Source organism: Copadichromis virginalis, linkage group LG9 (genome assembly GCF_057382275.1).
Source record: "Copadichromis virginalis isolate Kocher_CV1m ecotype Utaka linkage group LG9, C_Virginalis_male_GT1.1, whole genome shotgun sequence".
In the NCBI taxonomy this organism is placed as follows: domain Eukaryota; kingdom Metazoa; phylum Chordata; class Actinopteri; order Cichliformes; family Cichlidae; genus Copadichromis; species Copadichromis virginalis.
This window is the reverse complement of record NC_140626.1, coordinates 35,880,446-36,011,743: the sequence shown is the minus strand read 5'-3', so window position 1 is coordinate 36,011,743 and position 131,298 is coordinate 35,880,446. Positions and strand designations below refer to the sequence as shown.

Genomic DNA, 131,298 nt, shown 5'->3' with positions numbered 1-131,298 from the left:
TTAGCCAGTGTATTTAAACCCTCGGTTTCTCTCTGTTCAGCGTCATGTCATTGATGTTACACGCCTCTCTGCAGCTTCTCTCCTCCTGCTACCCCCAAAAACCCATCTCCATAGAGACTGTGTCAGCTCCCAAACAGACAAAAAACAAACTAAAAACCAGCAACAAACAACTTAAACATAAACAATTACAAAGAAAGAACAATAAAGTATCCACATCTGAACCAAAGAGTAAAACAGTGAAATATGGATTATTAAATATTAGGTCTCTCTCCTCCAAGTCTCTGTTAGTACATGACTTAATAATTGATCAACAAATTGATTTACTCTGCCTTACAGAAACCTGGTTGCAGCAGGATGATTATGTTAGTTTAAATGAATCAACACCCCCGAGCCATTCTAACTACCAGAAATCTCGAAGAACAGGCAGAGGGGGCGGTGTGGCAGCAATTTTTCACACCAGCCTATTAATTAATGAAAGACCCAGACAGACTTTTAATTCATTTGAAAGCCTGATGCTTAGCCTCGTCCACCCCAGCTGTAAAACTCAGAAACCAGTCTTACTTGTTATCATCTATCGTCCACCTGGGCCTTACACAGAGTTTCTGTCTGATTTCTCAGACTTTATATCTAATTTAGTTCTGAGCTCAGATAAAAAAATTATTGTGGGTGATTTTAACATCCATGTAGATGCTAAAAATGACAGCCTCAACATGGCATTTAATCTGTTATTAGACTCAATTGGTTTCTCTCAAAATGTAAAAGAACCCACCCACCACTTTAATCACACTCTAGATCTTGTTTTAACATATGGCATAGAAACTGAACATTTAACAGTGTTTCCTGAAAACCCTCTCCTGTCTGATCATTTCCTGATAACATTTACACTTACAATAATTGATTACACAGCGGTGGAGAGTAGACTTTATCAAAGTAGATGTCTTTCTGAAAGCGCTGTAACTAAGTTTAAGAATATAATCCACCCACTGTTATCATCTTGAATGCCCTGTACCAACATAGAGCAGAGCAGCTATCTGAACGCTACTCCAACAGAGGTCGATTATCTTGTTAATAATTTCACCTCCTCACTACGTACGACTCTGGATACTGTAGCTCCTGTGAAAACTAAGGTCTCTAATCAGAAGTACCTGACTCCGTGGTATAATTCTCAAACACGTACCCTAAAGCAGATGACTCGTAATCTGGAGAGGAAATGGCATGTTACAAATCTAGAGGATCATCATTTAGCCTGGAGAAATAGTTTGCTGCTTTATAAGAAAGCCCTCCGCAAAGCCAGAACATCTTACTATTCATCACTGATTGAAGAAAATAAGAACAACCCCAGGTTTCTCTTGAGCACTGTAGCCAGGCTGACAAAAAGTCAGAGCTCTTTTGAGCCAACCATCCCTTTAACGTTAACTAGTAATGACTTCATGAACTTCTTCACAAATAAAATTTTTATCATTAGAGAAAAAAATTACCAGTAATCATCCCACAGATGTAATATTATCTACAGCTACTCTTAGTACCATCGATGTTAAGTTAGACTCTTTTTCTCCAATTGATCTTTCTGAGTTAGCTTCAATAATTACTTCCTCCAAACCATCAACGTGTCTTTTAGACCCCATTCCTACAAAACTGCTCAAAGAAGTCCTGCCATTAATTAATTCTTCGATCTTAAATATGATCAACCTATCTCTAATGATCGGCTATGTACCACAGGCCTTCAAGCTAGCTGTAGTTAAACCTTTACTCAAAAAGCCATGTCTAGACCCAGCAGTCTTAGCTAATTATAGGCCAATCTCCAACCTTCCTTTCATATCAAAAATCCTTGAAAGAGTAGTTGTCAAACAGCTAACAGGTCATCTGCAGAGGAATGGTTTATTTGAAGAGTTTCAGTCAGGTTTCAGAGCTCATCACAGCACAGAAACAGCTTTAGTGAAGGTTACAAATGATTTTCTTATGGCCTCTGGCAGTGGACTCATCTCTGTGCTTGTCCTGCTAGACCTTAGTGCAGCATTCGATACTGTCGACCATAATATCCTATTAGAGCGATTAGAACATGCTGTAGGTATTACAGTTACTGCACTGCAGTGGTTTGTATCATATCTATCTAATAGACTCCAATTTGTTCATGTAAATGGAGAATACGCAAAACAAAACTAGAATTAAATGAGATAATTGATAAAAAAACTAAATTCTTAGTACAAAGACTACGCCTACAAAATTACAAACATGGTAATAAATCCGGTCAATTTCTAGCAAACCAGCTAAAAATAAATAAAGAAAAAACAACTATATGTGCTGTTCAAGATTCATCTGGGAACACATTATATGAACCGATACAAATAAACAACATTTTCAGGGATTTCTATAAAACGTTGTATTCACCACAAATAAACCCATCTAAAAAAGAAATTGATCAGTTTTTGGACAACATAACTCTTCCAAAATTATTGGACACTCAAGCAATGGCACTGGATTCACCACTGACACCAGGTGAACTCCAGGAAGCCCTGATAAGTATGCACAATAATAAGGCTCCAAGTCCAGATGGCTTTCCTGCAGAATTCTACAAAGAATTCTGGTCGATTCTAGCACCAGTTTTCTACAGAACGTTGTTGGAAATTAAAGAAAAGGGCAGACTTCCATCAAATATGAATTCTGCAAACATTAATCTCCTGCTAAAACTAGGCAAAGACCCTGTATATCCCTCAAGCTATCGTCCAATATCCCTTATAAATGTAGACCTTAAAATAATCTGCAAAGCTCTCTCAAAGAGACTGGAGAAAATAACCCCCCTCTTAATTCATCCTATGAAACTGGTTTCATAAAAGGTAGGCACTCATCAACAAATACACGTAGATTACTTAATTTGATAGACTACTCATACAGTAAAAACCTAGAAACTACAATATTCTCTTTAGACGCAGAAAAAGCATTTGACAGAGTTAACTGGAAATTTCTATTTGCAACTTTACACAAATTTGGTTTTGGATCCTCTTTCATAAACTGGTTAAAAATATTATATAATTCCCCAACAGCTTGTGTTAGAACAAATGACCAGACATCCTCCAGCTTCTGTCTCTTGAGGGGCACCAGGCAGGGATGCCCACTCTCCCCTTCACTATTTGCAATTTTTATTGAACCACTAGCAGCAGCAATTAGACAGAATTCAGTAATTAAGGGCATAAAATGCAAGAACGTGGAACATAAAATCAGCCTTTGTGCGGATGATGTGTTACTCTTTCTCCAAAATTCACAAACCAATATCTCTGGGGTGATTGAATTGATAAACTCTTTTGCAAGAATATCAGATCAAAATCTACAGTCCTACCGATTAATTGCTCCTTCCATAATTCCTCTTCTACACCACTGCAATCGGGAAATATAAAATATTTAGGTATTAATGTTTCTCCCAAGCTTGCAGATCTAACAAAATTAAACCATATCCCACTTTTAAAGAAGGTAGAAGATGATCTGGCTAGATGGAAATGTCTACCCATATTACTCATGGGAAGGGTTGCCGCTATAAAAATGATGGTCTTACCAAAAATAAATTATTTATTCTCAATGATCCCAACTAAACCGCCACAAGATTGGTTCAGATCTCTAGATTCATGTATGTCCAAATTCCTTTGGAAAAATAAACCCCCACGTATAAGCTTAAAAACACTACAAAAGACCAAGGATAAAGGAGGACTAGAACTGCCTAACTTTCAGCACTACTTCTTAGCCAACAGGCTTCAGTTTATCTCAGGATGGCTAAAACACACCCTCTTAGATGAACCTTGGCTAGATGTAGAACAAGCACTCTGCAATAATCTAGAGATCTCAGACCTACCATTTATCAGCTCAAACATCCAACGACATGAATGCTTTAAAAGCATCAACATCAGCTCTTCTCTGACAGCATGGTGGGAGTTTCTAAAATTGACGGCGTCTTCATTAATCCCATGCAAATGTACACCTATCTGGAACAACCCTGACATATTACAAAACAATAATATGATAAACTTTTCAGATTGGAGTGATAAAGGAATCAAATATTTAGAACATATACTAGAAGGAACAGAATTTATTTCATTTGACAGACTAGTTACACAATATGGGATCAACAAGAAAAGATTTTTAGAATATCAACAAATTAAATCCATAGTAAAAAAGAAATTTAAACCGGGTCAAGTTGAACTACAAACACCACCAAGTGTGGTTCAATTTCTTACTCTTAAACCCCCCAAATTACTATCCAAAATATACAGAATGCTTTCTAAAACAGATGAATCAATATCACTTCCTATTGCAAAATGGGAAGCGGATTTATCAGTTAACTTAGACCTAAACTTCTGGTCTCAGATTTGCTTAAAAACCTTTCATCTAATTAGAAATCCCAGTCTTCAATTAATTCAATACAAAATATTACATAGAGTGCACTATACAGGTCATCGGATGTTCAAGATGGGCTTTACGTCTACCAACAACTGCTCACACTGCCAAACCAATTCACCGGACAATTATATCCACGCTCTTTGGTTCTGTCCACCAGTTCAGAAGTTTTGGCGCGAGATATGTGAAGACTTATCGAAGTGTCTGAAATGTAACATTCCAACTTCCCCCTTAGTGTGTTTGTTGGGCAGCTTAGATAATGTCACTTCAGAAAAGAATATAGCCCATATGGTTTTCACTGCCCTATGCATAGCCAAGAAAACAGTCCTCATGAACTGGAAAAATAAAAATAATCTTAATTCTAACCAATATAGAAATTATCTATTAGATTACATTAGTCTTGATACAGCCTCTGCCACCACATCAGATCAATTGCTCTGGGCTCCTTTGATCAGCTCCATCACCTAGTGGGGGTGGGGGGTCATAGTTTGGTTCCGCCTTCACTGTTGTGATTGGTGTGGGGGTAGGGACAGGCTTAGGGCGTCGGGGGGTTCCCCGGAGGCATCTTCCTTGGGGGGCTCAACCCGGGGTAGCGTTCATGTCCGGTTAGGAGCTCTGTTGGCTCTCAGGTGACTGTTTCCTCACGGCTGCGTGCAGCGGGGCTAGGGGAGGGTCTGTGCTGACGGACGTGGGTTACTGACCTGGTAGCCTGGCTGCCCCTGGGTGGGTCCGAGATGGGCGTGAGGTTCTGGGGGAGCTCCGTCTCTGGGCTGGGACCCGGACTGGGCCTCGGGGGCTTGGGTCCTGGTTGGTGTGTTGCCGGGGTTGTGGGCGGGTGGGTGCATGGGGGCCCAGCCCTGGAGCAGGGTGCCGCCTCAATTTTATCCCACAACTTAGACATTCACATTACTCACACTCTCATTACACATACATATAGGATCTTGGGGGTGGGCACGATACACGGAGTCCAAAGTACCATCAGGGTGTACACCCCACCCCTGGCATCGTTGCCCACCTCTCAATTTTAAATACACATAGACATTGAGGGCTAGCAGGAGGGACCATGCGCTTACCTGCTGCTCTCTGGCAGGTAGCTCCAAGCCCTCCTGGGTTTTAAATGCACCTTAAAACACACATGCATCAACACTACAATGAGCGGCTGGAGGGAGGTTTGGAGTCTTTTCTCACCCCCATTCTCTGCGACCTGCTGGAGCAGGGGGGTTAGGAGGAGGAGTTGGCCGTCCGACTGCGGTCTGGAGTGTGGAGCCTTCCTGCTGCTGCGGAGTCGGGGCGGTCTGCCTCCCCCCACCGCAGGGAAAAGGGAAACACCACCTGGGTCTGGGTGCAGTTCCCCCCTCCAGGGGCGGGGGCACCTAGACCCGGTTTGTAGAGTACGCTTGGGGAGTGTGATCGTGTGTACAACGTCTCTTTATGTCTGTCTCCACGTTGGTTGAGTGTGGAGTAAGTGCATATGAGAGCATGAGGGTGGGAATGGATGTTTGTATCTGTGTGTGCCTGTATGTCTGTGTCTATATGTCAGGTTGGGTGTCAGGCGCCACCTCTCTGGGGACATCTCAGGACCTCCAAGGTTTGGAGGCCTATCTCCCCCTACCACCACTTCCCCTGCCAGTGGCGGACTCCCTCAGACATCGGTGCGTTGGTGGTTCTTTGTGTCCGGGGCTGGGCGTCCAGGTACACACCGGCTCACTCCTTGGCGGCCGCTTATCGGGGCCTGGAGCCTGGGGCTCGCTCGGGCCACTTCGGAGGTGGGGTGCCCCCGGCCTCTCGGCCTGGGGCTCGGTCACTCAGGCGCAGCTGGCTGCCGGCGGAGCTCACGGGCGCGTCACTGCAACTCCCCCTGGCTTCTGCTCCGCGGCTGCTGAGTGAGCCCTCATCTGGGACTCTCCTCAGCTCTTTCCGGGACAGTGGCGCAGCTGCCCCTCTGTTGGTCTTCCTTGGTCTCTTGTGTTCTGGGGGCCTCTGGATGTCTGGAGTTTTGATCTCCTCCACACCTGCTTCATGCCCTGGAGGACGGGGCTGTGGCACCCCCACACCCTCTAGCAGATTATTACATGAAGGAACCTTTTAAAAAACCAAAAACAAGCGCGTCCATGCTCACAGGTGTACACACGGGTGATCACACCCACAAACTACACCCTTTTTGGCTCCTACCTCAAAGCACACTATGTTCTGTTGATCTTATGTGCTGCACAATAATGTTTAACATTTAGTATTTACTGTCATATTCCCATATATCATTGTGATGTTGTTTATTCTATTACTCTTGTTCTCTTCTGCTTGCTTTCTTTTTTCTTTCTCAGCAGGTGACCCAGGTGATTGATATATGCATTTTTTTTCTCTGCCCGTTCTGTTGGTTTTTGTCTTTTGCCCTTCTCCCCCGTCCCTCTTCTCAGCTGTTTCTCTTTCCCTCTTTCTTTCTCCCCTTCTTTCCCCCAGTCAAGTCTGTCCCGTATTCAGTAAGTGAAAATAAAATAAACAATAAAAGGTGAATCAAATGGACCATTACGGCAAGGCTGGGATGGTCAGTTTGGTAAAGTAAATCCGTTGGGCATCTTTCTTTGCCTTTAGACAACAATTCTGAGGGCAAAAGAGCCAAACGGGACAGGCAAAAAAAATAAATAAAAAAAATACAAAAAAATAAGAACAACCCCAGGTTTCTCTTGAGCACTGTAGCCAGGCTGACAAAAAGTCAGAGCTCTTTTGAGCCAACAATCCCTTTAACGTTAACTAGTAATGACTTCATGAACTTCTTCACAAATAAAATTTTTATCATTAGAGAAAAAATTACCAATAATCATCCCACAGATGTAATATTATCTACAGCTACTCTTAGTACCATCGATGTTAAGTTAGACTCTTTTTCTCCAATTGATCTTTCTGAGTTAGCTTCAATAATTACTTCCTCCAAACCATCAACGTGTCTTTTAGACCCCATTCCTACAAAACTGCTCAAAGAAGTCCTGCCATTAATTAATTCTTCGATCTTAAATATGATCAACCTATCTCTAATGATCAGCTATGTACCACAGGCCTTCAAGCTAGCTGTAGTTAAACCTTTACTCAAAAAGCCATCTCTAGACCCAGCAGTCTTAGCTAATTATAGGCCAATCTCCACCCTTCCTTTCATCATCATCATCATCATCATCGTTTATTTGTATAGCACTTTAAGAACACACCAGGCAGACCAAAGTGCTGAACAACACAGATCAAAACAACAACCAAATTAAAAATACCATAAAATCATTACAAACAATAAAATAAATAAGAAGGTGTCAGTTTCCTACAGAGTTAAAAGCCAGGGAATAAAAATATCATATCAAAAATCCTTGAAAGAGTAGTTGTCAAACAGCTAACAGATCATCTGCAGAGGAATGGTTTATTTGAAGAGTTTCAGTCAGGTTTCAGAGCTCATCACAGCACAGAAACAGCTTTAGTGAAGGTTACAAATGATCTTCTTATGGCCTCTGACAGTGGACTCATCTCTGTGCTTGTCCTGCTAGACCTTAGCGCAGCATTCGATACTGTCGACCATAATATCCTATTAGAGCGATTAGAACATGCTGTAGGTATTACAGGTACTGCACTGCAGTGGTTTGTATCATATCTATCTAATAGACTCCAATTTGTTCATGGAAATGGAGAGTCCTCTTCACACACTGAGGTTAATTATGGAGTTCCACAAGGTTCAGTGCTAGGACCAATTCTGTTTACATTATACATGCTTCCCTTAGGCAGCATCATTAGAAGACATAGCATACATTTTCACTGCTATGCAGATGACACCCAGCTCTATCTGTCCATGAAGCCAGATAACACACACCAATGAGTTAAACTGCAGGAATGTCTTAAAGACATAAAGACCTGGATGGCCGCTAACTTTCTGCTTCTTAATTCAGATAAAACTGAGGTTATTGTACTCGGCCCTGAAAAGCCTAGAAATATGGTATCTAACCAGATTCTTACTCTGGATGGCATTACCTTGGCCTCCAGTAACGCTGTGAGGAACCTTGGAGTCATTTTTGACCAGGACATGTCCTTCAATGCACATATTAAACAAATATGTAAGACTGCGTTCTTCCATTTGCGCAACATCTCTAAAATGAGAAATATCCTGTCTCAGAGTGACGCTGAAAAACTAGTTCATGCATTTATTACTTCCAGGCTGGACTACTGTAATTCATTATTATCAGGATGTCCAAAAAACTCACTGAAAAGCCTTCAGCTAATCCAAAATGCTGCAGCAAGAGTACTGACAGGGACTAGAAAGAGAGAGCATATTTCTCCTGTTTTGGCTTCCCATCATTGGCTTCCTGTTAAATCCAGAATTGAATTCAAAATCCTGCTCCTCACATACAAGGTCTTAAATAATCAGGCCCCATCTTATCTTAATGACCTTGTAGTACCATATCACCCTATTAGAGCACTTCGCTCTCGCTCTGCAGGCCTACTTGTTGTTCCTAGAGTATTTAAAAGTAGAATGGGAGGGAGAGCCTTCAGTTTTCAGGCCCCTCTTCTGTGGAACCAGCTTCCAGTTTGGATTCGGGAGACAGACACTATCTCTACTTTTAAGATTAGGCTTAAAACTTTCCTTTTTGCTAAAGCATATAGTTAGGGCTGGACCAGGTGACCCTGAATCCTCCCTTAGTTATGCTGCAATAGACATAGGCTGCCGGGGGATTCCCATGATGCATTGAGTTTTTCCTTTCCAGTCACCTTTCTCACTCACTATGTATTAACAGACCTCTCTGCATTGAATCATATCTGTTATTAACCTCTGTCTCTCTTCCACAGCATGTCTTTTATCCTGTCTTCCTTCTCTCACCCCAACCGGTCGCAGCAGATGGCCGCCCCTCCCTGAGCCTGGTTCTGCCGGAGGTTTCTTCCTGTTAAAAGGGAGTTTTTCCTTCCCACTGTTGCCAAAGTGCTTGCTCATAGGCAGTGTTGGGGAGTAACGGAATACATGTACCGCCGTTACGTATTTAGAATACAAAATATGAGTAACTGTATTCCGTTACAGTTACCGTTTAAAAAGGTGGTATTCAGAATACAGTTACTTTGTTGAAATAAATGGAATACACTGGGGTACTTTCCTGTTTCATTTTGTCGCGGGTCAGGACTGTTTGGGTTTTGTTTGACAGCTACGTTCTTTTGTTCCAGGCGGCAGCGTTACGGTTGCCATGGTTACAGGGCGACGCTCTCTCTCTCTGCGACTGTGTGTTTCCTGGGTGAGAGAGCGCCTTTTCGTTGTTGTTGTTGTTGTGCTAAGCTAACAGGCAGAATGCTACAAGCATAGCTCTAAAGAATGTAGCATCATGTTCAGTGTAGTCCGTGCTGCTGGGAGAATGGACTGCCATACACGTTATGTGTCTGTGAGCGCTAGGAGGGAGAAAAAGGGGAGTGGAAAGGAACGAGCAGTCATCGAGCAAAAACGGGAGCTGGAAGCATGTAAATATAATAATAACCACTGCAGCCAAGAAGAGTGCCTGACGAGCCCAGTTGTAAGTAAGCTATTAAGACTCGACTGTACACTGTGTTCGTGTTTTCCTCCGAAAACAACAAGTTCCGTTGGAGCAGCCTTTCAACGCCTCTCTCTGTCTGTCGCAAGAAAAGTTGACCCACACAACAAAGTAGAGCTATTTTTCGGCTACCAGCCGACAGGGACCCCGCCGTATTATGCTGGGCTTACACTGTGCGATTTTTTCAGTCGCGCGATTCAGCTCCTGCTCAAACTGTACGATTGACTCGCAGGGGTTAGAAGTTCATAGGTCACGATGCAGGGTCTCACACTATACGGCCTGATGCTCTGATGCGACCTGAGTGCTCACACTGTGCGTCCATAAAAATGAAGGTTATAACAGAAATTCTGTCGCTCGCTCTCCCTCTCCATCTTTCACTCACACAGACACACCACCACCATCAACTTTGCTAAATTGCTAATGAAAAACATTGGTCAGGCAGCTGTGATTGAGCAGCAGTGTCGATCCAACTATTTTCACGGTTGTTGTGGTCGTGATAATTTTGTGAGGCCACATCAAAAGGGCTCGGATGGTTCTACAGGTTGTGCCTCCATCGCTTGTGTCCAGATCACACGCTGCACTGCCGTGCTATGCCGTCTTTTTCGCTGACATTTGTGTTTGCGCGTGCGCAGTGTGGCAAACTGCGGTGACACCCTCACGACCAAGCGATTGATGATCGGGAGCTGGTCGTGAGGTGTCAATCGCTTCTCGTTACCCCACGTATACTACACGATGCACGACGCACGATGAAGGCCAAAATCGGGCCGATCGCCAAAACGATCGCACGACTCAAAAATCGGCTCAAAATGGGCCAAAAATCGCACAGTGTGAGCCCAGCATTAGTCAGAGGTCCCTTTACTACAGTTCGGAGTCGCGGACCTTCAGTAATAGTAATAAATCACACAGCAACAGTACATTCACGTTGTTGTAAAAAGCATGATAATATTGTAGCGGGTCAGGGCTGTTCGGGGTTCTGCTTGTACAGTTATGTTTTGTGTATGTTGCCATGGTGACGGGTGACGCCCTCTCGCTGCGACGGTGTGTCCTTCCGGGGTCAGAGGGCGCCCTATGTGTGTTGTGGTTGCCGCGCTGAGCAGTTAGCTAGTGGCAGTGTGTTCTTCTGCAAATGTAATAAACGGCTGTGCTCCCTGGCTAGCTCACGGGAAGCAAGACCAAACGATACCTCCGTCTCCTCCTTGTCTGAACTCGCCACAATATATTAAGTAATCCAAAGTATTCAGAATACGTTACTGTCATTGAGTAACGTAACGGAATAGGTTACAGAATACATTTTGGGGCATGTATTCTGTATTCTGTAATGGAATACATTTTAAAAGTAACCTTCCCAACACTGCTCATAGGGGGTCATATGATTGTTGGGTTTTTCTCTGTATCTATGAAGCGCCTTGAGGCAACTTATGTTGTGATTTGGCGCTATATAAATAAAATTGAATTGAATTGAATTGATGTTGATGTTAATGTGGTCTACTCTGTACTTGTGTTCGGTTCAGCCAGTCATTTCAGTTCAGCCAGTCATCCTATGTTCGGTTCAGCTGCTCGTGATAATAAACACCAGCCTTCACCTACCTGTGAGTCCAGCGTTTGGGTCCTCCTTTCCTCACCCACACAGTACCCACTGACAATTCATCCTCAAGCATCCAGGTAAGTAAATCTCCAAAGGTTGATTCTGCTTATCTGGATGTAGCGTTTTCAGTGGGAGAAACATTTTGTCACTCATCCAAGTGACCTCTTCAGTCTCAGCTGACTGCAAGCTTAACCAATCTTATAAACAGTACATTTGCATAATGACTGAAACCAGCCCAGTGAAGGAACAATGGGCTGGGAGGTCAGTTCCTTCATCAGAATTATGCAAATTCTCATGAGAGCAACAGGACCACTCTCAGCATCGACCAGGTGTGTTTGCTTTTGGAACTGTGTCTTCATTCCACCTACTTCACATACAAGGGTCAGTACTACAGGCAGAAACATGGGTGTGCCATGGGCTCCCTAGTTTCACCCATTGTGGCCAATTTGTACATGGAAGAAGTGGGAAAGAGGGCTTTGTTATCCTACCCTGAAACAACACCAAGCCATTGGTTCAGGCATGTGGATGACACCTGGGTGCATTTTTAAATACATATTTGGCCTTGTATGATAAACATTGTCCATTGGTATCATTTAAGTATAAGAAAAAGAATAAGGAAGAAGTGGGAAAGAGGGCTTTGTTATCCTACCCTGAAACAACACCAAGCCATTGGTTCAGGCATGTGGATGACACCTGGGTGCATTTTTAAATACATATTTGGCCTTGTATGATAAACATTGTCCATTGGTATCATTTAAGTATAAGAAAAAGAATAAGAATATGAAACCTTGGATAACTAAGGGTCTTGCAAATGCATGTAAAAAGAAAAATAATTTATATAGGAATTATATAACACAGAGAACTAAGAATGCGGAAATGAAATATAAAGTTTATAAAAATAAGTTGGTATTAATATTGAGGAAAGCCAAGAAAGACTACTATAATAAACTTTTTCAGGAAAACAAGAATAATATTAAGGGCATTTGGAATATTTTTAAGGAGGTATTGGGTAACAAGACCACACCCTTAGATCGGCCTAATTATTTTATTAAGAATAATCAAGTTGTCGAAGACAAGACTGAAGTAGTAAACGAATTCAATTCCTTTTTTCTAAATGTTGGACCTAAAGGTCGTTCTACAAAGTATTGACTCAGGGGGCTGAATAATTACGCACACCCCACTTTGTAGTTATTTATTTATAAAAAATGTTTGGAATCATGTATGATTTTCATTCCACTTCTCACCTGTACACCACTTTGTATTGGTCTTTCACATTGAATTCCAATAAAATTGATTCATCTTTGTGGCTGTAATGTGACAAAATGTGGAAAGGTTCAAGGTGGCCGAATACTTTTAACATCCATGTAGATGCTAAAAATGACACATTCCAGATCTTGTTTTAACATATGGCATAGAAAATGAACATTTAAGAATTTTTCTTGAAAACCCTCTCTTGTCTAGTAATTTCCAGATAACATTTAAATTGCCTTGGTAAATCATGCACTTGATGGTGACCTGTGTAATCGGCTTGAAGTTGTTCTGCATTGTTGTTAACAACATTACCACTGAATTCCTGATGAAAGCTCTTAGGGTCCTGTTGATGTTGTATAGTTCTACGCATTCCACTATCGATCTGCATGGTGTTGAGTTTTCCACTCTGGTGTTTCTGCTAATTTCTATCTCTGCCTTTATTGAGCCATATGCCTGTTCATCTTAGCCACTATGATGCCCGACAGGAGCTTCCATGTGGTACTGAAAATCTGAGGCAGGTTATTGGCTGGTAGTTGGATTGGACAGATCCCTTCTGAGGACCCTTGGGGATCAGGACTGCCCACTGTTCGATTAGCTTTTATGGTTGCGTTTAACCATTAGCAGCTACTCTGTGTTGGATGTCTACAACTGTGATGTTACTGGATCCTGTTCAGGGACCTTGCTGTAATCTTCTCCCAGCTCTGCTAGCCACAGGTTGCATCCTTCTCCCATTAGGTCTTCCAGTATTGTTCTGTCTCCAGCCTTGGTGGGGCTTTTCTCATATTGTTCATCTGACACTGAGAGTACACCTTGGATGGTTCAGTGGAGAACATCTTGTTTGTTATAATGGCTTCTATCTCTCTGGTTTACCATTTCAAGTGAATGAGTCTTTGCTTGGCAGTTTCTAAGGCCTCAGGTATTGGCAGCTTGCTGTACCTAGCATTCCTTTTTACATCACATCTTTGTGCAGCTCTGATAGTTGGCCAACTGCCCTCCATGCTACATTGATCTTGGCCTCTAGTTTCATTCTCCATTAAAAGTACTGCTTTTTATCTTGTAGCCAAGCATAGTAGTGATCCCTGCCAACAAGGTGTAGGGTGTAGTTGGTCACGGTAGGGATTTCCCATAATGGTGCATTCACATCTTCTTATAGACCTTACGACTGTAGTTCACTGAATCAAATGAAAGCCTTTATATAAATTTAAATAAAGACATCAAATGACTATCTAAGGGAAGGAAGACAAAATAAAATAATAAGTAATTCTAGGATGTTTGAATATGAACTCAGGGTGGTGATAGGCAGCTTAATGAAGGATGTCTCCTCCTCCATACTCCAGGTTCATGTAAACCTGCATGGATCAAAACAACAAATTACTTTTGGGTCAACTCAGAAATTATTCAAAATAAACATTTGACAAACGACTTTCTGTTGGTGGCTAGTTTTGAAATCTGTCCAAAATAGGCAAGTCTATTACTTTACTGACCTGACCAGAGTCTTTAATGAAGTGCCTTCAGAGACCAAAACATCAGCTTCAGTTCTTCATCAGTTTTCTTTAACTTGTTCAAACTCAGGTCAAGCACTCTTAGGGGACATTGGGTCGAGTTAAGAGCTAAGGACAGATAATCGCAGCCTTTATCTGTAATCTGACAGTCCTTTATCCTGTAGAAGGAAAGATTTTTATTTAACAGTGACTGCTGTTTTTTATAGTCTCCACATAGGGAAAATAGATATTATACCTTAGAGTCTTAAGTCTAAAGTTTTGAGTCGACAATCCAATCGACAGAAGCTTTACTCCTGAATCTTGTAGTTTGTTGTGACTCAGGTCTAGCTCTCTCAGATAGGTGGGATTCGACTTTAGAGCTGAAGCCAAAGAAGCACAGCCATTTTCCATAATCAGACAGTCCTTCAGCCTATGGAAATATTAAAAAAAAATACAATAAAGCGCAGTTCACCTTTCATGCCCTCACTCTTTCGCGGATTTTTTGTGCATTTTTGCATACTTTTTTTTTTTAAACAGCGCATTGTGTTCTGCGACGTGATAGGCTATAGATCACTGTCAATCAATCTCATTCCGCGTCTCCTGTACAATACAGAATGCGTTATGCTTGTCAAAGTTACATAAATCTTTGATCGCTACTGAAGTACCGTACTATATATTTGTAGGTTTTCTCTCCAACAAACACAACAATGTCGACGAAACATTTTGCACCATCAAAGGCACCTGTGGTAGCACCCAAAAGGCAGAGGAAGATGATAACCATCGAACAAAAAGTAGGACTTCTGGAAATGTTAAGGGAAGGTAGAAGTTACCGTATTTTTCAGACTATAAGGCACACTGGAGTATAAGACGAAACAAAAACAGTCAGAGAAGTCAAACTTTACTCAATTCATTCTTCTTGCTTCCTCTACTTCCCTACCATTGATTCATTAATATTGAATTCTCTCTCAGCTACACTCTTCCCATGTTCTGGAAATGAAAACAGGGATTGAGCTTTTGTTTAATTCTATAATACTGGACCTATTCTTCTACGAAGGTTTGAACTTTGAGAATGTTTAAACAAGAGAGAAAAGTGTGAAAATGGTCATGCCTGTCTGAGAAATGTGTAGGGATTTTACAGCATTACAGCATCTATAATAATTGTAAGAAATAAAGCTGACTACTTTGCAGGCTATTTTTAGAATGTAACTCCCGGGATAAATGAGGGACCATTGTAATGGATTGCGCAGCAGTAAGTGATATATATATATATATATATATATATATATATATATATATATATATATATACAGCAAGCTGTCCATACCTGAGGCCTTGGAAACTGCCAAGCAAAGACTCACAGCCTTGGCCAGCCGCTTGAGGAGGTACACCAGAGAGATAGAAGGCAGGAGAATAAACCAGCTGTTCTCCACAGAACCAGCAAAGGTGTACTCTCAGTGGCAAGGGAACAATAAGAGAACAGCACCACCAAGGCCGGAGACGGAACAATACTGGAAGAGCATATGGGAGAAGGATGCAACCCATAACGGCAATGCTCAGTGGCTAGAGGATCTGAGGGCAGACCACAGCGACCTCCCTGAACAGGGTCCAGTAACCATCACAGTGGCAGATATCCAAGAAAGGGTCTCCAGTATGAAGAGTTGGACAGCACCAGGGCCCGACATGGTTCACGCCTACTGGCTGAAGAAGCTAACTGCACTCCACGAGCGTCTGGCAGCACAAATGAACCAGCTGCTAGTTAACGAGATACACCCGGAATGGCTAACTGAAGGCCGGACGGTCCTGATCCCCAAGGACCCCAAGAAGGGACCGGTCCCCTCCAACTACCGACCAATAACCTGCCTCAGTACTACATGGAAGCTCCTGTCAGGCATCATATCGGCTAAGATGAACAGGCACATGGGTCAATACATGAGCGGGACACAGAAAGGAATTGGCAAGAATACCAGAGGCGCAAAACACCAGCTACTGGTAGACAGAACAATCAGCCGAGACTGCAAGACCAGACTGACCAACCTGTGCACTGCCTGGATTGATTACAAGAAGGCCTATGACTCAATGCCCCACAGCTGGATACTGGAATGCCTAGAATTGTACAAGATCAATGGGACCCTAAGAGCCTTCATCAGGAACTCAATGGGGATGTGGCGTACAACACTAGAGGCCAACTCCAAGCCCATAGCACAAGTCACCATCAAGTGCGGGATCTACCAAGGAGATGCTCTGTCCCCACTGCTGGTCTGCATAGGCCTGAACCCCCTCAGTGAGATCATTAACAAGACTGGCTACGGATACCGACTACAGAACGGAGCAGTTGTCAGCCACCTCCTGTACATGGATGACATCAAGCTGTATGCCAAGAGTGAACGAGACATCGATTCACTGATCCACACTACCAGGCTATACAGCAATGACATTGGAATGTCGTTCGGACTGGAGAAGTGTAGTCGGATGGTAACAAAGAGAGGGAAGGTAGTCAGAACTGAGGGGATTGAACTACCAGAAGGCAACATTGCAGACATAGAGGACAGTTACAAGTACCTGGGGATCCCGCAGGCGAATGGGAACCATGAAGAGGCCGCTAGAAAAGCTGCAACCACCAAGTACCTGCAGAGGGTCAGGCAAGTCCTGAGGAGTCAGCTGAATGGTAAGAACAAGATCCGGGCCATCAACACGTACGCCCTGCCCGTGATCAGGTACCCTGCTGGGGTAATAGGCTGGCCAAAGGAGGAGATAGAAGCCACTGACATAAAGACAAGAAAGCTCCTTACCATGCATGGAGGGTTTCACCCCAAGTCCAGCACCCTGAGGCTGTACGCTAAGCGGAAGGAAGGGGGCCGGGGACTGGTGAGTGTCAGCACCACAGTCCAGGATGAGACAACGAACATCCAAGATGGCCCCAACTGACCGAGTGCTCAGTGAATACCTCAGGCAGCAGAAACCCAAGAAAGAGGAGGGAGACGAGGAACCAGCATGGAAGGACAGGCCCCTGCACGGTATGTACCACCGGCAGATAGAGGAGGTGGCTGATATCCAGAAATCCTACCAGTGGCTGGACAAAGCTGGACTGAAAGACAGCACAGAGGCACTAATCATGGCAGCACAAGAACAAGCTCTGAGCACAAGATCCATAGAGGCTGGGGTCTATCACACCAGGCAAGACCCCAGGTGCAGGCTGTGTAAAGATGCCCCAGAGACAATCCAGCACATAACAGCAGGGTGCAAGATGCTAGCAGGCAAGGCATACATGGAACGCCATAACCAAGTGGCCGGCATAGTGTACAGGAACATCTGTGCCGAGTATAACCTGGAAGTCCCGAGGTCAAAATGGGAGATGCCCCCAAGGGTGGTGGAGAATGACCAAGCTAAGATCCTGTGGGACTTCCAGATACAGACGGACAAAATGGTGGTGGCTAACCAACCGGACATAGTGGTGGTAGACAAACAGAAGAAGACGGCCGTAGTGATCGATGTAGCGGTTCCGAATGACAGCAATATCAGGAAGAAGGAACACGAGAAGCTGGAGAAATACCAAGGGCTCAGAGAAGAGCTCGAGAGGATGTGGAGGGTGAAGGTAACGGTGGTCCCCGTGGTAATCGGAGCACTAGGTGCGGTGACTCCCAAGATAGGCGAGTGGCTCCAGCAGATCCCGGGAACAACATCGGAGATCTCTGTCCAGAAGAGCGCAGTCCTGGGAACAGCTAAGATACTGCGCAGGACCCTCAAGCTCCCAGGCCTCTGGTAGAGGACCCGAGCTTGAAGGATAAACCGCCCGCAGGGGCGTGCTGGGTGTTTATATATATGTGTGTGTGTGTGTGTGTGTGTGTGTGTATATGTGTGTGTGTATGTATGTATATATATGTATATATATATGCAAAATAATTATTCCTGGGTTTCAGACTCTGCAAAAGGAGAAATTTGATTTTGTACCTTAAAGTCGTCAGGCTACAATTTCGATTCTCCAGCCCAGCAGACAGAAGTTTTACTCCTGAGTCATGCAATTTGTTGTGGCTCAAGTCTAGCTCTGTCAGACAGGAAGAGACTGACTTCAGAACTGAGCCCAGAAATGTACAGCAGCTTCCTGGTAGTTCACAGTGAGTAAGTCTGAAATTACAGTACATTTATTTACAATTCAGTCACAAAATTTTGCTCGTCATGTAATGTTACTGGCAGTAGTCCTGACTTTTTTAATTGTCTGGTGAGTCTGAGAATAGACAAGTCACTGCAGAACAATTTAAAGAATTATTATTAATTCTTTACATTTAGAATTATTGAATAAAGGTTACTATAAAGGAGACCTTTATAGTAAACCTAGATTACTTTGGATGAGATTATAGATATGTGACACTGTCAAACACAGACCTCAAGGTTTCCAGTCTACATTTTGGACTTTCTAGTCCAGCTGAAAGCTGCTCCACTCCTGATTCCTGTAGCTCGTTTTGACTCAGGTCCAACTCTTTCAGATAGCACAAATTGTACTTCAGAGCTGAACCTAAATGAACACAGCTGATCTCTGACAAACTGCAGGACCTTAGTCTGAGTTTATAAAAGAAAAAAAAGGAAAAAATATCAAAAACACAACAACAAATTTTTCTAAGTAAATATTTTTCAAAAAGGTTCTTTTGACATGAAATCTCACCAGATATCGATAACAACGCATCCAATTCACACATGAAAAGATACCAAAACTGAAAATCTTAGAAATATGGTATCTAACTAGAGTCTTACTCTGGATGGCATTACCTGTGCCTCCAGTAATGCTATGAGGAACCTTGGATTCATTTTTGACCAGGATATGTCCTTCAACGCACATACTAAACAAATATTTAGGACTGCTTTCTTAACAGGCCCCTTATTTTATCTTAATGACCTTATATTACCATATCAACCTATTAGAGCACTCCGCTCTCACACTGCAGGCTTACTTGTTGTTGATAGAGTATTTAAAAGTAGAATGGGAGGCAGAGCCTTCAGTTTTCAGGCCCCTCTTCTGTGGAACCAGCTTCCAGTTTGGATTCAGGAGACAGACACTATCTCTACTTTTAAGATTAGGCTTCAAAATTTCCTTTGTTTTCCTTTTGCTAAAGCATATAGTTAGAGCTGGATCAGGTGACCCTGAATCCTCCATTAGTTATGCTGCAATAGGTGTAGGCTGTTGGAGGATTTCCATGCTGCACTGGGTGTTTCTTCTGGACTCACCCTTCTCTCTCCCAATATGTGTTAATAGACCTATCGGCATTGAATAATTAGTTTTTATAAATTTCTGTCTCTCTTTCACAGCATGTCTGTAAAGTCTTTCTTCCCTTTCCCCAACCAGTTGCAGAAGATGATTCTTTTGCTGTTGAAAGGGACTTTTTCGTTTATACTGTCACCAACGTGTTTGTTTAGGGGGTTATATGATCGTTGGGGTTTTTTCCCCTCTGCATGTATTATTGTAGCTTCTAGCTTACAATATAAAACTCTTGTTTTGATTTGGTGCTGTGTAAATAAAAGTGCATTGAATTGAATTGCATGTGTTTATTATTATTTGTTTGTTTATTTATTTATGTTAAGGTTAAATCTTGTTTTTTTCCGCCTTTCTTCTTGTTTGATGCTTTTGGGCAATTTGAAGAAACTGTGAATAATACTTTACATTTTAAAGCCAGCCAGCTATTGTCAACTAATACATTCATATGATAGAGTCTTCCAAAAAGACACAAACTTTTGCCAGCATGTGCATCAAATTCCAGGCTTTTGGTTTTGGGTATACAGTACCTCTTAGTTACCATTTTAGAAATCAAATAAAATTATTTCATGCATATCATTAAAAAAACAATCTAAATATTGTTTCAGACCTCAAAGTCTCTAGTCTCCAGTCAGGACTCTGTAATCCTGCAGAAAGTCCTGCCACTCCTACATCATGCAGGTTGTTTCTGCTCAGGTCCAGTTCTCTCAGGTGGGAGGGGTTAGACTTCAGCGCTGAGACCAGAGAATCACAACTGATCTCTGTTAGTCCACAGTTAGCAAGTCTGTTGTTACAGAATAATACCAAGCAGAAAAGGTTAACATTATTATCATGTAAAATTACTCAAATATGCTTCACTGATCAGTAATAGAAGTTGATCTATATATTGTAACAAATGTACAACAAATAAATTGAGGACTTTTTTTGTATATTTGCCTGCACAATTTCAAGAAGAATACTACTCACAGCACAAAAAGTAATGTACTTTCAAACCAAAACTAGAAACTATTAAAAGTAATTTGAAGTGCATCCAGAAAATATTCACAGGGCTTTACTTTTTCCAGCAGTGCAGTCGGTTTTGGGGGAATTGCCAGGAGAGGATGGTAGACAGCTGGTAACCTTGGTTTAATCATGCCTGCCCTATTTAAGCAGTACGTCGGGACTCAAATGAGTGGAGAGTTGGAGGAGAGAACCAGCAGCAGCAATGACAGCAACAATGTGCTGGTGGTGGCAACATCACCTGGCAGCCACCCACACAGTGGTTGCTGCGGCTGTTGCCCTTGCCGGTGGGAGTGGGCCCAGGTAGCAGCTCTCAGCTTCCCTGTGACACCGAGGATATCCTTTGAGTAAGTGTACTGAGCAAGGATGATCAAGGGAGGTCAAGAGCTAGTAACCATTGTTCAATCATGCCTTCCCTGTTTAAGCAGCACGCCAAGACTCAGAAGTAGAGTGTGGGAGGAGACGAGCAGCAGCAGCAATGACAGCAACAACAACGTGCCGGTTGTGGAAACATCATGTTTTCGACATTTCTGTGGTTTTTCTGCAGCAATGGCTACATTGCTGCTGGATTATAATCAATTAACCTATCCCCACAAGCTGCATGTCTTTGGACGGTGGGAGGAAGCCGGAGTACCCGGAGAGAACCCACGCAAACACGGGGAGAACATGCAAACTCCACACAGAAAGACCCCGGCCTGATGGTGGAATTGAACTCAGGACCTTCTTGCTGTGCGGCAACAGTGCTAACCACCGTGCCACCGTGCTGCCCTGTATACAGTTTATTTATTTTATTTTATTTAATTTACACAATAAAAAATAAATAAACTGTATACAGTTTATTTATTTTTTATTGTGTAAATTAAATTTTTGTAAAACTAAGGTTCCATGTGTCACTGTTGAAGTGGGGCATTAATCAGTGTGATGCCACTTGTAAACATGTTGCATGTGTGGGGTTTCCCAGCCAGAGCTGCATGGACTCCACACTGGTGAGGCACACTTTCTGTAGCTCCTCTCCCTGTACTAAATTGTACATTTAAATTTGTTGTATTTTTCTTTGCTAAGTATTAGTTCTTATGGCTAAAAGCTCCCAAAGTGTTTTTGATTGCTTTGAACGAGACAAATAGTAATTGGAACTTCATTTTATCTGTTACACCATCCGTTTATGTGGTCCTTACTTGTGCTAAACAGGGATGAGGAGAGGCCTGCTGTTGCTGTGTGACACTGATTTTGCTGCTGCACTTTGTCTTGTATAGTAAATGTATAGGTTTTGTTTTATGTGTATAATGAGTTCATGACCTGAGGCTGCACACTGAATAGTATTTTCAGCCATGTTGAGAAAAGTTAAAGTTGTTTGAATATGTATTGTGTAATTGATCCATCTTAGTGGGGATTTAAATATTACAAGTTATTATTAGTGGCTTCATATTTGTCTCTGTTTTACCCCACTATAACATTTGATTTTAAAGTGGCTGTTGGGAGAATCCACACCGTTGTTTTGATAGATTGTATTTTCTTTTATATATTGTAAGCAGAGCTGCATGGACTCCACACTGGGATGAGGAGAGGCCTGCTGTTGCTGAGTGACACTGATTTTGCTGCTGCACTTTGTCTTTTAGAAATAAATCCAGTTTCCAGCCAGTCTGTGTCTGTCGTCACAACGCAGTCAACCATTTGAAATCTGCTACACCAAGCTTGTAACATTATACCCAAGAGGGCCTGAGGCTGTAATTGCTGCCAAAGGTGCTTCAACAAAGTATATAGAATTTTGAGGTGAAAAAATGAATTTAATCACTTTTGGAATGTAAGATGACAAAATGTGCAAGTGAAGCACTGTGAATACTTTCTGGATACACTATGTTTTAAACTTGAAAGTCGTAAACACAGGTTTCCACACAGCCCCAAATCACCACTAAAAAGTTATTTGTGACTAAAAGTTGTGATTTATGAGGTTCAAAAGGCAAAAATTAAACTAACACCAGTGTTTTAAGTCGACAGTTTGGACTCTCCAGTCCAGTAGACAGCTGCTTCAGTCTTGAATCCTGCAGTTTACTTCCTGTCAGGTCAAGCTCCGTCAGGTGGGAGGGGTCAGACTTCAGGGCAGAGGCCACAACTTTGTAGTGAGTCTCTGACAGCCAACATTCAGAAAGTCTGAGATTGAAGAAACAATGGAAGTCAGGGATTTATCCTAAATACTAAGGACAGAAAACAAAAATGGCAATCACTGTAAATGGAAAGTTAAAAAAGTGCACTGTGGAGCACTCATAGCTGTTGAGTCATATTTATCTCATGGAAGACCAAAGTGAGTGGATGTCAACGGACACCTACCTACCCACTGTGGCCTCTCATGGTCATGTTTGTTAGTACATTAATAATAAAAAATACACATTATAAAGGATAAGTGGAAGAGAATGAATGGATGGAACATCATAAAGGTAATTGAGCTATAGAAGAATAAATACGTTATCCCACAATGAACAGCAATTAAAGGTACAGTGCCACAAGTGGCTGGTAAGGGCCTTATACTACAATAGAATAGAATAGAATAGAATAGAATAGAATAGAATAGCCAACTTATTATCATTTAGTGCATACACCGGTTACTGCAGGTTAGAACGAAATTTCAGTGCATTTATGTGCAATTAATAGCATGCACAGCAACTATGAAATCGTGATGAAAAACAAAGAAGAGTAAATAAGTTATGAAATAACGAAGTTTGTTAAAAATCAGTCAAAGGAAAGCAGACATTGTGAAGGATTTGTCTTGGGACACATGAGGCTGAGAGAATCTTTTTACTGTCATATGCTAAAAATACAATAAGTATTATATGCTGTCCCTTTCAGTGAAAATAAAGCAATCTAACTATTCACACAGACAGACACCATGTCCAGCTGGTTAGCCACAGGATCTCTGGTCGTCATTCTCAACCACCTTTGGGGATGTATCCCATTTTGAACTCAGAACTTGCCAAGCAAAGACTTCAAAGACCAAGTAAAGACTAAGGCCTCAGGTATGGGAAGCTTGCTATACTTCTTAGGCATCCCTGTCTTCATCACACCTTTCTGCAGCACTAGTAGTTGGCTAACTTCCCTTTGTGTTGCCTTTATCTTGGCCTCTAGTCTCTTACTCCATGGAGGGTACCGCTCGTTGTGGCTGTTGATCTTGTAGCCAAGCATCTCAGTGATCACTGCTGCCGTGGTGTAGATTAACTGGTTGGTTTTGGTGATGGTCGCTGTAGGATTTTTTAGTAGACCTTCAAAGGACACTTCCTACAGTCTTGGTAATCAGCCATGGAGGGCCCAGGCTTAGTTATAATCCTGCTCTCACACTCAACACCTTCAATGCCCAGATGTTCTTGGGACTTGGTACCCAATCTCAGAGGGTGGGGATAATGACATCGCCCCGCTTACTTGACATCCTGGCTCCCCCTTGCCAGGTGTTAAAGATTCCATGGGTCCCACATACTCTTCATGTTATATCTTCCTATTCTCATTCCTTGACCCCTTTATGCTTACTTGTTCCAGTAGCCAGGACACCAGGACACCTGACATGTAACTTGTTAACCCAGACAATATCCAAGCCTGGCTTCAGTTATATATATCTCACACATATCCGAGATAGGCATGGGAATTAGAGGGGCCTAGCCTGGGGACCCTTACTGGATACATATGCTCTAGTCAAGAGTGCGACCCCCACTGCTTTATTTAATTATTTTTCTTAATCAGAATCAGAAAAAGAATACTTTATTTATCCCAAAGGATTTTAAAGGTTACAGCAGGCAGCTCGCTAATGGCGCATGCACACTTACAAAGGAACCTTCTGACCAAGCTTTACTCAAACATCACATTGGGAAGACATGTCAGAGAGGTAGGCTAATAGGAAAAAAAACAACAAAAATACATAACATGAGGTCAGAAGAGAAGAAAAAAAAAAAACTCCACTAAGACTGAGCTCCTAATGGGAGAACAGTTTGAGAACAGAAACGGTGCGTTGGTGGTTCTTTGTGTCTGGGGGTGGGCGTCCGGGTACACACCGGCTCACTCCTTGGCGGCCGCTTATCGGGGCCTGGAGCCTGGGGCTCGCTCGGGCCACTTCGGAGGTGGGGTGCCCCCGGCCTCTCGGCCTGGGGCTCGGTCACTCAGGCACAGCTGGCTGCCGGCGGAGCTCACGGGTGCGTCACTGCAACTCCCCCTGGCTTCTGCTCCGCGGCTGCTGAGTGAGCCCTCATCTGGGACTCTCCTCAGCTCTTACTGGGACAGTGGCGCGGCTGCCCCTCTGTTGGTCTTCCTTGGTCTCTTGTGTTCTGGGGGCCTCTGGATGTCTGGAGTTTTGATCTCCTCCATACCTGCTTCATACCCTGGAGGACGGGGCTGTGGCTCCCCACACTCCCTAGCAGATCGTTACATGGAGAAACCTTTGGAATGCAAGCATGCTGATCCACACAGGTATGCACACAGGTGTACCAACGGGTATTCACAGACGCGGACTACAGCTTTCTTGGCTGCTGCCTCAAAGCACATTGTGCGCTGTCTATCTTGCGTGCTGCACAATATCGTTTATTATTTAGTATCTACTGATATCTACTGCTAGCTAGTTTATTGTGATGCTGCCATTTTTTTTTAGTATGTTGCTCTTTGTTGTTTGCTTTCTCTTCTGTTTTTTTTCTCCATACAGGTGACCCAGGTGTTTTGTTTTCTTTGTTTGTTTGTTTGTTTGTTTTGTTTTTTCTTTCTTCCCCCCCTTCTCACCGTCTCTTCTCCCCTTTGGTTTTCTTTCTCTCCCTCTCTTTCTTTCATTCTTTCCCCCTGTCCTATCCCACAGTCATGTCTGTCCCGTTTGTAGCAACTGAAAATAAAATAAATTCATAATTATAATAAAGGTCAATCAAATGGACCAATATGGCAAGGCCATGATGATCCACTTGGTAAAATAAATCCACTTGGCATCTTTCTTGGCCTTAAGACAACAATTCTGATGGCTAAAGATCCAAACGGGACACAAAAAAAAAAAAAAAAAAAAAAGAGAACAGAAAAAAAACACCCCAGCACAAAAAGCACCTAACTGTCAATACACCATAGAAACACAAGACGGGCAACAGGGGTGGGTAAGGGTAAGAGACAGCCAGTGTAGACAGTGCATCCGGTCCTGCAGCATGTCTGCACTGGTCCAGTTGACCCGCCATCTGCCCCGGGAGGGAACCAAAGCATGGGAGGAGGCGTTAGATTCGGGGGAGTGGGGGTGATAGTGAGGGTGTATCAGTATCAGTGTACATGTTTTGTGCGTGTGCGTGTATCCCATGCTCAGCTGAGAGAAAGTGTCACCACGCCCGGTTAAGCGAAGGTCAACAGTCTCCAGTGGACCCAGGTGGCCTTGAAGGAGGTACAAAGAGTTCTGACAACAATCCTGTTTTCATGGAGAATTTTGTTGTTCTAGTCAGCTTCGACCATGGCAAGCCTTCAGCTGGCGCCACTGGGATAGTTGCATGAGCGAAGATGGTGAATGTTTGGGTTTAGTACGAACAACTGCATCCAATTTTTTACAGTTGGTCTAATGTCCATCACTGGTCCCCAATTCTCTCAATTCCCATTGTTCTTCTCCAAGATCTTATCCATATTGCATTCAAAACACAGTCTGAGTACTCACAGCCCTGCCAATCGTCTATCATGTTGGCCAGCCTTATGGGATTTTGAACAGCTGTAGTCGCTTCTTGTTCTTCAATAAGCCAGGTCCGAGCCAGCTCCAGTCAGCCAGAAATCTGTTATTGTGGTTCCGCATTGGTAGATGTCCTCCATCGAAAGTGTCACCAGACACACGACGCAACCGACCATTGAGTATCCGGCAGCAAACGTGTCTGCAGGACAATCGGACTCTCCCAAGCCCAGGAGAGTGTCAATTCTGTTACGGGACCAGTTGATCAAATCCATAATTATTTAGATTTTAGAGAACAACACTGAGAAACTCCTTCAGGGATATAGTTAGACTGGAACCCATCGCCAGATCGTCCTGTCTCAGGAAAACCAGGGCCATCACATATGTCCCCTTACATCCCGCCCATCACCTGTTTGACCCACTGGCCTTTGGTCAGCGCTTCCAGACTCACAAACAGCTTCTTCCCCTGGCCCATTCGGACTGTAAACAACACTACTAAAGAAAACTTCACAGAGCAAAGCACAACATTCAACTACTCGTTAGCCTCAAGACAAAAACAAAAAACATAACAAGTAATTTACAAAAACAAATTAATGGAAAGGCTGATCAATTCTAAAACAACATTCTTTGAACACATGAAAGTCAGATCAACCTCCAAGATAATGGATGGAAGAACAAAAGATGGAGCGGACACCTCTAAATGTCAAAAATGACACCACAACAGAACTGTCAGATAGAGCAGGGCGATATGGCCAAAAATATTTATCACAATATATATTTGACAATTTGCGATAATGATATAACTGACAATATAATTGATGCGAGACAAAATACAACTCCACAACTTTACTAGCGCAAAAAAAACCCCATCCATTTATTTTCACTTAAACAAGCAGCTGTTTTTTTTTATGTGCATTAAAGCTATATAAAAATTTAACAGTGAAAATGCATATTCCTTGCTGAAAGTTTAACCAAAAGGCATTTCCAGTAGAAATGGGCTGACATATCCTGAGCATAACCATATATAATGTCCACTGAAGTTAAAAAGAGGTGCTTTGCTACATTAAACTGCAGTGTGCCAAATAAAAAAGGTCAAATATGTATTTTTCGGACCATAGGGTGCACGGGATTATAAGACACATTAAGCGAAACAAAGCAGTCAGATAAATCAAACTTTATTGAACTCATTCTTCTTGCTTCCTCCACTTCTGTACTATTGATTCATTAATGCTGTATTCTATCACAGCTGCTCTATTCCCATGTTGCAGTATATTAATGGCTAACTTCGTAATGTGGATGGATTATCTCAGTTGTTCTCCTGACTGAAGTTTGGTCCGTTTACAGCATCCTGCCGTGCAATTGCATTTGTCCCTAACCACCAGGAACCCTCACGTTAACTTTTATCGAGGGGAAAAGTGTTAGCGTTGATTCCTCCAGCTTCACTGTTTATGTTATGCTAACGTAGCTGTGTCGCTAGCGATCACGTAGCACATCATTATATACCAGCTAGCCCAACTTCAGTAACCCTACAAACGTCACTGCTGTTTAGTTTCCTGTCTTCATGTATGTTGGAAGTGATAGCAGAGCAGTACGTTTGAATTTTTTCAGAAATCTCTCAGTCAGAACATGCTTTATCATGCTTAGGTAACTAGCGAAACTAGCGAGCTAACTTCCGCTAGCTTCCTGCTAACTTCTAACTTCGTTAAATGTAATAAATTCTTTTTTCATGGATGCCTGGATGTAGAGCTGGGCGATAGAACGATAACGATATGTATCGCGATATAACTTTTACTCGATAGAGAAATTAAGCTATCGCGATAGACCTCGCCGCGCTTGTCCTCTTAAAAAAAAAAAGGTCAGCCAATCCAAATTAAGTAGCGCAGAGCCGAACCAATCACAGCCGCAGCGTCACGTCGCGTGACTTGTTACGTACAGCACAAGTGCCAAGCCGCACGTGTGTTTGTTTGGGAAGCAGCCAGCGGGTAATGGAGCCAGCGCGTAATGGAGGAAATGAGTGTGCCGACTAGAAAAATCAACCGAGCGTGACCTTAAGAGAAAACAGATGATGGTTCCAATGCCGGAGAGATTGTCGAACGGAAGAGCCATAGAAGCTCCGTAGTGTGAAGGTATTTTGGCTATTTCAAGTCTGACAAAAAATAGAGTAGCGTGCACTGTAAATTGTGCCGAAAACAAGTCTGGAAATACAATAAACTGGTGCATGCGTCACACTGTGCGCCACGTTATTGTTTCGGTGAAATGAATTTCTACAATACTGTTACTGTTAATTCTACTCTCTGCAGTGTTTTAAATGCTTACATATATACACAGTTACTGTCCCTCCACACATACGACTCGGTTCTGCTTCTATGCCCCAGCTTTGTTTACTTTTTCCCACCGAGGCTTCTAGACTTCTGATTGGCCAACATTTCTGCACGGTTAGGAATCTAGCGCCACCTGCTGCTTTGGCATGTTCATAGCAGCGTTTTCCTTCATTTCTGCCTTTATGTGTGGACGGGATTATTTTTTAAAACGAAAACGGAAAATCTCAGTTTTCAAAAATACCCGTGTACGTGTGGACGTAGCCTCAGTCTCTGACTGGAAGCGCTGATTCGTCATTCGGCTTTTGTCAGACTAAAGTAACTGTTAAAACTGTTTGAAAAGATAAGCTATACAACAAGGAGAGATTGAGAATTTCCTTTTAGTTCTCAGTTTATTTGATATTGACAAAAGTTAGTCAGTTTTGTCTGTTCTTCTGTAAAACAAACTAAGATTTATTTTTAGAATTAATATTTTGTTTCTAAGTGGATTTGACAATTTAGTCTGTTTCGTTTGTTCTATTTTGAAACTTAAACGCTTTAGCAGCTGCCTTTTGTGTAGTTTGCAATATTTGCCTTTATTTATCTGAAAAAGTCTCATGTTCCTTAAGTACATCTACCCTGTTGAACTTATTATGAGAAATAAATATTTAAATCAAAACAAGCTGCTGATTATTTCACATTTTACTTGTGAGCAACGGCACATTTAAATCTTACAAATATAGTTATTTGGCTTATATCGTGATAGATATCGTTATCGACTGAAATGAAAAAAACATATCGTGATATGAAAAAATCTCATATCGCCCAGCTCTACCTGGATGTCAAACTTCATAGTTACACCTGGTAAAGCAGCAATGCTGATCGTTTTATTAAAGACGAAAGAATTTAGACAGTTTTTAGCTCTCTCAGCTCTCAGCGAAGGCGGTCGCACTTCTCCTCTCCTCCTCACCCTTATCTTCCCTGCTTGCCTCTATGTCCTCGTCTTGTCTTGCGTGCATTACTTTCCCTGGAACAGTCTCTCACTGTCGTTCTCTAAACCTAAAAGACAATTATGGATTTGATCAACTGGTCTCTGAGTGCTATTGACACCCTTTTCTCAACGAGAAGTCGGGGCTCGGGAGAGCCTGAGTGCCCTGGAGGGACTTTCCCTGCCGGTTACACGATGGACGGGTGGCAGAACTGGAGGACCGTGTGCCTGGCGGGACTGTCGATCGAGGACGCTGAAGATATCTACCTATTCGGAACCATGATAACAGGGTTCATGCTGATCGGCGTTGGCCTAGCCCTGCTTTATCAGAGAAATAAGAGAGCGGAACCGGCTGTTCAAACCCCCACATGGCTGCCCGCTGGATTCGAAGCGCCGGGACGAGGTGCGACCTCTCACAACGAACGTAATATGGTCAACACCTTGGAGACGCTTACTGCTGCTGTGAAGGCTCAAAACAACACCATTGAGCGTATGAGGGGAAACATCAGAGAGAGGCCTGCTCAAAATGACACCCTTGAGCGACAGTTGGAAAACATCGCGGAACGGATCACTGCAGTTGTGAAGTCTCAGAATCAAAAGACTGACAACACCTTGGAACTGAAGTTTGATACCATCATGGGGAGGCTCGCGGCTCTCCAACGCGAAGTTGAGGGACCAGTCTCAGAGTGCTAAAATTCGAGCTGCTCACAAAGGAGAAATCAACAATATTCAACATTCGGACACCACGGCGCCAGCTGCAGGCCCAAGGCTGGAGCCCACCAAAACAACTCCCTGATAACGACTGTGTGATGACTATTCTTCCCGTCCCATGAAGGCCACCTGGGTTGGCTGGCAGACTGTTTACTTAGCCTGATAGTGCGAAGGACACTGTCTCCGCTGAACTCTGGACACACACACACACACACTTACACTGACAAGCACTCACTCATCCCCCTCCCTTTCCAACGCCTTCGATGCTTGTGCCCTACCGGGGAAGATAGCAGTCAACTGGACCAGCGCAGATGCTGCAGGACCGGATGCGCTGTCTACGCCGGCTCTCTCTTACCCTTTACCCGCCCCTGTTGCTTGTCTCATGTTTCTATGGTGTATTGATAGTCATGTGCTTTTGTGCTGAGGTGTTTTTTCTGTTATCAAACTGTTCTCCCACCAGGAGCTCAGTCTGAGTGGAGTTTTTTTCTCTCCTCCTCTTACCTCATGTAGTGTATTTTCGTTGTTTTTTCCTATCAGCCTACCTTTCTGACATGTCTCCCCAATGTGATGTTTGTGTAAAGTTGGTCAGAAGGTTCCTTTGTGAGTGCGCATGCGCCATTAGCGTGCTGCCTGCTGTAACCCCTAATTTCCCTCGGGATGAATAAAGTATTCTGATTCTGATTCTGATTCTGATTTTAACTCTCAGTGATGCTGCAGTGTTCGTTTGACTTTGGAACCTGAAGGGAAAGGAGTTTAGGACCCAGATCACTCCCAGATTTACGAGCACCTTAGTCCGACAAATACGGCAATAACGACGGCCCGCTTGCGTGTTCTACAAAGAAAAATGTGCTTTGGTGGGTATCTGATGGACAAACACCAAATCACTTCCACATCACTGAAGTTTCACCATTTTTACAAACCAATTCTGGTTCATCCGTTTCACTCAATCGGCCATGTGCGTATGAAAACAAAGGCGCGTTTTACCCATATTCTATCGCGATATTTCATTTTCTTATCGTTGCCTAACATTGTATCGGTATTACCGTGAACGGTACAATATGGCCCAGCCCTACTGTCAGATGTACAGGAAGATATTACTCTCCCAGTCACTAACATGTACCAAAGCTTCACAAGACACATAGACAGTGATCTAAAATATTGTGTAAACTCAACAGACCCAGGAGGAATATAAAACCCGTTTATGTGAAGCCTATGCAGCTGCATGTCACGGCTGAAGAGCAAACCAAAGGCAGGAGGAAATCCATTCTATACTCCACAGGTTCAGATTTCAATTATTCCAAAGAGCTTTAACAAAATTCCTTATTTACCATTAAGAAAAGAAGATTTTGTATGAAAATGACCAAAAAAACCCTTTTCAACGTTTTTGTTGAAACTTCAAATTAAAGCTCAGAATCTGAAATTATCACACTATTTTCATTTTAAATAAATTTAGTGTGAAGAGAACAAACTATAAAGTTGTGTCACCATTCACATACTTCTAGACCTTAGAGTATATATCAGACAGCTGATGGCATCTTTACAGTTTTTAGGATGATATTAACATCTGGACTCACCGAGCCTTCCTGCAGTTTCTCACAGCCGGAATAAGCCTTAGTCTACCCTCCCATGATGTGTTGTATTCATCCAGGTCAAACTCATCCAGAACCTCCTCTGTCATCTGTAGCATGTAGGCCAGAGCTGAGCAGTGGATCTCAGAGAGTTTCTTCTCTGATCTGTTCTCTGACTTTAGGAAATCCAAGATTTCCTGATGTACTGAGAGGTCATTCATCTCCATCAGACAGTGGAAGATGTTGATGATTCTGTCAGGAGAAATAAACTTAGCTTTCATCTCCTTCAAGTTGTTAATGATTCTCTCAATAACTTCTGGACTGTTCTCTGTCTGACCCAGCAGACCACATAATATTATTTGGTTGGACTCCAGACATAGGCCATACAGGAAGCGGACAAACAGGTCCAGGTGGCCATTTTTACTCTGAAGAGATTTGTTTAGGCCCATGTGCAAAAAGTCAGCTACAGATGTGTAATACAAGTCTTCATCATAATCCTCATCATCATCTTCCTCCTCTTCATTCATTTCATCTTCCAGGAAGTCCTCCAGCACCTCCGTCTTCCTGTTAGTGAAACAGTGGAACATGTAGACAGCAGCCAGAAACTCCTGAATGCTCAGATGAACAAAGCAGTAGACTGGTTTCTGGAAGATCACACACTCTCTTTTGAAGATCTCTGTACAAACTCCTGAGTACACCGAGGCCTCTGTCACATCCAGACCACACTGCTCCAGGTCTTCTTGGTAGAACATGATGTTTCCTTTCTCCAGATGTTCAAACGCCAGCCTCCCCAGCTTCAGAAGAACTTCCCTGTCAGCCTCCGTCAGCTCCTGTGGACTCGTCTCATGTCCCTCGGGGTACTTGTTCTTCTTCCTCTTTGCCTGAACCAGCAGGAAGTGTGAGTACATGTCAGTCAGGGTCTTGGGCAGCTCTCCTCTCTGCTCTGTAGTCAACATGTGCTCCAGAACTGTAGCAGTGATCCAGCAGAAGACTGGGATTCTACACATGATGTGGAGGCTCCTGGATGTCTTCATGTGGGAGATGATTCTGCTGGACAGCTCTTCATCACTGAATCTCCTCCTGAAGTACTCCTCCTTCTGGGCGTCAGTGAAGCCTCGTACTTCTGTTAGCCTGTCAACACATGTAGGAGGGATCTGATTGGCTGCTGCAGGTCGGGAAGTTATCCAGACGAGAGCCGAGGGAAGCAGATTCCCCTGGATGAGGTTTGTCAGCAGCTGGCTGACTGATGACTTCTGTGTGACATCAGACAGCAGCTTCCTGTTGGTGAAATCCAATGAAAGTCTGCTTTCATCCAGGCCGTCAAAGATGAACAAAAGCTGAGAGACAGCCAGCTTCTCTGCTGTGACCTTCTGTAATGTTGGATGGAAAACATGGAGCAGCTCCAGAAGACTGTACTGCTCATCTCTGATCAGGTTCAGCTCCCTGAATGAAAGCAGAACCACCACACTGACATGTTGGTTCTCCAAGCCCTCTGCCCAGTCCAGAGTGAACTTCTGCACTGAGAAGGTTTTTCCAACACCAGCCACGCCGTTGGTCAGAACCACTCTGATGGGTCTCTGTTGGTCAGGTAAGGCTTTAAAGATGTCCTGGCACCTGATTGGAGTGTCATGGAGGGCGTCCATCTTGGAAGCTGTCTCCAGCTGCCTCACCTCATGTTGGGTATGAACCTCTTCAGTCTGTCCCTCTGTGATGTAAAGCTCAGTGTAGATCCTGTTGAGGAGGGTTCTACTTCCTGTTTCATCACTTCCTTCAGTCACACATTCACATCTCCTCCTCAGACTGATCTTATGTTTATCTAAAGCCTCCTGCAGATCAACATCTGCTGAAAGACATGATAATATTTAAGACCAAAAAGGAAGAAAACTTCAATGTTTGAAAAATCTATTAGTAGACAGATGTTCAATCTTACTATGTATACAGCTCCTCTGTCCAGTTGACTGCAGTCCATTGCTCGATCTTTCTCCATTATGGGGACAGGAGTCATCTTCTGTGTGTCCACAGCTAGTAGAAACGGGATGTTTCAGGACATCCTGACACAAAGCACACATAGGCAGCTGCTGACCCCCACCATCAGGACTCCTGTTATTGTCTCTGTGAAAATTCAGGAAAAATAAAAACTATGTCCAGATGAACAGAATCAAATTTTAGGGATTGGCTTACCTGGATGATGAGCATGCATCAGTATGTTTTATATAGTATTGCCAAATGTAATAATGCACTTTTATTTAATCTAAGATAGCACACATAAGCTCTGATGTATTTAAGTGATTCTCACAATAGTTACTATTCTTCAATCAGTCCAGGGCTGACTGGAAGCTCTTGGTGGCACTGTCACTTGGGGTTCGCTCTCTGCAGTAGAGTGTCACTTCCTGTTCCACCCACTGGGGTCAAACTCTTGTAATTGCCGATTCTGTTCTCAGACATGTGAAGCTAGAGACACCAGCAACCATAGACAATTGTCTTCCAGGGGCCAGAGCAGGCAACATTGAGGAAAATTTAAAACTGCTGGCTAAGGGTAAATGTAAATTCAGTAAAATTATGATTCACGGCGGCAGTAATGACACCTGGATGTGGGCTCCATAGATAATTGGCAAACCTTCTGGATGAAACCTGCTCTTGTTAGGAGAGACGGCATCCATCCCACTTTGGATGGAGCAGCTCTCATTTCTAGAAATATGGACAAATTTATTAAACCCACCATTTGATTGAACATGAAAAAAACAAAATCACAAAGAAAGAACAATACAGTATCCACATCTGAACCAAAGAGTAAAACAGTGAAATGTGGATTATTAGATTAGATTAGATTAGATTAGATTAGATTAGATGAAACTTTATTAGTCCCTCGGGTGGGTTCCTCCGGGAAATTCAGTTTCCAGTAGCAAAGCACCGAAAGAAGTTGCATGTTACAGATACATTAAGGGGAATGAGAGTAAGGATATAAGTATAAATACACCATATATACACATATACACATATATAGATACAGAATATACAATATGGATAAATAGGATTGCTCATTTGAGTGAGTATATTGCACAGTGATTATTGGACAGTCAAATATAAGAAAAAAGACAAAACAAAAACAAAAAACAAATATTGCAAATATTGCACAGTGTAGAGAAGCACCTACAGCTCAGTTGTTCCCGCCCTCCCTTGTCCCCCTGTCTCCCCTCCCTCTCCCCTCCAGTGAGGAGTTAAACAGTCTGATGGCGTGTGGGACAAAGGAGTTTTTAAGTCTGTTGGTTTTTGACTTTGGGAGAAGCAGCCTGTCGCTGAATAGGCTCCTCTGATTGTTTACGACCGTGTGCAGAGGATGCCCGGCATTGTTCATAATGTCAAATCCTTCCCAAATCAAAAACCCTGGATTAACGGAGATGTTCGCGCGGCACGGAACACCGCCTTTGCCTCCGCGAACACATCGGACTACAAACACGCACATTACCAACTCCGGAAGACGATCAAAGCAGCCAAACGTGAGTACAGGGACAGGGTGGAGCAACAGTTTGACAACCCTCGGAGTATGTGGCAGGGACTAAACACGATCACAGACTTTAGAGGGAAAACCAGCACACCGCAGACCACGGCCTCTCTGTGTGAGGATCTAAACGTATTCTACGCTAGATTCGACACAGCGAACACCATGAGACCGGACAGTGTGCGCACCGCGGATGACGTCAGTGCGCACACTGTGTCTGAGGAGGATGTGCGGAAGTGCTTCAGGAAGGCGAACGCACGCAAAGCTACTGGTCCGGACGGGATTCCCGGCCGCGTCCTCAGGTCATGCGCGGCTCAGCTGGCTGGAGTGTTCACGCACATCTTCAACCTTTCCCTCTCTCTGTCTGTAGTCCCAGCCTGCTTCAAAATAGCCACCATCGTCCCTGTACCCAAATCCTCCACCATCTCCTCATTGAACGACTGGCGACCTGTAGCCCTGACCCCCATCGTTAGCAAATGCTTCGAGAAGCTGGTCAGGGACTTCATCTGCTCTGCACTACCCGACTCACTGGGCCCTCTACAGTTTGCATACCGCCACAACAGGTCCACTGATGATGCCATAGCCCTGACACTACACACTGCCCTGTCACACCTGGAGAAGAGAGACACGTATGTGAGGATGCTGTTTGTAGATTACAGCTCAGCATTCAATACCATCGTTCCCTCGAAGCTGGACAGGAAACTGCAGGATCTAGGACTGAGCAGCTCCCTCTGCAGCTGGATCCTTAGCTTCCTGTCTGACAGACGCCAGGTGGTCAGACTGGGCAGCATCACCTCATCCCCCATCACACTGAACACTGGTGCTCCACAGGGGTGTGTACTGAGCCCTCTCCTGTACTCACTCTACACCTACGACTGCACAGCCACTAACAGCTCCAACATCATTGTGAAGTTTGCGAATGACACTACAGTGGTGGGTCTTATCACCAACGGTGATGAGACGGCTTACAGGGAGGAGGTCAGCGCCCTGACCCACTGGTGTCAAGACAACCATCTCACCCTCAACGTCGCAAAGACAAAGGAGTTGATAGTGGACTTCCGGAGGTGCAGAGAAGTACACACCCCCATCACCATCAACGGCGCTGCTGTGGAGAGAGTGAGCAGCTTCCGGTTCCTTGGTGTACATCTGGCTGAGGATCTTACGTGGTCAGTACACACAAACAAAACAGTGAAGAAGGCGCAGCAGCGCCTCTTCTTTCTCAGGAGACTGAAAAGATTCGGCATGAGCCCCCGCATCCTCAGGACCTTCTATCACTGTGCCATTGAGAGCATCCTCACTGGATGCATCACCACCTGGTATGGCAACAGCACCGCCTACAACTGCAAAGCTCTCCAGCGAGTAGTGCGGTGCTCTGAACGGATAATTGGAGGTGAGCTTCCCTCCCTCCAAGACATCTACAGGAAGCGGTGCCTGAGGAAAGCGGGGAGGATCATCAAGGACTCCAGTCACCCCAGCCATAAACTGTTCAGACTGCTTCCATCAGGAAGGAGGTTCTGCAGCATCCGGTCCCGTACCAGCAGACTGAGAGACAGCTTTTTCCATCAGGCCATCAGACTGCTGAACACGTCATAGACACCTCAGCTTCACTACTGGAACTTCAACATTATGCACTCCACACTGTATATAAATGCCACTTGTTTTGCACATATTCAACTCTGTATATTTTATATATTTTATTATTATTATTATTATTATTATTATTATTATTTATTTTAATTTTTTTTTACTATTTAATTTGTAAAAATGTGTATACACACACACACACACACACACACGTAGGAAAATATTTAGTATACACATCCAGAAATGCATACACTATTATATATTGTACATATATTTATTAGTTTCAGGTTGGCCATTCTTGTATTTTGCTCGTTTGTTGTGTTTGCACATCTCTGTTGCTTGTGGGGCTCGCACACAAGAATTTCACTCGCATGTGCTGTGCCAGTGTGCCTGCACATGTGATGTGACAATAAAAGTGATTTGATTTGATTTGATTTGATTTGATTAATGCCCATCAGTTTCTTTAAGGTCCTCTTCTCTGCCACTGTCACCAGAGTGTCCAGCTTCATGCCGACCACAGAGCCAGCCTTCCTGATCAGTCTCTCCAGCCTGCATGAGTCCTTCTTTGCTGTGCTGCTCCCCCAGCACACCACAGCATAGAAAAGTACTCCAGCAACCACTGACTGGTAAAACATCCTCAGGAGCTTCCTGCAGATGTTGAAAGACCTCGGCCTCCTGAGGAAGTACAGTTGGCTTTGGCCTTTTTTATACAGGTGCTGCGTGTTGCATGACCAGTCCAGTTTGTTGTCCACCCACAGCCCGAGGTACTTGTATGTGTTGACCACCTCCACCTCCTCTCCCTCTATCTGAACTGGCAGTGGACCTAGGGCTGCTCGATTATGGCAAAAATGATAATCACGATTATTTTCACTGAAATTGAGATCACGATTATTTGACGATATTTATTTAACCCTTTAAGATCTACCATAGAACCAAGTCCGCCAGAGCTTATAATATTTTTTTTACATGCTGTAGTGCCATTTGTGGGAGCATTTCAAGTTGCTATACATCAATACAACTGTTATAGCCCATATTTTAAAAATGTGTATGCATTAAGTCCATAGTAACTACATTAATTGCAAAAAAGTGCAATAAACTACAAAAAATATTGAAAATCGTTTTTGTTTTTTTTACATATATTTCTACTTGGAGAAATTTAAGAGGCTTATCCCTCAAAACTTTAAATACAAAAAAGTTGCAAAAAATAGTTTACAACAACAGGAAATTTAGTTTGAGTGTCTTCATAGTTTTATTTTTGGAGATACAGCAATTTTTATATACACTGCAGGAAAAACAAAAAAACAATCCTATGATGCAAATTTGCAAAGAATGTGCATGTGCATCAAAATAAACTATTTCCAGCAGTGCAATTCGAGTTCTAAGGCCTACAAGTAAAAAACTACATTTTCCGCAAAAATGACGTCACTTGCGATAGTTCGCGTTGACGTCTTTTTCAATGTGGGAAGTGTTAAGAACAGCTGATCGGATCGGCAAAGCGTGTTTCTGGAATATTATGTTTTTGTTCCTGCAAGCGCTTTTTATGCAATTTTTGCAAAGCTATATGTGGAAGGAAACCGTGACCTAGGATAAGCTGATGGCATAAGATGTAAGTACAACTCCTCTGGTTTCATATGGAAAAAAATTTATTGTGCTAGCTTAGCGGTTCAGGTTCTACAGGGATTTAAAAATAGTTATACAAAACGAGCATGCTGCTCTGACCGGCTTTAAAGGGTTAACAATAACAATGTATTGAATAATTACTTTAAAAAATAATATAAAATAGTGTGCAAATACTGATAACAGTGCAAATGTTTGCAATAAAAGAAAGAAAGAAAGAAAGAAAGAAAGAAAGAAAGAAAGAAATATTGTACTATTCTTAGTTAGCGTATTGTCTGTCTTGTCTTAATGTTGGTTTAAAATGGAGCACTGTAACAAAAAATAATTTCCCCCAGGGATCAATAAAGTATTCTGATTCTGATTCTGATTCTGATGATTCTGAAATGAAAAATGTAAACTTTGCAGTGTTGCTCTGTGGTGCAGCTACGACACCATAGCAAAGTTTACACACTGTGTCTACTTGATCCACGTCTGACTCCGCGAACCCATAATGTTTCCACACCACTGAAGTTTTTTTTTTTTTTTACCTCTCTTTTCAACCAACGGCAGTCCACTCCTCTCCAAATAACTTCTGCTTAGCTTTCCGAGCTTCCCTCGGGTCCTCTTAATTGTTGTGACGCGTGTTCGAAATGCAGAGCAGTGCGCTTGATTTGCCACACGGAGCAGCGCGAGAGTAAAGCATGAGGGAGGGGCTAATAATCGGCTCAGTCATTTTTAATGATCGTTGAAAGCCCAGATCGTAATCGTGATTAAAATTCGATTAATTGAGCAGCCCTAAGTGGACCTGGTCTGGACCTCCCGAAATCCACAACCAGTTCCTTGGTCTTTGAAGTGTTGAGTTGCAGGTGGTTTGTGTGACTCCATGTGACAAAGTTCCTCACCAGGCTCCTGTACTCCTCTTCCTGGTCATCCCAGATGATGGGGTCCACCTGCATCCTGTTTAGTTTCTCCTGGAGCAGACAGGGCCGGAGGATTCTGCCTGGATGATATCAAGGAACCAGGCTCCACGGCGCCAAAACAGCAGAGACTAGCAATGTGGGAGAGGGCCGGCGCAGATCGCCGCAGACAGGGAGTGGACCAGCGGCGGATAAGAGAGAAGCTACGGAGCTTCCATCGGGCCCCACCGGGGAGCATCCGACTCTTGTGACTGAAATCAAGAGGGTCATTACGTCTCCACTGGAGCTTTAAAGTGAGGCATCCTGCTCTCATGCAGAGAGGAGGACTTCATATTACTCCTTAGTAAATCTACCAAGAATTTGAAAACTGTTTTGCTCAGGATTGTATAAGCTGAATTCTATATTTAAGAATTAAATATTTTATTGTTACTATTTCAACCAGTTCATCAAGCACTCCAATTATGAGCCTGCCTAAAGTGATTATTTTACTTTTATTTTTACCTGAGAAGGAATACACTTAGGCTTTTTACTTCTCAAATGACATGTGTTCCTCTGCTCTCCATGTATTCTGTGAAGAGTCTTTTTGCAATTACTCCCTGAGCTTGTTAAAGAAGGAACTTTATACCGGTTGGGTAACCCTGGCTTCAAAGAAGGATACTGGTGCTGGGTATTTTCCCTGACACTGATGAGAGGCCCTCGACTGGCACGAGGATTTCCTCTCAACTTGAGGTTTCACCTGAACTTTGGATTTGGAAGTCTTTGGTTTTGTTTTTTCGGTTTACTTGTTCATTGTTCTTGTTCATTTTCTGGTTAGCATGGGTGATGTTCCACAAAGGTACACAGACTGAAAAAGTTATATGCATCATCAGGAAAATAAAATAATGACGCTAAATGTAAAAGGGCTACATAATCTGATTAAAAGGAGTAAAATAATAGCTAAAATGAAACGTGAGAAGCTGCAGGTAATCTTTTGGCAGGAGACACATCTATCTTCTTTAGAACATGAAAAATTAAAAAATTTGGTTTCCAAACTACCTATTACTTGTCTCATAAATCAGGCCACAAAAGAGGAGTAGCCATACTGATCCCCAATGCTGTTAACTTTGAATTCTATTTAGAGGTAAAGGACAAAGAAGGGAGGTTCATTTTGGAAAAGGGTAAATTAGAAGAGGAGGAAGTAACATTATTCAATGTATATGCCCCGCCAGGAAGCTCCAAATCTTTTTATGAGAAGTTATTCGATTTAGTGGTCTTGAAAACACGAGGAGTTCTTATTTTTGGTGGCGACCTTAATGTTCAACTCCAACCAAAACTGGATGCATCCAACCACTGGCAAAAGAAAAGTTCGAATGCCATTAGGGTCCAACATGCTTACAGAACTGGGTTTGATTGATTTGTGGAGAGCCTCTCATCCAGGTGAAAAACAATTTACCGTAATTGTCGGGCTATAAGCCGCTACTTTTTGCACAAGCTTTGAACCCTGCGGCTTTTAGTCAGGTGCGGCTTTTCTATGGATTGTCCATGATTTTTGTCATATCGTAAGACGATTTGTTTTGTTTGTTCCGCTGTTGTACGGCACTACGTTGCCTGGCGGAAGGGCATGTGATCAGACACACAGTATCGGGGTTCAAGAGTGGTATGTTGGTCACATGTCCATCCGCCAGGCAACGTAGTGCCGTACAAGTAGCGCGAAAAACAAACTTCAAAGTAGCGCCACGCGTTCAGCGGGAGGCGTGGATGACGAGCGGCAATAAACTTGCGAAAAGCAAGTTATGCTCAACTCCACCGGTGGAATCTGACAGCGTGGAAAAGTGTGAAAACATTCATGATCACCAACGGATTTCGAAGGGCTGGACTGCTGCATGATGGAGAGGACACCGCCACGGCCCTTCTGAGGGTGTTCGACTCTGACACTGACAACGAGGATTTGTTTGGTTTTGAAAGTGACAACGAAGGAAAGAAGCTGAGAGTGGATGACAAAGCCATCCTGAGCCTGTTCGTATCCGACACTGGAGAAGAGGACTTTGGTGGTTTTAGTGCGCAGGAAGATGGTGGTGAATGACTGACTTTTCTTGAGCCTAAAAGGTAGTCCGAATCTATTTTTCCGGTGTGCTGTAGGTTATTGTTATGTACTACATTTGTTACTCATTTATGAAGCACAGTACATGTTTCGTACTTGTAATTACCGCTACTTTTACATATACCTAAAAAGTTGTGCAAATATGTACCCATAACTTGTTTTTCAAAATATTAATAAAAGGGGTGTGTCTCCAAACAGCCATCTCTTTCCTGACAATTCCCTTTGTGCATATTCTCTTACATATGATAAGTCAACATTGAAACACCTGCGGCTTTTAGTCAGGTGCAGCTAATGTATGTACAAAACAGGATTTTCCCCTGATTTTAGCTTGTGCGGCTAATATTCAGGTGCGCTTTGTAGTCCCGGAAATACGGTACCTATTATTTTGCTCACTGTTCTGTATATACTCGAATTGACTACTTTTACCTCTCTGGGGACATCTCAGGCCCTCCAAGGTTTGGAGGCCTATCTCCCCCTACCACCACTTCCCCTGCCAGTGGCGGACTCCCTCAGACATCGGTGCGTTGGTGGTTCTTTGTGTCCGGGGATGGGCGTCCAGGTACACACCGGCTCACTCCTTGGCGGCCGCTTATCGGGGCCTGGAGCCTGGGGCTCGCTCGGGCCACTTCGGAGGTGGGGTGCCCCCGGCCTCTCGGCCTGGCGCTCGGTCACTCAGGCACGGCTGGCTGCCGGCGGAGCTCACGGGCCCGTCACTGCAACCCCCCTGGCTTCTGCTCCACGGCTGCTGAGTGACCCCTCATCTGGGACTCTCCTCAGCTCTTTCTGGGACAGTGGCGCGGCTGCCCCTCTGTTGGTCTTCCTTGGTCTCTTGTGTTCTGGGGGCCTCTGGATGTCTGGAGTTTTGATCTCCTCCATACCTGCTTCATGCCCTGGAGGACGGGGCTGTGGCTCCCCACACCCTCTAGCAGATCATTACATGAAGGAACCTTTTAAAAACAAGCGCGTCCATGCTCACAGGTGTACACACGGGTGATCACACCCACAAACTACACCCTTTTTGGCTCCTACCTCAAAGCACACTGTGTTCTGTTGATCTTATGTGCTGCACAATAATGTTTAATATTTAGTATTTACTGTCATATTCCCATATATCATTGTGATGTTGTTTATTCTATTACTCTTGTTCTCTTCTGCTTGTTTTCTTTTTTCTTTCTCAGCAGGTGATCCAGGTGATTGATAGATGCATTTTTTTTCTTTTTCTTTTTTTTTTCTGCCCGTTCTGTTGGTTTTTGTTTTTTGCCCTTCTCCCCCATCCCTCTTCTCAGCTGTTTCTCTTTCCCTCTTTCTTTCTCCCCTTCTTTCCCCCAGTCAAGTCTGTCCCGTATTCAGTAAGTGAAAATAAAATAAACAATAAAAGGTGAATCAAATGGACCATTACGGCAAGGCTGGGATGGTCAATTTGGTAAAGTAAATCCGTTGGGCATCTTTCTTTACCTTTAGACAACAATTCTGATGGCAAAAGAGCCAAACGGGACAGGCCAAAAAAAAAAAAAAAAGAAAAAAAAAAGAATTGACTACTTTTTTATGTATAAATCATACTGGCATAAGGTTGAAGATTGTAAAATAGTGGTCAGAGATTTATCTGATCATTCACGTGTGTACCTAACCCTGCACCGTACTCGGACTAAACAACGGAAAAATACACTTCTGAGACTCAACACCAGTATTTTGAATGAGAAATCAGTACTAACACAAATCCAACAGGAATTTGTGCGTATATCTCCATTTTTTGGATGGGAAATTGCTCGGCTTACTACCGTTAGAGGGACACACAGCTGGCGAAATAATGTTTGAGAAGATTTCAGCTCTTTTTGAGGAAAATGGTCTGGATATGAAGCGTGTCTGTATACTTGTGACGGAGGAGGCTTCATCCATGGCAGGAAAAGTGAGTGGTCAGCGAAATATTTATTTTAATTTGAAAGGGAATTATCAAAATGTTTTTTTGTTATTATTATTATTATTTCAAATGTGCAAAAAATAGTTCAGTTATAGCTCCCTTTTTTTTAAATGGACCTTTTGGTGTGCATTTGTGATTTACAGGGGAAAAAGAATAAAAAAATTACTTGTTTTTCAGTACAGTTGTGTGGGTTTGAAATTGATCATGATCTGCTGCTTACTGGCTTCAAAAAAAAATATCTGGCCCAGATAAATTCCTCGGTTTGAAAATCTGGCCCAACTAACTTCGTAGTTGAATAGCCATGATATAGGCCAATATCCGTCCTTAATGTGGACTATAAATTATTTGCTTCAATATTATCTAAGAGACTGGAATCAATTATTCCGGAGCTGATAGACTTAGATCAGACAGGCTTTGTTTCAAATAGACAGACTCAAGATAACTTAAGGAGAACATTACAAGTGATGAACCACATAACATAGGAAATATTAGTGCAATGTTGATTAGCTTAGATGCCGAAAAGGCTTTTGACTTGGTGGGTTGGGAATATCTATTTAGGGTACTAGCAAGAGATGGCTTCATTAAATGCCTATGTTGGAGAGGCTGTGGCTCGCCCATGGCAAACCATTTCCATGTCTTCTGGGCCTGCCCAAGAATCCAGCCATATTGGGGGGAGGTGGCCATTGAGATAAACAAAATAATCAGGATAAAAATGGACTATTCATTTGTTACCTTGTATCTTGGCAAGATACCTAAGACACTTCCACATAAAGATAATTATTTATTGAAAATACTTTTGGCTAGCAGCAGAAAGGCCATAACCCGAAGATGGCTAAAGGCCAATCTTCCAACTCTGGCCCAGTGGCATGGGATAGTGAAAGAAATTTTTGGAATGGAGAGGCTTACGTTTGTCCTTAGACTGGAGCTGGAGAAATTCAAGAAGCTCTGGGAAAAATGGATTGTGTATACCCTTTGTACGGAATAATTATAAATGACTGTATTCTCATACTGTAAATAAATAAATAGAAAGTAAAAAAAAAAAAAAACTTAAATACTGATCCGTATGTGTAGGTTTACGGTACATATCAGCTTTTAGATGTCCCCCATTACTGATGGAAATCTCACAGTCTAAGAAGGCTAACCTGACACTTTTCATATCCTCCCTGGTGAATTTGATGTGTCGGTCAACCCTGAAATGTGGTACGTCCTGAGATTTGATTTTCAGCCAGGTGTCATCCACAAATCTGAACCAATGGCTTGGTGGTGTTCCAGGGTGGGATAGCAAAGCCCTCTTTTCCGCTTCTTCCATGTACAAGTTGGCCCCAACGTTATGCCCTTGTATATGGAATATGTGGAATTAAGACACAGTTCCAAAAGCAAACACACTTGGTCGATGCTGAGAGTGGTCCTGTTGCTGAGATTGGGGTCATCCAGTAATCTCTTACTAACTCCCTCCAACGCGGAAGTGAAGAGAGATGTAACGTCGTACGAGACCATGGTTTCATGTGCCTCCATGACATCTCTCACCTTCTCAACAAAATCCAAAGTGTTCTGGATGTGGTGCTCAGAGCTGCCCACCCACGGGTTGAGGATCGAAGCCAGAAAGCCATTGTTTCCTCTTAGAGATGTTATAGGTGACTAAGTTGATCATACAGACAATCGGGCTTAAAGGTATATGTATATATGTAGATATATATGTATCGTCGGTAAACCATACAAACTTGGTGTAGCTTCCCCTGCGTATAACCTGTGGTATGAGATCAATCAATAGGATTGTCTTGTTCTAACTGCTTCAGACAGTCTATCACCCTCTTCCTGTAACCACTTCCTGGGTCTCGTTTCAGGGGCTCTTAAGTATTTTTGTCTCTGAGCAGTGACAACGTTTTCTCATGATAGTCTTTCTGGTTTACGCACACCGCATGGGTGTAATTAGTTGCTGATTGCATATTATTTTCAACATTTTCCATAGTTACCGACTCTGTCACGGTTCTGGGTCCGTTGGACCCAGTATTTTGAGTTTATTATATTTCGGTTTAATTCTGCTTCATGGATTGTTTTCTTATTCTCGTAGTGATGATGATTATTATTAGTTTCTTGTTTCTGTTTATCCGTGCTTAAGGATTTGTTCTCAGTTATATCTCACGTTTAGTTTAGTTCAGGTTCCATGTGTCATTCTGTCTGTCTGTCTCTCAGTGTAAAGTCTGCATGCTTGTTTAGTAATTCATGTTTCCTGGTTTATTGTGAAAGTCTTTGTCTTATGTTAGTGTGTGCAGCTTGGTTCCCCCCGTCTCGTTAACCCTGATCTCTCCCAGCTGTGTCTCCCTCCTGTTGCCCATTCGCTGATTACCACCATGTGTATATTAGCCCTGTGTTTTCCTGTGCTCAGTGTCGCGTCGTACCCTCAGATCCTGCCTGTGTGTTCCAGTTAGTGTTTTCATGTTTGGTTTCTGATTTGTTGGTGCCAGCAATAAAGCTGTGGTTTTCAGTTATATTTCCGTCTGAGAGTCCTGCACTTGGATCCACATCTCCACCTGCCCGCACACAGAGCCCTGACAGACTCGGGTTTTTACAAATGTTCAGGATGTTGACAATTAATACAGGATAATACAGAGAGGCTTATGATGAAATTCACTTGTCAAATTCAGTCTGAACTTTCTGATTTGGACTTGAACAGCAGGATCAATGCCTTTTCTCTAAGCAGTGCCAGAAGAAAGTAAATGCTTTAGGTTGAACTTTTTTCGCTGCAGTTAAATTTTGATTAATATGTTCATATTGTAATTTACAGTATGAAATTCATATGTTCTGTTTTTGGAAGCCACTTTGCTTTTCTGTTTGACTAAATTCTACTTCCTTAGGACAGGCGTTTGCAATCCTAACGCTCGTGTGAATACATAAGTGCTTCTGCAGCCATGACAAAAAGGGTTTCAAATTTCCATCACTGCTAATAGCAGCTGCAGCCAGAAAATACCTTTGACCCCACAGAATCAGTCATTGAACCTTTTTTTTTTCTTTTTTTTTCACAAAACGACAAAAGATGATGTATGCACAGTGTTTGGGAGTAACGGAATGCATCAACCGGCGTTACGTATTTAGAATGCAAAATATGAGTAACTGTATTCCATTACAGTTACCATTTTAAAAGGTGCTATTCAGAATACAGTTCCTTTGTTGAAATAAATGGATTACACAGCGGTCTTTTCCTGTTTCATATGTTAGGCTATACCCTCTCTAGTTTTGGTAATTCCACACCAGTGGAAACCCAAACAAAACACACATTAAGAGGCTCTAATGCCCGTGTCTCAATCTAACAGCCCATGTCACCTCTAATTGTGGCCACATAATGATGTGAAGAAATTTTTTTTTTTAATTATTATTCAAAAAATGATTTAATATGAAGGCAATAGCAGAGTGTTACAAGCATCGTCCTAAAGAATGTAGCCTGATGGGCAGTGTAGTCCATGCTGCAGGGAGAATGGACTGCCATACCCGTTATGTGTCTGTGAGCGAGGGGGAGAAAAATCTTGTTTTTCCTCTGAAACAATAAGCTCTGTTGGAGCAGCCTTTCAACGCCTCTCTCTGTCTCTCGCTAGCAAAGTTGACCCAGACAACAAAGCAAAGCTAGTTTTCAGCTACGAGCCCGACAAGAACCCGACATATTAGCCAGAGGTCCCTTTACTATGGTTCGGAGCTGCGGACCTGTTTTATATACGCACGGAATAGTTTTCTATACTTTCTGTGAAGTGCAGCCTTACCTAATGTCCACCCTACTGTTACTCATTTATATTAAGATTTAAACATCTAGTTGGTATTGGTATGGCGACTAACCTTCAGTAATAGTAATAAATCACACAGCAATAGGACATTCATGTAGTTGTAAAAAGCATGATAATATATGAAATAATCCAAAGTATTCAGAATACGTTACAAAAGACATTTTGGGGCATGTAATCTGTAATCTGTAGTGGAATACATTTTTAAAGTAACCTTCCGAACACTGTGTACGCAGAGAGAGAGAGAGAGAGAGGGTGAGAGTGTGTGTGTGTGTGTGTGTGTGTGTGTGTGTGTGTGTGTGTGTGTGTGTGTGTGTGTGTATCAAAAACACTTACTTTGGTTCAGCACTGAAGTATGGAGGTTCTTCTTTGGAACAATCACTCTTCACTGCAACATAGCTGCATCCTGGAAACTCTGCTGGTCCCTCCTCTTTCTTCACATCATTTATTTTCATCTTCCCTGAGTCAGCCTGAGAGGGAAACCGACTGTGAGTGCCAAACAGAAAGTCTCTGATGCTAACAGGTGGGGCTCTGTGATTGGTCCACTTGAAGTGACTGAACCAATGAATAAAGAGCAGGGCTGCCTGTCTCCTGTCCAATCACTGATGCAGGATTCCTCAGCCCACTGAGATCTTTGTGAATACAGAAACTGTCATCTGTTTCACTAAACAAGTTTTAGCCCCTCCCCTTTTTTAGAAAGCTTTCTTCTAATTGGCTGATCTCACAGAGGGGTTAAACACAAAGTGCACTGACGATATACGTCTGTCGCCTCTGCGTGACACTAAACATATGAAAGACTGTGAGTCTGTAAAGCAGTCTGATCTTTGAGCTCACAGGCAATCCTGGGTTTTCTTACTGATTACGTATAACACTGAGCTCCTTATTAGAAGCTCTGGACATGTTTGATATGAACAGAAAACAGGAGAAGAACAGATCCACAGAGACTCACAGTCAAGTTTGATGTTGGTGCCAGGAGCTGACGACATCACTGATAAAAATCTGCTGTTAAACATGAGCGAAGGAGGGGTGTGATATCGACGGGGTGTGTGTGTGTGTGTGTGTGTGTGTGTGTGTGTGTGTGTGTGTGTGTGTGTGTGTGTGTGTGTGTGAGTGAAATAAAAAGAAAGCTGAGAAAACACTAACCTGCATCCTCTAAGCTCATGTGGCAGCTCCCTTTATTTCCAGGAAGTGATTCAAACATGTGTTCAAACAGTTAGAGCATGGGGGAGGGGCCATCAACAGCAGGAGGAGGCGGAGGTAACCAGGCAGTGTTTGTATTAGTGGCACAGACACACTCGAGCATTCCTTCAAAGGCTGACGGTTATCAATAAAATGCAGACTTATTTTACTTACTTTTATTCACCCACTCGTATAACCAAACACCAACAAAGTACAAAACATGGGAATAAACACATTAAACCTCATCTTTATATAAATTAGTATAAACAATTTGTGATCATTTGCATAATGAATGCATATTTGTTTCATGAGTACCATCACCACAGGAGAAGAAGAATGGAAAGGCATTAAAGAAGAAAAAAAATAATAGAAAGTACACAAAAAAGATGTACACGCCCTGTACTACCATTGTTTTTGTCAATGGTGACCATTCATCCATAAATCTGTTTAGCAGTAATTTTTCCCATAATTCCCAAACTTCCCTCAACGTCTCCAACAAACAGCACCGAGCAGGGCAGAGATGATAGAGACACATAACAAAACGTACCTCAACGTTTATAAAATATATACACTTCACGCAACAAACACAGCAGTACTGTTCATCCAAAATACTTTACCTGTTCATCTGTTTAGAGGCAGTCACCCTCTACAAAGTAGGCAATAGAAAGAACATATATGTCTTTGTATTTTCCATCTTTTCTACAGATATTAAAAAGTTTGTACAGAGTGTCTGTACCTTTGCCAACTCTGCTCTGATGAAATTTCAGATTAATTTTTCAGATGTGACAGTGGGATTGTGAAAAAACCATAGATATCAATGAAGCTCCGCCTCCTACAGTTTCCTGTACTTCAGGTTAGTCGAACAGAGCGCCTGTTGCTTGTTGAGGAGTCATCAAGATCAGGTATGTAAAGAAGAGTTTTTTTCATTGTCATCAGAGAGTTTTATGCTAACAGTCACAGTTAACATTTGAAAAGACAAATGTTCATTTACATTGAACTTGTTTTCATAATCTAGCTGAATAGATGTTCATTTTCATGGTTCAACTGTAGAACATGTCCTTTAGTGTTGGTGAAAGATGTTTGGGATGAAGATTAGAGGACATAACATTAAACTGAAGCTATAAAATCCTAACATGTGAAAAAGTATATATCATGTGTGTAAGAACACTTATCGAGATATTATACTTTGTAAGTATTTCAAAATCTGCCATGAAACTGTTGGAAAAACCACAAAAGTGTATTAAAAAAAAGTATTTATATAGTCTTTTTTTTTTTCTTGCCTGTTCCGTTTGGCTCTTTTGCATCAGAATTATTGTCTAAAGGCGAAGAAAGCTGCCCAACGGATTTACTTTACCAAATGGACCGTCCCAGCCTTGCTGTAATGGTCTATTTGATTCACCTTTTATTGTTTATTTTATTTTATTTTCACTTGTTAAATGCAGACTTGACTGGTGAAAAGAAAGGGAAGAAAGAAAGGGAAAGAAAAACAGCAGGTAAGAGGGACGGGGATAAAGTGCAAATAACAAAAAACAACAAAATAAGCAGACATAAAATACATATATCAATCACCTGGATCACCTGTTGAGAAAGAAAAAAGAGAAAGCAAGCAGAAGAAAAAAAAAGAGCAACATAATAAACAACATCACGATGATCTCTGGGAATGTAACAGTAAATATTAAATATTAAAGATTATTGTGCAGCACGTAAGATCGACAGCGCACAGTGTGCTTTGAGGTAGGAGCCAAAAAGGGTGTAGTTTGTGTGTGAGAGTCCCCGTGTGTACACCTGTGAGCATGGATGCGCTTGTATTTAAAAGGTTCCTTCATGTAATGATCTGCTAGGGGGTGTGGGGCACCACAGCCCCGTCCTCCAGGGCATGAAGCCGGTATGGAGGAGATCAAGACTCCAGACATCCAGAACACCTCAGACCCTCAGAACACAAGACACCAAGGAAGACCAACAGAGGGGCAGCCGCGCCACTATCCCAGAAAGAGCTGAGGAGAGTCCCAGATGAGGGCTCACTTGGAGGGCCTGAGATGTCCCTAGAGAGGTGGCGTCTGATACCCAACCTGACATATAGACACAGACATATAGGCACACACAGATACAAACATCCATTCCCACCCTCATGCTCTCATATGCAATTACTCAACACTCACCCAACATGGAGACAGACATAAAGAGACACTGTACACACAATCACACTCCGCAAGCGTACTCTAAGCCCCAGGTCTACGTACCCTTGCCCCCCGGGGGGGGAACTGCACCTAGACCCAGGTGGTGTTACCCTTTTTCCTGGGGTGGAGAGAAGCAGACCCCGATCGGGCGGCCATCTCCTCCTCCTAGCCCCCCGCTCCAGCAGGCCGCAGAGAACGGGGGTGTGTGAAGACTCCAAACCTCCCTCAGCCCGCTCAAATGTAGTGTTGATGCATGTGTGTTCGTAAGGTGCATTTAAAACCTAGGAGGGCATGGAGCCACCTGCCAGAGAGCAGCAGGTAAGCGCATAGCCCCTCCTGATAGCCCTCGATGTCTACATGTATTTAAAATTGAGAGGTGGGCAATGACGCCAGGGGTCAGGTTGTAAACCCTGATGGTCTTTTGGATACCCTGCAGTGTGCCCACCCCCAAGATCCTATATGTATGTGTTATGAGAGTGTGAGTAATGTGAATGTCTAAGTTGTGAGATAAAATTGAGGCAGAGAAAGCCAAAAGGGGACAGAGGGGGGGATGCCTCTCCTGCACCCTGGTGACACACCTTTACCCCAAGGCCCTGCATGTGTGGGTGATTGTGGTGGAGCGGGAAGAGGGAGGCAGCTGGAGATGGGGAGGGAAGGGAGGGGCACAGAGCCCGGGACAGCCCACCCGACCCCACCACAGAAAAAACTGCACCCACCCCATCATCCACTCATCTTCCAGACTACACAGGACAATAGATGCCCGGGCTGAGATCTTCCTCCACCTCTCCTATATCTCCCGAAGAGAGGAGACCTCCTGCAACATGTAACAGCCTCCCCCACCAGTTGAAGAGTCCCCCAGGTGGCTAGATGCACAGATGTGAGAAAAAAGTATATTCCTTACTGTTGGGGGGAAGGGAGCGCCATGCATCGCAAAGACCAAAGTCGCTCATATACTGTTTGATTATATTTGTGGACTGCCAATTACGCTGAGTTCCCGCTGTATTGAGCCTATCCATTTCTTCATTAGTCGAAGGTTGAGGTCGCCTCCAAGAACAAGTGTGCCATCTAAATGTTCAGAGAGTGCACTGAAAAAAAGTGAAAGAATGAGGGACCATCAACATCTGGACCATATACACTTGCAATACATAGCTTTTTTTTATCAAGTATAGATAGTTTAATGATTAAGAATCTGCCCTCTGGATCTATAACTGTATCGAGTACCATGAAATTAATATTTTTATGTATTAAAATTGCTACTCCCCTTTGTCTAGAATTATAACAAGCTGAGAACACATTGGGAAACTCAGGTGTTTTAAGTTCATTCGAACCTCTAAGAGGTCTGTGGGTCTCTTGTAAAAGGACAACATCTGCCTGTAGTTTTTTGAGTTGGTTAAATATTTTTAACCTCTTTTCTCTGGAGCCAGCTCCATTTATATTCCATGTAATGAACCTCAGTGCACCCATAGATGTGTGTGTATAACTAGGGATGTACGCTTTGTGTGTCGCTTAGACAGGTGGAAAGAATACATCACTTGTTCATAAATAAAGAGAAGGAGAGAGAGAAAAAATGTGTGGCGAGATGCTCCCTGAGTCTGACTATGAGTCTGACTAAAGTGACGGTGTAAATTCTGCTATGATATCACACTTAAGATGCGATTTGATACTGGTAAGTTAAACAGATGTTAATGCAAGTTAGTGTGAGTGGATAGGGAAAGGGTGTAGCGGGTTCTTATCTGGTGTGAGGTTAATACAGCCACGGAGTGATGTTGGGGTCTCGGTGGAGCTGTCCGTCCACGTACAGCCGGTCCACAGCGATGACAGCGCGGGAGCCCTTCTGGATGAAGCCGCGTCGGATTGGGAAGAGGACCCTGCGTCGCTCCAGGATCTCTTTTGGGAACTAGTTGTTTACGCTGAAGTCCGTTCCTTTTAATTCCCTGCCACGACTTTTCACCTGTTCCTTTTGTTTGAAGTGGCTGAATTTGGCCACAATAGGACGTGGTCTCCCGGTCACAGCCCGCATGGGGCCGATGCGATGTACCCTATCGAAGGCGATGTTCTTCACCATGTCCTCCGGCAGCTTTAGGTGGGTTTTGATGAAGCTTTTCACCGTGGTCTCCGTGTCTTCTCCAGCGGCTTCTGGAATACCAGAAAATACAAGATTATCATGCATGCCACAAGCTGGTAGATCAATAGCTGTCTCTTTTATTTATTTATTTTTTCTGTTTAGCTGGGTAACATTGTCTGTGAGACATTTCACCGACTCCCTTAGCGTGGCATTTTCAGCAGCGAGGGTTTCCACCTGCTGCTGGCTGAACTCCAGGGATTCTCACAAGGATTTAAATTCCTGGTGAAGAATCTCCACCAAGGACAGGCTTGCATCAAAACTGGACAATCGCTTGTCGATTTACTCCAGTATGTTGGCAATATCTTTGTCTGCTGGCGATGTTGTGCCGGGGGAATCTGCCGGGCGACATTTTTTCGACGACGGCGTCTCAGATTTGGCCAGGGAAGATGCACTCTGAGCCTTCTTCATTACGAGATCCTGGAAGCACTGATTGATGTCATCTTGGAGAGCCTCTAAACTCTCCCCGCTGTTCTCCAGGGTGTTGGAGATGATTTAGACAAGTATTGTAAGTTATAAGACAATTGATAAGTGTATTTGGTAATACTGAGGCTTAAAGGAATTTGTTCAATTCTAAACTACCATTCGCTTTAATTTTCCGCCAAAATCTCCGGCGTCTGACGTCAGTTACAACATGAGTCGCTTACCTTGTCCGTCACTTACCTCAGGATCTCACTCCCTTCCATTCCTAAATATGTGTGCGACTGAGAGTTTGGAAAAATGTGACTGAAATATGTGAATTGTTTTTCTGTATTTGTTTGTGACTGTATTGTGAAAAGATGGCGCCGGTGAGGTCGGCTGCCGTCACGACTGCTCCGACCACCTTTTCTTTGTTTTTGTTTTTCAAGTTAGTTTTCAGAGTTTTTAAATCGGCAAAATCATCACCATTGGGTACATTAGGTATGACAGTGACACTCTTGTTTCTATTGGTATACAATGTACTTACAATTCGAAGTTTTTAACTCTGGATCCGAGCTGGCCGAGTGAGATCTTGAGGGAGAACAAAGGACAAGACGCGAAGTGGCGGCCGCGAGGGAAACGAGCCGGCGTCAGGAACAGGCTGAGAACTCGTGCACACCGCACACCTCTGCCTAGCATCCTGCTTGCCGCGTTACAGGACGCACTCGACGACGCAGACTGGGGCATGTTCAGGAACAGCTCCGATGATGACGTCAACGTGTTTACGGAAGCGGTTGTGGGATTCATCGGGAAACTAGCGGATGATACCGTGGAGACAAAGACTATCACAACGTTTCCCAACCAGAAGCCGTGGGTGGATAAAACCATCCGCGACGCTCTGAGAACCCGCACCGCTGCTTACAACACGGGACTCACGACGGGGGACATGGACCCGTACAAAACCGCATCATGGCCCCCCCACACCCTCTAGCAGATCATTACATGAAGGAACCTTTTAAAAAAAACAAAAAAAAAAAACAAGCGCGTCCATGCTCACAGGTGTACACACGGGTGATCACACCCACAAACTACACCCTTTTTGGCTCCTACCTCAAAGCACACTGTGTTCTGTTGATCTTATGTGCTGCACAATAATGTTTAATATTTAGTATTTACTGTCATATTCCCATATATCATTGTGATGTTGTTTATTCTATTACTCTTGTTCTCTTCTGCTTGTTTTCTTTTTTCTTTCTCAGCAGGCGATCCAGGTGATTGATATATGCATTTTTTTTTCTGCCCGTTCTGTTGGTTTTTGTCTTTTGCCCTTCTCCCCCGTCCCTCTTCTCAGCTGTTTCTCTTTCCCTCTTTCTTTCTCCCCTTCTTTCTCCCAGTCAAGTCTGTCCCGTATTCAGTAAGTGAAAATAAAATAAACAATAAAAGGTGAATCAAATGGACCATTACGGCAAGGCTGGGATGGTCAGTTTGGTAAAGTAAATCTGTTGGGCATCTTTCTTTGCCTTTAGACAACAATTCTGATGGCAAAAGAGCCAAACGGGACAGGCAAAAAAAAAAAAAAAAGCGTCATATGATGTGCGGAAGGCGGTGAAAGAGGCGAAGCAGCGCTACGGGAGGAAACTAGAGTCACAACTCCAACAGAGTGACTCTAGGAGCCTGTGGCGGGGACTAAGGACAATAATGGACTATAAAGCACCAACAACCGGTATGACGAACGCGGCCGTGACTCTGGCAGACGAGCTGAACACGTTCTATGCTCGCTTCGAGGCTGCAGCTAAGGACTCCAACGATGCTAGTGCTAGCGGCGCTAACGGCTGCAGACAGGAAGATACTGCCAACACCGGAAACGTGCTCGTCATCTCCGAGCATGAAGTAAGGAAAGCCTTCAAGAGAGTGGAGGAGTCCAAACCGTCATCAAACAGCTCTACAGACACAAAAACGTGAAAATATAAACAACCAGACTATCAGCAGTGATTTAAGTACTTTAAGACCTGTGTGAAAATCATTTACAGTATATATCACAGAATTTAAGGCCTTTATAATCACAGAGCATACAGAGAAGGGTTAGGGTTAGGGTTAGGGATCAAAGCAGCCAAACGTGAGTACAGGGACAGGGTGGAGCAACAGTTTGACAACCCTCGGAGTATGTGGCAGGGACTAAACACGATCACAGACTTTAGAGGGAAAACCAGCACACCGCAGACCACGGCCTCTCTGTGTGAGGATCTAAACGTATTCTACGCTAGATTCGACACAGCGAACACCATGAGACCGGACAGTGTGCGCACCGCGGATGACGTCAGTGCGCACACTGTGTCTGAGGAGGATGTGCGGAAGTGCTCCAGGAAGGTGAACGCACGCAAAGCTACTGGTCCGGACGGGATTCCCGGCCACGTCCTCAAGTCCTCAGGCTCAGCTGGCTGGAGTGTTCACACACATCTTCAACCTTTCCCTCTCTCTGTCTGTAGTCCCAGCCTGCTTCAAAATGGCCACCGTCGTCCCTGTACCCAAATCCTCCACTATCTCCTCATTGAACGACTGGCAACCTGTAGCCCTGACCCCCATCGTAAGCAAATGCTTCGAGAAGCTGGTCAGGGACTTCATCTGCTCTGCACTACCCGACTCACTGGGCCCTCTACAGTTCGCATACCGCCACAACAGGTCCACTGATGATGCCATAGCCCTGACACTACACACTGCCCTGTCACACCTGGAGAAGAGAGACACGTATGTGAGGATGCTGTTTGTAGATTACAGCTCAGCATTCAATACCATCGTTCCCTCAAAGCTGGACAGGAAACTGCAGGATCTAGGACTGAGCAGCTCCCTCTGCAGCTGGATCCTTAGCTTCCTGTCTGACAGACGCCAGGTGGTCAGACTGGGCAGCATCACCTCATCCCCCGTCACACTGAACACTGGTGCTCCACAGGGATGTGTACTGAGCCCTCTCCTGTACTCACTCTACACCTATGACTAGCCACTAACAACTCCAACATCATTGTGAAGTTTGCGGACGACACTACAGTGGTGGGTCTTATCACCAACGGTGATGAGACGGCTTACAGGGAGGAGGTCAGCGCCCTGACCCACTGGTGTCAAGACAACCATCTCACCCTCAACGTCGCAAAGACAAAGGAGTTGATAGTGGACTTCCGGAGGTGCAGAGAAGTACACACCCCCATCACCATCAACGGCGCTGCTGTGGAGAGAGTGAGCAGCTTCCGGTTCCTTGGTGTACATCTGGCTGAGGATCTTACGTGGTCAGTACACACAAACAAAACAGTGAAGAAGGCGCAGCAGCGCCTCTTCTTTCTCAGGAGACTGAAAAGATTCGGCATGAACCCCCGCATCCTCAGGACCTTCTATCACTGTGCCATTGAGAGCATCCTCACTGGATGCATCACCACCTGGTACGGCAACAGCACCGCCTACAACCGCAAAGCTCTCCAGCGAGTAGTGCAGTGCTCTGATAATTGGAGGTGAGCTTCCCTCCCTCCAAGACATCTACAGGAAGCGGTGCCTGAGGAAAGCGGGGAGGATCATCAAGGACTCCAGTCACCCCAGCCATAAACTGTTCAGACTGCTTCCATCAGGAAGGAGGTTCTGCAGCATCCGGTCCCGTACCAGCAGACTGAGAGACAGCTTCTTCCACCAGGCCATCAGACTGCTGAACACGTCATAGACACCTCAGCTTCACTACTGGAACTTCAACATTATGCACTCCATACTGTACAGTAATGCCACTGTTTTGCACATGTCTCACTCTGTATATTTAATTTTATTTTATTTATTGTTGACTCTATTTAATTTGTAAAATATGTGTATACACACACACACACACACACACACACACACACACACGTAGAAAAACATTTAGTATACACATCCAGAAATTTTTTTTTGCATATACTATTATATATTGTACATATATTTATTAGTTTCAGATTTAGCCATTCGTATATTTTGCCTGTTAATGTTATTGTATTTTGCACAACTCTGTTGCTTGTGAAGCTCGCACACAAGAATTTCACTCGCATGTGCTGTACCAATGTACCTGCACATGTGATGTGACAATAAAAGTGATTTGAGATACTGTAGGTTCAGTGAATGCTTACATTTCACTGATTAGAATATACTGGACATTCAAAGCTAAGATTCAGCGCACTGTGTTTAGAGGCTGGGATTGGATGAACTCATCATATATACAACCTTTGATCATCATTTATGTCCAGTTGAGAATTAATCTGTGCACTCACATATTAAATGAACTGAAATCAGTAGTGTGATCTCCAGTCTTGATATATTGAATGAGAGAACTGACAGCTGTTATTTTAATCAGCCTGTCTCAGTTGTTTTAACTCTTAAGTATCACAAAATAATGTGGTAACATCTGGACTGACGAGTTTACTGTCAGCATTTTAATCCTAGTTTAAAGGCTGTAGGCTGCAGCCGTTGCTCTAACACTGTATGAATGTAACAGGGCTCAGTGCTGGTTCTAATAGTCTGACCTGCTTCCAGCTTTATTTGTGAAGAGCACAGCAGCTTACAAAACACGTAGCTAGCTCGTACAGCTGCGACGTAAAATTTTCATAAGCTAAAATGACCTTAAAATAACGGGGCTACATGCGGTGATGCTAGCGTTAGCCATGTTAGCACGTTACCTTCACAGGTGGTCAGACTGCCTAAACAGGCACTCAGTCAGAGGTTGGGCTCTCTGTTTCGCTGCAGGGTCCCTTCATCCTTCACATATCCGTGTCGAGCCGAATGTAAATCCCGAGGCTGAACGGCCTTTGTACAAGCACACAGGCTTCTCAGCAGGGCAAAGCTATGAGCTAGAAAAATCCAGGCTGGCAGGCAGCCAACATCTGTCCAACCAATCAGAGTTCCTTACATCCCACAGTGTGGCTAATTTGAATAGCAGCAGGATTTTTAAAATGAAGTTGTTAATCCAACTGCTAATCCACATGTTAATCCCTGAGCGAACAGGGAAATGGATTTTGAAATGCAGTTTATTAAAGTGCAATTCGAAAAAGATTTTTGAAATGAAGTTTATCAAAGTGGAATTTGAAAATGTTTTTGAAATGAAGACTTAAAAAGCATTTTAAAAATCAGTTTATTAAATTGGAATTCAAAAATGAATTTACAAATGCAGATTTTGTTCTACAATTCATTATTTAAGCACAGAATTCTTTATTTCGATGCGCGCGGCTCTTGTGGTCCTCCATAGTAGAAATGTGAGATAACAAGAAACTAAAACAATCTTCTACTTTGTTTTTCTGAACTTGTAGAAATGTCACATGCATATGTGGTTATGCAGGTATAGATTTACTTAAATATAACCAGTCCATATATTGGTCAACTGTGACAGTTGAACTCTATCTCACTGAGTAAGGAGACTAGTTAGAACCTGAGCAGAGGGTTAACATATGATGTCAGTATTATCTAAAGGTCTTTGGAAGAGCTATAAAAGGGGTAAATGCAGTGCCAAGTTCTGCATAATCAATACAGTTAAAAGAAATATCCAGTTCAATAAATTCAGATGAGCAGAAATATGACAGGAAGTGTCAGTGAATGAGTCCTAAGCACAGGGATAAGAACCACTAGCTGATCGTATTCATCTGGATCTTGTTTGATGATGTAAGATCAGAACATGAGGACTGACTGGGCTGAGCCTGTTTCCTGGGGAAACTGGTCGGAGGGTTAATAGGTGCTGGACCATACTGTCCAGTCCACTTATCAGTGCTGGCAGTCATGTGTGAACCTCTTCAGGGATTCAAAGTTACTTCTCTTTAAGAAAAATTTTACTAGTCTACATACATCCATTTGGACACATGCTCAGTCATCTCAGTCACCTGCCCCTGTTCCAAGCCCACAGGTTGTTTAAGAACAACAAAAGCCCCGCCTCGCACAAATCACTGGGGTGGCTATAAGTCCATTCTGCAGCTCTAATGTAGTTTAAAAACTCCTGCTCCCTATTCAACACTTTAAGTAGTTAAAATGTATTGAAAAAGTTCTAAATCCATTTCTTATGTTGTTACAAGCTACCCTGCTCTCAGGTAGTTAAAAAGTGCACCGAGCCCGCCCTCCAGCACCTCCTTCACTGGTTTTAGCAGCGGGTTGTGGACAATGTGAAGTCCTTTATCCAGAGGATGGCAAGCAAGCTTCTCCAGCCGGGACAGCTGGTGCATCTCCTGAAAGTAACCATTGTGTTTATCACCAATAAAGTCATCACTATTATCATTATCATCATCAGTATCATCGAAGTCATCACCATGCTTCCAGCACCACTATCACCATTATTAGTAATATTATCACAGAATTGTGAAAGAGACTGAAGGTTATGTAGAGACAGATAGACATACATCTTATGCTTCATTATACCTAACCCTTTACATGGTGTTAGGGTCCAGGTTTAATATTGGAAAGAAATAGCTGCGCAGTGTTAGCGGTGCCATGAATACGTCCATTTAAAAATCTGCATCTTGCATTTATTCAGGTTACCTTTGTCTAATATTAACATTTGTTTAAATAAACACGTCAGTGTGTCCTTAAAAAGGTGGGGAAATAAAGAACGGAGCAAATACGTTTTTCATGGCATTGAACTTGAAATACATGTGAGAATTAAGCGTTAGCGTGAGAAATGCTGTTGTGTGAATGCGGATATGTATACAGACTAGAGATGGCATGATACCACTTTTTTATGTCCGATACCGATATCATAAATTTGGATATCTTCCGATACTGATATGAATCCAATATAGTGTTTTTTTTAATCAATAAAACTGTTTTTTTAATATCTTGCTGCATTTTGTATAAGTTCATACTTGTTAGGGGTTGCTGAGTGGATGTGGAGAGAAGGACTCAAATGCAGGAGTCACGGTGAAGATGCAGGGTGTTTATTGTGAGGGAGGAATGACAAAAACAGGAGATGGCTGGCTGGCTGATCTGGACTTGGAAGGCAAACAAGGTGCATAGACAGCAGTGACAACATTAATGACACAACGCCGACCCGGAGAGAACTGAGGACTTAAATACACTGGCTGAACAATGACTGATAGGTGACAGGTGAGTGAGCAGCTGAACACAACTGAACTAACGATGCATGGAATAAGAACTAGAACATAATGCACACAGAGTAACGTAACACAAAACAGGAAGTGGAACGTACAGAGGATAAACAGTGGGCATGAACTGAAAATACTGAGTCAACGACCCAGAAACCCTGACAATACTCAAGTTTAAAAAACAAAACACTAAAGCCATTCTGTTATACCTGTATGCAAAAAATACACTGCACCCAAAATATTTCATAGTCCAGCAACACTGATCAACTCAATAAACTTAAACCTGCACCATCCTCCCTATTCTGGTATTTTAAAGAGTACTTAGCAGAAATATTAAACAACCTAACTAATAGGGTTGAAAACTCCTAGCAAAAAAATATAGGGAACTACCCCCCACCCTCAGCCTCGTGATGCTTAATTGATGTAATCAACTTTAATTTAATGCACGTGTAAAAAAAAAAATGCACAGAAATCAATTATTTTTCTACAATAATTAAATAGATTCAACATCTTTCTTCAACAGAATTGCAGACTGCACAGATGGTACCTTCCCAAAGGAAAAAGTACTATAGCTTAATAGGGTATATTAGACTTAACAGTTACTATATACAGTAATGGACTTCTATTCATTTTACATCAGATTAAAACTTTGGGTGTAAGAGTCAGATAATTATTTAATAAAAGCTAGACATTTTAAATGAGAATAAGAAAGGAAAGTATGTCTTTGTGCCCCCCTTTCCCTGTTAATGCCCTACCTATTCATCTGGCTAAACCTTGCTAGACCCGCCCCTGCACAGTTACCAGCTGTCATCTACGTAGAAAAAGATCCTGGTGGAGAAAGTAATATTAAATAAATTCTATCAACAGCTTATCAAGCTTAAACGTGCTGCTGTTGTTCAAATGCTGGTTTCCTCTTTCTGGTGCAAAGTGGGCCAAAAACAAAGAAGAGAGACGGACTCGACAGAAAAGCCGATCAGCTGATCATTGATCAGTTTCATGATTGAAGTAGCAGCAGGAGAGCGAGAGAGAATGAGAGGCAGTCGCTCCATATATCGGTTGATAAGCTTAAGGTGGGAATGCTTTACATGTTTGTTTACATGTTTGGTAGCGAGACTCCAAATACTCAACCAGACCACTGACAGGTCTCACACGCCACAGCTGCTCTATCACGTTACGCATACTGCTCCGACGTGCTATGGTTATGAGCTGAGTTACGGCATGTCGCAAGTTTTGTGAGGTGCTTTTTTGATATTTAATGGTTCAGATTACATTTTTTGTTTCTCTCCAATATCCGATCCAGTAATTTAGGTCAGTATCGGACCGATACCAATACGTAATATCGGACGGATACCGATGTAATATCGGATCGGCCCATCTCTAATAGAGACACGCTTGAAAGCTTTTGCTGTTGAAGTAGAGTGGACCAAAAAGTTGACACAACATGCAGAGAGTCTTTTTCCTTTTTCTGAGAAAGACTGCCTGTGAGCTCACCTTTCACGTAGCCATGCTTCATACAGTTCTAGGGTAATGCGCACAGGGCAGGGTGAAATAAACTAGAGTTAGAATAAATTAATGGTGAAAGTGTTGAACTAATTTTCATTGATAATTTCTGTTAGCATCTGTTAGCAGGTTTAAAGACAGGCAGGCTGATCACAAAGCTTTAATGTGAAGCCTGGATTGGAGCCCTGTACTGGAGATGCCAGGGCACCAGTTGTCATCAATATCATAATCACCATCATCTCTGAAGATATCGATGACCATTACTATCAAAATGATTAGTGTCATCATCATCATCATCCTTCACCAGTGGAGCTGTTTACCTGTGGAACATCCTTGATGTCGTTAAAGTCGAGATTCAGTAACTCCAACCTGAAATCAAATCAAATACAAATGTGATACACACACGCCACTCCAGTGGGGCGGAGTTACGTGGATTTGGTTACCTGGTGATGTGGTTACCTGGTGAGGCAGCAGAGGGCCTTGGGCAATGAGTGGATGCTGTTTCCCTCCACAATGAGAATTCTGAGCTCCACCAGAGCCTGAATGTTCTCTGCCAGGTTCTCTAGACGGTTAAAGGCCAAGTGAAGGAACATCTGGGGATTTTAAACATATTAGCTAATCCTCTCTGAATCTTCTACAGGTAGTTGTACTGAATAACCAGACTACTTATTCCAGAGTTTAGCACACGTAAACATACACAGTATTTCGAATTTGTGATATTAGCCCCACATGAACATACCAGAGCCTTCATGTTGTAGACACAGCCCGGGATGTGAGTGATGAGGTTGTGACTGAGGTTGAGCTTCCTCAATTGGGTCAGATTAGAGAGAGAAGCCGGCAGCGATGACAGCTGGTTGTTGGCTAAACTCAGCACCTAGAACAGGTGGTTTAGATAACCACATATATTACTCCTGTTTTCCACTGCAAATCCAGTAAACCTCAGAATAAGTGGATCAAAAATACCGTTGTCTTATTTTTAGGTGTATCCAAAATCTTGTGTTGCACTGTTTAGCTCCAAACCAAAAGCAAAGCAAACTTTGTGCTATTTTAAGGGAAAAGACTTGCTGGAAAATATAGTGTATAGTGTATGATAGTTAAGGACCTTTAACTGACAATCATCTGTTCTGTTGTTTCCTAAAGGTCTCTTTATTCTTTTGTATTCAGTGGCATTGTTTCTGTTTATGCCATGGTTTCGGACATATTGGGTTTGTTTTGTTTTTAATTTCCTTTCTTCCTTATTAAGGACGAAACCATCTAGGTCAGGAGGAGTTCAGGACCAGCAGGATGGTAAGCATGCAGGAGCAGAGTGGCATGGACAAAATGAGAAAGAGCAAGAAGCTGAGATGATAGCTGGCACTTCAGCACATTCATTTCATGTGCCAAGCTGCATATGATGTGCTACCCAGTCCAGCAAATCTGCACATCTGTGACAAGAGTGAGCACCAACATGTCTTCTATGCCCAAAGGAGAATATCCTAAAAAGCCTTTTAGGAGGGCCACTGCCTCCGGCCAATGCCAGGACCAGTTGCTGAAGTGTGTGGTAAATGCATTTTCAGTGCAGATCTGAAGCCAAAGGAAAATCTCCTTTGTTAGGGCTGGAGAGAAGCCTCAGTTAAACTCTTGACCATAGGGGATGAACTCCAGTCCTCGAGAGCCAGTATCCTGAAACTTTTCCACGTGTCCCTGCTGCAACGCACCTCAATAAAATTGGTAGGTCATTAGCAAGACCCTAGCAAGACACTATAGACCTCTCTAAAGTACCAAGAACATGTAAATCAGTGCCAGTGGAGCAGCTTGAGAACAAACAAAGTGGTAGGCCATCACTTCTGCCACTGAAGCCGCAGAAAGAGCCTGCAGGTAGATTTGGATCAAAAGGATGGGTCCTCACTTCATGACCTCAGGAAACATCACTGATGATGTGTCCCCTGTGTATGCATCTACAAACCGCTTCTCCGTCATTTTGGATGTGTGACAATCCAGGATCAAGTGAATGAGACCCAAGTCACACAGACCTAGAAACTATTCTATGGCAATCATCTGTTGTGAGGGAAAATGAGTATTCCCCACATGTTTGGCAAAAATATCTGCATAATACCCACAATTTAAATGGAAATGAGAGACTTGTCCGCAAATACTGTCCAGGTATTCTTCAACCAATCGTGGAACAGACACAAAATGGAAAATAGGGTCCCCTTCTAAGTAAAAGTTACCCCTTTTTTAAATATAGTGGCTGCAGTTCTGACAAACAACTTTTATTTTGAAGGCAAACGTTCCCCATTTCTGGTTGAAAATTATGCACTACTGAGTATTTGCAGGCAACAAAGAAAACTACAGACAACTGTAGCAACCAGAGCAAAACATGAGGAGCTTTTTGTATCAGCCACACTATAAATGTGGCCAACCTTTCCTCCAGTTGCTGAACAGAAACCACACCCCACAAGTGCATCTTAGTGCATAAAGTGCATCAAGTGACGAAACGTTTCTCCCACTGAAAACGCTTCGTCCAGATGAACAGAATCAACTTTTGGAGATTTATTTACCTGGATGAATGAGCATGCATGAAAACGTCAAGCATATTTACCTGCTAAAATAAAACCTGCACAACATTTTAAAGAGCTGTTTTCAGGAGCAGTGATCACAGTAGCAATGTCAGTAGCACTAAAGTGAGAAGCTGAAGAATTTTCAGCAGTACCTCCAGCTGTGTGCAGGCGCCCAGCTCTTCAGGAACCTCTTTAAGTCTGTTTCTGTAGGCAAATAAAACTCGGAGTTTCCTCAGCTGACCGATCTCTGGTGGCAAATTGCTCAGCTGCACACACACAACACACAAATAACACCAGGAACAAGCATCTTACCATAAATATAAGGAAACAGATATAAGAGAAGCCATTCCAGGAAATAAAGTGAAAGATGTTAGAATTAAACTCTTCACAAAGTGCCCTGAAATCCAGATTGAAATATAGAATAATTATAGACACAGGGTGTCACGGTTCTGGGTCAGTTTGACCCAGTATTTTGAGTTGTTATGTTTTGGTGTGTTTTTGCATTTTGGATTCTTTTCTTATTATGATGATAATGATGATTATGACTCTATGTTTCAGTTATTCTTGTTTAGGGATTAGTCCGTAGGTTTTGTGTTCTCATGCTTATTGCAGGTTTAGTTCAGTGTCTAGTCTGTCTCTCAGTGTCGTGTCTGCGTCTTTGTTTAGTGGTGTCTTGTTTCCTGTTTTACTCTGAAGGTTCATGTTCCTGTCTTATGTCAGTGTTTCTAGCTTTGTTCCCCCTGTCTCATTAGGTCTTATTCCTCCCAGCTGTGTTCCCCTTCTGTCTCTAATTCCTTGATGACTTCCTCAGTGTTTTTAAGCCCAGTGTGTCTTCGTGTCAGTGTCGTGTTGTCTGTTAACATTCCTGTCATTCTAGCTACACGTCATGAGTCATAGTTTTTCAGTCTCTGTTCTGGTCATGTTCATAGTAATCTGCTCCTGTCATGTTCTCATAGCCTTTCATGTACCAGTCCAGAAGACTGTCTTTTGCTTTTTCATGTCATGTGCGTACCTCTTAGTTACAGTCCAAGTCAGTCTTAGTTTTTCTTAGTCTTTAGTTGTTTCCCAGTTTAGGCCCTTTGTTTAGGTCATTGCCATAGTTTATGTTTGGTTCTTTTTGCTTTACTGTTTACCGGCCCTAATAAAGGCTCACTTTAAGTTCAGTAAACGTTTTGCCTCCTTCGTCTGTGTCCGCACCTGGGTCCTCCAAACACCCTCCTCACGGTCTGCCCTCGCAGACCGTGACACAGGGAAAATAAAACTCTGAATAAGAGACTTTATCAAGTGTTGAGGGCTGAAAATTTCCTGTTTACAAAACATTTCACAAACAGGTTTAGCTCACAGGTTAAGCAAGGCTAACAGCATATGACAGAAACAGCCTGCCATGCATGCTGGCACTACTCAGGGCTCATTATGCTGCTGAAGGTTGAAGGAGGGTGGAGGCAGAAACTGGATCCTGGTAGATTTCAGTGGGGATTAGAACTTTTATTTATCCAGGACACTGAGCAGCTGCACAGGAGGAGGAGGCAGAAGGAGGGATTGAAGGAGGTCAGTACCTCACTCATAGGTACATTACATGACTTTTACTTTAAATTAAACACATGAACATCAATATGCTCTCACTGGTGAGCTCGTGAAAACACCTGGATAACACCTCCTATTACTGAATAAAAGACTTGGATGTTTATCAGGCTTCAGCAAGAGACTCTCATGGTCCATCATGGGAAATGTAGGATCTAGTGTTTGTGGAATAGTATGTCTGTCCTCTCCCCTGCAACACCTGTTCTCTAATAAGATGATATAATTTCATGGAAGAGCTGTTTTTAAAATCACCGCATTAAACGGTTTAACAGGGTTCATGAGTGTTTCCTTAGTTTTTTTGTACAATAAAGGGTTACTGTTGATCAACATGAGGGATAAATATCTATGTGTGTGTCGTGTTACATGAGTGTTTTCTTGTGTAACTTTGTATTTGCTTTCATTTCCATCCTCATATGTTCTACCATAAAATAAACATCTGGTTTATAAAAATTTTAGCATCAAACGTTTGAATTATTCTGTAACCATGTGGGAGTCAGTCTTTGAATGAATCCTGACAAACTCCTGCGATGTCATATGTTAAAACTAAAATGGTTCAGTGGAGGAGGAATGTCAGGTATCAGGTGTGTTTACCTGGTTACCCCACAGATTGAGGACCACCAGGTTAGACAGCAGAGCCAGCTGAGAAGGAAGAACAGTCAGGCTGTTGAGAGACAAATTCAGCTTGTCCAACTCCAACAACTCCCACAGTTCATCTGGAACCTCCTGTAGAGTGAAACAGAAAAGGAAGCTGCTGCTTTCCACTCAGAATTCACCACACAGCTGGAAAAGTTCTCACAGCACTGTTCTTTAGTGTACATATTTAATTTTTTTACATCACAAAAGACAGAAAATGCAGCTGACATGTGGAAAGCCTGATGTTTGAATGCTCCTAAATGTTGCTCGATAAAACAGCTTAATCATTTAAAATAATAATTAATATTTCAACCAGTTACCAATAATATGGCCTAAATGTGTCACGGCCAGGCGAATCAGCTGCACGCTGATCAGCCCTCTCTGTTTCTCTCCCTCTCTTCCTCTTCTCTCTCGCCGGGGCGGAACTCACTGTGGTTTCACGCCCTCGGGAGATGAGACACCTGGGTCTCATTAAGGGGAGCAGCATTTAAGCCAGGAGGTGACTGCTGTTCGTCGCTGGATCGATCTCTACCACGCGTTAGTGAAGTCAAGCTACAGCAAGTTTAGTTAAGAGTGTTTCCCTCCGTGCGTCGTTCTTAACCCTGTCTCCCTGTCCACAGAGCTTCCTGGATTTTTCCCCCGTGTGATTCCCGTGTGGCAGTGTCGGAGTGTGAGCCTGTGATCGTGTGAGTGGATATTCTGAAGAACGCGTCCTTTCCCTTGGACTTCCCTGGAGACCCCTTCTCCCCCCACTCCGCTGTATATAACAATATAACACCCCCCCCCCCCCCCCGCACATTCTTGCATATACACCTGGTGACTTGTAAATAAACCCTTCTTGTGAGCATCAGAACCGGAGTCCTGCGCTTGAGTCCTCCTCCATACCGTAACAAAATGTCCTCTCCTGTTGAAGCCAGCTCATATTTTCATTGTTTTAAAGTCATCAGTATTTATTAACACGAGCCCAAAACATACTGTGCTGTACTGTGTGAGGAGAAAATGCCCATCGTTTCATCACATGGTGTGATTACTGTGTGAAAAGTCACTGATAAATGTCACGCTGGCACTGATCTAATGCTTGTTCACAAATGTGCCAGTGTTCATTTTGACAGATGAAGAAGTTAAAAAGAAGTTAAATATTTAAACTTGGGTCAGTGTCTTATGAAACAAATCTACAGTTAAAATATGTTTACACACTGCCAGTCAAAAGTTTTAGAACAGCCGAACTTTTGTCCAGTTCAAGTCATTCAATCCAATGAAAAGCTGAAATTGTACAAAGGTAAGTGGTGAACTCTCAGAGGTTAAACAAAGGTAAGATTACCCAAAACTGAAAAATAACGTGCATTTCAGAATTATCCAAAAAAAGGCCTTTTTCAGGGAACACAACATGGGTTAACAGTTTAAAGCTGTTCTGCAGTAATGGAGGTTGATCAGGCGATGAAAGCTGGTGCTACTAACTCCTACAGGTGGTTCTGGATTACTTACAGCCCCCTCTGTCTGCATAAAAGCAGTGTTGGACCACACTGTGGTACCATACCCTCATCTCTCTGCTGTTTGTGCTAATGGAAGCTCAAGGTGGAGGCGACCGTTGGTTGAAGACTGAATGGGGATGGCTATATATTGGGACCACCCTGACGCTTGCTACCTTTAATAAAATATTTGATTGTTGTAAAACCACAAACACTTGGCAGCGTTGATCTTTCCTTGGGAGCAGGGAGTGGGGCCGTTATTCGTTTTGAGGGTTTTTTTTGGTTGCCTCTGGGTTCCCCCCAGGTGGGGGTGTAACAAGTTCATGATTTCTTTTTTAACTGCAACTGCTTGTTTGTACTATGCTTTCAGTTCAGAGTGCAAAGAGATATTAAAATGTATAATTTCTAATAAAAAAAAACTTCTAAACCTTTTGACCTGAGTGTATATAACAGGGATCTCATCACGTGTTGCGCAGTATTCAAAACTATAGTTAGTGGGTGAGGTTTCAATTGGTTCTGTGTTACCAGTGGTATTCAGTTCAATTCAATTCAGTTTTATTTATATAGTGCCAAATCACAGCAAAAGTTACCTCAAGGCGCTTCATATTTGAAACTAAAATCTCTGCAGTGATTCAAAGAAAACAATCCTAAGTGGATTTGCACTTGCTCATAGGCAGCAAGAGTTGGAAAGCAAACAAAGGAGTTTAAATAAGTGAAGATTGATTAAGGCTGGCATGAGGAACCAGATGCTGTCATATCTGATCAGATCATATCTGAATAATTGACTGCGTTCCCAGAAGGATGAAAGAGGTGTTGATCACAGTGCAGGCTGATGATGGAGCTTCAACCTGCATCTGAGATAACACTTGGATCTTGGATCTCATAGGGCTAAACTCTGAATGTACAAGTGTAGACACCAGGATGTGTGCTTGTACATTATTAATTGAAACCACAGAGATGGCAGCAGTGGCCATTTGTACCTAAAAGCAGGTGTTGCTGTCATACCTTCAGACCTCGGCGAGCCAGGCTCAGAACATTGTATCCAAACTGTTTGACGGTGAATCTTCGTATTCTGTCTGCTGATGTCAAACTGTCTTCCCTCCCTTCGCTCCTCCTCTTCTCCTCCTTTATCTCTTCTGTACACACTATTCCTCCCATCTCCCACGTTCCTTGTTCACAGAGTTCAGAGAACACAGCTGATTATTTTTCAAAAACTCAACCAGCTGTGTGGTGATGAAACCACATGTTTCTCTGCTGTGGGACAGATATTACATGTGATTGTGTTCAGAGGCCAGAACCTCTTGTCTAGGTGTTGTTCTAATGTTTCAAATTAATTTCTACAATACAGATGTTGTGATGTGATGTTCAGGTATCTTTTTTTCCTAACAGGCCTCAGATCAACAGATGTGATCAAGGTTGAAGACAGCTGTTTTTCCAGTGTCTGTCCAGATGTTTTTCTGCTGTTCAGAAGTTTCTTAAATGTCCACTCTCGTCTCTGGGACCAGTCAGTTGCATTTCTTGCCTCCTGTAGGTTAGAAACAGATTTAAAATCCACACACAGTGGGCAAGATCGCATTGCACGTGTCACCAATTTTCTAAGTAAATATATTTCTGAAGGTGCTGCTGACATGAAATTATCACCTGATGTTGGTAACAACCCATCCAATCCTCACATGCAAAGAAATCAAACCACAGATGTCCATAGATTATGTGTAATAATGAGAAATGACACAATACTTGAAGAAAAAACCCATTACAGACACTTTGATATCCTACCTCACATCTGGACATGTTTCAGCAACGCAGAGCAGAAGGATCAATGCCTATTGGCAAAATCATGGCATAAACAAGCGGCTGTTTATCTGGCACTGACAGAGAGACGGACATCAAGCTTGAGAAAAGGAAGGAAGTCTATTTAAGGAAGAATGCGCACACACACACACACACACACAGCTGCTCCTGTCAGTCTGCTGCACACTCTCTGACACCAAACTCCATAATCAGGTCATTTCCAAAACAACCATGTGAAACTAAATGCAAAGAGTCTAGTTCCACCTACATGTAACAGCTGAATGTGATTGCATTCCTACAAATGAGTTAAATGTTAATTTATTGTTAACAAAAGTAAGAGAGTCCTCTACCTTGTCTCTACATCACCTCTGTCCTCCTGGCTGTGACCCACATATGAATCTTAATGTTCCACGAAGGATGATGTGTTAGGAGGACAGAGCAGAAAAGAGACAGCCAGAGAAAATCAAGAGTGTAATAATTCTAACTAGCACATATCAATAGTTGGATCCAGGCCTTAACTACACTGTAAAAGAAAATTGTAATATAAAAGTATTTAACTGTGTATTTTACAGTTTTGTACTGTTCTTCCAGAATATCATCAAATTCACATAAATAGACTGTGATTTTAAATTTCAAATGTAAATTAACGTAAAATCACTGTAAATGTAATAAAACATAACTTTCTTTTTTTCTAAATGTATTTGTCTGTACATATGCATATTATTTGTATGTTAAAATACATTCACAAATGCATCATAATTTCACAAATATTTGTCTGTTATTTGAAAGATTGAACTGTTAAATTCAAATGTAATGCTATGGAAAAATATATAAAATGATTCTTATAAATTTTTTTTAAATCAAATAATTATTATTATTATTGCTATTTAGGGTGATCGTGGCTCAAGAGTTCGCAGTTCGCCTTGTAATCAGAAGGTGGCCGGTTCGATCCCCGGCTGGGACACTCTCGGTCGTTGTGTCCTTGGGCAAGACACTTCACCTAACACCTACTGGTGATGGCCAGAGGAGAATTATAAAGTGGAATTTTAAAGCGCTTTGAGGGTCTCATAAAGCGCTATATGAATGCAATCCATTTGTCATGGGCCTGGCTCTGTGACCCAGGGATCATGTGTTCTTTTTTGAGTATTTTTTTGAGAATATTATGAGTTTTATTTGTCTTTCTTAATCGTTTATGGTTGTGGTGTGATCTGCTCCTCGTTCCTCGTTTCCCTGTGTGTTGTTGTGTCAGTTTTGCTGCCCCACCAGGTCTGGAGAGTCCCTGCCTTGGAGCCAGCCACACCCGTGATAATAACTCACCTGTTGCTGATCTGCCTAATCAAGGGGCTCTACTTAAGAGAGCAGTGGAGCAGCAGTCGGCGTGGGATCGTTAAACTAGAAATACAGTTAGTGCGGAGCTCGTGTTTTCAATACTTTCTTGTTGGAATGGTTAACGTTAGTGATGGCCAAATGAAGCTTTCCGAAGCACTGAAGCTTGTATTGAAAAACGGTTCATTACTCGAAGCTTTTCAACACAGTCCTCTCCGGTGACATCTGGTGGTGAAAATTTTGAAGAGCAGCTTGAATCTGCAAAATAAAACGGACTGCTCAATCATCACTGCTCACTCAAGAGTGGAGTTCTCTCTGATATTGGGCCACCGTTCCGTTGCTTTGAACATGTAATTGGTTTTGTTTTCTCGATTGGGGGGCTGAAAAAAATGTAATGCGTATTTGCGTAATACATTTTGATCAATAAACTTTCCCTATTTAAACATGCACTATGGTGTGGCCTTTCTTTGCTCATAACTCCTTGATGTTGGTAAATACAATAAGTGAGCAATATATATAATATACATATGAGAATGCACAGCACATTATGGAGTATGCCCCTGCTGTGAAGTCCTGCCTCCATCTACTTGTCATTTAATCACTGGACAGCTGGACAGGTTCATACAAAATATTAGATGAGGCCAATTGTCCTATACATATTTTTGACCTAGGGGTGGGATTGATTGTGAACTGGAAAGGGAAAATGCTTAGGAAGCTGAGTACGGCTGCATCGTCACTGATTTGTAGAATCATTTTTGATTCGATACAGGATCCGATTCAATTTGATTGGAATCTGGAAAGTTTTGCCTCAGTCAGAAATATTACAATTCTGATCATTTAACAGTATACAGTGGGGCAAAAAAGTATTTAGTCAGCCACCGATTGTGCAAGTTCCCCCACCTAAAATGATGACAGAGGTCAGTAATTTGCACCAGAGGTACACTTCAACTGTGAGAAACAGAATGTGAAAAAAAAATCCATGAATTCACATGGTAGGATTTGTAAAGAATTTATTCGTAAATCAGGGTGGAAAATAAGTATTTGGTCAATAACAAAAATACAACTCAATACTTTGTAACATAACCTTTGTTGGCAATAACAGAGGTCAAACGTTTACTATAGGTCTTTACCAGGTTTGCACACACAGTAGCTGGTATTTTGGCCCATTCCTCCATGCAGATCTTCTCGAGAGCAGTGATGTTTTGGGGCTGTCGCCGAGCAACACGGACTTTCAACTCCCGCCACAGATTTTCTATGGGGTTGAGGTCTGGAGACTGGCTAGGCCACTCCAGGACTTTCAAATGCTTCTTACGGAGCCACTCCTTTGTTGCCCGGGCGGTGTGTTTTGGATCACTGTCATGTTGGAAGACCCAGCCTCGTTTCATCTTCAAAGTTCTCACTGATGGAAGGAGGTTTTGGCTCAAAATCTCACGATACATGGCCCCATTCATTCTGTCCTTAACACGGATCAGTCGTCCGGTCCCCTTGGCAGAAAAACAGCCCCATAGCATGATGTTTCCACCCCCATGCTTCACAGTAGGTATGGTGTTCTTGGGATGCAACTCAGTATTCTTCTTCCTCCAAACACGACGAGTTGAGTTTATACCAGAATGTTCTACTTTGGTTTCATCTGACCACATGACATTCTCCCAATCCTCTGCTGTATCATCCATGTGCTCTCTGGCAAACTTCAGACGGGCCTGGACATGCACTGGCTTCAGCAGCGGAACACGTCTGGCACTGCGGGATTTGATTCCCTGCCGTTGTAGTGTGTTACTGATGGTGACCTTTGTTACTTTGGTCCCAGCTCTCTGCAGGTCATTCACCAGGTCCCCCCGTGTGGTTCTGGGATCTTTGCTCACCGTTCTCATGATCATTTTGACCCCACGGGATGAGATCTTGCGTGGAGCCCCAGATCGAGGGAGATTATCAGTGGTCTTGTATGTCTTCCATTTTCTGATGATTGCTCCCACAGTTGATTTTTTCACACCAAGCTGCTTGCCTATTGTAGATTCACTCTTCCCAGTCTGGTGCAGGTCTACAATACTTTTCCTGGTGTCCTTCGAAAGCTCTTTGGTCTTGGCCATGGCGGAGTTTGGAGTCTGACTGTTTGAGGCTGTGGACAGGTGTCTTTTATACAGATGATGAGTTCAAACAGGTGCCATTCATACAGGTAACGAGTGGGGGACAGAAAAGCTTCTTACAGAAGACGTTACAGGTCTGTGAGAGCCAGAGATTTTCCATGTTTGAGGTGACCAAATACTTATTTTCCACCCAGATTTACGAATAAATTCTTTACAAATCCTACCATGTGAATTCATGGATTTTTTTTTCACATTCTGTCTCTCACAGTTGAAGTGTACCTCTGGTGCAAATTACTGACCTCTGTCATCATTTTAAGTGGGGGAACTTGCACAATTGGTGGCTGACTAAATACTTTTTTGCCCCACTGTATATCCATAATTTCGTATCTATTAAAAGAAAGCTGACACACGTGAGACTTAATTAGAGATGTAAACAGAGAGTTATGAAACCTGCAGCTGCAGAAGCCAGCGAAAAAAAAAGAGGCAAACACAGCGCGGACCCGACGACACACCAAAATCTGATTCTGACGCGTCGGGTCCGCGCTCTGTGTTTACGTTTGTATGCAGAATTCGTAAACCTGCTCCCAGTTACTGTTTTAGCTGCATGGTGTTTGACGACATGTTGTGAGGTTTAACCTGAGATGCTGGCATTTCAGGCATAATAACGTTAATTTACAAATCGACACGGGGTTTTAATGAATCAATATCACTTTATTCAATTTAGCATGGATTGTAATCAGAAAGGCGATAATCAAAACCCACCCCTAATCAAGAACTTGCAAAGTAAAAACATGATCTATGTCAGGTAGCCCTTTTGTTATTTACAGTTAAAAAGAGGATTAGTGTTACTGTGCGCTGGCTGAGTCTGTTTCCTTTCTTAGAAATAGTTTCTCCTGCCCTGGAGAAAATCCACTTGCATGGAACAGAAGAGGCTGTGGAGTGCAGGAACCACACTGCAAGCTGGTAGATATGCAGGTATTCCTGGGTCCTGCAGACTATCACCTAAAAACAATAAACAAAATGATTTTCTAAACTGTAGCAATGTAATGTATGTATAGTGTCAAATACATTTTTGTAGTCTTCATTAGCTTTAATTCACATGGAAGTGTTCCTAAAGTCATATGCTGTAATGATATTTACATTATGAAAACATGATTTTGGACATTTCAAGTTTTTCACTTCGGCAGATAAAATGAATTGAGCAAAATCAACTCAAAATATTCCCACACGCCAGAACGTCCTCTCTTCCTCGCTGGCTCCATATCTGTCAGTGGAATGATCACCTCGTCGCTATCTGTCACCATCAACACACTCCACGAATCCCTTGGATAATTCACTTCCTTATATCCGTTTGAATCAGGTACCGAAGCAGTTACGTGCGTAATGAAGCTTCGGACGTCACTGGTCACGTGACTTTTGCCAAACAAAGCAAGCCTCGACACAGTGCTTCTGAACCAGTGTGTTGTTTTTTTCGACACACGCTCCGGAGCGTCAGCTTCAAGCGGGCCATCACTAGTTAACGTGTTTAGTCGGCCAGTGGATGGGGCAGTACTCATTGTGGCATCTCTTGTTTCCAGGGTGATTACGGAAACGTGTGGAGGGAGCAGTAAACAGTTGAACACTGGCACCAAGGAGGACGAAGCACAACCACGCATCACGGAAAGGAATCACGGTACAGGGGGAATTGGGAAAGCACACACTGTGGACTGTTGGCACTGTTCTGTTAAATAAACTCACTTTCTCCATTCTAAAAGTCTAGCATTTGGGTTCTCCTCAGCCAACCCTGACACCATTATTATTTAAACCAACTGTTAACTGCATATTTCTGTACAAGTATTATTATTCATATTGCCGCATTCATTGACCTTGTTTATAGGTAATTTCATTGTTTAATCACATTAAAATGTTCCTAATTTAATGTTTAAAAGCACTTGAAAAAGGCAAAATCCCATGTAAAATTAGGGCAACAAACCGTATTTCTATGAGAAAGTTATTTTATGGTATTATTTTGGCGCCCCAGCTGCCGGAATATTACTGTTTTTTTAGGATTTCTTTTTTTACGGTCTACTCTGAATCTGTGATCTGTCTGCAACCACATTTAAAAAGTAACTTAAAATGCATTTAGTTCATTTCTAGAGTGTAAAAGTCATTTTAGCATCCCCTTTAACATTATCTAAGAGATAGAATAGAATAGCCCTTTCTTGTCATTGTACGTGTACAACAAAATGTTGAGGTTTAAATTTATCATCCTAAATGTTTATATGCTGATTATATTGCTATATATAAGAAAGGCCTAACTCTGAGTACACTCTGTGCCAAAAAGTGCTGACAGGAAACTGCATGCTTTTGCAGAAGCGTGCTTTTGCAGCTAGAAAGTGAAACCAACTAGGCCTTGATCGAAACTTAAAGTGTGGTATGACGTAGAGAGCAAGTATATAAATAACTAGGCTTTCGTTTGTGCTTCAGTGCTGGGGTTGTGTGTTTTGTCTTAAGGTCTACATATCTGGATATGTAAAATAAAGATCATTTTTTAAAGTAAAAGGACCACTTTTGAGCCGTGTCTTTCTTGGCCCTAAAGAATCCAAAAGAACCTAATTTAATATGGGTGCTCCACTGTCCTGCTCTCCTTGTGTGTGTACGCTACACAATTCAGCAGTAGCCTAACTCCACTTGAAATAACGCGCGAAGTCAGGATGTAGCGTCCAACTCCTTTTAATTAGTAAGTATTTCACAGTAAGTTGTTAAGTTGTTGCACAGCAACAAGAATCACTGTAGTTGCCTTGGACAACTCGTCAGCTGTGAGAGGTTTACGGCACCAATGCCAACCATTACACCCGTTGGTTCCTTGGCTGCTTGCCTTAAAAGAACAAACCACATGGATGAGTGTTGCAACTCCTCTCCGTATAGACTTCCAGAAAGAGAATTTCGTGAATCTCTCACAACCCAGGGACTTGTCCTTTTGACTTGTAACACAGGTGGTAACTTGTGGTCGTATCTCAACATCTGCGTCTGGGTTGATAAGCTCAAAGGTCTCATGTTGCTCGCTGCTTGGCTGTGATTTGTATAGAAATGTTGGACCCGTGAACCAGTTGGTTGTGGTGAGCTGTGAGGCTTGAATGGACCTAGAAGCATGGTCAGCTGGGTTATGCTCCGTAGGTACATACTGTGATATTATTCTGTTATCATATGTTACCTTATATATGTAATCAAAGTAGTTGAAGTATGATACTGCTGTAGATCATATTATACCCTTTAACATAGAGTGTGTGATCTGTATGTAGTTTAGTTCTCATTATACTTTTGAGTTAACAGAACATATTCACATATTAGTTCATTAGATAAAGGTGCATCACTCTGTATCCTTGATCTGCTGGGAATGTGTTACACTGTTTTCTTGACATGTTCTATTGTTGAATCATGAAGAGAAGGAGACTCTTTGTCTAAGACAGGGGAGATAGACAGACCACATTCCATACCCCCACCTTACAGAAAGCAGAGAAACAACTGCCGAGGTCATAACTTAGGCGCTGTAACAGAGAAAGAATGTGATGTTTTGGCTTTTACGACTAGATGGGGGCCGCTAGGAGCTATAAAAGGCTGTGTAACCCGTCACCATTTTGAGACTTGCTGTGACCCTCTTCAGGCATGTCTCCCCATCATGATGGTCCTTATGCTCTTAAGTGTTGAATTGTATGGAAATAAATGATTGTTGATTGAGCATTGATACACCGAGTATTGTCCTTCCTCCAGCCCAAAGATTCAAAGAATTGGGAGATTTCAACAACTTGGTGCAGTGTGACCCGGATACTTGGTGTGCTGAGGAGGTGTAGATTTGGCCTTTGGTGAGATCGTGGGGCAAGGTGAACAGAAGGCCGGCCTAAAACAGAAAGGTAAGCACAGCCTGTTGTATTATAAATACCAAATGTGCATATTGGGCTTTCCAAATTAATCTGTTCACTGAGTTACACGTATTTTCACAGTAAATTTGTCGGTGTCTGGTTTTTGGCGCAAGATACTAACAACATAAGTTGAGGCTGAATTCCAGTGTGTTAAATAAACTTCTTCTACCGAGATACTAATAACATACTACGTTGGACTAGTTGCAGTAAACTGCTTCTACCGAGATACTAATAGCATACTACATTGGACTAGTTGCAGTAAACTGCTTCTACCGAGATACTAATAACATACTACGTTGGACTAGTTGCAGCCACTTTACCTTCCACATTTAATTTTGTCTAATACTGGCTTCTGTAGCAATAATACATTAGAATTTCTTCTGAAGACGCGGCCATTAGTTCAGTACATTGAAGTCGAGGTTTGAAGTTTGTGTATGGTGTCGGTTACGTCCTGGCTCTTGCCGGCTATGAAATAGAAGTTGATTTAAGGAAAAGCAGATGCTGGCTCACGGTGCAGTTGAACGCTGGCAACGCGAGAGCGAAACACGTCCGTAGGTTTGGTTTATGATACGGCCGTGTTCCGGTGGTGCGGCCGTGAAGTGCAGTAGTGGTTGGTGCTAGTTTTAGTACATTGGATAGAGGTTTGACGGTGGTTTGTGGCGTCAGTCGAGTTTTAAGGGCTGCGGTCATAAAACAAAGTAAAATTTTACTTGCCAAGAAGTACATAGAGCAAAACCTGGTTTATGATGTCAGGTATAACTTCGGGGATGCAAGCATCACTTTTATGATGCGACTTTGCCCCGTTGTGGTGGTCATAAGTGCAGAGAAAGGGGTATTTTGGTCTATGGTGCAGTGTGCTTTAAGAAGATCTAACAGTTGAGCTCAGAGGTTTCTGTGTAAAATTCCCGCTGAGGAAAAGTGTTGTGTGTGTGTGTGTGTGAAGGCGCGCTCTGAGTGAGTGTGTGCGAAGCTGCGAAGCGCGCTCTGGGTGCTGTCTTGTGTGTAAAGCGCGCTCTAGGTGTTGTTTTGAGTGTGAGTGAGGCGCGCTCTGAGTGTGTTTTTTGTGAGTGTGAAGCGTGAACACAGTGACAGTGACGGTTGATGTGTTTGAATAGGAGGACATTAGAGCAAAGACACATTTTAGGATCAAAGGTTGATGCCTAGTGTACCTGTGGAAACTAATTTTGTTCATGGTTTGGCAACCCCCCTGTCTGTAGACGTGCAGGCAGGTTAAGTGCCGAGGTGGCGACTTGGGAACCGAGGACTCCCGCTTAGCTATGGAAAAACACTGGAACGACCGTGTAACCACGGGTTCACATTTATTCCGGACTAGAACAAGACACATTTTGCGAACAAAGGTTGAGTCTAGATTAGTAAAGAAATATAAAAAAAGGTTGAATTCCTCGTTTCAGTGGTTTGAAATTTTTGTGTGCCTGTCCCCTGACGAGTGTGAAATTAAATAAAGAGGGAATTTGGAGCCACATAGAGATAGACGGGCATGCTCTTAAGTGTTGAATTGTATGGAAATAAATGATTGTTGATTGAGCATAAATACACCGAGTATTGTCCTTCCTCCAGCCCAAAGATTCAAAGAATTGGGAGATTTCAACAATACCTACACTGATTCGGTTGTGTGGACTGGTGGATTCTCTGAACCCTGTTGTGGACGTACACATAGAAACATTTGGACTGATTATGAATGTAGCCCAGCACCACTTTACTGTCACAGCAGAAGGTGATCGCATCAATTTGGATATCGATCTCTTGAACGATAAACTCAGCAATTTCTATGGCTAGCACTGTCGCACACAGCTCCAGTCTTGGTATGGTAATAATAATGGATTGGATATATATAGCGCTTTTCAAGTCATCCAAAGTGCTTTACAATGGCACTGTTCATTCACTCTCGCATTCACACACTGGTGGAGGAAAGCTACGGTTGTAGCCACACCTGGGGCAGATTGACAGACACGAGGCTGCCATATTGCACCATCAGCCCCTCTGGCCAACACCAGTAGGCTTGTCCAAGAACACAACGACCAGGACAGAGAGCCTGGGGATCGAACCGGCGACCTTCCGGTTACAGATGCACTTCCCAACCCCCTGAGCCACGGTCGCCCAGGTTCAAACCCACATGAACCTGGTCATTTGCATCTGTTGTCTTGAGGTACGCCACCGCACCAATCACTTTGGTTGAAGCGTCTGAAAAGATGCATATCTCTCTACGACTGGCATTGGTTCCATCTAAGCTCAACTCTCTCAGCAACGACTTGCCTTGAACAGCCACAGGAGTGACGAAGCCGAGAGGGTCAAAAAGACTGTTTATGGTGGAGAGAATCCCACGTCATGTGAATGGCTTGTCACTGACTGACACTTGGAAGGTGAATGTGTCCCTTTTAACATCTCAACTCAATCCAAGGCTTCGCTGTGTGGGTACTGCGCTTCCATCCAAGTAAAGATCTTTAATGCCCTTAGCATGATCTCCTGCAGGGAAGGCTTTCAAGACGTCAACGCTGTTGGACGTGATCTTGTGCAGTCTCAGGTTTGACTCAGAGAGAGATGCTTGGGTTCTCTGTAGCAGAGAAATTGCCTCCTCCTCTGTGGATGTGGGAACAAGACCATCGTCTACATAGAACTCGCATTCCACAAAATGTCTGGTGTCTGACCCGTACTGCTGTTCTCCTTCCTTTGCAGCTCTTCTGAGACAGTATATTGCCACAGCTGGAGAAGGTATGTTGCCGAATACATGAACCCTCATCCTGTATTCAACAATGTCTTTGCTGGGATCATTATCTCTATACCACAGAAAGCGTAAGTAGTCTTGGTGGTCTTCTCTCACGACAAAACAATGAAACATCTGTTCGATGTCAGCCATGATTGCTACTCACTCTCTCCTGAAACGAATAAGGACTTCCATTAGACTGTTATTCAAGTCTGGTCCGTTGAGTAGCACGTTGTTCAGCGAGATGCCATTGCATTGTGCGCTTGAGTCGTGCTTGCTCACGATTGTTGGGCAAAGGTGGTCTGGGGGGCCTGAAGGGAAGAGGAGCCACCCAACTATTTGACTCGTCCTGAAAAACCTCATCACCCATTATCTGCAGAAACTGTTCGTCCTCTATGGAGAAGGCCCGCTTGTCATCATCCGCTGTTCTTGCAAAGACTGTGTTGCCGAGTGAGTCATCGTCCATTGCAGTGCTACGGCAACTGTGTGAGAGTCCCTTGACTTGACTGGAGTTGACCATTTGCTTGAGATGGATGTGGCTCGTACAAGGTCTGAACAATGATGGTCTTCCGTCTTCCAGTATGTTCATTTTATAACAGTGGACAATGGGCTTATGAACCTTTCCCAAACACACATCACCTACTAAGACCCATCCAAGGTCAAGCCTTTGAGCGAAGGGTGCATCACCAGGACCGTTGATCTGCTGCCTCACCTTGTGAACCTGGAGAATTTCTCTCCCAAGCAAAAGCAGGATCTTGGCATCATTATCAAGAGGCAGGATTTTGCTAGCAAGGTTCTTGAGGTGCAGGTGATGGAGGGCAGCTTCAGGTGTCGGTATTGCATCACGATTTACTGGTAAGTCGTCACATTCGATCAGTGTTGGTAGCGCAAGGCTAACTTCACCATTTACTCCTTCGATCAAGGGCGATCGTGGCTCAAGAGTTGGGAGTTCGCCTTGTAATTGGAAGGTTGCCGGTTCGAGCCCCGGCTTAGACAGTCTCAGTCGTTGTGTCCTTGGGCAAGACACTTCACCCATTGCCTACTGGTGGTGGTCAGAGGGCCTGGTGGCGCCAGTGTCCGGCAGCCTCACCTCTGTCAGTGCACCCCAGGGTGGCTGTGGCTACAATGTAGCTTGCCATCACCAGTGTGTGAATGGGTGGATGACTGGATATGTAAAGCGCTTTGGGGTCCTTAGGAACTAGTAAAGCGCTATATAAATACAGGCCATTTACCATTTTACTGCTTCGATTTGATAGCCATTTGCTCTCCTGCCGGAGGTTGCGGCTAAGCCAGCACAAGTTTTCAGGATGTAGGGGTATGAGCCAACTTCGATTCCGAATAAGTTGAAGAACTCTGACCTGGCTAGAGACTTGTTGCTCTGGTCATCGAGCATACATTTTGATGGCTTGTTGTGGGAACTCTTCAGGGTAAACCTTAACAAGACATATCTTGGAACAACATTTTGACCTGGCGAAATCGCCACAGAGGGCTTGCAACTGGTTCTGGGATGGTGTCCTCTTTTTCCGGCTCCCCGCCGTCACCTGTTGGGGGACTTGAGGCCTTGGTGGACAGTTGTGGTGGACCAGGATGAAGAGCTGTGATGTGCTTGTCACTGTTGCACGATGGGTTTGATGCCACGGTATCCAGGTAAGCTAAGCCGGGCAAGTAGCCATCCTCTTTTGCTGAAAGTAATTCCATCAATAGATCTCCAGGATCCCTTAACCTGTAATTGTCCTTGTTTGTTATTTTAGGAAAGCTGTCCAACTTCCTAAAGAGAGCACTTTCGATGACTTCTGGAGCACCGTAGCATTCATCGAGCCTGTCCCAGACCATTTTGAGTTGTCAATATGAACTGCTGTTAGGCGCTTGACATATGCAGAAGATTCCTTCCCAAGCCACTTTGAAAGTAAATCCAGCTGTTCACTTGCAGTAAGGTCCAAACCCTTAAGCTGTTTTCATCTTTCTGGGCTCTTTAATCATCTTGAAATTACAATGTCAGAAAAAGAAAAAGTGTTCTAAAAAATCTGGTTGGATTAAAATACATAAAAATCATGTTTAAACAACGAAACATTTTGATGGGTATAATTTCTGTGGAAACTGAATCCAGAAATGACTGTGTTGAGTCTGTTCCTTCCCATTCCCTACAAGGCCACCTGGGTTGGCTGGAAGACTGTTTCAGCTGAACTATGGACACGCAGTATACATATACTGATACTGATAAGCACTCACCGACACATCACCCTCCCTATCCAACGCCACCTCCAACGCTTACCTCCCCCATGATGTGGACATCGGGTCAGCTGGAGGCGCAGTCGAAGATTACAGCAGTCCCAGATCAGATGTACACACTGGAACCCTTTCCCATGTTGCTTGTCAATGTTTATTGTGTTATGGTGTGTTGATACCTGTGCATTCCTGTATTATCCTTTTGTGTTGCACATTTCGATGCTTTTTTCCTCGTTACCTGGCCTGACCTGTCTCCCCAATGTGATGTTTGTATTGTATTTACGGTCGGCAAGGTCTGTCATCTCGGTTTTGGGCAAAAGACCTGCAACTGACAAATAAAGGCTATCTCATCTCATATCTTAATGGTATTGGAGAAGGCAGATATCCATGCTCTGTATGACTCTGGATGATCGTCAAAGTGGGTTAAGCCAGTGCACACGAGCTCTTTTCGTGCCAGTTACTTCGCCATGTCCATCATCACTGAAGAGTCTGGAGGGTGTGTATGAGAAGTGTTGGGATACTAAGGAAAAGTTAGCTCTGGTTTAGGGTAGGGCCTATTGCTCTTTTTTTTCTTGCAGGAGTTCCACACTGTTAACTTGGAGGTGACCATTTATGTCTGGCTGAGCTGATTGGGTAGAGGTGTGAGCAGTTTGGTATGCATGCGTTAGAATAGAATAGAATAGAATAGAATAGAATAGAATTCAACTTTATTGTCATTGCACATGTCACAGGTACAGGGCAACGAACTGCAGTTTGTATCCTTCCAGAATTGCTTTAGCCATGATATAGATATATTACAATATATATTAGCAATAATATAGATATGTAAGTATATTACAGAAATGGGTTTATTATGGTATGTAATATGTACACGGTATGAAGTATGTTATGAATATGCTATAACTATAAGTATGTACAGGCTGTAGTGAGTACAAGCTATGTACAGACTATGAACAGGATATAAATATGAAAAAAAACTATACAGAATATGAAATAAAGAACTATACAGAAATATGAGATACACAGCTATACAGAAATGGGAACTATGCAAGTTGTACAACAACCTTGGAACTTGGTTGTGGCTGGAAAGATGTGGGCCATGAGTCTTTCACGATATACTCATCTTTAATGATGTACTTAGCCGATGGTGGAGGGCTCTTCTCGATAGGATGCTCTGATATTGAGAGATTGACTGGTTCATTACGTTGGTTAAGCTGCATAGTTTGGTCTCTCATATAGTCGCTTACACGTTCATGTGTAGGCCTACTCTGCACCATAACTGGGAGACTTTTCCAACTAGGATGTGCTTCAACCTCTATCTCTGCTGCTGCTTCCAAAACTTCTGCTTGTGCAATTGTGGCTGCAGCTCCCTTTTCCAGATTTAAGGCTTTGAGATTAGCTTCTAATCTTGCTTTGTTGACTTTAATGCTGATCTCTCTCTGTGCGAAGGCAACATGTGCACGAGCAGCTTCTTCCTTGGCTCTCGCGTGTGCTGCTGCTGCACTGACATTTGATCTACTTGAATATCTGGAAACTGAACCAGTGCTTTTAACTGATGCTCCGTCTTGAGGAGGCTTTGGTTTGTTTTGTTTTTTTGTTTTGTTTTGTTTTTGTTTTTTTTTTGTTTTTTTTATTGGTTAGCATTCAAATATCTCAGTAAAAACAGAACAAATATCTACCACAAAGCAAGAAAGCATGAGACAAGGCTAATCAAAAGGTATTGGCTGAAGCATTTGCTTATTACGCCAACCCTTTTCACAAAATATCTTTTTGCATGCAGCTCGAAGCAAATAATAAAACAAAGCAAAAACCAAACAAACAAACAAGAAAAACAAAAAAAACTTTCCACCTTAGATAAGTAACTACATCAAAGCAAAAGAATCAAGAGGGTTTTTTTTGTTTTGGTTTTTTTTGCTCTTTTCATTCTTGATTTATATATTTTTCTAATACTCTATTTTTAAACATATTTTTAAACAAGGAAAATGAACTACACCTTTTTAAATCACTGTCATAACTATTCCACAGGTTAACTCCTCTAACAGAAACACATCTCTGCTTTATATTTGTCCTCATCTTGTTTTTTTTAAAGAAATCTGTTCCCCTTAAGTCATATTGACTCCCTCTGACTTTGAACAGCTTCTGAGTACTGGGGCAAAGCAAGTTATTTTGTGCTTTATACATTATCTGTGCCATTTTATATTCAACTAAATCATAAAATTTCAGGGTATTCAGATTAATAAACAAAATGTTAGTTGGTTCTATATAGTTTGATTGGTTTATAATTCTTATAGCTCTTTTTTTGTAACTTGAAAATAGGAAGAGTGTTTGTTTTATATGCATTACCCCATATCTCCAGACAGTAAGTCATATATGGAAGCAACAGAGAACAATAAAGTCTGTATAATGATTTTTTGTTCAGTACATGCTTTGTTTTATAGAGAATAGCAATGGTTTTTCACATTTTTGTTTTCACATGGTTTATATGAGACTTCCAACTCAGCTTATCATCAATTATCACTCCAAGAAATTTATTTTCGTACACTCTTTCAATTTCAATTCCATTAACCCTGATTTTAGATACATTTTTCATTTGTCTAGTGCCAAAAATAATCAATTTTGTTTTCTTTATATTTAATGATAACTTATTTACATCAAACCAGTTTTTTAATATATTTAACTCCTTTTCCGCTGTAGTCAGAAGCTGTCACGGTTCTGGGTCCGTTGGACCCAGTATTTTGAGTTTATTATGTTTTGGTTTATTTCTGCTTCATGGATTGTTTTCTTCTCGTAGTGATGATGATGATTATTATTTCTTGTTTCTGTTTATCCGTGCTTAAGGATTTGTTCTCAGTTATATCTCACGTTTAGTTTAGTTCAGATTCCATGTGTCATTCTGTCTGTCTCTCAGTGTAAAGTCTGCATGCTTGTTTAGTAATTCATGTTTCCTGTTTTATTGTGAAAGTCTTTGTCTTATGTTAGTGTGTGCAGCTTAGCTCCCCCGTCTCGTTAGCCCTGATCTCTCCCAGCTGTGTCTCCCTCCTGTTGCCGATTCCCCCGTTACTACCCTGTGTATATAAGCCCTGTGTTTTCCCATGCTCAGTGTCGCGTCGTACCCTCAGAATTATGCCTGTGTGTCCTTGGTCTCAGTGTTCCATCCTCACTCCATGTTTGTTTTTCTGCCAGCAATAAAGCTGAGGTTTTTTGAGTTTCAATTCTGTGTTCGAGTCCTGCATTTGGATCCTCATCTCTGCCTGCCCGCACACAGAGCCCTGACAGAAGCTGTTCTAGGTTTTTACCTGAGCAGTACAGAGTGGTATCATCAGCAAACAATACACATTTTAACAGTTTGGAAACATTACATATGTCATTTATATATAATATAAATAATTTAGGGCCCAGCACAGAGCCCTGAGGAACACCACAAGTTACCTTCAACTGCTTAGATTTTACATTATTGAATTCGACATATTGATATCTTTCATCCAGGTAACTTTTCATCCACTTGTATGCTATCCCTCTTATGCCATATCTCTCGAGTTTATTCATTAATATAGAATGATCAATTGTATCAAACGCCTTTTTTAAGTCTATAAAAACACCAACAGTATATTCCTTATTATCTATTGCATTAGATATCCCTTCAACAAGTTCCATCACTGCCATCAAAGTGGACCTTTTCACTCTAAAGCCATATTGGTTATCACTTAGGAGATTATGCTTCTCAATATATTTATCAAGTCTATTAACAAATAACTTTTCTAAAATTTTTGAGAACTGTGGGAGTAGTGACATTGGCCTATAATTGGTAAACTGACATCTCTCTCCGTTTTTATGGATTGGAATAACTTTTGCTATTTTCATTTGTGAGGGAAACACACCAGTTTGAAAGGACAGATTACAAATGTATGCGAAAGGTTGCACTATATATTCTATAATACTTTTAACTAATATCATGTCAATACCAAAACAGTCAGTGGACTTTTTATTTTTAAATGTCTTCACAATGTTAATTATTTCTCTATGAGTTGCAGCACCAATAAACATGGAGAACACATTCTGAGTAATATGTTTATTTAGGTCGTTATTATTTCTTGACTCTGGAATTTCTTTTGCTAAATTAAAGCCAACATTTACAAAGAAATCATTAAATTCATTTGCAATGTCTTTAGTTTTATCAAGCACAATATCTTTATCTTTTTTAAAATAATCTGGATAATTCTTATTTTTTGAGCCCTTTTTTATTATACTATTTAATATCCTCCATGTTTCTTGTGTGTTACTTCTACTTTGCTCCAATAATTTGTGGTAATATTCTTTCTTACTTGTTCTTATAATATTTATTAATCTATTTTTATATAACTTGTACTTTATTTCAGCATCTTTTGTCCTCTGTTTTATGAATCTCTTATATAGATTATTTTTCTTTTTACATGCATCTTCTACAGTGGGGCAAAAAAGTATTTAGTCAGCCACCGATTATGGAAGTTCCCCCACTTAAAATGATGACAGAGGTCAGTAATTTGCACCAGAGGTACACTTCAACTGTGAGAGACAGAATGTGAAAAAAAAATCCATGAATTCACATGGTAGGATTTGTAAAGAATTTATTCGTAAATTAGGGTGGAAAATAAGTATTTGGTCACCTCAAACAAGGAAAATCTCTGGCTCTCACAGACTTGTAACGTCTTCTGTAAGAAGCTTTTCTGTCCCCCACTCGTTACCTGTATGAATGGCACCTGTTTGAACTCATCATCTGTATAAAAGACACCTGTCCACAGCCTCAAACAGTCAGACTCCAAACGCCGCCATGGCCAAGACCAAAGAGCTTTCGAAGGACACCAGGAAAAGTATTGTAGACCTGCACCAGACTGGGAAGAGTGAATCTACAATAGGCAAGCAGCTTGGTGTGAAAAAAATCAACTGTGGGAGCAATCATCAGAAAATGGAAGACATACAAGACCACTGATAATCTCCCTCGATCTAGGGCTCCACGCAAGATCTCATCCCGTGGGGTCAAAATGATCATGAGAACGGTGAGCAAAGATCCCAGAACCACACGGGGGGACCTGGTGAATGACCTGCAGAGAGCTGGGACCAAAGTAACAAAGGTCACCATCAGTAACACACTACAACGGCAGGGAATCAAATCCCGCACTGTCAGACGTGTTCCGCTGCTGAAGCCAGTGCATGTCCAGGCCCGTCTGAAGTTTGCCAGAGAGCACATGGATGATACAGCAGAGGATTGGGAGAATGTCATGTGGTCAGATGAAACCAAAGTAGAACTTTCTGGTATAAACTCAACTCGTCGTGTTTGGAGGAAGAAGAATACTGAGTTGCATCCCAAGAACACCATACCTACTGTGAAGCATGGGGGTGGAAACATCATGCTATGGGGCTGTTTTTCTGCCAAGGGGACAGGACGACTGATCCGTGTTAAGGACAGAATGAATGGGGCCATGTATCGTGAGATTTTGAGCCACAAAACCTCCTTCCATCAGTGAGAACTTTGAAGATGAAACGAGGCTGGGTCTTCCAACATGACAATGATCCAAAACACACCGCCCGGGCAACAAAGGAGTGGCTCCGTAAGAAGCATTTGAAAGTCCTGGAGTGGCCTAGCCAGTCTCCAGACCTCAACCCCATAGAAAATCTGTGGTGGGAGTTGAAAGTCCGTGTTGCTCGGCGACAGCCCCAAAACATCACTGCTCTCGAGAAGATCTGCATGGAGGAATGGGCCAAAATACCAGCTACTGTGTGTGCAAACCTGGTAAAGACCTATAGTAAACGTTTGACCTCTGTTATTGCCAACAAAGGTTATGTTACAAAGTATTGAGTTGTATTTTTGTTATTGACCAAATACTTATTTTCCACCCTGATTTACGAATAAATTCTTTACAAATCCTACCATGTGAATTAATGGATTTTTTTTTCACATTCTGTCTCTCACAGTTGAAGTGTACCTCTGGTGCAAATTACTGACCTCTGTCATCATTTTAAGTGGGGGAACTTGCACAATCGGTGGCTGACTAAATACTTTTTTGCCCCATGTATCCCGTTTGTGATCCATGGCTTATTTGATCTGTGATGCTTTCTAGTGATCTTCATTAAAGGACAATGTTTTTCATATAGTGAAATTACTGTTGATAAGAATGCATCATATGCACTATTTGAATCTTCATTTGCAAAAACCTCATTCCAATTGTGTTCCTTTCAGTCCACCTGGAGGGCAGCAATGGCTCTTGTTGTTCTATGTCGTATCATATCAAATATTTGATTCTTTTGTTTAGTTTTAATCCCTTAGGTCTTGCACCTTCGGGGTGTTCTTCGTCCATGTTTGTTGACATAGCTTGCTGTCATAGAGTTGTTTTGCCAACTGCTAACCGTCTTTTTACTGTCCTGGGGCCCGTTCTTCGTACCTCGCTAAGTAGGTTAGCCGGATTAGATTGTTGACGATTTCGCGTGATCCTGGATCAGTCGGTTCCCCGAAGCTCATCCGGGACTTGCTGTCATAGCAACAGAGCCGTAAGCGTAAACCTGCTCGGGAGCAGGTTTACTTTATGTAAACAGGATTAGATCGTGGCCACGCAGGTATGTCCGCTTCATTTATACGAAAGCAACAGCGATATTTTTCCACTGTTTCACCATAAATAAATATTATCAATGTAACTAAAGGTAATGCAGCACTTGATCCTTTTATTGATGTCACACAGATACATACAGGTCATTTCCTAAAAAAGGGAAATGAACTATTAACATTCTATTACATGTATGTGATTATTACAGATGTAATTCATATTTCAGAGTAGCAATTGTAAATTACTTCGTGTAATCAAGATGAGAGACCACGGCTATAAAAGCGAAGGTGGATTTGGGAAGCCTGTCGCAGCCATGTCCTGTCCGTATACGCGACCAACCCATTGCGGAAGGTGCAAGATTGATAAGGAGAGTCCTCAGAATTCAGCGTATATTGCGGGACAGACAGGATCCTTTAGCTCAGCGCGACAGTGTGCTCATAGAGAGATATCGATATTCCCGTGAGGGTATTATTCACTTAACCAACTTGTTGACGAGGGGGTGCAGGACCACCACCTGTCTTTTTTTCCTCTGCCCTTTTCTTGGTTGCTGTTATGAACAAACTAACAGAGTATTACAGGCCAGTATTACCTTGCCAAGAGACGCAAAGCAATCTAAGAGATAAATATTACCATTCTGTAGAATACTCCTGTATTCCACTTTTACTTGTTCCCATTTTCTTGTGGGTCCTGTTGTGGCTCTAATGTGAAAGGGGATATAATATAACATATTATAATATAATATAATGCCATATGATATTGGACAATATAGTGTCATATGATAGATCTACCCTACCGCCTACTGGTGTTGGCCAGAGGGGCCGATGGCGCGATATGGCAGCCTGGCTACAACCGTAGCTGCCTCCACCAGTGTGTGAATGTGGGAGTGAATGAATAGTGGTATCGTAAAGCGCTTTGGGTGCCTTGGAAAGCGCTATATAAATCCAATCCATTATTATTATTATTATTAAATTACCTACGAGTTTGATTTGTCAGCAACTTTCTGCCAGCCCTCTCTCCTTGCTTTTGCAGCCTTTGCAGTGTTCTCTTGCGTTTTAATTAAACTCTGAAACTCCTGAAATCCCTCACTCATGAGTTCTTGCTCTGCTGCCGGAAAATACCGAGCACGCCCCTTCGACATTTTCGCCGACCAATCAGCGGGTTGCCGATCAATGTTTCTACTATCGATGCGTAGCCCCTTTTACGACACCCAGTGATGTCACATTCCTGCGTCCAGCTGTAGTAATCGTCAACAGCAGGTGTGTTCGGGGAACCGGATTAGTGAGCTCACGGTTAGCGCGATGATTTGATCTTGGATGTGTCATTTGATCTTGGATGTAGTAAGCGACGTACGAAGAACGGGCCCCTGCTCTCCTTGTGTGTGTACGCTACACAATTCAGCAGTAGCCTAACTCCACTTGAAATAACGCGCGAAGTCAGGATGTAGCGTCCAACTCCTTTTAATTAGTAAGTATTTCCTCATGGAGTGAAACTGAAATACAAATAACATAGCTAAAATTAACTTAGCATCATTAGCACGACAAAAATAGATTCCAATACACATCCATTAGCGTTAGCACACAACTACTAAAGTTTTCATCTACAGCAATTGTTTCCACAAAATATACATAAAATACAATCCTACAATTCAATACAAATGAAAACTTACAGACGGTGGTGTCGATGGCACAAACAAAAGGCAGATGTCGCTGGGTCAAATATCCCCACATGTGATCCGCTAGGAACTAAAAACATGGCTGACTTCCTGTCACTTCCCGAAACTGTTTTTCAAATTAAAACGAATTTCAAAATAAAATTAGCTCACTGCAAAGAGCGCCTATATTGCAATAAAATTAAGAGCGAAACATCCACACCAACTTTGCAGGAATAAAATATAAATAGTAAGACTTCAGGAGCACATACAAAACAAGACAAAGGCACACACTGGAGAGCAAAGTGCTTGGAGGTAGTGCAAAGGACTTGGTGTGAGTGTGTCAGTGTCCTGAGTGATGAGGGTCACTCAGACCATGGCACAGATTGGTGAGGAGAGGTGAGTTTGTTAGCAGTCTGAATGGCCCAAAGGAAGAAGGGGCATCAGTGACCAACATATTTCCATCACTGTGACTGTGAAAACAATTTACCATTGATCAGTGTGCTTCCCGTTCCACTCTGTTATACTCTGCTAATCTGTCAGATGTGTCATTTTGTTAAACGTGAAGATAGCTGAGTGTCCTGCAGCAAACCAAATCTGCCTGTGGGTCCAATTAAAGGGACCTAAAGCTGTGTTAGTTAAAATTAAAATTCTGGGACACCAGCAGCTTTTTGGTGTAGACAGAAGTTTATTGTGAGAAAGAACAGAATAAAATTTTTCAGTTCAGTTCATTTTTATTTCAAACATTTCAAACATGTGCCTTCACAATCATTACAAAATATCATTCCATTATTTGTTTGAAAAGGAGTAGGCTGAAGTATTTACTTATTTGTCCCTACCCCCTCAAGTTTTACCTCTCATTCATTTAATTTTTTTTGTCTTAAATTAAACAAACAACATATGAAACATATAAACATATGAAGTAAAACAAAACATAACATACATAAATCAAAAACAAGAAATTAGCAAGCCCCACCACAGTATAGTTTCTTTCATATGAAAAATACAGAATGTGTATATTTGCAGATACACAAGTTATGGAAAAACAACAAACCAAAACAAAACAAAAAAACAACCAAAAAAGAACCGCAACACCATTACCAGCAACATTACCGTCCTGGGTTAACCCCGTTTTCTTCATTCTTATACTTATTTAAAATTAGGTTTTTATATTTTACTTTAAACTGTTTTATGTTTTGACTGTCTTTTATTTCTTCTGTTAGACTGTTCCATAATTTAACTCCTGCAATTGAGATTGACATAGTTCTTAAAGTTGTTCTAGCACTTTGTATTTTTAAATTCCATTTCCCTCTTAAGTTATACCCACCTTCTCTTTCTATGAACAATTTACAGATTTCTTTGGGAAGCAATTTATTTCTGACTTTATACATTATTTGCGCTGTTTTAAGCTTCACCAAGTCTTGGAATTTAATAGCTTGCATTTTGACAAAGAGTGCATTTGTATAGTCCCTGTACCCTACATTATTTATTAATCTAATGGCCCTTTTCTGTATTATAGTTATTGTTTGTGTGTTACTTTTGTATGTGTTTCCCCAGACCTCTACACAGTAGCTCATATATGGCAGTAGTAAAGCACAGTATAAAATGTGCAGTGCTTTCTGATCCAACATATGCTTTGCTTTTCCCAGGACGGCAATGCCCCGTGCCAATTTCCCCCGAACATAAGTAATGTGTGGCTTCCAACAGAGCTTGTGGTCAATGATCACCCCAAGAAATTTTATTTCATTTACTCTTTCTAAATATACATTGTCAACACATATTTCTACTTCGATGTTTTTCTTTTGGTTTCCAAACAACATAAATTTGGTTTTATCGAGATTCAATGATAATTTATTTATATCAAACCACTTCTTTAATATCGTTAATTCCTGTGTGATCATTTCCAAAACCTGTGGCAATTCCCCACCTGCACACAGTATATTTGTGTCATCTGCATTGAACATGTAAATACAAATAATGTTGATGGCACCTCTCCACTGACCATCTCCACATAAGATATCCGCAGCGCTTTCACTTCCCTATTGTACAGTTATAGATCAAAGGTTTAATCAGCTTATAACCAATGTCAACCTTCATTTATCTTTTCATCCTTATTTTTTGTTTTCATTACGATAACACAAGTTGAATCACACCATCATCCTATTACATTACAGTTAAAAGTTGGATTTCATGGTAATTAGTGCAACAGATTATTTTTTTTAACATTTTACATGACCTTTCCATCTAATTCTTTGTGCTTGTTGAGGTCTTCTATCTTCAAAAATCTGTGATCTTTCCCATTCACAGGATCTGTACACACAAGCTACTGCTTCTTCAGCCTCTCCATATCATCAGGACACAGGTCACTCTCTGTCAGCATACACAAGTTTATCAGAGCTTCCACCTGCAAATATACATAGACATTTGTGAACATGGGAAACGACTTAATTTTTTTCAGTGGAGGGGGGATATTTAGACATCAGCAGACAAAGTCAAACTAGCCTTCGCTTGACTGAAGGTATGACAGCTCGACCTCCACTTTAGACTCTTTTATTCAGATTGATCATTCTGGCTTCAATAGTCACTTTCCCCAAACCATCATCGACGTAATGCTACAAGACTGCTCAAATAAGTTCTACAGTTAATTAATGTTTCAATCTTAAATATGATTAAGCTATCTGTATCAATAGGTTATGCGCTACAAGCCTTTAAGGTGGCAGGAATTAAACATTACTTACAAATCTGTGACTTGATCCAGCTATCTACAAAGCTATACAAATATCTCACAATTACATGGGGAAAATCAGCCTCATAGGCTATAGGTTTACAGAAAATATTAAAAGAAAATACATACATTTAGTAATAAATGTAAAGCAACATGGGCACACTTAAACCATCCACTGACCTCAGAGTCTTCAGTCCACAATTTGGTTTCTCCACCAGATCACACAGCTGCCTCATGTCTGCATCTTTCAGTTTATTGTCAGTTAAGTCTAGCTCTTTTAGATGTGAGGGGTTGGATTTCAGAGCTGAGGCCAGAGCTGCACAACTGATTTCGGACAAACTGCAGCTATCCAGTCTGAAGAAAGAACATAAATTCATTAGACAAAGTTTCTAAATTAAATTACTCAGTGTTTCATATCTCTTCCGCACACAAGAAAGTTTAGAGAATATATATAAATTCAGAAAAAGAAAAATCCAAACAGCACATGCCAAAATTCTTTAAGAAATGCTTTGAAAAGTGTTGAAAGGTGTATCTCTATGTCTTTTGAGGCTATTGCTATTTTCCTATGAGATACATGTTTTTTACCTTAAATAACTTAAATGAATATCTTTTATTTTTTTTATTTTTTTTTAATTGGCCCAGCTTTGGCCCATGGGACCTCCCTGGGCTCAATCTGAAAGAGCAACATGGATCCACCCTCTTTTGGACCCACCAATCACAAGAGGAGCTATGGGGATCCTCTGCAGAATGAAGTAGGCAATGGTCAGGGGTGAAGTCCCTGGGGTTTTTAATCTAATCCAAAACTGGTTCTAGTGAAATCAATGTCACCTCTCTGCAATAGGTGTAGGCTGCTGGGGGATTCCCATGATTCACTGGGTGTCTCTTCTTCAATCACTATGTGTTAATAGACCTCTCTGCACTGAATCATATCTGTTATTAATCTCTGTCTCTCTTTCACAGCATGTCTTTAACCTGTCTTCCTTCTCTCTCCCCAACCGGTCACAGCAGATGGCCCCTCCCGTCCCTGAGCCTGATTCTGCCGGAGGTTTCTTCCTGTTAAAAGGGAGTTTTTCCTTCCCACTGTTGCCAAAGTGCTTGCTCACAGGACGTCATATGATTATTAGGTTTTTCTCTGTATCTATTATTGTAGGGTCTAGCTTACAATATAAAGCGCCTTGAGGTGACAGTAGTTGTGATTTGGCGCTGTCAAGAGGTGTTTCTCCATGCCACATTCCCTATCTATTTCATTTTGTTTATTCAGCCTTCTTTGTGTACATACAGTCTTTTGTTTGTTTTTTTTTCTATTGTTTTTCATTTCTTTCCTTTTGTTGTTTTGTTATGGCCTCTGTATCTTCCATGCACTGTTTAGGTTTGACCTTTGCTGTTTTTCTGTGATTCCTCATATTTAGATTTTTTTTTTTTATATACACTGATGTTTGGTTTTTGCACATCTTTCAAGCAGCCAGAAACCATTATTTCTTTAGCTATTTTTGCATTCTGTCATCCGACCTTGCACCTCTAATATATAATCTAAGAGAATTATTATAACATGAGCTTTGTGTCACCACAGTCTTTATATCATAAGTTTAAAAAATGACTTGTCTGACCTCAGAATCTCCAGTCTACAGTGCCGACTCTCCAGAAAACCACAGAGCTGCTTCACTCCTGAATCCTGCAGGTCGTTGTTGTGACTCAGGTCCAGTTCTCTCAGATAGGAGGGGTTGGACTTCAGAGCTGAGCCCAAAGGAGTACAGCTAATCTCTGACAAACAGCAGCCCATCAATCTGAATTAAGGAAATTATATTGCAGAATGACAAAGACATTTAATATAGGACTAATATAGGACATCCAAAAGCATTTCCATTCATTTCATTTTCATTCTTTGTAATCCCTCTGTGTATCCCCAGGTTAGTTTGTTATCTAGGTTTAGGTTTCTGTTATTATGCTTCCCCCATGTCCCTTCTTGTGTTGTCAGTTTTGTCTCTGTTTTTCACTTTCTTTTTGTGTGTCGAGGTTGTGTCTCTGCAATCTGTACTTTCAGCCTTATTTTGACAGTGTCTTGTGTTAAGTTTCTGTTTTATTGTTTTGTAGTACTGAGTTTAATTATACTTTTTCTGGCCTTGTTGTCTCTCTCTGGTTCCATGTTTAGTCAAAATCAGTGTCTGTTTCCCCTTTCCTTGTGTATATCATCTGTTTTCTGTTTTATTCTGATAGCCACTTGTCCTGCATGCATCATGATCATTTTTGCTTCCCCTGTTTCCTCTCCTGTTTATATTGTCTGTATCTCTAGCTGTGCATTGTCGTGATCTCCCTTATTTCGCCAGCTGTGTGTCCTGTTAGTGTCCAGTGTAGTTTCATTGCTAATATTTCTCAGTGTATGTTTACTTCAGTTCTTTGTATTTTAGTTGCCTGTGACTGTAGTAATAAAGCTGTTTCAAGAACTCAGGCGGTCAGCACTCTGTACAGGCCAGTCAAATTGTTCCACACCAAACTCACTTATCCATATCTTTATGTGTCTTCGTTTCTGCACTGGTGAGCAGTCATGTTGGAGCAGAAAGGGCCATCACCAAACTTTTCCCAAAAATTTGGGAGCATAACATTGTCATTGCTTCTTAATTCAGATAAAACTGAGGTTATTGTACTCGGCCCTGAAAATCTTAGAAATATGGTATCTAAGCAGATTCTTACTCTGGATGGCATTACCTTGGCCTCCAGTAACACTGTGAGGTACCTTGGAGTCATTTTTGACCAGGATATGTCCTTCAATGCACATATTAAACAAATATGTAAGACTGCTTTCTTCCATTTGTGCAACATCTCTAAAATTAGAAATATCCTGTCTCAGAGTGACGCTGAAAAACTAGTTCATGCATTTATTACTTCCAGGCTGGACGACTGTAATTCATTATTATCAGGATGTCCAAAAAACTCCCTGAAAAGCCTTCAGCTAATCCAAAATGCTTCAACAAGAGTCCTGACAGGGACTAGAAAGAGAGAGCACATTTCTCCTGTTTTGGCTTCCCTTCATTGGCTTCCTGTTAAATCCAGAATTGAATTCAAATTCATGCTCCTCACATACAAGGCCTTAAATAATCAGGCCCCATCTTATCTTAATGACCTTGTAGTACCATATCACCCTATTAGAGCACTTCACTCTCGCTCTGCAGGCCTACTTGTTGTTCCTAGAGTATTTAAAAGTAGAATGGGAGGCAGAACCTTCAGTTTTCAGGCCCCTCTTCTGTGGAACCAGCTTCCAGTTTGGATTCAGGAGACAGACACTATCTCTACTTTTAAGATTAGGCTTCAAACTTTCCTTTTTGCTAAAGCATATAGTTAGGGCTGGACCAGGTGACCCTGAATCCTCCCTTATTTATGCTGCAATACACGTAGGCTGCTGGGGGATTCCCATGATGCATTGAGTTTTTCCTTTCCAGTCACCTTTCTCACTCACTATATATTAATAGACCTCTCTGCATTGAATCATATCTGTTATTAACCTCTGTCTCTCTTCCACAGCATGTCTTTATCCTGTCTTCCTTCTCTCTCCCCAACTGGTCGCAGCAGATGGCCACCCCTCCCCGAGCTTGGTTCTGCCGGATGTTTCTTCCTGTTAAAAGGGAGTTTTTCCTTCGCACTGTCGCCAATGTGCTTGCTCATAGGGGGTCATATGATTGTTGGGTTTTTCTCTGTATTTATGAAGTGCCTTGAGGCGACTTTTGTTGTTATTTGGTGCTATATAAATAAAATTGAATTGAATTGAATTGAATTCAATGTCTTGTTATGCTGAAGCATTAAGAGTTCCTTTCACTGAAACAAGGGGAACAATCTCAACTCCTGAAAAACCACTAACCCCACTCTGACTTCATTTGCTGCCATGTTCAATCACTTCCACTTTGTCATGATGCATGCTCAATCATCTACGTAAGGAAATCCCAAAGAATTGATTCTGTTCATCTGGGCATAGCCTTTTTAGTGACCATTTCACCATCTTACAATCCTGTAACTTCAGCAATTCTCAACTGTCTGTGAATGGTACTCATGGCTAGTGATCCATGGACATGACAATTTAAATGCTAATCATCATGAAACTGACCTCACAGCTCATTGTTCATTCAGTGGTTCTAGTTTGTCATTATGCAAATGTACTGTTTATACAGGGAGTGCAGAATTATTAAAAAAAAAAAAAAAAAAAAAAAATTCCCACGTGTGGGACTAATAAAGGTTATCTTATCTTATCTTATCTTATTAGGCAAATGAGTATTTTTGTCATGGTCCTGGGCCATGTTGGCCCAGTATTCTTGGTTCCTTGTATTTTCACTCCTTATTTAGGCCATGTTTTCTGAGGTGTCCTGTTGTGGTGTTCCCTAAGTGTTTTCCCTTTGTGACTCTTACCCCCTTTGTGCCCCTCTGTGTATTTATGAGCTCTCGTCTCTCTTTGTGTTTAGTCCATGTTTCCCCCAGCCTGTTATGTCTGTGTTCTCCCCGTGCTCTCTCTCCTCCTGTCTTAACCTCTGTGTACTTCCTGTTTTACTTTGACAGTCTCTCGTCAGTATGCGTCATGTTGTGTTCACTCCTGCCCTGTCTCGTTATGTTTATCAGTGTCACCTGTGTTCCCCACCTGTGTGTAATCTCCCTGTGTTCTCTGAGTGTATTTAAGTTGTGTCTTCTGTCATGGTAGTTGCTGGTTCGTCTTTGTTGTTTCCCCTCGGTCTCCCTGCGTCTTCCCGTATGTATTTCCCCGGACCTCCCTGCATCCTCGTTTCTGGTTTGTGTTATTAGTTCTACCCAGTTTAGGTTTTCCTGTTTCATGGTACCCACACCGTTGCTGTTTGTATTTTCGGTTGTCAAATAAACACTCATCTGCACCAGAGCTGCCGCATTTTGGGTCCTATTTCAACTCCACACGGCTTGCCCCGCAAACCGTGACAATTTTGTCCACATCATCCTCTTCATGCATGTTGTCTTACTCCAAGCTGTATAGGCTCGAAAGCCTACTACCAATTAAGCATATTAGGTGATGTGCATCTCTTTAATGAGAAGGGGTGTGGTCTAATGACATCAACACCCTATATCAGGTGTGCATAATTATTAGGCAACGTCCTTTCCTTTGGCAAAATGAAGGACTTGAGAGGCTCAGAAAAGTCAAGAATAGTGAGTTATCTTGCAGAGGGATGCAGCAGTCTCAAAATTGCAAAGCTTCTGAAGCGTGATCATCGAACAATCAAGCGTTTCATTCAAAATAGTCAACAGGGTCGCAAGAAGTTTGTGGAAAAACCAAGGCACAAAATAACTGCCCATGAACTGAGAAAAGTCAAGCGTGCAGCTGCCAAGATGCCACTTGCCACCAGTTTGGCCATATTTCAGAGCTGCAACATCACTGGAGTGCCCAAAAGCACAAGGTGTGCAATACTCAGAGACATGGCCAAGGTAAGAAAGGCTGAAAGACGACCACCACTGAACAAGACACACAAGCTGAAACGTCAAGACTGGGCCAAGAAATATCTCAAGACTGGTTTTTCTAAGGTTTTATGGACTGATGAAATGAGAGTGAGTCTTGATGGGCCAGATGGATGGGCCCGTGGCTGGATTGGTAAAGGGCAGAGAGCTCCAGTCCCACTCAGACGCCAGCAAGGTGGAGGTGGAGTACTGGTTTGGGCTGGTATCATCAAAGATGAGCTTGTGGGGCCTTTTCGGGTTGAGGATGGAGTCAAGCTCAACTCCCAGTCCTACTGCCAGTTTCTGGAAGACACCTTCTTCAAGCAGTGGTACAGGAAGAAGTCTGCATCCTTCAAGAAAAACATTATTTTCATGCAGGACAATGCTCCATCACACGTGTCCAAGTACTCCACAGCATGGCTGGCAAGAAACGGTATAAAAGAAGAAAAACTAATGACATGGCCACCTTGTTCACCTGATCTGAACTCCATTGAGAACCTGTGGTCCATCATCAAATGTGAGATTTACAAGGAGGGAAAACAGTACACCTCTCTGAACAGTGTCTGGGAGGCTGTGGTTGCTGCTGCACGCAATGTTGATGGTGAACAGATCAAAACACTGACAGAATCCATGGATGGCAGGCTTTTGAGTGTCCTTGCAAAGAAAGGTGGCTATATTGGTCGCTGATTTGTTTTTGTTTTGTTTTTGAATGTCAGAAATGTATATTTGTGAATGTGGAGATGTTATATTGGTTACACTGGTAAAAATAAATAATTGAAATGGGTATATATTTGTTTTTTGTTAAGTTGTCTAATAATTATGCACAGTAATAGTCACCTGCACACACAGATATCCCCCTAAAATAGCTAAAACTAAAAACAAACTAAAAACTACTTCCAAAAACATTCAGCTTTGATATTAATGAGTTTTTTGGGTTCATTGAGAACATGGTTGTTGTTCAATAATAAAATTATTCCTCAAAAATACAACTTGCCTAATAATTCTGCACCCCCTGTAAGGTTGGAAACCTGCAGTCAGCTGAGACTGAAGAAGTCACTTGGATGAGTGACGAAATGCTTCTTCCACTGAAAATCCTATGTCCAGATAAACAGAATCAATTTTTAGCACTTTCACTTTGCTATAAGCAACCCATTCTGTAACAAATGTTTACAAAAGCAGTCTTCATGTCTAGGTGTTTGATTTTGTACACCTGGGGAACTGGAGGTGATTGGAACACCTGAATTCAATTATTTGGATGGGCTGAATATTGTTAGCAGTATATTGCACGTCATACCACCTTTCTGGTGGTATGACTCTGAAGCTGTTATCTCAACAGATAGCTGCAAAGGAAATTTCACTAGCAACAGATTGCACTACATTAAAAATTATTTGTAAATGTTTTTTATAATTTTTTTTTAAATTACGCTTCCTCCAGAAGTAGAGACTACAATAGTCTTTACTCAATGAGTCAATGACACACTTCCAGTCCAGTCTATTAATAAGGTGAACACCCAGGTATATGAAGCCCTCCACCATATTTACCATTTCTCCAAGGTTAGAAATGGTGTTCAACTCAGGCTTGGGCCTCCAAAAATATCTCACCATGTCTTTTTCTTCTTGGCTTGGCTTGGCGTCCACTTCTCTATTCAGTTTTCACAAATGATCTGCCGTATGTCTTGGATAAATCTCATCTTGTAATGTATGCTGATGATTCCACCATGTTTTATTCAGCCAGTGGCAACTCTGAATTGACCAACGTATTGCAACAAGATTTGCTGAACGTGTTTTACTGGCTAAGTAAAATTAACATGATTTTAAACATCTAAAATCTATGTTAATAGGAAGTAGAGTACGCTTAGTCACAACTAACCCACAACTAAATCTTTCCATAGCTGGAATGGTAAATGGCCTGTATTTATATAGCGCTTTACTAGTCCCTAAGGACCCCAAAGCGCTTTACATATCCAGTCATCCACCCATTCACACACACACATTCACACACTGGTGATGGCAAGCCACATTGTAGCCACAGCCACCCTGGGGCGCACTGACAGAGGCCAGGCTGCCGGACACTGGCGCCACCGGGCCCTCTGACCACCACCAGTAGGCAACAGGTGAAGTGTCTTGCCCAAGGACACAACGACTGAGACTGCCCAAGCCGGGGCTCGAACCGGCAACCTTCCGATTACAAGGCGAACCCCCAACTCTTGAGCCACAATCACCCCAATGGTACTAGAACAGGTGACCCAGATTAAATTACTTGGTGTTACTATAAACCACCACCTTTCATGGTCTCAGCACATTGACTGTGTTATTAAGAAAATGGGACAGTGCATAGCTATGGCTAGGAAATGCTCCTTTTATATTACTTTTTTTGTCAATTATGAAAGGTGTCATTAATGCACTAGTATTATCTCATCTAGAGTACTGTTCAATCATTTGGTCAGCAGCTAATAAGACAGATCTGATCAGACTTCAGTTAGTCAAGAACAAGGCAGCCAGATTAGTGTTAAGGTGTTCAAACTATAGAAATATCTATAACTTTCTTTGCTTTCAAATAAGCTAAATTATACTATGGCTTACTCGTATTTTTTAAGAAAGCAATACTTTTAAAGACACCATATTTTTTTTCTGCTCAGTTGCAGTATCCAGATGAAATACATAATCATAGTACATGATTTTCAACAAAACACAATTTGGTAACTCCTCAACTTAAAAGTTGAGAAAGTAAACTGCCATCGGTCAAGAGAGGTAGCCCTCTGGAGCCTAAGACTGGCCAAGCCGAGTTTTAAAAAAAAAAAAAAAGTAATGACGTAAGATGTTAAGGTAACAAGTGTGCAATAGAGGGCAGATGGGGCAGAGTTCATCAATATTGAGACAAAACAGGATGTTTTCCAGAGTAATGGTATCTTCTCCTGGCTCAAACTAAGATTGAAGATGTGCTGTAAAAATGGACCTTCCATGACCTTCCAAGCTATATAGTTTGTCTTCCATATTTCCAACTATATCCATCACATACTGTGTATGCTACCATTGTATATAGTGTATTATCTTACTTTTTTCATTGATTGTACTTAATTGTATTTTTGTATTTCCTTCATATATCTGTACCTGAGCTGAGGTGAGTTTGGATGGGTCCTAGACTTAAGGTGTTAAACACATTGGCTCTATTTAGGTTTCCCACGGTTTAATAGTTCTTGTTCTGTGATCTTTTTCATTCCTGACCACACATCTTTCGTTTTCCCTGATCTTGTTTTCTGCCTGTTTTTGTAAATAATGTACCACGTTATAATATACCTCCTGTCCCTATAATGGTTTTCTCTTTTTCTTTTTATTGGCTTTACCTACAATGGCCATAATACTATCAGAAATACTTCAGAGATTAACCAATAAAAAAAATGCCCTGGTCTGAATTCTTCCTGACAAAAAAAGAAGGTAAATCAGAGTAAATTATCACTTCGAAGACTTCTCTTATATTAGGGTTTTAAATGTTTAGCTTTTGGACTGAAACGGTCAAAATACTATGGTTTAGTATCATATCAGTCTTCTGTCAGTTTAGTGCCAGCACAACAAAAACACAGTTTCTGACCTCAGAGTCTCCAGTCTACATTGCCGACTCTCCAGAAAACCACACAACTGTTTCATTCCCGAATCCTGCAGCTTGTTCCCTCTCAGGTCCAGATGTTTAAGATGGGAAGGGTTAGACTTCAGAGCTGCAAACAGGCAGCTGATCTCTGACAAACTGCAGCTCCTCAATCTGAATAAAGCATAGGAAGTATTATCTGTTTAGAGATGAAAAAGATCCAGAATGTAGAAGTTGAACACAGAAGCTGAAAATTAAAATTCTAAATGAAGTATAACAAATACCAAAATATAAACAGAACAATGAGTGAAACAAATTAATGACTGTATACTTCTGTTTCACTAAATATGGAAATATTAAGATGATGTTCCTATGAGATATATATGTAAGTATGTGTATATAAAAATAAAGGCGTTGAAATTTCAACTATGCATGGATTTAAACATGCAAAAGTTTGGGCAACCTTGTAATGGTCATTATTTTCCTGTATAAATCACTGGTTGTTACAATAAAAAATGTCAGTTAAATATATCATATAGGAGACACACACAGTGATATTTGAGAAGTGAAATGAAGTTTATTGGATTTACAGAAAACGTGCAATAATTGTTTAAACAAAATCAGGCAGGTGCATAAATTTGGGCACCACAAAAAAAGAAATGAAATCAATATTTAGTAGATCCACCTTTACAGAAATTACAGCCTCTAAACGCTTCCTGTGGGTTCCAATGAGAGTCTGGATTGTGGTTGAAGGTATTTTGGACCATTCCTCTTTACAAAATATCTCTAGTTCATTCAGGTTTGATGGCTTCCGAGCATGGACAGCTCTCTTTAACTCACACCACAGATTTTCAATAATATTCAGGTCTGGGGACTGAGATGGCCATTCCAGAACGTTGTACCTGTTCCTCTGCATGAATGCCTTAGTGGATTTAGAGCAGTGTTTCGGGTCATTGTCTTGTTGAAAGATGCATTGGCCTCCAGAAACTGCTGATGCTGAGTGGAATCCATGTGTCCCTCAACTTTTACAAGATTCCCAGTCCCTGCACTGGCCACACAGCCCCACAGCATGATGGAACCACCACCATATTTTTCTGTAGGTAGCGGGTGTTTTTCTTGGAATGCTGTGTTCTTTTTCCTCCATGCATAACGCCCCTTGTTATGCCCAAATAACTCAATTTAGTTACATCAGTCCACAGCACCTTATTCCAGAATGAAGCTGGCTTGTCCAAATTTGCTTTAGCATACCTCAAGCGGCTCTGTTTGTGCTGTGGGTGGAGAAAAGGCTTCCTTTGCATCACTCTCACATACAGCATCTCCTTGTGTAAAGTGCGCCGAATGGTTGAACGATGCACAGTGACTCCATCTGCTGTAACATGATGTTGTAGGTCTTTGGTGCTGGTCTGTGGGTTGACTCTGACTGGTCTCACCATTCGTCGCTTCTGTCTATCCAAGATTTTTCTTGGTCTGCCACTTTGAGCCGTAACTTGAACTGAGTCTGTGGTCTTCCATTTTCTCAGTATGTTCCTAACTGTGGATACAGACAGTTTAAATCTCTGAGACAGCTTTCTGTATCCTTCCCCTAAACCATGATGGTGAACAATCTCTGTCTTCAGGTCATTTGACAGTTGTTTTGAGACCCTCATGTTGCTACTCTTCAGAGAATATTAAAAGAGGAGGGAAACTTACAATTGACCACCTTAAATACTCTTTCTCATTAATGGATTCACCTGTGTATGTAGGTCAGGGGTCACTGAGCTTACCGAGCCAATTTGAGTTCCGATAATTAGTTCTAAAAGTTTTGAAATCAATAAAATGACAACAGTGCCCAAATTTATGCACCTGCCTGATTTTGTTTAAACAATTATTACACACTTTCTGTAAATCCAATAAACTTCATTTCACTTCTCAAATATCACTGTGTGTCTCCTATATGATATATTTAACTGACATTTTTTATTGTAACAACCAACGATTTATACACGGAAATAATGACTATTAACAAGGTTGTCCAAACTTTTGCATCCCACTGTATATATACACCCTTTTGTGAATCGCTACCTCATTGTGGTGCATGGATTTGTGTGTCCCAGGGATCCCAGTGGGTAAGTTGTATGTGTTGTCAAGGGCTTTGCCCTCCTGATAGGGTCTCCCATTGGTCCTGGTGAGACTAGTGACTGAGACATGGAATGTCACTTCTCTGCTGGGGAGGGAGCCTGAGCTACTGCGTGAGGTTGAGAGGTACCAACTAGATATAGTTGTGCTCACCTCAATGCACAGCTTGGGCTCCAAAACCAGACACCTGGCTAGACTCAGTCTGGAGTAGATCTTGGTGAGAGGCATCGGGCTGGGGGTGGCTATTCTAGTTTCCCCTTTGGTTTTTTCCAGTGGATGAGAGTTTTTTTTTCCCTGCACCTTAGGGTCAGGGAATGGGTCCTGAATGCTGTCTGCGCTTATGTGTCAAACCACAGTTCAGAGTGCCCAACCTTCTTGGAGTCCCTGGGTGGGGTGCTTAAGGCTACTTAACCTTGGGACTCTGTTGCCTTTCTGGGACACTTCAATGCTCATGTAGGCAATGACAGTGAGACCTGGAGGGGTGTGACTGGGAGGAACGGCCTGACAGATCTGAACCCAAGCAGTGTTCTGTTACTGGACTTCTGCGCAAACCACAGTTTGTCCATGACAAACACCATGTTTGAACATAATGGTGTCCATAAGAAAGTAAGTTAAGTTTATTTATTAAGCCCTTCTCACAGACAGGCAGTCACAAAGCGCTGTGCAGAAAGTTTAAAATAAACAGTACAATCAATCGATCTTATACACAATGTAAAAGGTTAAATGTAAGTTAAATAATGTGAAGAATATAAAATACGTAGATCAACAAAATGCTTGTTTGAACAGTAAAGTTTTTAACTGATTTTTAAAAGAATCCACAGTCAACCATATGTAATTGTGGTGGTAGACTGTTCCACAGCCTTGGTGCAACAGACTGAAAGGCTCTGTCCCCTTTCGTCTTCAGTCGTGTACGGGGAACAACCAACAGACTCTGAGTCTATGAGCGGAGACGATGAGCAGCAGTGTATTTTATATGAAGCTTGGATAAATAATCTGGGGCCTGGCCATGTAATGCTCTGTATGATAAAACAAGAATTTTAAAACAAATTCTAAACACTATTGGAAGCCAGTGTAAAGAATATAAGATGGGAGTAATGTTAGCACGCTTCCTAGAACGAGTTGGTAGACTGGCTGCTGCATTTTGTATTGCCTGGAGGAGAGAGAAATGTGATTTATCCAAGCTGGTAAACAGGGAATTACAGTAAACGTGATGACACAAATGCATGGATGAGATTTTTCCAGTTCATCTAAAGAGACCATATGTCACAGTTTAGAGATGTTTCTTAAGTGAAAGAAACAGGAACAAGACAAAGATATTACATGAAAGTCAAGGCCCAGAGAAGAGTCAAATATTACTCCAAGATTCTGAATATTTGACTTGACAGAAGAACTGAAAGAGGCAAGAACCTGATTAATTTTAGAATGTAGCTCAGGAGGAGCTATGATCATGGTCTCAGTCTTGTTCGTGTTTAGAACGAGGTAGTTGCTTGAAAGCCAATCAGAAACCTGTGTTAACCTCTTAAGCCCCAACGCCCCCTGATACATGGGCAAAAGGCAGGAGATCAGGTGGGCTTGGGGCTTAAGAGGTTAAGCACTGGACCAGGGTCCAGTGCACATGGATACCCTAGGCCACAGGTTAGTTATCAATTTTGTTATCATATCATCAGATCTGCTGCCATATGTTCTGGATACTTTGGTGAAGAGAGGCGCTGAGCTGTCAACTGATCAACAGCTTGTGATGAGTTGGATAAGGTAGCGGAGGAGGATGCTGGACAGCTTGGAGTAAATGTATAGTGAAGGTGCACTGGGAACACCTGGCAGAGGCCCCCATCCACGAGATCATTAACTCCCCCTCTGACAGAGATTCAACAGAATTCCAAGGGAAACTGGGTATATAGATCATCAATAAATCATGTTCAGCTCCATTGCTGAAGCTGCTACAACCTCCACACGGAGGTTGGTGCCTGTCATAGTGGTAACCCCTAAATCAGATGGGGGGCACCAGAGGTGAAGGGAGCCATAAGGCTCAAGAAGCAGTCCTATTTGGATTGGTTAGCCTGTGGGACTTTGGAGGGAGCCAATAGGTACCAACAGGCCAAGCAGAACGCAGCTTGGGCAGTCACAGTAACAAAAACTTGGGTCAAGGAGGAGTTCGTGGAGGCCATGGAAAAAAACTTTCAGATTGCCTCAGATAGAATCTGGTGCTCCACCTGCACTGTGTATAGTGCAGGTGGAGCACTGATGACTTCAACTGAGGATATTGTCATACCATGGAAGGAATGCTCCAAATATAGGGGGATCACACATCTCAGCCTCCCTGGGAAAGTCTATGCTGGGGTAGAAAACCCTTTCTCTTACTCAAACTTATGTTATATACTTTCATTTCTGCACAACATAAACAGGGCATCTTACCCCAGTGTTTCCAGTCTACAGTTTCGACCCTCCAGAAAGCCACACAGCTGTTTCACTCCTGAATACTGCAGGTTGTTCTGACTCAGGTACAGCTCTCTCATGTTGGAGGGATTGGACTTCAGTGCTAAGCCCAGACAGCTGATCTCCGATAACCTGCAATTCTCCAGTCTGAATAATAAATGAAAGATTTAAGTTAATTAGTTATGTGCTTGAAATTCTTCAGTGTTTTATAGTTTTCTTGGAGCTGAAAATTCAGATTCAGTTTACAGAAGTCCAGTAAAGTGAAACTTCAAATGGCTGAAGCTTGCAGAATGCCCGCCTTTTTTATCCCATGGCTAACAAGCCGTAAGGACTCTCAGCCATGGGACCTAGAACCTGAAAAACAGGGCAGGAAGAGAGAGAGAGAGAGAGAGAGGGAGGAGGAAAAAACAGCATTCTCCAACAGGGAGAATCTCCGACCGTAACGCCCTAAAAATCCACCTCTAGTAAAACCAGTGCTCTGTGTGGTTAACTGATGTGCACTGGACAGTGCATCCGCTAATATATTGTCTACCCCTTTTTTATGTCTGATGTCCAAGTTGTATTCCTGAACTAGTAGAGCCCATCTCTAGAAGTAGGAGATTGGATTATTGATGTCATCAGTTCCCTTCTGGAGCCCCCATGGCACTGGCGTCCACCTCCAGGCTGAATGCTCTAATGAAATCTGGGGCGGCCAGCACTGCACAGGAGGGACTTAGCACCATCAAAGATGTGTTGGCACTCAGTGGTCCACTAAAAAGGTTCCTTTGGGCTACAGAGGCGGGTTAGAGGGGCCACCACGGTTGAGAAGTTCCAGCAGAAACACCGATAGTAGCCCACGAGGCCCAGGAACCGCCTAAGTTCCCGCCAGGTGGTAGGAACAGGGTAGTTTACTACCGCCGCCACTTTGGCATTCACAGGGCACACTTAGGGACCGACCCACCAGCAGTCACCCTCCTGTTCTCGGCCAGGATTGGTCCCAAAACTGACTCCCCAAGGATCATTTCCCCCCCCTGCCGGGTGCGGGTGGACATGAAACTGGAAAACCTAAACTGGGCAAAACTAACAAAACAAACCAGAAACGAAGATGCAGGGAGGTCCGGGGAAATACACAGAGAGACACAGGGAGACCGAGGGAAACAACACAGACCAATTAGTTTAGGACGGGTGAACACACACTATAAGTACACATACCAGTAATCAGGGATGGGAAACAGGAGGGAAACACGCTTGGGGGACATAACAGCTGACGAGGTAGGGGAAACGTAAACAGAACACACTGACATAAGACAGAGACTTTCAAAGTAAAACAGGAAACACATACACGTAATGACACAAACTCAGAAATGCAGACCAGACACAGATATACACGGGCAGAAAGAAAAGAACACTAACCGAGGAAGAACAGAACCAAAATTACAATAATAGAAAACACAAAACGCTGGGTCAAAAGGACCCAGGATCATGCCGTAAAATCTACAACACCACTCTCCTGACTCCACCTATCAAACAATATTCCTTTTTCCTTGCAAACTCAAGAAAGGTTTGCGTGGGGGGCCTACGGAGGGACCGGAAATGCTTTCTGTAAGCTTCAGGCACTAATTCATATGCTTTGAGAATGGCACTCAGTACCCTATCATACACTAAACTGTCCTTAACGGTGAGAGCCGCACACACCCCCTGCGCCTTACCCACCAGTTTACACTGCCTCAGCAGAGGCCAAACCTCTTTAGGCCAGTGCAAGGCTATGGCAATATGTTCAAATGCATTAAAATATGCCTCTAATTCTGTTTCATTCTTACCCACATCAAATCAAATCAAAATCAAATCAAATCAAATCAAATCACTTTTATTGTCACATCACATGTGCAGGCACACTGGCACAGCACATGCAAGTGAAATTCTTGTGTGCGAGCCCCACAAGCAACAGAGATGTGCAAACACATCAACACAAACGAGCAAAATACAAGAATGGCCAACCTGAAACTAATAAATATATGTACAATATATAATAGTGTATGCATTTGTATGCACAAATCCTGGAGGGGCAAGCAAAAAATGAATAAACTTGAAACAGCTGAGCTGAAAAACTAAAAGCATCAGGCTCTCTGAGGCCAAAATAACAAACAAAAACACTCCCCCTTCCTATAAACAAAACACGTGGTATAACTTCCCTCAAGAAAAAAAAAATACAATACCTGACGTCTCTGGCTGTCCACAAAACAGGAGAAAACTTTGGTCAAACAAAAATGGCGGAGAACCCCTACCAGCCTACACTGCTCTCTATCACTATCACAGTATTCCAAACGTAGAAAGAAAACAGAAGCGCTATACACACACGGCGCTCAGAGCCTCCTATGGCTAACAAGCCATAACGCTACTCAGCCGCGGCACCTGGAACTTCAAAGACAGGAAAAGGGAGAGGGGAGAGAGAGGGAGAGAAAGAAGAAAAGAAAAACACAGCATTCTCAAACAGGGAGAACCTTCTAGCAACCCATGACCGTAATAATTGGCATCCAGTAAAAAGTGACCATTATCCTTTTAGTGTTGACTCTTAACAACTGACCCTTGTCCTGGTCAGACACCAACTAAAGAGAAACACTAACAAATGGAACAGCACTGTCACCTCTTATGTAGCAGGTTTATCAGACAAATTTTCTCCAATAACTATATCCCAGTGGACCTCAGACCCAGCCACACACTCAGACAAAAACTGGTTTATCAAAAGGACAAAACTCCCAAACACAAACTAAACAACGTAGTGTATGCTGTGCAGTGAGGAGTGCTCAGACCTCTTCACTGGAGAAACCAAACAGCCCCTCCATAAACACATAGCACAACAGAAGGGCAACATCGACAGGAAAAGACTAAGCTTAACATTTGAACCTAAAGGATAAAGGTCACTCTTTTGAGGATGCTAATGTTCACATTTTGGACAGAGAAGACAAAGAGTTTGTAAGAGCAGTGAAACAGGATTTATGTGCACTGTGTCTAAAACTCATTGAACAGAGGGAGTGGCTTAAAACTGTCTGCCACATACAATGCAGTTTTGAGATCAAGGTTCAAGATTCTTTATTTGTCACATGCATAGTTATACAAGTATAACACACAGTGAAATGTAGCCTGACACGCTCCTCGACAGATCCCTTCCCAGGTGCCTCAATTCCCACTCACATCTTGTGTCACGTGACCTCAATAGGTAATATGATAGGGAGACAACCTCTCACAGTGGTTTCACCCAAAACCTTTAGTGCTAATAACCCATGCTGTTTTTTATACCTTGACTTATGTGATGAGGGGCATGAGAGGGTCTATGAACCACTTAAGGGACAGCTCCCACTGAGGTTTAAATAGATACATGGGACTCCACCATTTTGTTTTACAAGAGAAGCATATGGGACGTGAGGTGAAACGTCTTTGCGAAACTTAAAGGAGCCTAGTCACTCCCTTTCAAGCTCCTTAGGTCTCGATGCATGGTAAGGCGCTTGTCTTGATGCCAGTAGCTTCTATCTTCTCCTTTGGCCAGCTTATTATCCTTGCGGGGTCTCTGATGACTAGCAGGATGTAGGTGTTGAATGTTAATCTTCCTGACCCCTCAGCATTTGCTTTACTCTCTGCAGGTATTTGGTGGTCGTGGTTTTCCTTGCAACCCCTTCATGGATCCTATTTGCCTTTGGGATTCCAAGGTACAAGTAGATGTCCTCAGTGTCTGCTATGTTGCCTTCTAGTAGTGCAGTCCCTTCCATTTTGACTACCTTTCTTCTCTTGGTTACCATCCGACTAAACTTCTCCAGTCCAAATGACATTCCAATATCATTGCTACAGATCCATCCATGTAGAGGAGGTGGCGAATTTTTGATCCATTCTGACGTTAGTATCCACTATTGTTAATGATCTGACTAATGATCTGGGGTTCACATCTACAGGGAGTGCAGAATTATTAGGCAAGTTGTATTTTTGAGGAATAGTTTTATTATTAAACAACAACCATGTTCTCAATGAACCCAAAAAACTCATTAATATCAAAGCTGAATGTTTTTGGAAGTAGTTTTTAGTTTGTTTTTAGTTTTAGCTATTTTAGGGGGATATCTGTGTGTGCAGGTGACTATTACTGTGCATAATTATTAGGCAACTTAACAAAAAACAAATATATACCCATTTCAATTACCGTATTTTCACGACCATAAGACGCACTGTACTAAAAGGCGCAGTCTCAGTTATGTGTGCCATTACTGTATTTAACACACACATAAGGCGCACTGGATTATAGGGCGCATACAAGTACCGTATGCGTATTTAAAAATAAAGCGGGAGCAAACCTGAGTTCGGTACCTTACTCACATTTCTATTACCGGTAATCGTCATCATCAACAACACACAAGCATACAAGTGTGCATATTTAAAAATAAAGCAGGAGCAAAACTGAGTTTGGTACTCACATTTTTATTACCAGTAATCGTCATCATCAACAACACACAAGCATACAAGTGTGCGTATTTAAAAATAAAGCAGGAGCAAAACAAAGTTTGGTACTCACATTTTTATCATCAATCAAACCCATCGAAGTCCTCATCCTCTGTGTCTGAATTGAACAGCTGCGCTAAATCTCCATCAAACATGCCAGGTTCACTTTCTTCACTGTCAGAGTCACTTTCCGTGCCGTGCGGCTCCTCGGAAATGATGCCAGCTTTTGCGAAAGCTCGAACAACAGTGCCAGCAGACATGTTAGCCCAAGCATCTACAATCCATTGGCAAATTGTGGCGTAACTCGCCCGGCGCTGCCTTCCACTCTTGGTGAAACTGTGGTCTCCATCGGTCATCCATCGCTCCCACGCCGCTCGCAGCCTTACTTTGAACGGCCGGTTCACACCGATGTCCAGCGGTTGGAGTTCCTTTGTCAGGCCTCCCGGAATGACAGCAAGCTCACAGTTCATTTGTTTCACTAGTTTTTTCACATCGGCTGTGAGATGGGCACGCATAGAGTCACAGATTAAGAGCGATGGTGATGCGTGGAAAAAACCACCTGGTCTCCTTACATACACCTCCCTCAGCCACTCTTTCATCATTTCCTCATCCATCCAGCCCTTTTCATTTGCCTTAATGATGATTCCTGCTGGAAACTTCTCTTTAGGCAAAGTCTTTCGCTTAAAAATCACCATAGGCGGCAGTTTCTGTCCATTAGCATGGCAGCCAAGCACAACAGTGAAAGAAGACTTTTCATACCCCGTTGTGCGTATCGCTACCGTGCTGGTCCCCTTCTTCTCCACAGTGTGACTCACCGGGATGTCAAAAGTGAGCGGGACCTCGTCCATGTTTGTGATGTGGCTGGGCTGGATGTTTTTGTCGCCGATGTGTTTGCTGCAGTAGGAGCGGAAGATGGCCAGCTTTTCCTTATAATCCGCTGGAAGTTGCTGCGCTACCGTAGTCCTGGTCCGGATGGAAAAATGGCACCGTTTCATAAAACGAAAGCACCAAGACGGAGCTCCTTGGAAATGTTCAATGTTCATCTCTTCAGCTAGTGAAACTGTCAGGGTCCTGGGTCTCCTGACCCAGCGTTTTAGTTCTTTGTGATTTTTGTATTATTGTACTTGGTGTGAGTTATTCTATGGGTTCTAGTTTTGTCAGGGTCCTGGGTCTCCTGACCCAGCGTTTTAGTTCTTTGTGATTTTTGTATTATTCTACTTGGTGTGAGTTATTCTATGGTTTCTAGTTTCGATCCCTTGCCCTTCTTGTTTCTCTGTGTCCCCTCTGTTCTGTAAGTCTGTGTCTGCATGTTTGAGTTCCCCTCCATGTCTATCGGTTCTTAGAGTCTTCTGCCTTATGGTTTATGTCTCTGTGTTTCTTAATTGCTGTCTCCACGGTGTCAAGTTTGCGTCTCTGTGTGATCCTTCCTGTTTTACTTTGAAGGTCCGTGACTTATGTGAATGTGTCCTGCTTTGCTTGTCTCGTCAGTTCTAATTTCCCCCAGCTGTGCTCTCCTTCTGTGTCTCATTCTCCTCGTTACTTCCCAGTGTATTTAGACCCTGTGTTTCTCTGAGTCAGTGTTGCGTCGTACCCTCATCAAGCTGTGTGTTTTGCCTCCGTGTTGCCAGTGTTTTGTCTCCAGCTCCAGTTCAGTGTTTCTGCTACAGTGCTTTAGTCCACCAGTGTTTTTGTTTGTCTTTTGGTGAGTTTAGTTTAGTAAGAGGTTTTCCCAGCAATAAAGCTGCGCTTTAAGTTGTACTTCTGTGTCTGAGTCCTGCATTTTGGATCCACCACTCCTGCTTGCCTGCCTGCCACACAGCCAACCATGACAGAAACTGCTTTTAGCCGAATGGTGACCGTCGAAACGCTTCTCCCACTCGTTCTTTGCTCGATGATCCACCGCTCGAGTCTTTCCTCCAACTCGGGCCACCTCGCCTTATGTCCGCGGAAACTCAGCTGCGTTTTCTTGACCTGCCGGAGCTTGTTTTCTGGCTTCCTCCATTTGCGAACCATCGATTCGTTAATCTTAAATTCTCTCGCGGCTGCTCGATTTCCATGTTCCTCCGCATAGCTGATGGCCTTCAGTTTAAACTGTGCTTCATAAGCGTGTGTCTTTGCCATTTTCAGGGTTGTTAAAACAACGATGTTCCACATAATGCACATACCTGTCCTTTTATACGGGTATGTGCGATTGTCCGGTATATATGATCAATGCCCACACTTCACCCTTTAGCGTTCTCATGGTGTTCTCTACTACGTCCTCCTTACAACACACAGGGCGCACTGCGCTATAGGGCGCGCCGTACTTTTTGAAGTAAATCTAAGACTTTTAAGTGCGCCTTATGGTCGTGAAAATACGGTATTTATTTTTACCAGTGAAACCAATATAACATCTCCACATTCACAAATATACATTTCTGACATTCAAAAACAAAACAAAAACAAATCAGCGACCAATATAGCCACCTTTCTTTGCAAGGACACTCAAAAGCCTGCCATCCATGGATTCTGTCAGTGTTTTGATCTGTTCACCATCAACATTGCGTGCAGCAGCAACCACAGCCTCCCAGACACTGTTCAGAGAGGTGTACTGTTTTCCCTCCTTGTAAATCTCACATTTGATGATGGACCACAGGTTCTCAATGGGGTTCAGATCAGGTGAACAAGGTGGCCATGTCATTAGTTTTTCTTCTTTTATACCCTTTCTTGCCAGCCACGCTGTGGAGTACTTGGACACGTGTGATGGAGCATTGTCCTGCATGAAAATAATGTTTTTCTTGAAGGATGCAGACTTCTTCCTGTACCACTGCTTGAAGAAGGTGTCTTCCAGAAACTGGCAGTAGGACTGGGAGTTGAGCTTGACTCCATCCTCAACCCGAAAAGGCCCCACAAGCTCATCTTTGATGATACCAGCCCAAACCAGTACTCCACCTCCACCTTGCTGGCGTCTGAGTGGGACTGGAGCTCTCTGCCCTTTACCAATCCAGCCACGGGCCCATCCATCTGGCCCATCAAGACTCACTCTCATTTCATCAGTCCATAAAACCTTAGAAAAACCAGTCTTGAGATATTTCTTGGCCCAGTCTTGACGTTTCAGCTTGTGTGTCTTGTTCAGTGGTGGTCGTCTTTCAGCCTTTCCTACCTTGGCCATGTCTCTGAGTATTGCACACCTTGTGCTTTTGGGCACTCCAGTGATGTTGCAGCTCTGAAATATGGCCAAACTGGTGGCAAGTGGCATCTTGGCAGCTGCACGCTTGACTTTTCTCAGTTCATGGGCAGTTATTTTGTGCCTTGGTTTTTCCACAAACTTCTTGCGACCCTGTTGACTATTTTGAATGAAACGCTTGCTTGTTTGATGATCACGCTTCAGAAGCTTTGCAATTTTGAGACTGCTGCATCCCTCTGCAAGATATCTCACTATTTTTGACTTTTCTGAGCCTGTCAAGTCCTTCTTTTGACCCATTTTGCCAAAGGAAAGGACGTTGCCTACTAATTATGCACACCTGATATAGGGTGTTGATGTCATTAGACCACACCCCTTCTCATTAAAGAGATGCACATCACCTAATATGCTTAATTGGTAGTAGGCGTTCGAGCCTATACAGCTTGGAGTAAGACAACATGCATGAAGAGGATGATGTGGACAAAATACTCATTTGCCTAATAATTCTGCACTCCCTGTATGCATGACAACAGTGGGGACAGGGCATCTCCTTGGTAAATACCACACTGGTGACTTATGCATTTCTTTTAAAGTTGGTCTCTAGGGTTGTTTTCTGCATATCGACTAGAAAACAGAAGCATCGCATAAATTTAATAACTAAAATACTGCAAAACCCAAATTGTATAACAGCTTCTTAAACTATTAACAAAGTTTTTTGATTTCCAAAAAAGATTGTAAAAATTTTTTTCTCCTGTAAATTGAACGTCTACACACACACACACAAAACATATTCATCTCAGCACAGGTAATACACAGTGTCTGACCTCAGAGTCTCCAGTCTACAATGTGGACTCTCCAGAAAACCACACAGTTGATTCACTCCTTGATCATGCAGATTGTTTTTACTCAGGTCCAGCTCCCTCAGATGTGCAGGATTAGACTTCAGAGCTGAGCCCAGAAGAGCACAGCTGATCTCTGACAAGCAGCAGTTCCATAAACTGTATATAAATAAAGATGTTAGTTTATTAAACAACGTTTAATGTTTGAAATCATTTAGTGCTCCATAATCGATCTGTAAAAAATAAAAATGCTGAAGTCTAGCTGTTTTCGAACAAAGGAAATATGATGACTTTACTTGTATTTGAGAAACTCTACTCACTACTCACATTAAGTCAATGTATTTCACAGCATATTGTGTTGGAGTATTTTGGAGTTTTCACTTCTAAGCTCGAGTACTGTAATTCATTATTATCAGGATGTCCTAGAAACTCCCTGAAAAGCCTTCAGTTAATCCAAAATGCTTCAGCAAGAGTACTGTAATCCGATTACTTTTTTCAAGTAACAAGTAAAGTAAGGGATTACTATTGAAAAAACGGTAATTAGATTACCGTTACTTTCCCGTAGGAACGCTGCGTTACTGCGTTACTAAAACCGTGATTTTTTGCGAGAATGTCTCATGACAGTGACGTAAGCGAGTGCGATGTTCGTGACAACAGCTGTGTGCAGATCAACAATGGATAATATATCGAGTGCGGGAGAGAGCATGAGCATGCAGCGTTTAAAGCGTGGAAGTACGGACCTTACTTTGAGTTTGATTCCATAAAAAGTGACAAAAACATTAGTGTCTGTTGTGCGTTGGAAGAAAACTTATTTTTACAGTGAAAAAAAAACCCTAAACGTCCAAGCAAGCACCGAGTGCGCTACGACTAGGGATGGGTATTGATAAGATTTTAACGATTCCAATTTCATTTTCGATTCTGTTTAACGATTCGATTCCTTATCGATTCTCTTATCGATTCTTTTTTTTTTAAAAAGGAGAACACTAAAGTCGATTAGCTTAGAACTGTGTTTTATATCTTCTCTTTGAACAAGATAGAAATTTAGGAGTAACATGGCCTTACAAACCCAACAGTGAGATCTTAAGAGATCCAGCCTACGGCTCTTCAATGGGGTGTCACAGGGTCCCCAGGAAAAAAATGTATATGTAAAATAATAAAATAAATATTCTCCTGTAGCAATAACAAAGTTTAACATAACTTATTCTGTAGCAATTACACAAGAATATCCAGTAATGTCCCTGCCTATGTAGCAGATGTGAAATGGTCGACTGCGTTGTGACAACAGACACGGACTGGCTGGAAACAGGGTTTATTCCTATAAAACAGAGTGCAGCAGCAAAATCAGTGTCACACAGCGGCAGCAGGCTTCTCCTCACCCAGTGTGGAGTCCGTACAGCTCTGGCTAGGAAACCCCACACCCGCAATGTGGCCGCAGGTGGCGTTACACTGATTAATGTCCCACTTCAACAATAACACACGGAACCTTAGTTCCACAAAAATAAAGTTCACACAATAAAAAAGTATAACCTATGTACAATACAGTTTTGAGAATATTCACAATTCGTACATTATATCTCAGCTACACCTACAATTAAACACATTCACTTACCAAAGTGAAATCGGGGGCATCTGCTGTGGCAAATGGGTGCAAGCCTTTGACCACAAACTTAGACACTGCTGGGTGACATTCGTCTATTCTGGCCTGAAAGGAGACGCTACCGGTAGACTGCAGCGAGAACTGCCAGCATCTGAGCCAGCCAGACTCTGTCTCTCTCATCATGGTTATCTAAATGCAACGCACAGTAATAGCAGGTTTTGTAATAAGGTAAATCGCGCTAACATAATATGCAATGCTAATTGATTAGTTACCTGCGGTATTAACGGGAGAGGACGTGGAAACGCTACCGCTGCTGCTGGGTTGAGCTTCGCTAGTCCGGAGCGGATCAAAAACACGACATTCGTTGAAAGCAATCGCGTGTTTTTTGAGCAAATGCTTTTTCATATTCGTAGTGTTCCTCCCTTTGATGAAATCTCTACTTTGCAAGTATTGCACGTTGCCCTGTTGTCATCCTTTCTCATAAAGTGTAACCAAACTTTTGAGCGTTTGTGCCGCTCAGGCGCCGTGTTTCCTACTGGGTAAAAGACGCTACTCAACGTGATGACGTCATTCGGGGCGACTGGAATCGATAAGGGCATCGTTTTTAAAAGTGGCAAACGATTCCAAGGAATTGAAACAGTGGGAACCGGTTCTCAACAAGAACCGGTTTTCGATACCCATCCCTAGCTACGACGTAATGGGAAATTCACAGAGAAACTCGTGGATTCTTCCACTGACCGCTGCGGCACACCTGCACCAGGGTAAACCTCCGCCTACCCCACTCCTGCTTTACAGGTGAAAATAGAGCAAAAGGACCGCTAGTCTTTGATTTTATTTATTTTCTGCTGTGTTTTACTTGCATCTAATTGAAAGAGTGAGTTTCCTCAGAGTAGGTGTTTGCTGGCATGCAATTTACTTGGTGAGAACTTGGACACATGATCATGCTAAAATATAATTTTCACATCCCCACATTCAGTAGAAGTTCTAATAAAAGCCATTTGTAGACATGTATTCCAGTTCAGAATGTGAATTCTGTTGCATATAATTTAATTTTTGCTTGATGCATAAAGTTAAAAGATTAAAACTGATAAAACAAGTTTTAAAAAGGGACTTTTCCATTTGATTACATTTTGTATGATGGATTATGCAGAAAAAATAGAATTGGGCTGAAAGATCTATCGCTTTATCACCTCTTCAGGTTGTAAATCGTGTTTTTAAAAAGTAACTAAGTAACTAAGTAATTAATTATTTTTGAAAATAAGTAATCAGTAAAGTAATGGGATTACTTTTTTGGGGAAGTAATCAGTAATTAGTTACTGATTACTTTTTTCAAGTAACTTGACCAACACTGCTGATGACATCTATCAGGTAAAGCATTGTTACATTATATTCATCTCAGTGCTCAGCTAAAACAAGGTGTCTGACCTCAGAGTCTCCAGTCTGCATTTCTGACTCTCCAGAAAACCACAGAGTTTCTCCACTCTTGAATCCCGTAGGTCATTGGAACTCAGCTCCAGCTCTTTCAGATATGAGGAGTTGGACTTCAGAGCTGAGCCCAGAGAATTACAGCTGATTTCTGACAAATTGCAACTCCTTAAACTGAATGAAAAATAGTACACTTAGTTCCACTGACATTAACATGAACCCTCCCTGTGTTGGGTAAATCAAAAGTACTGATTTCTGATGTCTAAATTGTGTGCACATTTTGTGAGTGTGCTTAATATTACATGATTTGTTAGATATAAATTATTCATTTTAAAAATTCATCTGATGAGCAGTAAAAAAAATATCTGTTGCAAATGTTTGTCATGATACATCCATGTATGGACACATATATATGGACTATACACTAAAATTTATGATGTCATGATGGTGTCCTTGACATTGAGCAAGAAAGATGACATGAAAGAAATTACACAAATCTGCAGTGTTTAAGATCTTACCTGAGACTGCCTAAAGTACAGTGTGTACTCATCAGTCCAGAGGAAAGTAGCTTCATCCCTGAATCTGGCAAACTGGTTTCACTCAGGTCAAGCTCTTTTACATTACTGGATGGGGAGCTGAGGATTGTGGCTAGAGCTTCACAGCTTCTCTCTGAGAGGTTACAACCCCTCAGCCTAAGAAAGAAAAGCAATAATATACACAGACTTAGAAATAATTCTTACTTTTTAGGAACTTAACTTAAACTTAAATAAATTATTAATAACTCCACCTACAGCACTTTCTTGGAGGCTTTGGCAACTGGAAGCAGCCTCAGAAGAGCCTCCTCTGAATTTGAGTCAGAGTATTTTTTCAGGTCAAACTCATTCAGATCTTTTTCTGATGACAGTAAGATGAAGACCAGAGCTGACCACTGAGCAGGAGACAGTTTATTTGTGGAGAGACTTCCTGATCTCAGGAACTGTTGGATCTCCTCCACTAGAGAACAATCACTGAGTTCGTTCAGACAGTGGAACAGATTGATGCATTTCTCTGCAGACAGGTTCTCATTGATCTTCTTCTTGATGTACTGGACTATTTCCTGATTATTCTGTGAGATACTTCCTATCTGTGTCAGCAGGCCTTGTGAGGGACTCTCATTGTTCAGCATTGAAAGACCCAGGAGGAAACGGAGGAACAAGTCCAGGTGTCCATTTGGACTCTGTAAGGCCTTCTTCACAGCACTCTTGTAAAACTGTTTAACTGTATGTTTGTTTCTGAAAACTTTAGACAACTGATATGTTTTTTCTTTAAGCAGGTTGACTCCAGAGTTGATGAAGGTCAGATGGACATAAAGAGCAGCCAGAAACTCCTGAACACTCAGATGGGTGAAGAAGAACACCTTGTCCTGGTACAGTCCTCTCTCCTCTTTAAATATGTGTGAGAACATTCCTGAGTACACTGAAGCATCACTGATATCGATGCCACACTCTGTCAGGTCTGATTCATAGAAGATCAGGTTTCCTTTCTGAAGCTGATCAAAGGCAAGTTTTCCCAGATACTCAATCATCTTCTTGATTTCGGGACTCCACCATGAATCTCTGTCAGCTCCGCCATTAGACTTGCCCTTCTTCCCTTTGGCTTGTAGCACCAGGAAGTGGCTGTACATATCAGTTAAAGTCTTGGGTAAATCTCTACCCTCACTGGTTTTCAGGAAATTCTCCAGAACTGCAGCAGTGATCCAGCAGAAGACTGGGATGTGGCACATTGTGTGGAGGCTTTGTGATGTCTCAATGTGGGAGATGATCCTGCCAGCCTGCTCCCTATCTCTGAATCTCTTCCTGAAGTACTCCTCCTTTTGTGGGTCAGTAAACCCTCTGATCTCTGTCACCATACAAACACAGTCAGAAGGGATCTGATTGGCTGCTGCAGGTCTTGTGGTTATCCATAGGTGAGCAGAGGGAAGCAATTTCCCCCTGATGAGGTTGGTCAGTAGCACATTCACTGAGGTGGACTCAGTAACATCAGTCAGGATTTTAGTTTTGTTGAAGTCCAGAGGAAGTCGACACTCATCCAGACCATCAAAGATGAACACAACCTTGAAGTCTTCAAAGCTGCAGATTCCTGCTTCTTTGGTTTCAGTAAAGAAGTGATGAACAAGTTCCACCAAGCTGAACTTTTCCTCTTTCAGCACATTCAACTCTCTGAAAGTGAATGGAAACATGAACTGGATGTCCTGGTTTGTTTTTCCTTCAGCCCAGTCCAGAGTGAACTTGTGTGCTAAGACTGTTTTCCCAATGCCAGCCACTCCCATTGTCAGCACTGTTCTGATTGGTTCATCTCTTCCAGGTGAGGCTCTAAAGATGGCTTCCTGTCTAATTGTTGCTTCTGGTCTGTCTAGTTTCCTGGATGCTGTTTCAATCTGAGTGACTTCATGTTTATTACTGACCTCTGCAGTCCCTCCCTCTATGATGTAGAGCTCTGTGTAGATCTGATTCAGAATTGTTTTGTTTCCTGCTTTAGCAATCCCCTCAAACACACACTGTAACCTCTTCTTCAGATTTGACTTGAACTTGTGCTGACATAATCTCTGAATCTCTGAAAGAAGAAAAAAATATTAAATAATAATACTAACTTTATTTATACAGCGCTTTCAAACAAAGTGCTGTACAGCTATTTGAAACTAAAAAGATAAATAAATAAAAGCGATACATATCAATACAAGTAAAAAACACAATACAAGTTAAAAACAGTAAGAATTTAAAAACTAGAAGGCATAGAATCAAGACATGTAAGATAGGGTGAACAAATATGTCTTCAGCTTAGTTTTAAAAACCTCTAAAGAGCATGCCTGTCTACCTAATATCTCAAATCAAATGAGTAGATACTGTACAGAAAATCCATGATCAAGAATCAAGTGTCGTATCACTTAACTTGCCTTTTTCACTCTGCTTTTTCTTTTCATTTCAATTTATTATGATGGCCAAGATTATCAACAGGAAAGTTGTGTCGGGCATGCTGGTACAATTCATCAAGTGTTTATTCACTACCTAGAGTGGTATGTCTGCTAGCCTCTTGACAAAGAGCTGTCTCTGTCCCTCTCTACCTTCTAGATATGCCAGAAAGCCTGAATGACACACCAGAGTGATATACTGCCAAAACTGTTAGTTTTAGCTAGGTCACAGGTCACAGGTATATGACCCTTGACAAAATTTCCCATATGTGGGACTAATAAAGGTTATCTTATCTTATCTTATCTTATCTTATCTTATCTTATCTTATCTTATGATTGATTTGGTAACCATATCATCGAATCTGTGGCCACATGTTCTGGACATTCAGGTGAAGAGTAGGAGCTGAGTTGTCAACTGATCAACACCTGGAGTTTTGCAAGACACTGCAGTTGCAAGGTAGTTGGTGCCTGTCGTGTGGTAATCCCCAAAATAGATGGTGGACACTGAAGGTGAAGACAGCTATCAAGCTGAAGAAGTCCTGCTGGGCTTGGTTAGCCTGTGGGACTTCAGCAGAGGGTGTGCTCCAGCTACAAGGGAATCACACTTGTCAGACTCTGTGGCAAGGTCTATGTCATGGGATTGGAAAGAGGAGTTCATCCATTAGTGCCTCAGATATGGGAGAAACAATATGGGGTTTTTTCTGGTCATGGAACACTGGACCAGCTCTTTATCCTCTCAATGACATTTGAGGGTGTCTGGGAGTTTTCCCAGCCAATCTACATGTGTATTGTGGACCTGGAGAAGGCATTCAATGACGTCCCTCGAAGTATCCTGTTGGAGGTTCTTTGTGAAAATGTGTTAGAGTTAGGCTAAACTGTGTTGCCAGTTTTTATTGACAGAATTTCTAGACATGCCAGATGGCAGCAGGCTTTGACTTTGATGGGCTCAGAATCTTATCTCTATGTTTTGCAGACGATGTGGTTCTGCTGGCTTGATCAGGTGGTGGTTTCCAGCCTGGTCTTTAGCCAGAAAAAGGTGGAATACTCACTCCAGGTCAGGGACAAGTTGCTGCCCAAAATGAAGGTGTTTAGGTATCTCTGGGTATGGTTGGGGTGCTGTGACCGGTTGGAGTGAGAGAAAGAAGACAGGATAAAGACATGCTGGCGAAGAGAGCTAGAGATTGTCTGTGAAGGTTCTCAGTCATCCAGGTCATCGTAGTCAAAGGAGCTTGCAAAGAAAAGCGTCTGAACTTCTTTAAGTTGCTTGAAGATGTTTCACCTCTCATCCGAGAAGCTTCTTCAGTTCTAAGGTCAAATGGTGGAGAGTCCCAGATATAAACCTAGTGGGAGTAACCCCCCACAGAGGGACAAAAGGACCCCCTGATGATCCTCTAATCGCCTGAGCTAGGGTGTGAAACTGGGTGTGGGTCCAATCAGCCAGAGTTTCGGGTGAGCTGATTGTGAAACCTGGCTCCACCTTATCATGCGAATTCCTGAGGTCAGATGGCCCAGGATGTGAGTGGGCGTTAAGGCGTCTGGGGAGGGAACTCAAAACTGGATTATAGATGGCAGAGAGTTGGTGTCGTAAACCACCGCCTCTCTTCAAAGATGGTTGCTCACAGTGGACATAGATGGCTTCTTTCACTCCTCTTTCAAACCATCTGTCCTCTGTCCAAAATGTGAACATTGGCATCCTCGAAAGAGTGTCCTTTATCCTTAAGATGCAGATGGACTGCTGAGTCTTGTCCTGTGGAGGTGGCTCTTCCATGTTGTGCCATACGCTTGTGAAGTGGCTGTTTGGTCTCTCCAATGTAGAGGTCTGGGCATTCCTCGCTGCACTGTACAGCATACACCACATTGTTAAGTCTGTGTTTTGGAGTTTTGTCTTTCGGGTGAACCAGTTTTTGTCTGAGCGTGTTGCTGGGTCTGAAATGCACCGGGATGGCATGCTTGGAGAAAACTCTCCTGAGTTTTTCTGATACACCGGCTACATAGGGGATGACAATGTTGTTGCGTCTGTCTTTCTTATCCTCCCTCGCTGGTGTCTGATCTTCTTTTCTGTGCCTCTTTGCTGACTTTATAAACGCCCATTTAGGATAGCCGCACGTTTTGAGTGCTTCCTTTACATGCGTGTGTTCCTTCTTTTTTCCTTCAGGCTTAGAGGAAACATGTTCTGCCCGGTGGTGTAGGGTCCTAATTACTTCAAGTTTGTGTTCCAGAGGGTGATGGGCGTCAATCAGAATCAGAATCAGAATCAGAATGGGTTTTATTGCCAAATGTTGAGCAGGTTTACAACATTAGGAAATTGCTGCGGTGCTTCAGTGCAAACATACTGTCATAAATTGCGCTTAAATAGACATGAAAAAATAAAAGTAAGAATAAGAATTAAAAGTGCTACGTAGAAAGATATATGCATGAGATATACATGAGATATATACATGAGAATAAGAATTAAAAGTGCTACGTAGAAAGATATATACATGGGTGCAGGTGGTGATCAGTGCCAAAACATGGAATGATGCAGTGAACACAGCGTAGGGTCATGTGTTAGTGGTGGGAACAGTCGTACGTTTATTGTTCATGTGTCCAACAGCAGAGGGGAAGAAACTGTTCTTATGGCGAGAGGTTCTGGTGCGAATGGACCGGAGCCTCCTGCCTGAGGGGAGCAGGTCAAACAGACTGTATCCAGGGTGAGAAGGGTCAGCTGAGATCCAAGCTGCACGCCGCAGTGTCCTGGAGGTGTACAGGTCCTGCAGAGATGGGAGTCTACAGCCAATCACCTTCTCAGCAGAGCGCACAACACGCTGCAGTCTCTGTTTGTCCCTGATAGTGGCTCCAGCGTACCACACGGTGATGGAGGAGGTGAGGATGGACTCGATGATTGCGGTGTAGAATTGCATCATCGTCCGTGTTGGCAGGTTGAATTTCTTCAGCTGCCTCAGGAAGTACATCCTCTGCTGGGCTTTCTTGATGACGGAGATGATGGTGGGCTCCCACTTCAGGTCCTGAGTGATCGTGGTACCCAGGAAGCGGAATGAGTCCACAGAGGTGATGGGGGTGTCAGTCAGGATGATGGGGGGGAGTGGGGCTGTGTGCTTCCTGAAGTCCACAATAATCTCCACTGTCTTCTGGGCATTCAGCACCAGGTTGTTGTGGCTGCACCAAGACACCAGACGTTCAACCTCCATCCTGTAGGCAGACTCATCCCCGTCCGAGATGAGCCCAATAAGGGTGGTGTCATCTGCAAACTTGATTAGCTTGACAGACTGGTGGGTGGAGGTGCAGCAGCTGGTGTACAGGGAGAAGAGCAGAGGAGAAAGAACACAGCCCTGAGGGGAGCCGGTGCTGATGGTCCGAGAGTCCGAGACATTCTTTCCCAGCCTCACATGCTGCTTCCTGTCCGTCAGGAAGTCAGTGATCCACCGGCAGATTGGATCGGGCACATTCATCTGGGAAAGCTTGCCTCGGAGATGGTCTGGAAGGATGGTGTTGAAGGCAGAGCTGAAGTCCACAAACAGGATCCTGGCGTAGGTTCCTGTGGAGTCCAGATGCTGCAGGATGAAGTGTAGGGCCATGTTGATGGCGTCATCTACAGACCTGTTGGCTCTGTATGCAAACTGCAGGGGGTCCAGGAGGGGGGCCATGAGGGTCTTGAGGTAGGAGAGAACCAGGCGCTCAAATGACTTCATGACCACAGAGGAGGTACTGGTCCGTGTGTGTGGGCTTCCGGTAAACTTTGATGTTGAGGTTGCCATTCTCTTCAATGTCCACAGCACAGTCCAGGAAAGGCAAACAGTTATCCTTTGTGTCTTCCCTGGTGAACTTGATGTTTTTATCCACAGCGTTAATGTGCGCAGTGAAGGATTCCACTTCTTGTGTCTTGATTTTGACCCAGGTGTCGTCCACATATCTGTACCAGTGGCTGGGTACTCTTCCTTTGAAAGAGCCAAGAGCCTTCCTTTCCACTTCCTCCATGTAAAGGTTGGCTACAATAGGTGACACAGGGGAGCCCATGGCACAGCCATGTTTTTGTCTGTAGAAGCCTTCGTTGTATTTGAAGTAAGTGGGGGCTCGTCCGGGATAAATTTTGAATATGGCACAGTTTAGCCTGGGTGATTTTATAGCTAAGCCTTCATTAGACCAGCTTGATGCATGTAGGAAGGAGGATTTATGTGCTGTTGCCGCGCATTATGAAATCCCTGTGGCTAAGACCATGAAGAAGAGCGAGTTAAAGTCTCTTGTGGTCAGTGGGTTGGTTGGGAAAGGTGTGTTCCCTTTGGACGCGGACACTAGGGATGCAGCGTCGGTCTTTGAAACCTCTGATCAGCCTGAGGATTGTGCTGAGGAGGGGACAGTGACACCTATTGTGGTCAAACCAGGTGGGGGAAAACCCCCAGCCTCTCTTCCACGGTTTGAGCCCTTCTCTGTCGAATCCAGTAATTCCAGTGTTGGTGCACGTTTAAAGGTACATTTGGCTCATCTTGAACTTGAAGCCAAAGCAAGGGAACGTACAGCTTATAGTTTCTGAGTGTTTGGCTCTTAAACGTAAACAAGTGCCCCAGCAATTAAAACAAGCTAAAGGGGTTGGCCTAGTCAAGTCGCTAAACTGCCCCTCTAATATGACCACGAGTGAACCTGATAAGTGTTTTAAACCCTTCATTTTTGATGGTTTTGTCTCCTTAACAGGGTTTCCTGGGGATCAGAAGCCCGGGAGAATACTAAGGGACACGGGTGGCTCACAATCATTTCTATTGGCCGATGTTTTACCAGTCAGTGATGAGTCATCCTGTAACGTAAGTACAATAGTGCAAGGTATTGGGATGGCCTACATACCAGCACTGTTACATTGTGTTCATGTGCAGTCGTTTTGAGTGCTTCCTTTACATGCATGTGTTCCTTCTTTTTTCCTTCAGGCTTAGAGGGAACATGTTCTGCCCCGTGGTGTAGGGTCCTAATTACTCCAAGTTTGTGTTCCAGAGGGTGATGGGAGTCAAAGAGGAGGTACTGGTCCATGTGTGTGGGCTTCCGGTAAACTTCGATGTTGAGGTTGCCATTCTCTTCAATGACAGATTGAAGAGATTAATAACAAGTAGTGATTGATGCGGACATTGTACCAGTCCATCAGAGAGAAATAAGCTTTCTCAGAAAGGTGACTGGTGTCATGGGCCGCGGCCCGGCGTCCGGGGTGCTGTTGGGATGCCCACGCCCACGGGCGTGGCTGCTAACCCCACACCTGCATCCCATCCCAGGCGATCACCAGGTGGACTATTTAATCCTGCCCTACCTGCTGCTCCACGCCAGTCCGTAGTCGCCTCTCAGCGGTAACGTACACCTGCGGGAAAAACCCTTATGACAAATTGTCCATTGGAACTGACTCTGTTTTACCCTGTGTACTCAGATCACAACTTGGCGTTTTTGCGAGCTTCCTGCCTGTCCACCTGTCCGCCTGAGATTCGGAAGCACTATCAGCCTCGCCGTCTCGACCCTTTTGGAGCCCCCCCCCCTCTGGTTCACTCAGCCCGGCTACCTCCATAAGACGCATACTCCACCTTCCCTCGTATGCTGCCTTTTTTCCGCACCCCAGTAATCTGTTTCTCTTTTGTTTTGCAGCTTCTCACAGCCCCGCTCTCGGCATTCCCTGCGCAGTTCACCTCCCCAGTCCCTCGGTTTCTTCTGGTTCCATACGTTGTTTTTTCGGCTACCCTCATGGGACACCTTTAGTTATAATAAATTTGCTTTCTTTATTCCCTCCTACCCTGGTGTGTGTGTTCTGCTTCTGGGTCCAGCTTGCGCATGGAACTTCGGTTCATGACAACTGGCCTCTGCCTCTCAGGCATGTTCCACAGGAATGAGGCCTGGAGCAGACCCAGGACATGCTGTGGAGATTTCATCTCTTCACTAAGCTGGAGGTGATGGCTGGGGAGAGGGAGGTCTGGGTATTGTTGACTAGGAAATCCTCTATTTTAAAATCATATGTTGTTAGTAGGTTTTATACAGTTTTAAATGACATCTAAACCACCCTCCCAATTAGTTTAACCTAATCAAGCAATATATATTTAATTAATATATTTAAAAAGAATACAATCATGTTTAAAAAGGCAGTGATTCAAACTTGCAAACTTGCACTTGTGCATTAACTCATATAGAAAACAAGAACAAATAGATTCAAGGTCATGACTAACTCATCAATAAACATGACAGTAATTTCATTTCTGGTGTTTGGCTGGACCAGCGTGTCTATCAATGCTATGGATGGTTATGACATATGAATCACGTGACCTAATCAATGTTTTTATTGCTTTCTTTCTTAATAACTTTGTAATATCCCACTTATTAATCCTTCCCTGATTTACCTGTGGGTTCTGAGGTTATGTCTTTCAAATTTTTCAGCAGATCATTTTTGTCAATCTTCACCAAAGCCATTTTAGTAACTTTAACGGTATTGGTTGAGTAGGTCTGGAACATTTGATCGACTGTGTCCAGCCTGTCTGCGTTCTCCAGCCGACTTGTTGGGATTGATGGGAAACCTTCCATGGCCCCCTTCTGACACAGTATCCACTTGAATTTTTTGAAGTCATCACCTCCCAAGTCCTCCAAGGTCTGCAGAAGGACTTCTTTATGTGTCGCCATCTTTTATCATATGAAGATTCAACAGGTGTCAGAACTGTAAAAACAACAATTTTCTGGTTTATCAATGCTCACGGTAATTACAAGTGTTTTAATTCATTCATAGACAACTCAATTTGAAAAGAAACAAAACACAGAAACACACCAGGGCTGTTCCTAGGTATCGCTGATATCATGAGTTAAGAAAGCTGATTTTGCTGATTTAAAGGCGAAACCTGTGTGAGTGTGAGAATTTCGGGGTCTTATCAGTTAATTCCAGCTGTGATTAACCCTTTAAAGAAAAGCGTGTCGTATTTGATACGTGTTTTTGTGTTTTTGGGACTTCTACGTCAACAGCGTGACATTTTTTTTTTATCCTTAAAAATGATAGAAATTGCTAAATATAAATGACTTATATAGCAAATGCAGCACTTGTTTCTCTTTTTGTTTTTGGAGCCATTTATAAGTGGACTTGCCGGTGTGTGTTGGATCATTGCCTTGCTGTCTTGCAAAAAAAGAAAAAAAAAGGTTTGCGGTTAAAAAACGACTAACTACAAGGCACAGAAGGAAAGAAACTCCATGCAAAGAAAAAAATCCAGATACCTGGATAATTTAGTGTAATGCCATGACTAACCCCTAAACTAATTCAAGATTGTTTAAATTGACTATGTTTGTAATTATATACTTTTGTAAAAGAAAAATTAAGCCAACAAGCACTTAAAAATGCTTCAGTGAAAAGTGTGAAATGAAGGGTTACAACAGGATGTTTAAATACAGGATGTTATACAGAGTTGGCCTAACCACCAACTGATAAGGTTCCTTAGAAGCATGTTGGCTGCTCGACATACACACTAATAAAAGTGCAGAAATGTGTCAGGCTCTTTAGCCTGTACATGGGTTACTCTGCACTTTTCTTGCTCCGTTTGAGAAACTAGAAGCACTGAGTGTGAAGCAGAAGAAGAATATCTACAGGATTCACACCATTAGCATCAGTTTAGTTTTTATGTATTAACAGAACCCTAAAACTTCAAAGTTATCCGTGCCTTCTCTAAGACATCAGAGCACAAACAAGGCTGGATTAAACCCATCTCTAATGCTTTCATTCTTTGAAAAAGCTAATGGTTCTGCAGGTCAGAGTGAACTTCTTACTTCTAGGCCCTCAGGGTCATTCACCCTCAGCGCGCAGCGCTGCCTAAGACAGAAGGAGATGACCACAAATGCTGGATGAATCACATAGCAGCCATCAAAGTTAAACCCCTCCCTCAGTGTAACAGTTCCTTCTCAGTCCTCCAATCATGGCCACAGAAAAATGATTTAAATCACAGAACTCTTTAATCTGACATTTGTACTGGAGGAACAAAAAAAGCAAAAATCACATACTCCACATTAGAAAATTACATCACAGAGCAGACTGGAAGAAACAAATATGCCTTATTTTAATCTCATAAAGTAACCCCCACACACGTTAAAACAGAGAGAGGAGTCTACCAATACTAATGTTGTTCCATAAAGATGTTATAAAGTGGGTGATCAAAGTTGTTCAAGCTTCTAACATCTTTAGTTTGCATCTTTCCATCACATCTCCCAGCTTGTCCAGTCTGGCTTTAATTACAGAGCCAGCTTTTGCTGCGAGATCGATCAACTTTAGACCAGACAACAAACTACGGAGGCTCCGGAAAAGTGCAATCAAACGATGAGTTTTATTATCACAGGAGAACAACCAACCGTCAGCATACGGATTGTTTTGCTCTGACAAGAATACATTGGGTTCTGGTTTTATAGGATAAAATATCACACCTACGTCAATACAGTTCAAAAATACATGGTGACAGACGGACAAAAGTTCAACCCGTGCAGACAAGGGTACATCACGTACATATAACCTTACACTGACATATAACTTCTCCTTTCTACATTACTTGCCTTTTATGGTAATAACTTCAGGTCTCAGCATCTCTAAGAGCTAATAATGGACCCTCGTCATTAATCACTAAGTAGAGTACTTTGCAGCCAGTCTCAAACTGAAGCAGAAGATGCTTAGGCCTTTGCTCAGACCTGCTACTAGATTAATATGTGTATCGTAAGCGTGCATGCAATTAACCTGCTATGTTCTCATCTCCCCTCAGCATGTATCATCTGGACACTCTCACCAGTGAAGCTTAAAACCTTCTAGAATGGAACATCAACTCTAACCAAGCACATTCATGCATTGTGTATAAAATGAACTCAACCTATAAAAATAGAAAGGTCAATGTGATGACAGACATATTCAATGCAATATAAACCCTGCAGGAAATATTACTGATAAATGATACTGTAAAACATGTTATTAATACATTCTTCATAAGGCAGATTATATGGTAGCAATAAAAGAATCTCTGAATCCCAACACTTTCCTCACTAGTTTGTCTCCTTTCATCCTTGTTTCTGATGATTCCTTGCCAGCAGACTGCAGCACAGAACAGCACACCTGCTGCCACAGACTTATAGAACATCTGCAGCATTTTACTGCAGATATCAATGGATCTTAGTTCCCTTAACAAAAAAGAAAAGGTGATTTGGCAGTCTAGTTTGTTATCTGGTTATAAACCTAGATATTTAGATTTTGATATCAACCCTATGTCCACCCCACAAGCGTTCACAGGCTGGAGGGGAGGCCAGAAACTTTGGAAATCTCATTTCCTTTAACTTACAGGTGTTCAATATGAGGTCATTTTTGCCTTCCCCAAACCGGAGCACCAGTTCACACTTCCTCATCCCTCATCACCCATCGTTACAGAGGATGTGGTCCCAGCTAGTGAATGTGAGACTGCAGTAAAGTGAATGATTGAGGCGTACATGTGAGTTCAGTCCCACCCCTGACTAAAACCTGGGTCTGAAACTCCCTCACTGTACATGTTTGGGTTTCCAAAGAGGTTAAATTGATGAGAAATGGAAGCAAAGACTTCAAATATATGTTACCACATAAAACGTGTTTTGGTTGTTCTAATTGATCACATTTAAAAGTGTCAGTCTCTTTCTCCCCATCGTTACTGTCATTCACGACAGAAGCTGTGCTGTCTTAGATCTGCATGTGTCCTTCTTTAATGCCTTTTATTTCCTCCTTTATTCTTATCACATTTACGTTGGAGGAATGCTGGCAGTAACTGATTGGACTATTGTGGCACTTCAACAATTGTAGGAATTGCCTTTTAAACTTCTGCCCTGAACTTATGCACTTTAAGAGGATATAATCACATTCCACACAAAAAGGAACAAAATAAAGGGAAGAGGAGGCTCCCTGGGCGTCCTGCAGGAGCTGCAGACTTATTGTGGTGCTTTTCTTCAGTAATATTACTAATTTACTGTCAATTAATTTTCTATATTCATGATTTTTTTCCCCTTGCACCAAGCTTTAAAATATGGAAGTTTGCAAGCATATATGTGCCTTACACCGTGAGCTGTGGCATAAAGACCAGCAGTAAGTGTTACGTGTGCTGCCACAGTGGGTGGTCACAGGACTCTTTCACCCCTGTGTCACCACTGCTCCCATACATATCTGTCAGGCATTTGTTCTATCTGAATATTTTACTCTACTATCAGTCTGAACAAACAGGTCTATTCAATACAAATACTGTTAGAACATGAAGTATATCACCAGGTCGAAGAATGTGGACCAACACTCACCTTGTTTTTCTGTTCCTGCTCTGTCAGCTGTGAAGTGGATTCTGATCTGGAAGTCCTAAAGCTTTTCAAAGCTACCTCTTATGTGCAGTGTAGCCCCTCCTCTCTGCAGTCACAGGAAGGCACATATTTCCTGACACTTTCAGAGGCCTTTATTCACCAACACCAAACGCTCTCAGACTGTGCAAACTAAAGTGCACACAGAATTATACACATAATCAGTTTTGTTCTTAGCGCTGTGTGTAGGTTAATGAATCCGAATCATCTGAAACTGCAGGCTTGAAACAGCGATGATGCTT

The 131,298-nt window shown here is 42.4% G+C and overlaps 3 protein-coding genes and 1 long non-coding RNA gene across 10 annotated transcripts; 1 reads left to right on the top strand and 3 right to left on the bottom strand.

Moving 5' to 3' along the window:
• Window positions 1-12,536: 12,536 nt before the first annotated feature.
• On the bottom strand, window positions 12,537-48,264 carry LOC146702432 (protein NLRC3-like). Of its 5 annotated transcripts, none has more exons than XM_085469063.1 (11): window positions 48,197-48,264; window positions 47,390-47,523; window positions 33,620-33,801; window positions 31,696-33,532; window positions 22,453-22,626; window positions 20,090-20,263; window positions 18,618-18,791; window positions 18,186-18,359; window positions 14,494-14,667; window positions 14,241-14,416; window positions 12,537-14,105 (listed from the first exon to the last, which is right to left on the bottom strand). In XM_085469063.1, the coding sequence occupies exons 1-10, from the start codon at window positions 48,200-48,202 to the stop codon at window positions 14,254-14,256; spliced, it is 3,192 nt and encodes a 1,063-aa protein (XP_085325189.1). In that variant the 5' UTR covers window positions 48,203-48,264; the 3' UTR covers window positions 12,537-14,105; window positions 14,241-14,253. The 5 variants fall into 5 exon arrangements, with proteins under 5 accessions (XP_085325189.1, XP_085325190.1, XP_085325191.1 ...); XM_085469064.1 differs by having other exon boundaries at window positions 31,696-33,529; XM_085469065.1 differs by lacking the exon at window positions 14,494-14,667.
• Window positions 48,265-51,139: 2,875 nt separating this feature from the next.
• On the bottom strand, window positions 51,140-69,624 carry LOC146702431 (uncharacterized). 2 transcript variants are annotated; one of them, XM_085469133.1, is made up of 8 exons: window positions 69,512-69,624; window positions 68,741-69,260; window positions 66,225-66,356; window positions 64,205-64,318; window positions 62,252-62,386; window positions 61,972-62,105; window positions 61,833-61,881; window positions 51,140-52,545 (listed from the first exon to the last, which is right to left on the bottom strand). In XM_085469133.1, the coding sequence occupies exons 2-8, from the start codon at window positions 68,891-68,893 to the stop codon at window positions 52,513-52,515; spliced, it is 750 nt and encodes a 249-aa protein (XP_085325259.1). In that variant the 5' UTR covers window positions 68,894-69,260; window positions 69,512-69,624; the 3' UTR covers window positions 51,140-52,512. The 2 variants fall into 2 exon arrangements, with proteins under 2 accessions (XP_085325259.1, XP_085325258.1); XM_085469132.1 differs by lacking the exon at window positions 51,140-52,545 and adding an exon at window positions 58,046-59,139.
• Window positions 69,625-76,845: 7,221 nt separating this feature from the next.
• On the top strand, window positions 76,846-84,995 carry LOC146702430 (uncharacterized). The gene is made up of 2 exons (XR_014922337.1): window positions 76,846-81,204; window positions 81,309-84,995. It is a non-coding gene; the product is annotated as an uncharacterized LOC146702430 (long non-coding RNA).
• A 5,669-nt stretch (window positions 84,996-90,664) lies between these two features.
• On the bottom strand, window positions 90,665-131,041 carry LOC146702429 (NACHT, LRR and PYD domains-containing protein 3-like). Of its 2 annotated transcripts, XM_085469057.1 has the most exons (11): window positions 131,003-131,041; window positions 127,084-127,394; window positions 118,575-120,375; window positions 118,302-118,475; window positions 117,784-117,957; window positions 114,747-114,920; window positions 106,278-106,445; window positions 101,757-101,924; window positions 94,339-94,515; window positions 92,912-93,085; window positions 90,665-92,410 (listed from the first exon to the last, which is right to left on the bottom strand). In XM_085469057.1, exons 2-11 carry the CDS (start codon window positions 127,358-127,360, stop codon window positions 92,398-92,400), a joined length of 3,300 nt encoding a protein of 1,099 aa, XP_085325183.1. In that variant the 5' UTR covers window positions 127,361-127,394; window positions 131,003-131,041; the 3' UTR covers window positions 90,665-92,397. The 2 variants fall into 2 exon arrangements, with proteins under 2 accessions (XP_085325183.1, XP_085325184.1); XM_085469058.1 differs by lacking the exon at window positions 131,003-131,041 and having other exon boundaries at window positions 127,084-127,422.
• Between the last annotated feature and the right edge of the window lie 257 nt (window positions 131,042-131,298).

Excerpts from the sequence above, each read along its gene's own strand:
- LOC146702432 (XM_085469063.1), bottom strand. Across the intron at positions 14,668-18,185 it reads TGTAGCCTGACGACTTTAAG|GCTGAAGGACTGTCTGATTA; the intron begins GTACAAAATCAA and ends ATATTTCCATAG. Across the intron at positions 14,417-14,493 it reads TTTAGACTTAAGACTCTAAG|GATAAAGGACTGTCAGATTA; the intron begins GTATAATATCTA and ends TTCCTTCTACAG.
- LOC146702431 (XM_085469132.1), bottom strand. The coding sequence starts at position 68,893 with ATGGGAGGAATAGTGTGTACAGAAGAGATAAAGGAGGAGAAGAGGAGG. Across the intron at positions 64,319-66,224 it reads TCAATCTGTGGGGTAACCAG|CTGAGCAATTTGCCACCAGA; the intron begins GTAAACACACCT and ends GTGTGTGTGCAG. Across the intron at positions 62,106-62,251 it reads TCTACAACATGAAGGCTCTG|ATGTTCCTTCACTTGGCCTT; the intron begins GTATGTTCATGT and ends TAAAATCCCCAG.
- LOC146702429 (XM_085469057.1), bottom strand. The coding sequence starts at position 127,360 with ATGGCGACACATAAAGAAGTCCTTCTGCAGACCTTGGAGGACTTGGGA. Across the intron at positions 120,376-127,083 it reads CATAACCTCAGAACCCACAG|AGATTCAGAGATTATGTCAG; the intron begins GTAAATCAGGGA and ends TTCTTCTTTCAG. Across the intron at positions 114,921-117,783 it reads TGCAGACTGGAGACTCTGAG|TTTATGGAACTGCTGCTTGT; the intron begins GTCAGACACCTT and ends ATTTATATACAG.